At 43.1% G+C, this 124,159-nt stretch overlaps 4 protein-coding genes across 12 annotated transcripts; 2 read left to right on the top strand and 2 right to left on the bottom strand.

Moving 5' to 3' along the window:
* Nucleotides 1–9,065: 9,065 nt before the first annotated feature.
* Nucleotides 9,066–29,028, top strand: Pllp (plasmolipin). Of its 3 annotated transcripts, XM_076915668.1 has the most exons (5): nt 9,198–9,339; nt 19,373–19,484; nt 25,174–25,347; nt 27,134–27,256; nt 28,217–29,028. In XM_076915668.1, the coding sequence occupies exons 2-5, from the start codon at nt 19,455–19,457 to the stop codon at nt 28,331–28,333; spliced, it is 444 nt and encodes a 147-aa protein (XP_076771783.1). In that variant the 5' UTR covers nt 9,198–9,339; nt 19,373–19,454; the 3' UTR covers nt 28,334–29,028. The 3 variants fall into 3 exon arrangements, with proteins under 3 accessions (XP_034378022.1, XP_076771783.1, XP_034378024.2); XM_034522131.1 differs by lacking the exon at nt 19,373–19,484 and having other exon boundaries at nt 9,066–9,339; XM_034522133.2 differs by lacking the exons at nt 9,198–9,339; nt 19,373–19,484 and adding an exon at nt 10,369–10,437.
* A 1,042-nt stretch (nt 29,029–30,070) lies between these two features.
* Arl2bp (ARF like GTPase 2 binding protein) lies at nt 30,071–38,693 on the bottom strand. The gene is made up of 6 exons (XM_034522813.2): nt 38,452–38,693; nt 37,674–37,735; nt 34,154–34,260; nt 33,136–33,221; nt 32,496–32,592; nt 30,071–31,642 (listed from the first exon to the last, which is right to left on the bottom strand). The coding sequence occupies exons 1-6, from the start codon at nt 38,487–38,489 to the stop codon at nt 31,541–31,543; spliced, it is 492 nt and encodes a 163-aa protein (XP_034378704.1). The 5' UTR covers nt 38,490–38,693; the 3' UTR covers nt 30,071–31,540.
* Nucleotides 38,694–44,514: 5,821 nt separating this feature from the next.
* Rspry1 (ring finger and SPRY domain containing 1) lies at nt 44,515–93,793 on the bottom strand. 2 transcript variants are annotated; one of them, XM_034522807.2, is made up of 15 exons: nt 93,269–93,793; nt 80,625–81,126; nt 74,457–74,509; nt 73,703–73,815; nt 71,317–71,443; nt 70,502–70,560; nt 68,162–68,228; nt 66,904–67,035; nt 65,295–65,410; nt 63,995–64,138; nt 56,260–56,371; nt 53,638–53,740; nt 53,127–53,279; nt 49,700–49,804; nt 44,515–46,094 (listed from the first exon to the last, which is right to left on the bottom strand). In XM_034522807.2, exons 2-15 carry the CDS (start codon nt 80,972–80,974, stop codon nt 45,998–46,000), a joined length of 1,731 nt encoding a protein of 576 aa, XP_034378698.1. In that variant the 5' UTR covers nt 80,975–81,126; nt 93,269–93,793; the 3' UTR covers nt 44,515–45,997. The 2 variants fall into 2 exon arrangements, with proteins under 2 accessions (XP_034378698.1, XP_076771776.1); XM_076915661.1 differs by having other exon boundaries at nt 93,597–93,756.
* Nucleotides 93,794–93,929: 136 nt separating this feature from the next.
* Nucleotides 93,930–123,809, top strand: Psme3ip1 (proteasome activator subunit 3 interacting protein 1). Of its 6 annotated transcripts, none has more exons than XM_076915665.1 (8): nt 93,941–94,065; nt 105,893–105,989; nt 106,418–106,555; nt 107,244–107,342; nt 107,913–108,035; nt 112,681–112,810; nt 116,946–117,010; nt 122,902–123,809. In XM_076915665.1, the coding sequence occupies exons 3-8, from the start codon at nt 106,429–106,431 to the stop codon at nt 123,120–123,122; spliced, it is 765 nt and encodes a 254-aa protein (XP_076771780.1). In that variant the 5' UTR covers nt 93,941–94,065; nt 105,893–105,989; nt 106,418–106,428; the 3' UTR covers nt 123,123–123,809. The 6 variants fall into 6 exon arrangements, with proteins under 6 accessions (XP_076771782.1, XP_076771780.1, XP_076771781.1 ...); XM_076915662.1 differs by having other exon boundaries at nt 93,972–94,200; XM_076915664.1 differs by having other exon boundaries at nt 93,972–94,293.
* Nucleotides 123,810–124,159: the final 350 nt, after the last annotated feature.

The following is a 124,159-nucleotide window of genomic DNA, read 5'->3' as shown; positions in this document are numbered from 1 at the left end:
AAGGAAGGAAGGAAGGAAGGAAGGAAGGAAGGAAGGAAGGCAGGCAGGAAGGAAGGAAGGCGCTTGCAGGTATGGTAGCTCCCAGAACTAGAGAGACAGAGACAGGAGGATCCAATCTACAACAGATTTGAGGTCAACTTAGGCAACATTGCAAGAAGCTCTTGTCTCAAAAAAAAAAAAAAACAAAAAACAAAAAACAAACAAACAAACAAAAAAACAAACTTAAAGAAAAGAGTTATTTGCCATCCCATTGGTTTCCAGAGTAGATTCGGCTGATGCAGCTAGGAGGCCAGGTGTCCCCTTCCGCCCTCAGGGCTCCATGTATGCCCCTCCTGAGCTGTACCCTCAGTGGAAAAGAGCCGCCCCTCCCTGATAAACCCTTCCCCTGTGGGCTTCTGAGCAGCTGAGCTCTGATACTAGAACCTCCAGACAAACTTTCAAGAAATAAGAGGGCCACTGGGCGTACGTAGAGCCTTGGGCATGTGGCTCGGTGCTAGTGTATTTGTTTAGTGTGTTCAAAGCTCAGTCCCCAGCACAGCAGAAACTGGTGTTTATAATCTCAGCACTTGGAGCATAGAAGCAGGGCAAAAATCCATCATCAGACACATATCAAGTTCAGGGCTAGCCTGGGTTACATGAGACTTTGTCTTTAAAAAGAAAAAAGGAATCCTTGCAGATTATTGGTGACCAGGTAACAGAATAAATATTTAAAATTCCTCATTTGAGGATATTGAACTATATTATCTGATGGAAAATAGAGTCATGGCCATATCCTTACAAAAGAGATGAGAGAGAGAGGAGAGAAGAGAGAGAAGAGAGAGGAGAGAGAGAGAGAAAGAGAGATCCATCTTGTGCATAGTAAGAGGAGAGTTGATGATACGTAGGTAGGGTACCAGAATCCACCGATGGCAGGTCATCTGTAATCTCAGCATATAAAGACCTGAGGTACGAGGAATGTCAAAAGCATGAAGTCAGTCTGGACAACAGAGCAATCCCCTGTCTCAAAACAAAAAGTGGAAAAAAGAACCCTGTTCCGCGTGCCTCTCGTGTCCCCTTTGCCCGTGAAAAAGGACACGGAGGCAGTGATCGGGTTTTACTACAAACGAGGCTTTACTTCTTATAACAGCAGAAGTGGAAAGATGGAAAGACAGGAAGAGGCACAGCTTAAATACACCCTAGAGTGACGTGTTCACTTCTGATTGGCTGTTCACTCATTACCCAATATTATGCCTCGGGATTGGCCAGTGACTTTGGCGCGCTTTCTGCCTTTGCAGCTGCGCAGTTAATTGTTTACTAGTGGAGAGGACACAATGTCCACGCCATCTTGGAATGGCGGATACTGACATGCTCACTGCGGCTCCCAACATCTCTCCCTGTTTAAATTATTAATATGAAACAGCCTTTTGCCTATTAAGCACAGCACCAATCAAGATTCGAACTCAAGCCCGATCAAGCAAACTCCATCTTGGGGGAATAAGCGATCAAGAGCTTACAGCCCGAAGATTTTCCCTTACCCTACCAGGTGCAATGGAAACAAGTCCTCTGGGTGCAAGGGCTAAGGGGATGTAAAGAGGAATTGACACCCGTCCCTGTGCAATGGAGTATAGCTCCCAGGAGTGCAAGGGCTGTCAACCTACTATTCAGGTACCACAGCTATTTAGGCAAGGGCTGGCTGGACTTAGACCTCTCATCGACCCAGTGCAATGGGCTGAACCCTTGGGGTGCATCGACTGAGGGTCTCAGTCATCGGCTACTTTCTTAGCCTAGATAGCCAAATTTCAGGGGGAGATCCTTGCTCCAAGGCTGCGAGTACTTGGGCGCTAGTGACCTTGTCACGTTTTTGTTGGGCTCTGAGCTTACAGACCAACCATCATGAACACTAATCCACAACATAGGGCTGCACCAAACAGGCCTATTCCCACCAATTAAGAAAGAAGGAAAAGGCAGAAGAAATTCAAGAAGTAAAATCGCCACGGGAAACAGGGTCCATCTGTGCTCCATCAAGGCTCGAAATCCGGATCTGCAATTGTTGTTGCACCTGGTCCAGCTCCCTAGTCCACTTCCTAGGAACCCGATTTAGGAGAGTCCAAATGAGAACTGAGAGCGTCTGCAGATGAATCCTTCGGGGGGGTCATTTTCAGGAACCACGAGTCGCCGCATCAGTCGTTCTGGCAGCCAAAATGGGTTGTCTTCTTCCTGTGGAAAAACACAAACCGCTCCCCTGGATCTTATTAAAATAGGATCCGGGCCTTTCCATTGACCAGTCAAAACATCTTTCCATTTTATCATTTCTTTTGGCCTAGTTGGTTCCAGGCAATGGCGATCAGTCGCTGTATTGCCCTGACTGTCCAAATTCAAAAAGTTGAGGGTAAAAAGTGCCAGAGAAACAGTAGCTCGTGGCACCGTGGGCAGAGCTTCCTCAACTTCTCCTTTTTGTTTTATCAAATAAGTTTTAAGGGTACGATGAGCACGCTCAATGATGCCCTGTCCCTGAGGGTTGTAAGGAAGACCTGTCAGGTGTGTCACCTCCATATGGCGACAAAATTGTTGAAATTTTTGAGAAGTGTAGGCTGGTCCATTGTCAGTTTTAAGGATTTTAGGCTTTCCCCAGGCACTCCAAGCCTGGAGGCAATGTTGAATAACATGGGCCGCCTTCTCTCTGGTCAATGGAGAGGTGAACATAACTCCAGAACAGGTATCAATGGAGACATGCAAATATTGTAATTTACCAAAGGATGGGATGTGAGTAACATCCATTTGCCAGATCTGTAATGGCCTAATTCCCCGAGGGTTAATTCCGGTATGGGGAACAGGTAGGAATTGACAGCAGTTTTGGCATTGAGTCACGATAGCTCTGGCCTCCCTTCTAGAGATGTTAAATCGACATCATAATGTCTCAGCTGTCACATGAAACCTTTTGTGAAAGGCTTTAGCCAAATCCAATTTTGGCGAAAGGGCAATTGCAATCAACTTTGTGGCTCGATCTGCCAGGTCATTTCTACGGGACATAGGTCCCGGTAAGCCTGAGTGAGCCCTAATATGAGTTATAAAGACAGGGAATCTTTGCTTAGCCAGGGTAAGCTGAATCTTTTGAAAAACTTCTACAAGTCTGCTAGATGTCTTAATTAACCCAGCAACTTCTAATGCTTTTACTGCATTAACCACATAGAAGGAATCTGAAACAATATTTAAGGGACCTGGGAAGATTTCCAGAACCTCTGACACCACTAAGCATTCCACAATTTGAGGTGAGGTTTCATGATATTGTTTGGATGTAACCTTATCATTAACCACATAGGCACCCACTCCTGTTTTTGACCCGTCTGTATAAACTACCATTCCATCTGGGAGTGGCTCCTGAGACACAATGTGGAAATATGATAGCTTGAGTTAAGGCAAATTGTAAGATGGGATGCTTAGGATAATGATTATCTATTTGACCATTGAAGAAAGTAACCAGCACTGCCCAAACATCAGAGGTCGCCGTTAATATTTGGACTTGATGGGCAGTATAAGGCACTATCAAAACCTTAAGCTCCCTTCCAAAATGAGTAATGGCTGCTTTTAGTCCACGAAGGGCAAGTTGAGCGACTGAATCTTGATACCTTTCAATAATCTTTGCGGGAGAAGCATTGGGATGAACCCACAACAAGGGCCCCTCCTGCCATAATACAGCAGTTGGTAAGTGTCTAGTTTTAAAAACACATAAGTCAAAGGTTTTGGTTTTGTCTATGCGTTTCAACTGGGCATCTTGTAAAGCATTTTCTACTATTTGCAGAGCACGGCTAGCAGCCGGTGTTAAGGCCCTCGGTGAGGAAATATGAGCATCCCCTTCCAAAATATCAAATAAAGGTTTCAGCTCAGCCGAGGGAATTTTTAAAAATGGTCTTAACCAATTTATATCACCTAATAATTTCTGAAAATCATTCAAAGTATGTAAATGGTCTCTGCGAATCTCCAATTTCTGAGGAATTATCTTTTCTGGATAGATAACTGTCCCTAAAAAGGAACCAATTTCTGAATATTGAACTTTCTCAGTAGCAACATGTAGACCCCACTGTTCCAAGGTGTTTAATAATAAGGGGTATGAGGTCTGTAAAGTACTTAAATCCTTATGACACATAATAATGACATCTGTGTAATGGGCCAGCAGCAGCGAAGGAAATTGTTTAATTGGCTCGAGGGCCATTTGCACATACAGCTGACATATAGTGGGGCTGTTGGCCATGCCCTGAGGCAGAACTTTCCACTGATATCTTTTATCAGGTTCAAAATGATTAATAGTAGGTAGTGTAAATGCAAATCTTGGTCTATCTTGTGGACACAAAGGAATAGAGAAAAAAACAATCCTTAATATCTATAATTATGATTCTCCACTGCTTAGGCAAGGCAGAGAGTAAAGGCAAGCCTCGTTGCACAGAGCCAAATAGTCGTATCTGTGCATTGACGGCTCTTAAATCATGTAAAAGCCTCCACTTTCCAGATTTCTTCTTAATGACAAATATGGGTGTATTCCAGGGAGAGGTGGAAGGTTCTAAATGACCGAGCTGTACTTGTTCTTTAATTAGTTTTGTAGCAGCTTCCAATTTTTCAGAGGATAGGGACCACTGAGGAACCCACACGGCCTCCTCTGTGAGCCAGGGTATGGGCATAGAACCCTCAGTGGCAACTAGGAAAAACCCAGGCCTTGTCTTCCTGTGTTTGATTCTTGTGAGACAGGATCTAACCTTCCTTGTTCGTTCCTGCCAAGACCTTTCCCTTCTTTAAATCCCATGCTCTTCATAATGTTTATAGCTTGTGGGGAGTATTCACTAGTCAGAACTAGCCCTAGGCCTTGTAAAATATCTCTTCCCCAGAGATTGACAGGAAGAGGAAGCACATAAGGTATAAAACTTCCTGTTTGACCCTCTGGTGCCTGCCAAGTCAACGAGCGAGAACTGACTGCGGGACTGGCCTTGTATCCCAATCCTTGTAGGGAGTCGGATGATCTTTTTACAGGCCATGCCTTAGGCCACCAATTAGAAGAAATAATACTTTTATCCGCTCCTGAGTCCAGAATTCCAGTAAAGTTCTTCCCCTCTATTGCTAACTGTAAGGTGGGTCTAGTTTTAAAATCAACCACCAGCTGGGCGGTGGTGGCGCACGCCTTTAATCCCAGCACTTGGGAGGCAGAGGCAGGCGGATTTCTGAGTTCGAGGCCAGCCTGGTCTACAGAGTGAGTTCCAGGATAGCTAGGACTACACAGAGAAACCCTGTCTCGAAAAAAACAAAACAAAAAAAAAATAAATAAAATAAATAAATAAATAAATAAAAATAAAAAAAATAAAACCAACCACCAGATAAGTGAAGTCAGTTCCTGAGGAACCAAGCCCTTGAGTACCTCTAAGCTTCTCAGTGGATGGAAAACAATCGTGTAAGCTTGGAAGGACAACCAATTGAGCAATCTTGTCCCCAGGGGAGATGGAGAATACACCTTGTGGGCTAGAACAAAGAACTTGAAGTTCTCCGGTATAATCGTGATCTATTACACCGGAGCCCTTTTAAGGAAAGAGAGGATCGGCCTAAAATAAGGCCGACACTTCCCTCTGGTAGGGGGCCTCTATAATCAACTGGGATCGGCTGCACCCCCATGTGTGGCATTAGTAGGACTCGGGAGGTGGAGTGGAGATCCACTCCTGCGGAACCCTTTGTGTCTCTGCAGCGAAAAGAGTCCCCTGAGTGTTCAGCAGTATCCCATATCTTTTGGGGCCCTGGGATCTTGGGCCCGCATATCCGTTTTTTGAAAAATTTTCTTCCTTAATGGCTGAGGGATTTGGAGGGAGGATCTGACCTCTTATATCTCTAACAGATCGGCAATCCCGAGCCAGATGATAGCCCTTTCCACACCTAGTGCACAGCTTTGATGGTATTTGATTATTTGGGCACTCTTTCTTCATATGTCCCACCTTCCCACAGGCAAAGCATCGGGCCATATGTTTTGAAGGGAATTTTCCACGATTCTGACCCTTAAGCAGGACTGCAGCCATTTCTAAGTTAGCCGCTGCGAGTCTGGCATTAGTGAGGGGACCTCCCAAGCCACGGCAGACTCTTAACCAATCTTGTAGCCCCTTGGCTCTCCGAGGAGCAGTGGCCCCTGTTCCTCTTGAGTACTCTTTCCTATGACCAGGCTCCTTGGCCTGCCTCTGTTGTCCAGGATTTCTTGCCTGCTTCTCCTCTCCAAGCTCTTTGGCCTGATGCCGGCTAACACGCTCTGGTTCTGATAGCTTGGAGCGGACCTCTCTTGAAACCTCTTGACTTGCCCTACTAGCTGTGCTTCGGGCTGGATCCTCACAACACAAATAAACTAAAAGCGAAAACAACACAAGCAAGAGGCCAACTATTGCAGCGGCCGCAGTGGGTGAATATTCGCTCGCAACGAAGGCTTCCACCCCAAGCATACCTTCCAGAGATGTACCTCGAATCCTGTAGTCTTTTAACCCGCCCCAAAACTTGGGTGGTCTTCCGCGGCGCCTTGAAATTCCCGGGTTTTCAGTGCCAGATGTTCCGCACACGGAGGCAGTGATCGGGTTTTACTACAAACGAGGCTTTACTTCTTGTAACAGCAGAAGGGGAAAGACGGAAAGACAGGAAGAGGCACAGCTTAAATACACCCTAGAGTGACGTGTTCACTTCTGATTGGCTGTTCACTCATCACCCAATATTACGCCTCGGGATTGGCCAGTGACTTTGGCGTGCTTTCTGCCTTTGCAGCTGCACAGTTAATTGTTTACTAGTGGAGAGGACACGATGTCCGCGCCATCTTGGAATGGCGGATGCTGACATGCTCACTGTGGCTCCCAACAAGAAACCCAGAGGTTGCTTGGCCTCAGGACACCACGACTGTGTCTCCATGACGATGCTTTTGCGTATCTAGCCTCCATCACTGAGAAGAAATTTGTTACTTTAAGACCTTGAGCATGTGATAAGTTGTCACAAGGAGCCACAGGATAGTACAGTCATCTACACAGCCTCTGTGACCTGGCTCCTACCCACCGGGGGCCAGTGTCACTCTCAAGTTCTTAGCTCCAGTCTCATCGGGGCCCTGCTTTCTATTTCCCCAACTGCCTAGGTTGGTCCTGCCACTGGGCCTTTGCACAGACTAAGCTCCTCGCTTAAATCCTCCCAGGGTTTTCTCCTTCTCACAGATTCAGGCCTCTGCACAAGCATCACCCCTTCTGACAGATCTTCCTTGACCAGTGTGCTCGTTAATTTTATGTCAACTTGATACAAGCTGTAGCAATCCAAGAGGAGGGAACCTGGATTGAGAAAATGCCTCCATAAGATAGGGCTGTGGGCAAGCCTGTACAGCATTTTCCTAGTGATTGACTGGGGAGGGCCCAGCATACTGTGGATTCTGAGTTCTATAAGAAAGCAGGCTGAGCAAGCCATGGGAAGCAAGCCATGGCGTAAGTAGCCCTCTGTGGCCTCTGCATCGGCTCCTGCCTCCAGGTTTCTGTCCTGTTTGAATTCCTGTCCTGACTTCCTTCAGTGATGATCAATGATATGGAAGCATAAGCCAAACAAACCATTTCTTCCCCAATATGCTTTTGGTCATGGTTTTCTACCACAGCAATAGAAACCCTAAAACAACCATCTAAAAATCTCTTGGTCACTCTGCCTCATCCTGTTAGATTCAGTCACAGCAACAGTTGCTGCTACCTGAATTTATTGTTTCCCTCCCTGGTCTATTACTTGTCACTTATTGCTTGTCCCACACAGACAGTGGGACCCATGGGGGCCCGGTCTACCTGTACATAGTGAAAAATGCACAGGGTCTATGCATGTGATTTCTCATGTCTGTGTGTGTGTTAAGGTTTTCAGGGCATACACAGCAGTGAAATCCAGCATCATCTCCCATCTCCAGGTCAAGCCTCCCTGCACAAGACTTTGAGTGTTCTCAAACAATTCTTCAAAGTGAGTCCTTGTACACCCCCTAGGACAGAGAAGGAGCCAGTGTTCAGCCACCTCCAAGTTCTAGACAGTCAGTTACTACATGCACTGCTGGGGCTCGATCTCAGGGACTTGAGCTTGCACAGCTACACCAGGAAAAGCACACTACTACGTAGCTCCATCCCTGACCCCCAACCCTTTTGTATTTTTAGCTCCCTAATATCTGGGATTAGTATGTGCCACTAGGCTAGTTTTGTACCCTTCCCCCAGCCATGAACAGTTTACCACAACAGACCAAGTGATAGGATCTAGGTGGAGTTACCCACCTTGGCTGCACAGAACACAGAAGCAGAACTGCCCCTGGGCTTGCCTTGACGTCTCTGACCGTGATCTAGAACGGATTATGGATTATCCCACCCATCTCCGGCTGAAACCCGGAGGGGTTGTGGGTTGGGCCTTCCCCTTTAAATTGAGAACTGAACATTAAAGCTTTGAGCCTTGATCAGAGAACTTTGTCTTGGCTTCTCTTCTCGCCCTCTGCCCCCTTTCATTCCCAGCCCCCTTTCAGGTGAACCCAGTTGACTTGTGGCCGCAGGCGGCTACATAGTTTTTATTTCATTTTGTTTTGTTTTTAGTGCGGACGAGGTCTCATGTGTCCCTGGCTAACTTGGAATTCACTAGGTAGCCCAAGATAATCTGAATTGATTCTCTGGACCTCTCAGTGCTGGGATTATAGTTATATATGCCTCTGTCCATCTTAGGTAGTGTTAGTTAATTTTGAGACACTTTGTAGGTATCTCACCCTGCAGCCCAAGCAATCCTGGAATTCATTATACAAGCAGGCTAGCCTTGAATTTTCAGCCATTCCCTCTCCTCCACTTGCCCGTTTTCTGTTTAGAAAGGAAGCCGCTTGTAGTCTATAAAGGACAGTCCTCCACTGCGTACCCCTAGTTAGGTAGAACTCCCAAAGACGCTTATTCACAGGGACCCGCTCAAAGACTAGCACACTAGGGACATGAGAGAGAGCGAAGCCGCCTCGGTCTCGGTAGACCGGTCTGAGGACTTTATGATCTCTACCCAGAGCAAAACAAGAGAGCTTTGGGTTAAGGGGCGGGGCCTTTGGGAGGGGCGGGGCCTTTGGCGGGGCGGGGCCGGGCTTCTCGCACCTGTCGGTTCTGTCCTGGGATCCCACGCAGCGCCACCAGCGGGAGCGGCAGTCGCAGCCCTGGAGCAGCGCCCGGAGCGCGGCCGGAGCGTCGTAGGCTCGCGATCACCATGGCGGAGTTCCCGTCGAAAGTGAGCACGAGGACCAGCAGCCCCGCACAGGGCGTGGGAGCGTCTGTGTCTGCGCTGCGACCGGACCTGGGCTTCGTGCGCTCCGCCCTCGGGGTGCTCGCGCTTCTGCAGCTGGTGAGAGGGGTAGCTCGGGGACTGGATAGGGGACTCTCCGGGGATCCCCAGAACGTACACTCACTCCCGAGATCGCCTGGAATCTTGCACTTGGGGACCCTCGTGTGACATCCCTGCAAGAGCAGCATGACCCCTGTGGAGGGGACCATACACACCCTACAGGGGTGGTTCCCGCGGCGACATCGCAGCTGAGATCGCAGCGCACAACTATCCGCCAGTCTGTCCCTTTTCTTCTGCCCTGCCCCCTTCCCTCTGGGACCGTGCCCTGGCTTTCTCCGCCGGGCAAAGTCCATTGCCTGCCTCTTCACCCGGCTTTAGTCACTAAGTGCGGCCGCTCTGCAGCCCTCCTGGACAGGGCAGGACACCACATCGGTAGCCCTGATCCGCGAGCTCCCTCCAGGGCATCTGCCCAGGGTCCGCGGATCGAATCTCCTTCCTTGGGCTGTAGAGATTTGCAGAGGCCAGAAACCACGTGCCTGCCATCCCCCGTACACTCTCTGTGTAGACCCCAGCTGAAAACCCAAGGATTACCCCTTCCCACTGGGTGCATCCTGAGGTGTCAGTTGTCTTTTCATAGTACCCTCCTACGAGGATCTGGAGACCTGTAACTGCCTCTGGAGAGCGGTCTCCGTTAAATGAGGTCCACTAGCAGAGGAATAGGGCAGCTCCGGGGGTGCGCTCTGTCTCGGCCATCATCCCTCCAGTGGGATGATCGAGCCAGGCTGCCAGGCCAGGCTGGGGAGTCGGGAGGCCTGCAGACTAGCTCTTTCCTGCCCTCCAGGGGAGTGGCCATCTCTACCTGGGACATGCTATCTTGGTTTTGAGATTTCTGATCTTCCTTGGTGAGCCCTCGCCCTTCACCCTTCCCCCGCAGTCTCCTCCCTGAGTTTGTTTAAAATTCAGATTCTTGGGCCCCACCCCCGGAAAAAAATGTGAAACGGCTCTTTGAATCTCCAAAAGCGCAGCAAGAAATTTGCATTTTAATGTCTTCTCCTGGAGTGGTTTTGGGTACTGTTTGGTTTTGATGAGATCAGGGAGAGTAGCATGATGCCCTCTTCTGGGACCAATTTAACTCTGCAGCGTAGACACTGCCAACCCGTGAGTACCAGGCTCTTGGAGATTGGCTTGTTTGTTTATTTTGTTTTATTCAATTTGTTTCTGGTTTTTGAGACAGGGTCACACATGGCCCAGACTGGTCTTGAATTCTCTCTTAGCCACAGCTGGCTTCAAATTCCTTGTGTAGCCGAGGCTAGCCTTGGACTAGATCTTCCCAAGTGTTGTAATTTACTCTCTTGCACCACCACTCCAGGGGTTGATTTGGTCACTTTGAACCTCACACCTGAGAGTCATCTTTGGGCTGTGGGAGGAGCTAAACAGTTTGTGAAAGGGACAGAGAGGGGTCTAGGAGGGCTTCACTAGGGACGTGGGGGTGGGAGGACCCGGAAGGATAGCTTTTGAGCTGGGTCTTCATTGGAATGCGAGGCTGGGGTAGTGCAGGGAATGGTGTGGGGACAGCAGACACCACAGTTGAGTGGCGCGGGGAAAGTAGCCCACAGGCTGAGCGGGAGTTTTAGCATCGTTTCTGGTCTGGCCAGGAGCCCTGCATCTTACGAATCTAGGGCCAGAACTGGGGTCCTGTTTGTGTTGGTGGCCTTGGGAGGTTTTGGAGCATGAAGATGTCAGGGTGTGAAGTGATAGGCTCCTTTTACTCCCTACCTCCTTCCCTATATTCGTTCCACAGACCTCATTTGGAGACTATGCTAGCCGCCCTCTGCTTCCCAAGATGTTTCTTTGGCAACCTACTACTCCACTGGGGCCGAGGGGGGTGGGGAGGGGCAAAGATAGGCACAAAGATGTGTTCTGGAAAACCACAACAGCACACTGGAGGCTGGCTATTCTAGTCCTATGGCTAAGCGATTTTTTGTTTGTTTGTTTTTTATTTTTTGGTTTCGTTTTTTGTTTGTTTGTTTGTTTGAAAGACGAGGTGTCTCTTCACTGCTTTGACTGGCCTTGAACTCAGAATTTTGGGATCAAAGGAGTGCACCACCACAGCCAGGTTTGACTAGAATTTTCTCTTTGCAGATGAGAAAACAGGCTCGGAAGTTTCTTTCTAATCACACTTCCTGGGCCGTTGTTTTCTGACCTCTCTGGCCCCTACTCATTATATTGTCTTGCTCTTACAGTGTGGGGTGTGGCACTTTAGAGGAAGTGGGAGAGGCTCCATGCCTAGTGCCTGCCCCCAGGGATTAGGGAAGGCTGCTTGGGGTAGGTAGTAACTGAGGAGATGGAGCTCTTTGCTGGCCAGGTTGCTTTGTCTCCTAGGGTCAGCCATGAAGGAAAGATGGATGAGTAGCAAGCCCAAGCTTCAGGAGCAAAACACTTCTTCATCTAGCATGGTAGTTCTCCTGCAGAACCTGACATCTACAGACTTTTGGTGGTTTTTACTATTCCATAGCTTTGCTCATACCCACCTAGCTCCAGAAAGGATATCGAACGGTGCTGTTAATCATTAATGCAGAAGAGTTGGTGTGTTTCTAAAGCCTGACTTGAGAGAGCAATGAAGAGACATCACCTAGGAAACCTGGAAGTTTAAAATGTTGGCTCACAGCTGAGCTTCCTAGGAACGCAAGCAAAAAGAAACATGAATCTTCATAGCTATCGTCTAAACAGGCAGGCAAGTTTGACCTAGAGATAATTCTTTGCTTCATGTTACAGTTCTTTGTGAGGCAAGGGGGCAGAAGATGCTGCAGAAGGTGTGGCTGCCGGGTACCAGTGGTATATCCTAATGAGTTTAGAAAAACTTTGGGGCTGGAGAGATGGCTCAGTGGTTAAGAGCACTGACTGTTCTTCCAGAGGTCCTGAGTTCAATTCCCACCAATTACATGGTGGCTCACAACCATCTGTAATGGTATCCAATGCCCTCTCTGGTGTGTCTGAAGACATCAACTTCTTATGCATATGTGTGGCCCTAAAGGCTCAGTGACAAGATTTAAAAAAAAAAAAAAAAAACTTTGAAGAACGTGGGGGAGGGGAGTGCCCATCTTTTTTCTTTCTTCTTCTTCTTCTTCTTCTTTTTTTTTTTTTGTTGTTGTTGTTTTTTGTTTTTGAGATAGGATTTCTCTGTCTAGCCTTCACTGTCCTGAAACTTGCTCTGCAGACCAGGCTGGCCTCCAACTCACAGAAATCCTCCTGCCTCTGTGTTCCAAGTGCTGGTGATTGAAGGTGCTCACCAGCACTGCCAGGCTGAAGTGCCCATATGTTTTGCTACTTTTTAACACACGACCCCACCCCAGCTTTGGGGCAAAAGATGATCTTACCTGGGACTTACTGATAAGCACGGAGGCACTTGAGCAGAGTCACATGGAAGGGAGGGGAGCAGAAGACAAGCAAAGTTACCGCTTTGCACTCAGATCTGGCTGTTTGAAGCCTGTGTCCATCAATGTTTCCTGCTGCTTTTATATGGGGTTTGGGGTTCCTAGATGGCCTTACAAGAGAAGGATGACCTCTTCAGGAAGGGAGATTCAGCCTAGACTTTGAGGGTGGGCTTCCTGGAAGAGGTGAGCTCTTAAGAGTCTATGTAGATGAATGGGGTTTTAGAAGAAGGTTCTAGCAGGATGCAGTGGCACACAGGTCTGTAACCCCAGTGCTCCTGTGAGTGGGGGGCTAAAGCAGGAGGATTGTGAGTTTGAGACCAGCCTGTTCAGAAGGGACCACAGATTAAGCCCTGGTGCCCAGGACACTGGGCTATCTATACATTATGGATGCTTTGAGGTAATGAATGGGTGTGTTGGCATTGTGCCCTTCCTAGCCTTCCTTTTAGGATTGGGACACAGAGTTCTGATTAGATTAGACAGATTAGAGTTCTCCTCTGCCACCATAATGCTTCAGTGTATATTTGGGAACACTGGCTGACTGTACACCTGGAAGCAGAGGCTTGGGTTCAAATCCAAGTCCTTTTAACTTGGGAACTTTTGGAAGTTCTTGACTCCCCATTGTCCCTGTACCTCGACCTTATACCCTTGTCTGTAAAACAGTGGTGGTAGGCAAGTGGTGCCTGCCAAGGGCTTAGCCTGGCACATGCTGGCATGAAGGCAGGATTCACCGAGCCCTGAGATCCTGGAGCTCTTAGGCAAGCTTGAATGATTCTGGGGACAAAGCTCATCTCTGAAAACTTCATCATCCTTCTCTTTGGGGGACCTGAGGAAGCTCATTTTAAGGATTCTGGCTCTTTGTCAGTCCCAGCAGGAAGGCTGGCTTCTCTCCATGGAGGGACAGGATGAGACCCAAAAGAGCTCTGGCTTCCAAGAAGGGCCCGCTGTGTTGCTGAGCAGATGTGAGCAGCGGGCGGGTGGAATTGGGAGGACAGTGTTGGGGGTTTCCTTCAGCACTGATCTGTGGTTCTTTGGTAGCCTCAGTCAAGCCGGCAGGTTCCTATGCCAAAGCCACAAGTGCCCTGCATGGTTACTTCCCATCACTGGTGAGCAAGAGTGTGATAACTTTGGGAATTCATTTGTAATCACTTAATGAGTATATGGGTATATTCTCCTTTAAAAAACAAAAGTGAGCAGATGGAGCTCTGATTTTAAGGTTAGCCTGATCTACAAATCAGGTTCCAGGACAGTCAGGGCTACATAGAGAAACCCTGTCTAGAAAAAAAAAAAAACAAAAACAAAAAAAACCCAACCACATCAAAATCCTAGCCTCTGTGTGTGTCTGTGTGTCTGTGTGTCTGTGTGTCTGTGTGTCTGTGTCTGTTTCACCCAGCATTCAGAAGACTGAGGAAACCCCAAGGCAAGCTCAAGGCCAGCCTGAGCTACATAGACACTATTTCACAAAAGCCAAATAAATACATAAATGTGCAGACAGTGCTAAAGTTGTCCTTGGATCCAGCTCCTCTCCCTAGAGGGCAGCTATTTTAGAACATTTGCAAATCCCCTTTCTATGCCTTTAAAAAGCATTGATGGTCTGGGGGAGGGGAGTTAGTAGGGGAGGAGGGAGTGAGATGGCTCAGCAGGCAAAAACCTCTGCTACCAAGTGTGGTAGGAGACCAGACCTGACTCTGGCAACTCTGAGCCAGAGTCTGACCTCCATATGGGCATCGCAGCATGTGAGTGCCCCATACACCTGCACAAGCACACCCACAATAGAATGAATACAAGTGTAACTTTAGAAAGCCAGCAATGGTTTTATGGTATGTCTGTTGTGAGCGGGTTACTTGTGCACCCTGCCGAGGAATGGCTGCTGTGTCTGTCTGTGCAGCCCTGGTTCACGTGGCTACGTCTCAAGATTTTAAAGGACCAACCATTGCATTTTAAAAATGTTTTGTTCCCTTCTCTTTTTTGGTTTTTCAAGACAAGGTTTCTCTGTATAGCCCTGGCTGTCCTGGAACTCACTCTGTAGTTCTCTGTAGTTCAGGCTGGCCTCGAACTCAGAAATCCGCCTGCCTCTGCCTCCCAAGTGCTGGGATTAAAGGTGTGCACCACCACCTTTTTTTTCCCCCATGAATCACACGGGAAGAGGGAGAGACAGCGGGATTAGAACTCAGGAAGAAGAGCATGGCTGCCCTCTGAAGGCTTGCGCCACCACTGGCTTGCTGGGAGATTTTTCAGATAGTGCTTTCTATTTTTGTTTGTTTGTTTAGATTTATTTATTTATTTATTTATTTATTTATTTATTTATTTATTTATTTATTTTGAGGCTTGGCTGAGTAGCTGAGCCTGGCCTTGAACCCTAATCCTCCCTCTTTCGTCATTCAAACAGCTTCCAGCTGTCCTACCACACCTGGCCCTCTCCTCATGTTTGTTTCAAAGTGTGAAATTTGTTGTGACTGAGGTCCCCACTCCATTTTTTTTTTTCCTGGCTCCCAGAAATTGAGTCAAGGTGAGACCTTTCCATAATGTCATTAAGGTCTGTGTTGAGCTCGGCCATCTGTGTTAACCACACCTAGAAAGGGCCTGTCAAGGACACAGACTCAGTGGCTTCTCCAGTAGATTAACCTACAGTAATCATCTTTTTTCCATAAGGACATATTCTGAGATTAGGCTGAGTCTTAGATATGGTTCTTCTGTACATATATAGCTGTGGTAAATTTAATTTGTAATTCAACACAGCAAGAGATTAACAGTAACAATTGTAGCAGTGTGCTTTTATGAAAGATTTTTAGAACTTATGAATAGGGCCAGGTATAGAGGCACACTACTTTAATCCCAGCACTCAGGAGGGAGAGGCAGGCAGGTCTCTGTGAGTTTGAAGCCAGCTTGATCTACACATGGAACTCCAGGCCATAGACCCTGTCCCAAAACCCAAAAACAATATCTAAATAATACGAGTTATTATTTAAATTAAATGTTATTAAGTTGTGTGTTTTTTGTGTGCGTGTGTGTTTGCATGCACAGGCAAGCCACTGCATGCATGAGTAAAGCGACCAGATGACAACTTCTGGGAGTTGGTCCCCTCCTTCTACTGTGTGACTCCTAGAGCTCAGACTCGCTTTGTTGGGCCTAGTGTCAGGTGTTTTACTTGCTGAGTTATCTCTCTGGACCTGAGAAATAAAAGCCAAATGCATAGTGACACATATTTCTAATTCCAGCCCCAGGGATGTGGAGGAAGGAATATCAGATGTTTAAGGCTAGCCTCTTTTATATAGTTGAGTTTGAGGCTACCTCTGCTGCAGGAGTTGCCTCCCAAGTGCTGGGATTAAAGGTGTGTGCCACCACCTCCTGGCACATGAATTTTTTTCAATGTACTATTTTCTGACTGTGAATAACTGAAGCCACACAAAACTGTGTTTAATTAAGGAGGGACTGCTGGGGGAGGGGGGGAACCTAGAATCTCTTCTGTCTACCTGTGGAATTTTAACATTGCTACATACTAGTTGCAGTTAATTTTATGACTTCTGTAGACAGCCCATGTCCTCACATTTAATTTGGTGATGTAAAAGTTTCCTTTATTGTTAGCTTAGTCAGGCTGAGTATACAGATTCATTGTGAGGCCTATAGAAAGAAATCTGTGTGCACTGATGCCAGGTCATATGTCACAGTGAGTGATGGTGCCTTTCTGATCGCAAGGAACCAAGTAGCAGCCCCGTGTGTTCCGAGGGCCAGGCTCCAGGCTGTGTGGTCAGTGAGAGAGCCTGGTGCAGAATCAAGTGTAACAGTGGTTCTCAACCTTCCTAATGCTGTGACCCATTAATACAGTTCCTCATGCTGTGGTGACCCCCCCCCCACCACCACAGAATTATTTCATTGCTACTTTATAACTGTAATTCTGCTACTGTTAGGAATCGTAATGTAAATATCTGATACGCAGGGTGTCTGCTATGCGACCCTCAAAGGAGTCACAACCCACAAACTGAAAACTGCTAATGTATAGCCTGTGGTCATCCATCTCCAGACACAAGACAACCCCGCCTGTCTGAGGCTGGGATTGTATGTGAGAAGATGGCTCTGATAGCTACACAGGGGGCCACTCTTGAGAATTTTGCTGTGTATAGCACTTCTTTTCATTTTATTATTACATTGTATTTACTTACCTTTTATTAGTTGATTTTTTTTTTTTTACACATATGTGTGCCTGTGCACACACCGCAGCGTGTGTAGAGGTCAGAGGACAACTTGTGGGAGGTGGTTCTCTTTTTGCCATGTGGGTCTCAGGTATGGAGGAGCTCAGGTCATCAGGGTTGGTGGCAGCATTTTTACCCAGAGCCATCACACCCACACGAGCCCTACAGTACTTATTTCAAAAGTAGATAGCAAGTGGAGCATGTTGGCATATGCCTGTGGTCTCAGCTGACAGGAGGCTCGTGAGTTCAAGGCCAGCCTGGGCTACTTAGGGCATACCAGCCATCTTGAGTAAGTAATGGGACCCTGGGTCTAAAAGACAAAATTAACAAGTAGACAGCCATTAAGAATTCTTTCCAGGTGGACGGCTGTGGTGCATGCCTTTAATCCCAGCACTCAGGAGGCAGAGACAGGAAGATCTCTGTTGGAGTTTGAGGCTATCCTGGTCTACAGAGTGAGTCCCAGGACTGCCAAGACTATACAGAGAAACCCTACCTCGAAAAAACCAAACGAACAAACAAACAAACAAACAAATAGAATTCTTTCCAAATAGATAAAAATGTTGGGAAGTGGGGAATTACACAGAGTTTGTGACTATGTTGGAAGCTGTGAGGGATCTGGATGTCCATCAGGCCCAGAGAGGGAAGGCACTTTCCTCAGGTCACACAGCAGTGAGTGATAGCTGTGAGTTTGGAACTACTGGCTGGGTATCCTGGGAGTGTTTCCTAGTCACCTGTCAGCAGAAGGTGGTCTCTACTTCAGGAAGCAGGCAGTTGACATTTGCAAAGTCTTCCTGCTCATCAGGCAGTTGCCATCTCTCCAGCCATGATATGATGGCTGGACTATGTTCACCGGTCTCTTCGGGGCTATTGTGAGCCAGCGGAGGAAGGCTGTTTTCCTTGGCAGCGAGAACTAACCCTCATACTGACAGAGCAGGGCTCGGGCTTTTGCTGCTGGGCAGGGCGAGCTTCTCCTGTTTGCTCTGGGAGGGGAGGCAGGGTGACACACCACGGTCTCCAAGTGAGAACAAGGCCAAAGGTCAGGAGGGACCCGCCAAGTAGGCTACCGAGTCCCCAGACTTCGGCCAACTCTGCAGCTCAGCCTTGACTGTGGACTAGATGCTCTCTGACACTGGATGGACTCTTTTCTGCTGCCAGCCTGTGCCTTGGGGGTGGGGGTGGGGTGACGCCACTCCTCCTGAGAGTGGAGATGGGGGAAATAAGCTCTGGCCACACTCTAAAAATGAGGAAGGCCTTGCCCCTGGGTGTGCAGCTAGATCTGTAGGCTTTACAGGGCTAAGAGATTCACAGCTGTGGTAGCTCCTCAGCTCCGGCATCCCAGACAGACATTTTCTGGAAGCACTAATTCCAGCTGTCCCCACCTCCCAGGAGTACCAAGAAAAAGGCAGTCTGCCCCTGGGCTGTCCAGCACCCCTCAGATGGATGTCCTTAGGCTTCATCTTCTAAGAGAGCTTTAGTTTCCTTCTGTGAACTGGGCTGAGTGTTTCTCTTGGGAGAAAGTTGGGTGCAGAGAGAGGAAGGCCCAGGAAGTAAGGGGACTTAGCCTGCTGGATGCCAGGCTATGGCTGAAGCTGTAAGTTCAAGAGCTCTCCCTGGTCCTTCTCAAGCAGAATAAAAACTTTCTGAGATGTTCTTCTTCATGGCTGGAGGCATCTTAGTATTGGGGAGACCCGAAGGAGATACTATGGGGACCCCTGGGGAAGAGCAAAGAGTGGGGTATAGATGGGTGCTGTATGTTTCTGGAACTCTTTCGGGCACATTGCCACTTGGGGGTACCAGAAGAAATGGAGGGAGGGGGTCGAGTCACAGCCCCCCACACCTCACACACCAGGAGATGAGACCAGAAGGAGACCTGCATTGTCTACTGTATGACCAGCCTGGGGTTATGTAGAAAGTAGTGTGAGTTCATTCTGGGTAGATTTTCCTACTAAACAATAATACCAATAGTACATTTCATTATTTATTATTGATGTTATTACTGAACTAGGACAAGGTCTTGTGTAGTACAGGCTGGCTTCAGACTTGTGGCAACCCTCCTGCCTTTGCCTCCCAAGTGCCAGGATTACAGATCTGTACCACCAGCATGGCTGGGAAGATTTTTCCAAAATACTGGGGATACTCAGAGACCATGTGGTTGAAAAGATTTCAGGTCTATATGGCTCAGCCAGTCAGTGTGTGTGTGTGTGTGTGTGTGTGTGTGTGTGTGTGTGTGTAAACTCTCCTACCTCTGGGATTTAAACATTCTCTTCTGAAACCTAGGACTTGCAAATAGCGGGTTGCATGGGAAAACTGCATTTGGAGCATTGTGATGCTGGGCAAGGACTAGATGGACTCCTGCAGGCCAGGCCCGGCACCCTGCTCTCTTCCTTGGACTTGAAACAGCCTGGCACAGAGCTGGCCCTGAGAGAGAGTGTACTGGCTGAGTGACTCTGGTTCTTCATGTGTCTGTTTCAGATAAGAGAAAGGGACAGCTTGGTGGCTTTGGGCTTCCTGGAGCTCTGGACATGGTGCCCTCCCCCTCCGCCCATGTTCTAAAATGCTTCTCATCCAGTGCAGGAATTCCAAGGTACCTCCCCATCCCTCCTTTGGCACAGAGGGGGTGGTGTGAGGTGGTGGTGTGGCCAGCCCAGGCGCCTGGAGCCTGTGTCTCTTGCCCCTTTGTCTCCGGTGACACAATGGGCGACTTCTTATCCCCATAAAGTCCCTTTCAGTGTAGGGAGAAGGGCCAGGATGGGGGTGGAGGTTGGGCTAGGCCAGGCTATGCTAGGCCAAGTTCTGTGTGTCCTCAGCTGCCTAGCGGTGCCCTGAGTGAGGAGGAACCCCAGGAAGGGTCATGTGACTACCCTGGGCCTCAGTTTCCTGGTAGTATAGTGGAGGAGCAGTCATCGAGAGCTGTGAAAGACTTGGCATCACTACTGCACGTCAGAGAATCCGCCCTCGCTCTCCTCTCCGTGGTCTGTACCCACCTTCACTCTTTCTAAAACATTTAGCTTAGTTGCTAATGTTCAAACACTGAAGATGTCACAAAATTAAAGAACAACTTTTAACATCCCTTCAGGACTCCACAGCACTCATGGGAGTAACTCTGGACAAAGCCCTTGGCAGGCATGCACAGTTCTACCCAGCAGCCCTTGGTGCCCCAGGACTGGGTTTTCATCAGTAACAGGCAATTCTATTCCCAGGCCTGGCTCAGCCCCTTTTACAACCTACATATCCTGTCTAGGAACCTTAGCGTTAACTTCTAGGCAGAGTTGCTTCCCTTTCCTGGAAGCTCCCTCACTCCATCCTTGCTTTCCTATGGTTTAACTACGCCACATAACCACACCCTCCTTGTTATGGCCCCAGGCACGTCTGTAGGGTAACCAGGCTAGGCATTAAGACTCCTTCATGTTCTCCAGATGAGTACATAGACCAGAAAGGTTAGGTGAGAATCTCAAGACCCTACAGTGAGTCGACTTTGGTCTGACAATGTCTAGAAAGCAGGGAGGTCAAGGTTACCCAGAGTGCCAGAGGTAGGACTGCATCCTTCCCTGGAGTTCCACGTGACACTTTCTGCCCCGACCTTCAGTTCCCTAACCCTTATAGCATGTGACTTTACTAAAGAGATCTTCCTCTGCCCTATATCCACAATCTTTCCTCCTTCTGGATCCCTTCCCCGCCTGAATTTATCCCCAGAGCGCCCACCCTGTGCGCATGCGTATTTGGCCAGTTTCTGCTTTTGATCTGGCCCAACCCGCTGATGTGAGAGCATCTTGAAGGTGGGGCGCCCCCCCCCCCCCCCCCGACACAGAAGTGCTACAGTAGAGGGTTGTGAAGAGAGGCACCCAGGGACAGGTCACGCTGGAAGGATGTGTGAGGTACATGAGACATGTTCTGGACGCGGAGTTCTGGTCATGGGACCAGGGAGTAGAATTAAGGACTTTGGCCTCATTCTCCGCTCCCGGCTCCCTGCTGCCTTCTGCTACCCAGAAAGAGTGGTGCTCCCCGGCTGAGTCAAGGCTTCTGGCGCTTCAGCTAGATGGGGATCTGTGACAGGTGTATTTCAGTGAGTCCCAGGAGGTCCTGAAGCTTCCGAAACCTCCCTCACAGGACCACACAGGTCAGTCAAGGGGTCAGCAAAATAACCAGGCTGATGGCTTAGGAGCCAGGAGAAACCTGTTTGTTGGGTTCTAATAAAGGAACGGACCTTCCTTGTTCTAGGACAGAAACCAAGTCAGCTTCCTAGGCTTGGGGCCAAGCTCCACAACCCAAAGGAACACAAATCTACCCCTACCTATCTCATGCTTTATCTCTATTATGTGTTTGCTGATCTGGAAATCGGGTGGAGTGGGACAGGGTGGGGACACGTTACTACAGCCCTGCCCTTGGTGGGGGGTGGGAGGACTGACACATTTTGCTTTATCCATCCATCCCCAGCAACTCCTGTCTTAGAGCTCTGATGAGGCAGGGCTGGCTAATCCCCGTTTACCTCCAGCGTACTTACTGTATGATTGCTGAGTGTTTGGGGAGACAGCCTGGAGAGGGGGTAACTGGGAGATCACTGATCTGGGCCAGGGAGCCTCCACTGGGTACCTGGTGACCCCTCTGCTGAAGTCTGTGAGTGACGGCATTGTAGGTGGGCATGTATGAGCACGCACGGGGCCTTTTCTGGATTGTCATTTGGATGCCCTTTCTAACTTCCTTTCAGATCGTAGGAAATGGCCAACCCAGTGGCGGGGTTGGGGACCTGGAACATAGTTTACATAAGAGCTGACAGTCCCTAGGTGCACCCCCCCCCCCCCGTGCCCCCAGTCTCACCTGAGAAACTGCGGGAGATGTTGTTCAAGGGCATCTTCATTCCTCTGACAAAAATGACCTGACCTAGCTCTGGAGGTTTGGTTTCTAGCGTGTTTATTTCAGGCTCGGTGATTTGGGGTTGGGAGTAAAGGGTGTGTGAGGGACAGGTGTGGTGCCACATGCCTGTGGTGTATGTAGTACATGAAGAGCTGAAATGTGAGTTCAAGGTCAGGTTGGACTAATGAGACTTTGCCAAGAAAGAGGGGTGGGGGAGGAGGGAAGGAGAGAGTGGGGGTAGGAGAGACTGAGTGTGTGGCCTACTCCAAAATCCCTGTGCTGAGTGTGTGTGTGTGTGTGTGTGTGTGTGTGTGTGTGTAGGCATGGGCATGCCAAAGTGCTCGTGTGGAGGTGGGAGGATAACTTTCAGAAGTCAGTTCTCTCCTGCCACGTAGGTTCTGGAGATCTAACTCAGGTATCAGACTTGGTGGCAAGCGCCTTCCACCTGCTGAGCCATCTCCCTGGCCCTTGAGTTGTAATGAAATGAGGGTTTACTCCCAGTTTGGCATGTGACCACAAGCTAGGAAGGCCCTGCTACACTGTCCCGTCTTCACTGTAAAGTGGGCACAAGGGCCAAACCTGGGCACGAGTATCAGGGGCAGAGGCAAGAACAGATGGAGAGGTGCCATGTGACATGGGGTGTCTGGGGCTCACCTGAGATGGGGAGTGCAGGTACAGGGCCTGCTTTGGTTGAGGCATTGCTGGGCTCTTAGGCCTGCTCAGCTAAAGGGTCCCTGTCATTACTCTGCAAGTGTGTATTCTGAACCAAAGAAACTTCCTTGTGATGGAGTGGTTTGAGAGAAGGTGGCTGGCCCAGCCCCAGCTCTGGCTCATGAGCCCCCTGACAAGGACTTCTCTTTAGATCCCAGGAAACTTGTAAGTGGCCTGTCAACAGAGTGGGTAGGCCAGGGGGTGGGGGACTTGTTTCCGAAGCCCAGCTGTCCTGAGGACAGCTCTATTCCTAAGATCTGACTGAAAGTGGTCTCACCCTTGGGCTGGGGCCATTGGCTTCCATGCTGTGCAGAGGGAGGACCAATCCTTGTGCCTAGCAACAGAGGCTTCTCCAGAGCCACAGTAGACTTCTACACCTATGGTGGCTGCCAGGGTTCCAGACAACAAGATACTGAACATCTCCCAACCTAGAGATCCTTGGCCAGCAAAGAAGAGGCTGGGGAGGCCTAGGGCAGCCATGGGGTTGTACTTCCCTGGGTCTTCCCCAGGATCCTTGGGCTGTGCCCCTTGCAGGAAGTCTGTGTGTGGAACCCTCTGGGTTTGTGGAAGGACTCCAGGGGGGAGAAATTACACAAGGCTGACTGCTGCTCCCAAGTATAAAACTGAACTTCTCACAGGCTTTGAGTAGCTGTCTGAGGTGGATGTGGTCCCCGCACTGTTACAGATGAGGTAAGGAAGCACAGACCAGTTGTGCAGGTGGAGGAGGAACAGGGTTTAACCAAAGTCCATGTCTTTAGGTTCAACAGACACAGTCAGGGATTTGGGAGTCTGAGGCCATCCTGTCACATGGGCACAGCACAACAGACAGTCCCTTGGCATTCCTCTGTGAGACAGGATGATGACACTTGTAGGAGAGACAACTGGGAGTTAGGGATGGTGGGGATGAAGGAGCATTAGGCTGCATCCAGAAGACAGCCTCTATTGAGCCAAGAAAAGCACACATAGACTGTTCTCATTTGTGTGGAGGATGTTCTGGGAACGAGATTTTGTTTTCTCCTTTTTCAAAGGCCCCATGGCTCAAGAGATGGAGGAAAGGCCCTGTAAGAGACCCTTAATCTTTTCTATTATACTTATTAATTTATTCTGCATGCACACAAACATTCTTATGTGCACACGCTTGTATTGGATGACAACTTGCAGAAGCTGGCTCTCTCTACCATGTGGGTCCTGGGAATCAAACATGGGTCTTCAGCCTTGGTTGCAAGTGCCCTTATCCCCCAAGCCAGCTCTCAGGCCCTTCTCAGTTAAAATTTAGTTTAAAGCCAGGCATGGCGGCGCATGCTTTTAATCCCAGCACTTAGAAGGCAGAGTCATGTGGATATCTGTGAGTTCCAGGCCAGCCAGGGCTATATAATGAGATCCTGTCTCAAAACCAAACCAAACCAAACCAAACCAAACCAAACCAAACCAAACCAAACCAAACCAAACCAAACCAAACAGCTCCCCCGCCCCTCCCAGTTTTTAAAATTAATTTATCCCTGGTGTGAATGTGGAAGCTGAAGCTTACCAGGTTTACCTTAGGTTATCAAACTTGGCAGCAGGCAAATTTAGCAGTGAGCCATCTCACCAATCCTCAGAGGACAACGTTTGGGAGTGGGATCTGGAGGTGACCTCAGGTTGTCAGGTTTTCAAGCTTGGGCAATAAGTCCCATTACCTCCTGAGCCATCTCGAAGCGTTACCCCCTTCCTTCCTTCCTTCCTTCCTTCCTTCCTTCCTTCCTTCCTTCCTCCTCCTCCTCCTTCTCCTCTTCTTCCTCTTCTCCTCCTCCTTCTCCTCCTCCTCCTCCTCCTCCTCCTCCTCCTCCTCTTCATCCTCCTCGTCCTCCTCCTTCTTCTTCTTCCTCTCTCTCTCTCTCTCTCTCTCTCTCTCTCTCTCTCTCTCTCTCTCTCTCTTTCCTTTTAAGATTTATTTATTTAATGTATGTGAGTACACTGTAGCTATCTTCAGACACACCAGAAGAGGGTGTTGGATCCCATTACAAATGGTTGTGAGCCACCATGTGGTTGCTGGGAATTGAACTCAGAATCTCTGGAAGAGCAGTCAGTGCTCTTAACCTCTAAGCCACCTCTCCACCTCCCCCCACCCCCTTATTTTGAGACAGGGGCTCACATGGCCAAGACTGGTCTGTGACTCACTAGGTAGAAGTTGGCCTTGGCCTCATTCTTAAGTCTCTTTTCCCTTCAGTGTTTTTTTTTCCCCTGTGACAAAGTCGAGACCCTGGACTGCTGTGGGCAGTACTGGCATAGGGAGCATACACTCTATGGGAGAGACACTGTTCCTCCCTTGGGTGGTAGTATCTGGGGGACTTGGGGAAGAGCCTTTCGTCACACAGCATGGTGGGAATTGAAGAGGGGGAAAAGAGGCCAAACAAGATCCCCAGCACAGATGTAAACAACAGGAGGCGAGTCAAGATTTCTTTTAAGAAGCTGTTTTTAATTGTGCGTGCATGTAGGTGTGTTCCACTCCACGGTGTACGCATAAAGGTCAGAGGACAACATCTGGTGGTCACTTTTCTCCTTACACCCGAGTTCCAGAATTGAACTCAGGTTGTCAGGCTTGTGGCAAACATTTACCCTCTTAGCCATCTTGCCGGCCTAAGATTTTTTTGAGTTAACAAGAAAGGAGGCCAAGGCCTGAGTCTCTGGCTGGAGCTGTGCGGCTCTGAGAAACTCCCCCTATTTTTCCACAGGTTCTGGGGCTGCTGGTGTGGGCCCTGATTGCTGACACCCCATACCATCTGTATCCTGCCTATGGCTGGGTCATGTTTGTTGCTGTCTTCCTCTGGCTGGTGACAATCGTCTTCTTCATCATCTACCTGTTTCAATTGCACGTGAAGTTGTACATGGTGCCCTGGCCGCTGGTGGTGAGTTGGGGCAGGAACTCTGTGTGGCTCCAGGCTGAGCCCTCTTGTCTGTGAATGGCAACGATGGAACCTCTTGAGCTTCCATAAATGATGGAGGGTGGGTGGGTAGCCATCCTCCTGCCTCTTAGCTACCTGAAGAGCTGGGGTGGGAAGGTGTGTTAATAATGGGGTGTGATGTTTGATTTGGTCCTGGGAAGAGACCAGCAGTGAGAGGCTGTTGACTGGCTCTGAAGAGATCCTTGGGAATCATGGGATATTGTTCTTTCATGAGGGTGGTCAGAATTTTGAGCCAGGAGGTCTGGGTTTGTCAGTGCAAAGCCGGGGCCTAGCATGGATACCAGCTGCCTCCAGGAGACCCTGCCGTTCTGGAGAGAACGGGGAGCCCAGGTTTGTCTCAGGCCACGCTTCTCTAGCCGGGGTTTTTCTGCAATCCAGAAAATCCATGCAGCTGGGTCTGAGCCTGTTAGTGAGCACAGAGGCACATGATTGTAAGGCTGGAACTAGGCAGCAATTGTTTACAATTCAATGCCTGTTTAATGAGAGGAACCGTGAGTCATGCTGAGACAGAATGGGTTTGTTAGATCCTCATATCACTAGCCAGAGCCCAGCAGGGTGTGCAGTGGTCACTGTACTTGGGGACAGGATTTGGGATTGAGGTGGAGGTGGCTGGACTCCTGGCTGAGGGTCTAGCCCCCTTCTGAATATCCCTGAGGCCCTAAAGAAGAATCCTGCAAGGCTGGAGACATCTGTCTCTGAGGCAAGGATGGCATTCCAGCACAGCACTCAATGAAGGAGGCCAGTTGGGGGCTGTCTGGTGCTGCTGGAGCTGGGGGAGGAGCTGGGGGAGGAGCTGGGTGAAGATCCTTCTAACTCTGGGTTGCAGACTGCCAACCCTTGAAAGGGCCAGGTGAGATGGACTAGTGAACTGGGCCAGGAACGTTCCAGAAACCTAACAAGTACCCGGCCCTGAGGAGCTGCCTCTGCCAAGCTTCAACCTTGAGAGAATGTGGCCCACTGGTGCCAGGCCTTGAGGTATTTTGTTTGTTGTACTGGTGATGCTAGAGATCAAATCCAGGACCTCATAAATGCAGAACAGATGCTTTACCACTGAGATACATGCCCAGCCCTGAGGTTACTGTTCTGGTTTGTTTGTTTTTTCGATACAGTTTTGATGTGTAGGCCAGACTGACCTGGAAATCCGTGGTCTTCCTGCCTTTGTGTCTGGACATATTGGTTCCTGTAAGCTATTTTGCCCAGCTTTGAGGGTGTTTTGTTTTGAGCTAGGTTTTCTCTGTATCCCTGGCTGTCCTGGGACTCACTAGTCCAGGCTGACCTCAAACCAGGCCTGCCTCTGCCACCTGTGTGCTGGGATCAAAGATGTGAGCCACCATCACCCATCTTGTTTTGTTTGAGATAGCATCTTACTATATACACCTGGTTGGCCTCAGATTTGTGATCCTCCTGCCCCTGCCTCTTGAGACACTAGGATTACAGGAGTCTAGGATAGTGTAAGGGAGTCATAGATTTCTCCCACTGGTGGGTGGAGGGATGTAAGGGCCAAGCACAAGGCCAAGTGCTGATGTGGTCATAGGGAGAGCATGGGCATGGCGTGTGCCACACATGAAGTGGCCTGCATTCCTCTACCTGGTTAGGGGTAAGTGGCTTGTTGTGGCCGCACTGCCCTGCCCCGACACTTCAGGGCTTCCCACCAGGGCTTTCTGACTCAGCTTCAAGGTGATGATGCTCCCTGTGGATGTTTTACGCCTCCTCTCCTTTTCCCCTACAGTTACTGATTTTTTTTGTCACTGCCACGGTTCTCTACATTACCGCCTTTATCGCCTGTGCATCAGCGGTCGATCTGACATCCCTGAGGGGCTCCCGGCCGTATAACCAGCGCTCAGCTGCCTCTGTAAGTATGTTCCCAGAGCTCCAGCCTTCTGCAGGGGATACAGCCCAGGCCTCTGTGAACTCTCAGTGTCCTGTCTGACTAGTCACTGGCTGGATGCTCGGTGGGCCTCAATCTTCCTTAGTGAACAGCAGAACTCAAGGGAACCCGAATGCTTGGGATCCACCACGGACACTCCTGTCACATGTCACATGGGCTGGCTGTCAATCACCAGACATCCCATCCACATTTCTTTTTTTTTTAACTTGTATTCTCTTATAAAAAGCCCAAATTTGGGCTGTGTCAAATGGCCGTTCATACTCCATCCACGAGGCCCTGTTCACGTCTAGAGGCAGAGCCTATGGGTTTTTTTTTAAACCAGGAAACTGGAGCTGTGGTCATGTCCAGGACAGGGCAGCCCATGCATGGTGTCTTCACTCTTCTTGGTGAATGTGGTTTAAAATTTGTGAACTCCCTCTTGGGAAATGAGACTTAAGCCTCTGAAAGCACACGTCACAGAGTACAAACTGGTTCAGAAAACTCCTGGGAGCTTTGAGTATTATTACTGGTTGTTTTTGTTTTCAATTCTGGCCTGGAACACAGGGCACTGTGAGGCTAGGCGACCACTCTACCTGAGCAGCATCACAGCCCTGAATGTTACTGTGCACACTAGGTCCGTTAGGTGTATAAAGTTACCCCATGGTCGGTCACTCCAGAGAGCAGGTGGACACCCATGGTTGCCCCTGGTACCGTCTGACATGTCTGGCTTGTGTAGTTCTGTTGCCTAGGACCCTGAGAACATAATGCCAGATGTGTGGTGGGTGGTGGGGTAGGCATAAGGGGTGTGGCTGCCAGAACAAGTGGTTCTGACTAACTCAAGCTTTTATCTCCAAGTCTATCTGAGGAGGCCCTGGTGTCACTGTTCCCATGTGGTTTCCTGGCTCTCTCTGACTGACTACCTTGGCCTCTTTTCTCCTCCACCAGTTCTTTGCCTGTCTGGTGATGATTGCCTACGGAGTGAGTGCTTTCTTCAGCTTCCAGGCCTGGCGAGGAGTGGGCAGCAACGCGGCCACAAGTCAGATGGCTGGGGGCTACTCTTAAGCCAGCTATGCTGTGGCCTAAGCCACAGCTGGGTCTTAGCACAGGGTCAGCCCCCAACCTTACTGGACTCAAGCTCTCCAGCACTCCTGAGGAACAGGCGCAAGCTGGCACAGATGGGCTGCCAAGTGCCAGGAGTGGGGACATCATCCCCACCTTTTTTATTCAACAGGTGATGGGGTGGGGGTGCTCTTATGGCTCTGCCTTGTCATCAGAGAACTTCAGTACCCCAGGCTGGGCCACCCTGCTCACCAGCACTAAAAGCACTAACAGACCTTCAGCCTCTGACCTGCCATAGTCTAAACCTAACAAAACAACAGATTATCTATGTTCCAGAAGCTAAGCAAGCCCCCAGGCTCTTCTGGTCCCATCTTCCCCTCCCCTACCCCAAGCCAACCTGTCACCTGTAGAGAGCCTTTTTTAGGAAGAGTTGGGATTTCAAGGACTGAACTATTTCAGTTGGTTTCAACAGTTTCCAATGGCGGCAAGTCTCGCTAAGTCCCTTCCGTCGCGTGGGACTCTCCCTTTGGGAAAGTGCAGGGTGCTTCCCCCAGGCTGCTGATTAGGCACAGGGGACTTCGAAGGAGGGAAAGAAGGAAGCAGGGCCTTGCCTGGTGAGTTGTCATGGGGTTAATGGTGACTCTTGTTTGGAATTATTTTTTACAATTTAAATAAAAATGGAAGCGTCTGTTTGGAAAGGTGTTATTATTCCTGGTCTTAGATGTTTGCTAACATTTTACTCTTTGGTCCTTTAAGAAGATGGCAACAATTAAGATGGAATCAGATGCTTGGGGTTTTGACACTGTTAGAGGGAGGGATCAGGTTTTGGCTCCTGGTCCCAGCTCACACTTGTTGACTTGGTTACTGTTAATATTCACTTTGGAGGTTAGGTACTGAAGTCTCCCTGTCCCAGGATGAAGCCCCAGGGAAAATGTGGGGCTTTTAAGGAGGGGTACCCTATTTTGAAGCATAGAGGAAAGTGGAATCCTAGCAAGCCAGAGCTCTCACAGACACGTCAGGTATCGAACAGCCTAACATAATGTCATTAATCTCAGAATGCCCGTTTAGGGAAGGCATTCTAGCTTCTGCTGCTCAGGTAAGGGAACAGAAGGCAGCGTCTCAGTGATGGGCTAGAATGGGCCAGACGTAACATCATCAGAGGAAGCATGTAGCATCTGTCCAAGCCTGTGGACCTACATGTATGTTTTTGCACTACATGAGTGCCAGAGGAGGTCAGAAGAGAGCACTGGATGCCCTGAAGCTGGAGTTAGTGTGAGCTGCCACGTGAATGCTGTGAACTGACCCAGGGTCCTCTGCAAGAGTAGGAAGTGCTCTAACCACTGAGCATCTTTCCAGCCCCTTCGCCCCTGCCTAGTATTTCCTTTCTGTGTTTTTCCTTCCTTCCTTCCTTCCTTCCTTCCTTCCTTCCTTCCTTCCTTCCTTCCTTCCTTCCTTCTTCTTTCTCTCATGTTTCCTTCTCCCTCTCTTCCCTCTCCCCCTTTACCTCCCTCCGTCCCCACCTCCCTTCACGAGGTAGGCTAAGCAGCAAACCTTACTGAGTGCTTTCAGCATCTGCCTGCAGTGAGCAGTCCTGATTACAGGAGGGGCAGGAAGGGGAAGGTCGCTGGAGGGGTGACATTTACAGAGCTGGCTCCAAGAGGGCCTTTGATCTCAAAAGACCAAAGCAACAATAACTGGATGGCAGTAGTTCCATTAAAATGGACAATACACATCAAGTGATTATTCTTGTCAAACACCTCAAATTTTACTCATTTTACAAAAGTACTAAGTGACACACAGCTACAGAAAAAACACAGAGCTTAGCTTATATCCTTTAAAGTCAGAATGGTCACATGGAAAGTCAGCATGGAGTCTTACGTTTACTATAAAAGTTAAAGTCAAAAGAATACATTAGGATTTGAACTGTTTTCTTTCTAGAGATGTGACACACATGCTTTCTGGTTGGTGGCAGTCCACCAAAGATGACAGATGACCAGAAAAACTGTGTCCTGCCCCTCCCCCCAGGTTGAGCATCAACTTGGCAGGAGAGATTGTATGAAAACAAACAGCAGAGTCCCTCCCCCTCCCCCTCCCCCCAATAAAAAACCCAGCTCACTGGCCTACACGAAGAACTGCACGCAAGCATGCACAAGCACACCCAGCTCACTGTTGTGATAGAACAGCAGACACACATGCACAAGCACACCCAGCTCACTGTTGTGATAGGACAGCAGACACACATGCACAAGCACACCCAGCACGCTGTTGTGATAGGACAGCAGACACACATGCACAAGCACACCCAGCACGCTGTCACGACACAGCTGCAGCCCATTTCTAGCACACAGCCTGTCTGTACTGGTGACAGCAAGGGGGCAGCAATGGGAAAGCAGGTTTGCACTCGCAGCACTCACAGCTAAGAAGCACACAGCATATAATACTTTGATCTTGTAAGTGGCTGATCATGGGCATCCCAAGATCATACTCACTAGGTTAGCCTGAGTTTTCATCTATAAAAATATGTTTCTTGAAAATAATGCTTAGAGAGTAGAGAAGAGTGGGGCTACATCAAGACCAGCAGGATTCGCTGGTGAAAGGAGTGCTGATGTAAGGTTGGGAGTTCATTTTTACTTGTGGGTAGAGGACAGCTCTCTCAGTGGGTCCTACAGCCAGTCAAGCTGTAATCACAGGAGATTCAGAAACCAGGACAGGCAGCTGGTCTGTAACTCCCTAGATCAACACACCCAAACAAAAGCCCCATTGAGGCTGAGGCCTGAACCGGACCCAGGTGAAAACTATGGGAGAACAAAGACTCACTAAAGCCTGTGGGAGGAAGGGCTCACAATGATGTGGTGTTCATACTGTTGACACACTACACTACCATGTTGCTGGGGAAGAGCCCCCTCTCCCCACAAGGTGAGGTGGACAACCCGGGCCTGCTCCAGAAGAGCCATCAGAAGCATCTGGAAGAGGCATCTGTATGGGGATGGGAGCGGGGAACATGAGGGCTACTGACTGCAGGAAGGAGTTTCTGGACAAGGCCAGGAGGGTCAGTCATGTTTTCCAGGACTCATCAATACTTCACATGAAGGAAGGGCTGGGGCACAGTGGGTCTTTGCAGAACGCATCTGCCGTCATTAGCCCATGTTTCCCTGAGCCTGCTGGGCTGGTGACCTCATGTTGATCACACCTGTCGCATGAAGGTGAGACTTAGTGCCGCAGGTTGTTCTGGGAAGCTGGCGTAGAAGATGACTTACACAGAGAAGTCACAACCAAGCCGCTGCTTAAGTCCAGTCCTCGGCCTTCCTTTTCCTACAGGAGAAAGCAGAGAACCTCAAGACACCAGAAATGGAGGAAGCTCTCCTGACTCAGGAGCCTCTGGGATTGGGGAACCGTGGGGAGAGCAGGGAGGTCTGTGAGCTCCCAAGGAGCATACAGAGAAAGACAAGGCATCAGGCTATTTCCTTTTTCTCAGCTTTGGCCCTAGACACTCTTAAAAAAAGACTTTCTTGGGGCCCAAGAAATGGCTTGGTGGTTAAAAGCACTGACTGCTCTTCTAGGGGACCTGGGTTTGATTCCCACCATTGCACACAACCGCTTCTAACTCTAGTCCCAGGGGACCCTACCTCATCTTTTGGCCACCATGGGCACCAGACATACATGTATATGGTGCACAGACATACATGCAGGCAGACACTTATACACATAAAAAAATTTTATTATTATTAAATTTAAAAAAATATGACTAACTGGGAATGGGCATGGTGCCATGCTTTAACCCAGGTTCTCAGGCAGTTGAGGCAGGAGGATGTCCGAGTTTAAGGCCAGGTTGGTTGACATAGCAAATTCAAGGCTATATAGTAATACTTTGTCTTAATAAATGCATACATAAGTAAATAAGTGAAGCAGCTCCTTATTCTTTGAAAGGAGTTTGCATGAAAAGTGACAGAATGGGACTTCTTTGTTGGAAGCCTTGAGCTAGTTTCATCAAACCATAGAAAGGTCCTGGTCAGAATGGCATGCCTCAAAAGCCACCACACTAACACTAACCATTTTAAGGGGAGGTGGGGGGACAAAAGATAGAGGATACAGGGCAGGTGGTTGTCTCCATAGCTCTGCCCTGTGTGGCTCCCTGAGGCTAAGTAGGCAAGCAGCCACAACTTACTGCTCTGTAGTCCAGGAACATCTCCTTGAAAGCCAGAAAATCCGTGAATGTGAGCAGCATGTCAAAGATGTCCCCAGCCACTTCATCTTTGTGGTGCCTGCAAAAGACAGAGTGTTGGCTTTGTGAATGAACAGGGAGACAGACTCCCTTCAAGATGCACAAGCTAGGCATGGCGGGGCGTGTCTATCAGCCCCTAGGAGGTGGAGGCAGAAGGATCAGGCATGTGACCAGCTTTGTCTATAAGAGACCTGTCCTCCCCCACCCTCACCCCACCTCCCAAAAAAGTGGTTGGAGAGAGGGTTCAGAGGGTTCACTTGCTGCTCTTGCAGACCCAGGCTTGTTCCCAGTATGCATGTGGATACTCACAATTGCCTGTAACTCAGTTCTAGAGGATCTAAAACCCTCTTCTGGCCTCTGGAGGCTCCTGCACACACATGGTACACAGAAACTCATGCAGGCTCACACACATACACGCATATTTAAAAATCTCTTTTAAAAAACAGCCTTGCAAAGGCACAGAGGGCCCACCATTCCCACTCAGGACCCAGCCAGTTCTCAGTGAAGACAAGGAGAGAGTGGGCTTTCCTCAGTCTAAGGGAGGAAAGTGAGAAGCATAGAACCAGAGTCAAACTCAACTCACTGCAGTGTGGTTGTGAAGGCTGCCATGTTGAAGCCTGGGATACGCTCCAGCAACTGCTCTTCAATATACTTCTCTACCAGGGAAATCTGCAACAGCGGACACAGGGAGGTGTGGGCCCTCCGGTCAGTATCTGAGATTCTGTACATGTGTGTGTGTGTGCGTGTGTGTGTGTGTGTGTGTGTGTGTGTGTGTGTGTGTGTATGTGTGTGTGTATGTGTATGCACATGCCTACACATATACCATGAGTGCAGATGGTGTTGGATTGTCTGGAACTAGAGTTATAGGTAGTCGTGAGGCACTGGATGTCAGTGCTGAGCTGCTCTGCAGTTCTAGGGGAGCCATCTGTCCAGCCCTGTGTATTTTACTTATCATTAATGGGTACATGTATGTGAGTGGACGTGTACGTGCCATAGTGTGCATGTGGGCATCAAAGGACAGCTCCTATGGAACCAGTGCTCTCCCTCTGTCTTTATGTTTTACTCACTGGCCATCTTGTTGGCACTGTTTTATCACAGCAGACAAATGCAAGGTATCACAGCTGAGGACAAGATTATGGTAAAGGCAAATTTGTTTTAAACCAGAAGTTGCAAGCTCACCAACCACTTCATGAAAATCTTTTAGAAAATAGCTCTGGAATCTGGCAAGAGAAAAATGATCTAAACCAGATTCTAATCAGCATTCCCCCGGCAGTGCCGGCATATATAAAAAGTAAACAAATTCCAACTTGGTTTTTTGTTTTGTTTGTTTATTTGGTTTTTTAAAGAAATAATCTTGCTAAACAACCTAAGATAACTTGAAATTTACTAGGTAGCCCAGGCAGGCTTCCAACTTGCTGCCATCCTCCTGCCTCTGCCTCTTGAGTGCTAGTGGCAGGTGGCTACAGGTGCCACCATGCTTTGTAACATTTTTTTGATTCCAATTTAAACTTTTTAATAGTATATATTAATTATACATAATGGAGCTAAGTTCAGATTTTAAGGAAACCCTAATTTTTCTGGTTGGAGAAACATCTACTTACATATTCATTAAAAATGGGAGTATAGGTGAGTTTATTCTCTTCCGTGTCTTCAAATTCCTGGTAGTACTTGTCCATGAAGTTTCTCTGCAATAACTGGAACTCGTCATCTGATACAATTTAGTAAAATTTAAAATTTAGTAAAATATACCTAAAATTTTAAATGCCAACTTTTTAAAATAAACACTTTGCTGGCTTATAAGTCTTTGCAACTGTTTTATGTTTTGCTTTTGGGATAGGCTCTCCATAAATGCATATGCTCAGCTGTCCTGGAATTCACTCTGTAGACCAGGCTGGCCTTGGACTTGTAGCCATCCTTCTGACTCTGAGTGCTGGGGTCACAGCTATCCACCACAGCAGGTAGTGGTGGTACACAGCTTTAATCCAGCACTCAGGAGGCAGAGTCAGGCAGATCTAAATATGAAGCCATTCTGGTCTACAGAGCAAAAACCAAGGTAGACAGGGCTACATAGAGAAACCTTGTTTTGAACAAAACTGAAAAAACAAAAAAGGCAAAAAACAAATGAAACACACACACACACTGAGGGGGGGGGCGCATAATCTATCCAAACAAGATGCCTTATGAACCCTGACACACTAATTGTCCAGGAAGAACTATCTGGTATGTCTTTTTAACACATACATTGACTGTGTATATAAAAGGTCAGTTCTCAAATTGGGAGACTTCAATGGCAAGAGGCCCTTCTTGCCTCGTTAAAGGTTTTTCTTTTTAAATTACATTTCCATTCTCTCATTTTTATATGCATATGTGCACCTGCTTGCTATGGCATACGGGTGGAAGGTCAGCGGAAAACTTGTAGGAGGGTCTTTCCTTCTACTGTCCACATACAAGGATCTTGGGAATTGAATTCAGGCCAACAGGCTTGGCAGCAAGTACTTCAGCCACTGAACCACCTTATTGGCCATCCTTATTTTTAAACTACATATTTATTTATTTTGAGACAGTGTCTCACTGTGTAGCTGACTGGCTTGTAATTCCAGGCTAGCTGGGAACTCACAGAGATCCTCCTGTATGTTGGAATTAGTGCATGGCCATGGTACCCATCCAGAGGATGGGTGTGGATTCTCTCCCTCTACCATGTGGGTCTTATAGATTATAGTTGGCTGTCAGGCTTGTGAGCCATCTTGCTGTCCCCATCTCTCCTATTTTAATACCCTTTTAGCAGCAGTAGTGAAAATCACATAGTGGGTTAAAGGGTGGGGACTGTAAGAGACCAGATTGGCTGGGTTCAAACCCTACTTTAGCCATATACTTTGCATAATCTTGGACAAGTGACTTTATTTCTGTAGACTCCAGTCTCCTCATCTCTCATGACTGTCGTGTCTGTCATAGGGGCTTGTCAGGTGAATTCAGAGGAGAGTTCAGGTATAGATTCACAGCAAACACTCAAGGTCAAGAAGCAGAGAATTCTAACAATTCTGAGCCAACTAGCATGTCTACAAGTAAAAGGAAATCTTCACAAGCCACCCATAGTTAAGCTCATTTCTCCACAATAGGTGGGATATCCCACGGTGGGCAAAACAACTGAGAACCCCTCAGGAGAGGGCTTCTGGTGAGACATAGGAGCCAGGGGCTTGGATCCAGACTGCATATAAAGGTGAATTTTCAGACTAACCTAGGTTAAGCCATACACCCCAAACCAAACAACAGGGTCTTGTTCTAACTGCTAGGGAAGCTGATATGCTGTCACATTTAGTGTTTTTCTTTCTGTCTTCAACTTTGGATTTCTTTCTGCCTGCTGGCCACTTAGCAGAATGGAAAGATCCCCAAAAGGATCTGGAAATAGGAGCTGAGAATACAAGGGAGCAGAACTTGGGAGCCTGAGGCAGTAAGACAGGAAGATCAGGGCTGGCCTGGAATGTCAGACCCTAAAAACAAAACTCTCAACACTGAACCAACCAACAAGACACACCAAGAATATAAAGTGTACTGGCTGCTTTTGTGTGTCAACCTGACACAAGCTGGAGTAATTATAGAAAAAGGACCCTCCCTTGAGGAAATGCCTTCATAAGATCCAGCTGTATTTTCTCAATCAGTGATCATGGGGGGAAGGCCCAGTCCATTGTGGGTGGTGCCATCCCTGGGCTGGTAGTCCTGGGTTCTCTAAGAAAGCAAGCTGAGCAAGCCAGGGGACGAAATCTAGTAAGCAGCACCCCTCCATGGCTTCTACATCAGCTCCTGCCTCCAAGTTCCTGTCTGTATGAGTTCCTGTCCTGACTTCCTTTGGTGATGAACAGCAATGTGAATGTGTAAGCCGAATAAACCCTTCCCTCCCCAGCTTGCTTCTTGGTCACGATGTTTTGTGCAGGAATAGAAACCCTGCCTAAGAGAAACAACAACAAAAGAAAATGAAGAGATCCAGTGAGATTTGACATCTTGTTTCCTACATGGACAAGTGCTACATAGGGTTATGGTTTATGTTCTGTCCTATAGCATGTAAATGTTAAAGCTCAAAATGATATAAAAACCAAGATTGTTCTTACTGTATATGTGAAATAAAATTGGTCAGTATCACCTGAAGCCTGGCCAAGAGCTCTGTCCTATTTGCCAGTTGAGCAGTTTCCTAAATTGGTCTCCTCTGAAACCTTCAATCAATGGCCATTATTTAAAAGGCATTAGAGCTTACAGGGACCTGAACTCTCCCATCTTCTTGCCTCCACCCACCTGTGCTGAGACTATAGCGGTGTGCCACACACTAGGTTTTGAGTTCTTTCTTTTTTAAATTATATTTTTACTTACTTTGTTTTTGAGTGGGCGCCTGCCTGCTACAGCCTGTGTACAAAAGTCTGAGGACCGCTTTTGGGAGCTAGTACCACCTTGTGGATCCTGAGGATTAACCTAAGGTCAGGCTTCCTGGTGAGTGCCTCTACCCACTGAGCCATCTTGCCGACCCACAGATTGTTTTTAAGACTACAAAGCTGAGTACGGCTTGCTTACTAGTAACATTGTGCTTCGTGTTAAAATTTCAGTGTTTAGTGTTTAAAAATCAACTCTTCACATTTATTTCTCTGCACGTCCTTATACACAGGTTTGGGATGTTGAGATGGCTGGGAGGCTGAAGGCACGGCTGTGTAAGACGGATAAGGCGAGATCAACCCTCAGAACTCACATAAAGGTTGAAGAAGAGACTCCACAAAGGTGTCCTCTGACCTCCACGTATCCTGGAAACAACCCTACCCACAATCCATCACACATATAAATGAATACATTTTTAAAAACTATTTTGGGCTGGAGAGATGGCTCAGTGGTTAAGAGCACTGACTGTTCTTCCTAGAGGTCCTGAGTTCAAGTCCCAGCTACCACATGATGGCTCACAACCATCTGTAATGGGATCCGATGCCCTCTACTGGTGTGCCTGAAGATAGCAACCGTGTACTCATATACATAAAATAAATAAATCATTTAAAAAATGTTTTAAAGCAAGGGTCTACTTGATTTAAATCAAGAAACTGACCAAAGGAACTAGAGGGGCACAGGTCACTTAGTGGTGTTGAAACTTACCCATAATAATGTCCTCCAAACATCCAACCACAGCATCAAATTCTGCATCAGAGGCAGAGGAGCTGAAAAACACATCAGGATTAGGTGCTGGTCCAAATAATTATTTCACGAGCTGAACTTGTGTTTTCTGCGAATAAGGAGATTGAACCCAAGGCTTTGCACATACCAGGCAATCAAAACAAAGCCCACTAGCATTTTTTAAATGTAAGATTCCCAAAAATAAAAATAAATAATGCATAAAAATAATAATGGCAAGATGAACCTCCCATCACTCAGTTTCACTAATCAAGAATTACTATCTAGTATAGAAATTACAAACACAGGAAAACACCCGTGACGAAAACCTGCATGACAATCACAAAAGAAGCAAACAGTTTGGGTAGCTGAGGCTGGTTGTGGCTCATTTTCAGACTTTCTCGTTTATTACTCGCGGAATTTACTCACCGCATCCTGGCTCGTAACGCCACACCTATCTGCTGGTGAGTGTGACTACACTCGGGAGGAGCACCGGCCTAAGGGGTAACTGGATCAGGAGTGGCTTGAGACAGGTGGTGAGGCCGCCGCCAGCCTGGGCAGCTCAAGGCCTCTGGGTTTTGCTGACGGCCACGATTGAGGCCAGAGGATTGTGATGGAAGCGCTGGTAATCGGTGACATATGCCCGCGGTGGCCGCGGGAAGAAAATGCCCTGCTAGAGCGAAGCCCCGACCGGCCAGCCCGCGCCCGGCCCCGGGGGACACCCGCAGGCCGAGGTCGAGCAGACCCTGGCCGCGTCACTTACAAGGACAGTGCGAAGCTCTCTTCTTCTAGGGCGTCCATCGTAGGGGCGCCGCAGTCAGCGGCCCGCGGCCCCGCCGCCTCCTACCGCGCCCGCCGCCGGGCCAGGCTTCTCTCTGGCCCGAGCGGCCTCAACCGCATCAAGGGCCCGCAGAAGGCCGCACCCGCGCCCCGCCCGGCGATCGCGCGAGGCCGGGGCTGCGGCTCCTGGCTGGGCCCAGCGCCCGCCGGCCTCTCGCGGGGCCACCCCGCCAGTGTGTTAGGGCTGGCGGTGCTCGTAGACCCGCCTCCCGTCACCATGGTTACCCTCGGCTCCAGCAGCCAATCACAGCCTCAGGTTCCCGGATCTCAAGCAGAAGACTGCAAAAAATGGTGGCAGTCTGTCGACTCTTTTTTTTCTGGATGAGAGAATGGGAGTCAAGAGCCTCAGATTCTTCACTTGCAATTTATGAACTATAAAGATTAGGTAGTTGAAACCGTGTTTTAAGAGCGCTGGAGATGGCCAAATTGCTCGAAAGCAGTCTCATATTTTGCCCTAGATAATGCAGACGTCTAATTTACCAGAAAGTTACTTCTTGGAAATATGAAAGGTTCCACGGCATTAAGTAGATGACTTGTGACTTAATTTGTAATTTTCAAATCTAGAGCAAGAGCAGGATGTGGTGGCATGAGTCTGTAGTCCCAACATTTGGAAGGTGGAGGTTCACGGCATATCAAGCTCAGCTACCTTGTGAGTTTGCTTCCAGCTTACTGGCAATAACCACCACCCCTCCCCCCCACCACCACCATAAACAATTAGGCAGTAAATGGTTTCTTGGACAATTATGCAGCACAAAAAAGTTGACAACCACTGACAGCAATGTAATCAGATATCGAATAACTGCTTCAGGGAAAGTCCCTTCTAAAACTGCCACAACATGGAGATAGGTTTCCTGGGATTGAGTTCCCCACCTTTTTTTTTCTTTTTTAAGCATGCGGTGGTCTGATATCTTTTAGCCAAATGTGTATGTAGTACATCACTAGAAAATTTATGGTGTGAATTAGGGTTACGTGGCCAATCTGAATCAGACATTTTGGAATGGACATAAAATGTGTGTCCATGGATTTTAACAGCATCTGGAACCAAGATGATTTCAAAGACACTGGAAGATCAGAGTATTCTGGTCAGTGTCAAGTGAAGACAAGTGTGCTGGTTGTTTTTTTGTCAACTTGAAAGAAGGGAATTCGGTTGATTTTGCTTTTGTGTGTGTCTGTCTGTCTCTCTTTAAGATAGGGTTTCTCTGTGTTGCCCTGGCTGTCCTGGAAATCACCCTGTAGATCAAGCTGGCCTTGAACTCAGACTCACCTGCCTCTGCCTTCCAAGTGCTTACATTAAAGGCCATGTGCCATTACCTCCTGGGTTTGAATGTGGATTATTTTAATTTAATGATTGGTGCAGGAAGGCCCAGTCCTCTGTGGATGGTGCCACATCTGGTGAGGTGTAGGATCTATATAAGGAAGCTCGGCAAGCTGTGGAGAACAAGCCAGTAAACAGCATTTCTTTATCCACTTCAGTTCCTGCCTCCAGGTTCCTATCCCAACTTCCCTCAGTGATGGACTGTTGCACAGATGTGGAAGCAAAGTAAACCCTTTCTTTTCCCAAGTTTGTTTTGTTTAGTTTTGATAAGCAAACTAGGACAAGCATCTAAAAATTGTTCCATTGAGCATTGGTCAGACAGCTCAGAGCAGACAGCTAAGATCCGTTTAGGCCCTTTTTCTATATCCCATTTACTTCTGAGTACATACATGAACTACCTGCCGATTCTGAATCATGGATCCAAGGAGAAAAGGAATGAAATTTTTGTCTCCACTAGTTACCTATTGCTATTTACAACCCCTTCTCTCCCAAGAAACCTAGTGAACTAAAACATTTTATTAATCTGCATTTGGGGAAGGTCTTGACAAGGACAAGGTCTTTTTACCATTTGGTTGCAATGGAGCTTCAGATGCCTTTCACAGAGCTCAAGTAGGTGGCAATTTAGTGGATAGTGGCTGGGAGTTGGTGAGGAATGCGGTGGAGGCGGGGGGGGGGGGGGGGAGGTAGTGGCTTGGGTAAAGGTGTCAGTTCCTCTCCATACAGGCTTTTTGGAGGTGTTTGGATTTTTCTCACACAACAGCAATTGGACTTGAGCAAGTGTTCCTGTCAGGCATGATGAAGTACACCTTTAATCCCAGCCCTTGGGAACAAAACAAACCCCCCCCCCCCAAAAAAAAACCCAGCACCCCCTTCCAATATTCCAAGAGATAGGAAGAAGAATCGTCAGGCAAAACACTCTACATATAAAATAAAATCTGAAAAAAAAAAAAAAAAAAAAAAAAAAAAAAAAAAAAAGAGGCTGGAGAAATGGCTCATAGGTTGACTACTTCATGTTCTTCTTGAGTTCAGTTCCCAGTACCCATAGCAGGCAGCTCTAGTTCAATGCCTTATTCTTTAAAAAAAAAAGAAAAGAAAAGAAAAGAAAAGAAAAGAAAAGAAAAGAAAAGAAGAGAAAAGAAAAGAAAGAAGCTGGGTAGGGTGGCACATGCTTTTAATTTCAGCACTGGGGAGGTAGAAGCGGGAGGATCTCTATTAGTTCAAGGCCTGTCAAGGGTTAAATGGCGAGACTTTGTCTAAAGACAAACCAACAGCAAACAAGAATCCTTGCTTTTTTTCCTTTAAGTTTAAAAAGTATTACATTTTGTTTGTATGTGTTTACATGCACATGGCAGTGCACAGTGCATGAGGATCAGGACAACTCACAGGGGTTTGTTTTCTCTTTTACAATATGGATACCATGGATCAAACTCAGGCCATTAGGCTTGGTGGCAAATATCTTTGCCTGCTGAATGAGTATCTTGTCAGCACTTTTCTCATTAAAAAAAAAAACACCTTAAAAAAATTATTATTCTATGAGTATAGATGTTTTGCTTGCATGCATACCTCTGCATCCCATGCATGCCTGCTGCCTGAGGAGACCAGAAGGTGTTGAATAACCTGGAACTGGAGTTACAGATGGTTGTGAGACACAATGTGGATGCTGGGGATCAAAGCTGTGTCCTCTGGGAGAACAACCATTGCTTTTTATTGCTGATCCATCTCTCCAGCCCCTGTCTGTCTGTCTTTCTTTCTCTCTCTCTCTCTCTCTCTCTCTCTCTTTCTTTCTTTCTTTCTTTCTTTCTTTCTTTCTTTCTTTCTTTCTTTCTGGAACAGGATCTTGAACTCTGTACCTCAGGCAAGCCTGGAACTCACAACATAATCCAGCTATTTCAAAATCATAACAAATCTTCTGCCTCTAGAATGCTGGGATTATAGGCACAAACCACCATAACTAGGTACATTGAAACTATTTTTGCTGGATCTAGTGGCACATGCCTTTAGTTTCAGCACTTGGGAGGCAGAGGCAGACAGATATCATGAGTTTGAGACTAGCCTTGTCTGTATATCAAGTTTTAGGACAGCTAGAGCTACATGGTGAGACTGACAAACAGAAAACAAAACAAACAAAACAAAACCCAAGAAACTATTCCTGTCCAGTGTGGTGGTCCACAGCTTTAATTCTAGCACTGTGAGGCAGAGGGATCTCTGTGAGTTCCATGCTAGCCTGTCCTATATAGCCAGTTCCAGGACAGGCCAATAGGAAGTTCACAGTGAGACCCTGCCTCAAAAACAAAAAACAACAAAAGAAACACATAATTTCCTAAATGAATAAGCAATTGTACAAGAGTGGACAGCCTTGGAAAGAGCTTGTTTTCAAGGATACAAATTCAAGATGGTTAAAATCATAAAACTCATTTCTTACTGCAGTAGTTATTTCCATTTCTGTGGCTTAATCATTATTTCCTGGAACTGCAAATAGCATCATGATTTTTTTTTCTTGCTTTACATTATTCAAAAGATGTGAAGAAAAAAAAGAAAGAAAAAGTAAAAAAAAGGAAAAGAAAAAAAGATAGCAGGAGAGACAGCTCAGCAGATTGATCTTCTAGAGGGCCTGGGTTCAATTCCCAGCACTCACCAGCACTCAGGTAGCAGTTCACAACTGTCTTTAACTCCAGTTCCAGGGCATCTGATACCCTCACACAGACATATGCAGGCAAAACACCAATGCACGTAAAAATAAATTAATTAAAAAAGAAAAAGATATTTTAAGTTGGGCAGTGGTAGTGGCTCATGCCTTTAATCCCAGCCCTTGGGAGGCAGAGATGCAGGTGGATCCCTGAGTTCAAGGCCAGCCTGAACAAAATCTACAAAGTGAGTTCCAGAACAGCCAAGGCTAGACAGAGACACCCTGTCTTCAAAACACTAAAAAAAAAAAAAACCAACTAACACCAAACCAAACCAAAACCCCAATTTACTATTTTTCTGGATGGAACTCTAAAATTTCCCCAACAAATCACTGGGGGGAAATGCTGTAATTTCTTTGTTTTTTCCCTTTGATAGCAATGCACTGACAGTATATTTAAAAAAAGAAAAAGAAGAGTCTAGGTGTTCTCATAGTTTTAGCTCCTGTTAGATTCTCTGCTTCCCCACTTATTCTTTTATTCTTCCAAATAGAGGGCAAAGTCATCCTCTAAGAACACTATCCAGGTACTTCCAAGGTTCATAAACATGTTCTTGCCTTTTTCTATTGTATTTAGGAGGAAATACAAGCTCCTTACCTGGGTTTCATGAGCATTCCCTTACCTCCAGCAGCAGAGCAAGATCCTCTCACCATGTCCTGTCTTCCCTGCACCAGCTTTCTTCCTTAGTGAGGACCTCTGTTCACAGTGCTATGCCCACCTAGACAACCAGTACTAGGAACCTCTCTTCAGTCCCTTCTGCCTGGTGCAACCTTATGTCCCCCATAGTTTTCTTCTGACAACTTCTCCTACCCATTGATTAGCCAAACCATCTAAAGCAGTTCTGCCTAATTCTCCCCATAACTATATGCTTATGTTTGCGGCAGCATATTCTTTTCCTTCATGGCATTAGCAAATTATCACAGTACACAGAAATTACACTGCTTCTTCCTGCTGCAACTTCATAAGCAGATGTCTGACATGTCACACAGGCAAGTGCCAGTACCTATTATAGCTGCTCAGTGAAGATCTGCTAGATGGATATGTAATTAAACAAGATCTTTCTGTAGTTCTGGGTGGCTTGGAGCTCTGTGATTAGCCTGCTTCTGCCTTCCTAGTGCTGGGACTAAAGGCATGCACTGATGCTGGGGACTGGTTCTAATGCTTTGAATTAATTTGGCCCCCAAAATCAGAAATCTGTATGTCCAAATGCTGACGGTCCTTGTCCCTAATTAGTTTTTGATTAATAAAGAGCCAATGGCCAATGGCTGGGCAGGTAGACTAAAGCACAACTTTTAGATTTGTGCAGGCTACAAACTGGGAAAAAGGAAGGAGAGATTGGCATGTCTCAGAAGGAGACAGATCAAATTTAGAGCTGAAGAAAATTCATGAAAAATGTAGGTGGAAAGGGAAAATGGCTCTATGGGCTGCCCAGAAGGTAACAGGGCAGCAAAGATAAAACACAGATTTAGAAGGTGTTGAGTTAGGAGTACTGGAGGGAAATGTATGCTAGCTAGGCAGAGGATTAGAACTGTCCAGCCTTTGAGCTAGTCAGGGCATATCAAAAATTAACTGGTGTGTGTGTGTGTCTTTCATTTGAGAATCCAGATAGCTCTTGGGCAAGTGTGCGCGTGCGAGCATCAGGAGCACAAAGTGGTATAGCTAATTCACCACTATACACAGCGCCTAGTTAAACTTAATTTTCTTCTTCTTATTCGAGGTGCTAGGAAAGGAGCACAGGGCTTTGAGCATGCCAGACAGTAATCTAACACTGAGCTAAAGATCCAGCGCTATATAGACCTGACTGTTCTGGAATTTACTATGTAGTAGCCTAAGCTGGCTGAAAATTCATTCATGTAAATCTTCCAGTCTCAGTCTTCTGAGTGCTAGTATTACATGTCTGACTTTTCTTTTTTGCTTCTTTTAACCTGATTCTCTCCTACCCTGAGAAGTAGGAGCTTTAGTAGGAGACACCAATGAGAGCTGTGAAATCTTAAGAGTAAAAAATGCAACAGATATTTTATTCTTCAATGCAAATCACTGCATTCGCCACAAGCTGAAAGAACACATAACTATATCTGCATATATACTTATATATATATATATATATATTTTTTTTTTGGATTTATGGAAGACCAGAGAGACACAAAGAAACCCCAGCACCCCAACACATACAACCAGGAAGAAGATTACCTCTGTGGTAGGAAGGGTATGATGAACCACAAACAAGAAAGAGAAAAGGAAGGAAGATGATGTGCAATGAGTTGAGAACACTGTAAAATCAGAAGACATCTACTGTTCAAGTATAAACTCAGTAAGGACTTGGCATAAATTGAAAGGCAGTTGCTGAGGTACACCATTATGAAATAAGTCTTAAAAATGTACAATTCTATCTTCCATTGTTTTTTCTTGTGAGAAAAAAGTGGACTCTTGAAGGCCTTCACCAGAGACCCTGAGAGGGACATAAAACACTTTTGATGAAGACAGAGTCAACAATTCATGATTGAACTTGCTATTCAAAAACATGTATTTATTTAAAACAACAGGATATGTGTTCTCAGACTGTCTTCTAGAGATTATTAATTCAAGAGTTTCAAAGTATATTACTTCCCAAAACAATACTGATTAAAAAATTTTAAGAAACAAAACAAAACAAAACAAAACAACCTGATTTGATGGTACCTCAAAGATACACTCTTTTCTCCAGTCTAACATTGCAATTGGTTTAAGAGCTAGCTCCTCCTGCATTGGTAAAACATTTTTCCTCACAAAATGTGGGTACTGAAACTGGATAGAAACACCATGAATGTGAAAATACCACCAATTTTCTGTAGTTTAAAAAAACTAGAATGTTCTTTGGATTCACTGAAATATAAAAAAAATTGGGTTTTGTTGTTGTTCTTTTCCCTACAGTCTGTGCACCTTCTTTCAGGACCTTCATGTTGTTTGTAGTAATGACTTGTGTGATCTGTGTGACACTACGTTTATAGATTCAAGTCTTGCAGTGCAATATTCATGCTTAACACACTGGGGTTCTCTGACCAGTGATACTTAACCCAGACACGCTGTCAATTACTTCTCCAAAATGACTTCACCCTAAAATAAAAACTGTAGACTAAGACACAAAACACTTTGTGTTAAACAATCAAATGAACCCAACATGAAGAATTCATTCCAGTGTGGTTTCAGTATTCAGGAGACCCTTGCCACCTGTCATCTTTCATGGAACTACCACAGGCCCAGCTGCTGACATTCAGCCTTCCTTGGCCTCAAAAGGAATTCAGGGATGGCAAGTTGGATTAGACTAAGAGAATTTGTCTTTGATAAACTACCAATTTTAGCATAAAATCTGGCCATGGCTATAAGTTTCAATGTGCGTACAACTGGTTAGAGATGTTTGTGGTTTTTTTTTCCTTTTCTTTTCAACATTGGCTGGAATTGAGTAGAAACAGGTCCGTGATAACTCTTCACATGTGTCATGAAATATGAGAAATCTGTCTGATTCTAGACACTATTTCTTTACGACACAATGGGCAGGTCTCCAGTTGCAAGGCACAATCCATGCACAGGTCGCTGAGGAAAAAGATATAAACACCAGTTAAATTAATGCTTTAAAGGCTAAACTTTATCTGCTAGCTAAATCCAAAATGTTAAAAAGTCTATTGGAGAAAGGGTAAATATTATGTATGGTTTGAAAAATAACATTAAAAAATTTAAATAAAAATTAAATTTCTCTATTTTTTTTAATCTTAAATCCTCCTCTGTAGGCTAAAGCAGTTGTCTATATTTCACTAAAGTCTATATGTACATATTATATATACACATACATAAATGTGTATGTATGTTAGTATGTTCAGGGATGTATGCTACGTCTTTCCTCTATCAACTTGTCATTTATCCTAAAGATATTTACTAAATATATATTATACCATAGATGTGACACAAGGCCTTTATTATATATTAGTTTTTCAGTTTTTTAAAATGTTATATGTATGAGTGTTTTATCTATGCATGTGTACCATATGTAGTACCTGCAGTGGCCAGAAGAGGACACTAGACCCCTGGAACTATTACATATGATTGTGAGCTGCCATGTGGGTGCTGGAAATTGAGCCAGAATCCTCTGGAAGAGCTGCCAGTGCTCTTAACTGCTGAGCCATTTCTCTAGCCCTCCTAGCTTTTTAATAGAAGCATGACATATTCCTTGGTATGGATTCTTATGTTCTTCTTGTTTTCTAAGCCAGTATAAAAGGACTTTTAGACAAATCTACTAATAGATTGGTTTTTATGCACATAGCAAGAAGAGGTGCTGACTTTTGTTCATGTTGTAAATCAAAGCAGTGGCAGCAACAAGCATCTTTGTCTTGCTCCTGACATCTTAGAATGTTTCCAGCATATCACCATTAAAAAGATGCTAGTTAGAGTGTGTGGTCATACCTACAATGCTTTAGCACTTGTGAAGCTGAGGCAGAGCAGCCTGGGCTCTATAGGAACACCTCATCTCAATAACAAACAAAAATTATATAAAAGAAAAAGAAACAAAAGAAAAGCATTAAATTTATTTTAGTGGCATAGCACTTGACTAGCATGTGTGAGGGTCTGGGTTCTAATTTTGCACTGTTCAAAGATAATAAAAAAGATGTTAGCATTTAGTTCAAATACAATATTTTTAAATATCATTGAGGAAAATTTTATCTGTTCTTTATTTATTTGAGACTATTTCACTGTGTAGCCCAGAAGGCTGGCTTTGAACTCAAGAGATCTGCCTGCCTCTGCCTCCCAAGTGCTGGGATACACACCTGGGATCCCAGGTGTGTGGTGTCACCACCACCTAGCTTCTTATTTTATTAAAATCTTTTTTAGGGGATTGGAGAGATGGCTCAGCAGTTAAGAGCACTGACTGCTCTTCCAGAGGTTCGGAGTTCAATTCCCAGCAACCACATGGTGGTTCACAACCATCTGTAATGGGATCCAATGCCCTCTTCTAGGGTGTCTGAAGACAGCTACAGTGTACTTAAATACTCATGTACTTATAAATAAATAAAGTTAAAAAAACCTTTTAGATTTACTTATTTTTATGTGTGTGTTTTGCCTGTATGTTCATATTTCTGTGAACCATTTGCATGTCATGCCTAGTGCCCTCAGTGGTCAGAAAGCATGAGATCTCTTGGAATTAGAGCTGCAGATGAATTTGAGCCACCAGGTGGGTGATTGGAACCTAATCCAGGTCCTCTACAGGAACAGAAAGTGCTAGGCTCTCTCTCTAGCCTCTAGCTACTAATATTTTACTTAGATTTATAATCATAAATTTAAAAAGTGGTCTTTATAGCCAGGTGTAGTGGTTCCTGTCTTTAATCCCAGGACTTGTGAGGCAGAAGCTGGTGAAGCTCTGTGAACACAACACCAGCCTGCTCTACAGAACAAGTTCCAGACCAGCCAGGCCTGCAGAGTGAGACCCCACGTCAACAAAAACCCAAAATGAAACAAAAAGAATTCTTCTTAGCATTTTGGTGTTTTCTTTTCAGCTTTCAGTGTGTTTACCATGCAGATGTTATAAGAATAGTGCTATGGGTTTGTTTTGCTTGTGATCTAGAGACATTTAGATAAATTTAAACTACTTTCCCCTGAAAAATGTTAAAAATTCACCAGTGAAAGTATCTGGACTTAGTGCCTCAGGGAGAGAGGCAAAGGCAGACTTCACAACTATTTGCTATGGCAAGAGGAACATGTCATCTCAGTCTTCTCTGGGGGTCACTCTTGTCATTCATTTTATCCTCATTTCCCTCTTCACAATCACCTTTAAAACTAACTCTAACTTCTTTATACTCCGAATTACTGAAAAGGTGCAGCCTTTTACCATCTAACTGAATTGTGCTAAATACCCTTGTAATTCTTTTGATTTTCTTTCCAACTTTGTTTTAGATATTCCAGAAACTTTGACCATATAGGATAATTACGTCTAAGTCTTTACACATAATCAATTAGTCCTTAAATGTGGTTAAGGCCATCAGAATGGCCAAAGGGCTCAAATATGAAGAAGATCAGATCCTACTATTAAAAAAGATGGAAAATTGTATGAAGGTATCAGATCTTTAAATTTTTTTATCAGTTTGTAAGGCCCTTATAACTAAATCGTGCAAAGGTGTTTAATCTGAGAAGTTCTGGGCTATAGGAGAGAAATTGCCATAGCCAAGGTGAAAGGAGTCCTACTGCATGCACTTCTAACTCACTTCAGAAGATCCTGGGTCAAGGATCCAGGCTGAATCACTCCTGTGTTGGCAAACTGTGGTCAAGACCTCTGGGCAATAAGGTGACTAAAGATATGTCAAAACCCACAGAAACACATAGTGTTGGGACAGGTGGATCCAGACAGCTTGTGTTGTAAGCATGTGTCAGGCCAAGGCTGCCACACTGTTCACTCTCCTGTCGAATGTTAGTCGGGATGGCTTTCTCAGCTTATTTGCTGCTATGGTGGTGCTTAGACATTGTCCTACAGGATCTAGGATGTCCTCTATGTTCCTTTCACAGGGCTGAAATTTGGTCAGATGGTATGGAAGCTCTATCTTTTCAATGTTTAAGAATGTAAAGAAGCTGGTGAGGAAGGTAACTTTAAAGTGACTTTGTTCCCAAGATGCTCACAAACAACACTAAGTCTTTCATATTTTATAAGCCAGGTGTTGTAGTGCATGTCTTTAATCTCAGCACTCAGGAGGCAGATGCAGGTGGATCTTTGTGAGTTTTAGGCCAGCCTTATGCATAGAGTGAGTTCCAGGACAGCCAGGGCTACATAGACAAACACTGTCTCAAACTCTGTCCCTCAAATCCATTTGTGTATGTGTGTTTATCTGAGTAAACAAAATAGAAAAAAAAAACCCAAAAAACAAAACAAAAACAAAAAAAACCCCAAAAAGCCAAACAAAAAACCCAAATAAAGTAAATAAATAAATAAATAAAACCCCTAGGCTTTCCATATCAAACAGCTTGTTCTACTCCAGGTATTTTCTGGAAAGTGATATTACTTGACAACTTAATTCTTCATTCAGCCCGCTACAGTCCTGATAATCTAACGACCCTGATAAATAGCTATACTGCTAATTCCCCAGAAGTAACTCCAGAGCAGGATAAGATGTTGCTGAACATTCTGTGTGGAAGATGATCCAACAAGCAGAACATCTAACCTGTGTCCACATGGCTTCAGCTGTGTGTCTGCCACCTCATCACAACAAAGCGAACAGCAGTTCTCCCGAATACTGACTTGCTTCAGCAGAGCGAGGCGCCTGTGCCTGAGCAAAGCAATACAAAATTCATTTTGTCAATAAGGAGTCAGTTAGCACTGGGGCATATGAAAGCTCTCAAAAGCCCTAACAGGGAAAATACACTCCATAATCTTTGTTCAGTAAAGTTTTCATACATTTCAGCTTCAGCAGAGTGAAGGAGGCTTGACTGCCATTTTATGGACAAAACAATAAAAAGAAGAATAAAGTTTAAATGAAATGATTTATATAAGAACTTAACAGATAGAAATCAAATTCAGACTTTGGTTCTAAGTCCAGTGTTCTTTTACCAGCAACCATTTAGGTCACATGTACTGAGAATTAGGTGAAAAGTACAAGCCTTTCCCAGGGGAAACACTCACAGTTTTCACATAAGGTAAAGGGTTTATAACATGTAGACTCCCTGCAAGTTTAGACACCTTAGGTTTGAATCCTTCTGTTATTCTTCCATTCGGCTTGGACAGGAAAGCAGACAGGCGGAACTGTTCTCCTGAAGTTTACTTATGGGCTTACTGTGTGCCTGGCATTGCCCCAAGCCCTGGTAATTCAGCAGTGAACAGGAGACAAAGTAAGTGCCCTTAGCTAGGATGGTAGCACACAGCTAGATCAGCATTTGGGAAGCTAGGGTAGGGGAACCTCTATGAGTCTTGGGCAGCTTGGGCTCTAGAGTTGACAGATTTAAAAAAAAGGGGGGGGGGCAATCCACAAACAGAAAGAAAGGGAAACAAACCAAACCAAAGCAAACCAGGTAAATTATCTGCTTTTATAGAGCCTTTGTTCTTGTGTGGCAGTGGGGGAGACAGAACTAAAAATGATTGTTAGATGCTGAGGAATGTCATGGTGGAAAATAAACTGGGAAAGAGGAAAAGAAGTGCTGGTGTGTGTGTGTGTGTGTGTGTGTGTGTGTGTGTGTGTGCGCACGCGAGCGCGCGCACAATTCAGGGGTTAGAATGATGGCCCCAAGGAGGGGCTTACTAAGCAAACCTTAGGAGGCACATGAGGGAGGGAAGAGCCTTGCTGTCTGCAGACACCATTCTAGACAGCAGCAACAGAGAAACTCGAATGGAAACAGGGTTATTAACAGATGGATGAGGGAAGACCACAGGAGAAGCAGTACCCATTATGGCTGATCACTATAGCTAAGAATATGTGCTTGAACTTAGCATAATAAAAGAGGTTAAGAATAAACAATGAAGAGAATAAACATAACATAAACACCACAATTACAGGTAGTAGTTGCAATCTCCCTGCTTCAGCCTCTGTAGTAGCTCAGATTATAGGTCTGTATGTGTATCAAAAACTTTGTGTATTTGTCAGAGACAATAAAGTCTAGATTCAGAACGAAGTTGACCTAACATGTAATCTGGTGTTCTTATTCAAAACAAGACAAACTCTAAATGTTAAGTGAATAGTCAGTCACCACATTGGCCATAAAAGTTAACTTCCTACCCCCATTCTGGGATGCTTAACTCTGAAGATGCAGGGGAAGTTATCTACAGACCAGTTGTGCTCTTCAGGTGATTTATGAGTCTCATCCCAGGAAAAGCAGACTAGATAAACAAAGGATTGGAGTGAGACAGATGAAAGGGAGGTGTCACCTCAGACTTTCACCAAGAGCAACTAGAGTTCACAATCTCTGTCAAGTACCAAGACAAAGCACATAGAAACTCTGAGGAACAAACCTCAGATGCCGAAATACAATGAAAATGGCCTTTATATTCTTAGACTATTGCCAGGCCTCTGCTGCTCTTACTATCACATGTCCTAGTTCATCTCAAAGTGTCTACTCTCTGAGACAGGGTATAAGGTAAAGTAAGAGGGCAGCTTAAAGACCTACATTTTGCTTCAAAACAGAAGCCAGGCTACCACTGCATTATAGTTACATTTATGGGTATGACATATGGTTTAACACAGCTATGTCCTCTCCAGTATGGTCCCCTCAACTGTTGAGGGACAAACTTATTGGTATAATCTAGTAATACAAATCCTGTGCTTCATACTGGCTCAGGCAGCTGCCCTGTTAAAAAAATGATAAACTTTGGCTGAGCAGTGGTGGATCACATCTTTAATCCCAGCACTCAGGAGACTCAGCAGGTGAATCTCTGAGTTTGAGGTCAGCCTGGTCTACAGAGCAAGTTCCAAGACAGCCAGGGCTGTTACACAGAAAAATCCTGGCTCAAAAAACAAACAAAAAACCCAAACCAGACCAAACAAAAATTGATAAACTTTGGCTCACAATATGTAACAGGCTTCATTAAGCAGTAATCACTGGAGCAGCTGGATCTTTCCCTCACTGAAGGAACTGACTACATTCATCTTATAAGGAAACAAGCAGGGACACAATGCCAACCTCAGTTTCTGCCAAGTAAGGGTAATGAAGTTTTACCTGAGATGCATTTCCTTGTGTTAATGGCTGTAGAACAGTGATAGCATGTTTGCTATGCAGTTTAAACCCCAAAGGAGTTGTTTTCAATAAATCAAGTCTGTTAACAATTTACTGATTTTCCAGTATTAAGGATTTTTATACAGAGTCCAGTAAAGTTACTTTGCATGTATGTGTGTAAATGTGCTATATTTTTCTGATTTTTGTTTTTTTGCCTTTTTTTTTTTTTTTTTTTTTTTTTTTTGTGACAAGTTCCCTCTTTTCTTAGACCAGGCTGACCTCAAACTCATAGAGATTCTCCTACCTCTGCTTCCCAGTACTGGGATTATAAGAAGGTGCCAACAAAATATCCCTTTTCTGAGTTTTACATTAATATTATTTAACTCATAAAAGTAATGTGGACATGTTCCTTATTCTTCTCTGGGTCCTATGATACTTTAAATTAGTGGTCATAATGTTGTGACCCTTTAATACAGTTCCTCATGTTGTGGTGAGTCCCAACCATTAAAATTATCTTAATTGCTACTTCATAACTGTAATTTTGCTACTATTATGAATTGTAATGTAAATATCTGTATTTTCCGATGGTCTTAGGGGATCCCTATGAAAGAGTTGTTTGACTCCCCCCCCCCCCCCAGATTGTGATCAGCTGCTTTAATTAATAATGAGGCTATCACTCACAATTTGATAGAGATCTCATGAAACCACCTGCTTTTGCCAGACAAAGCTTTTAACATATTTTTCAAATAATTTTATGATAATCATTAGTTTGTATATATCTTTCTGGCATCTGTTTTACTAATTTGTATTTCCCAGAAAGTCAATATTTTCAGTGAGATTACTTGTTTAAAATTGTTTGTTCAACGCTGAAAAAAAGTCTCCCATAAGTTGTTTTGATTTTTCATGAGATGCACATGATAGTCTGGAGAGAGCCAGGCAGACTCTTACCTTGGCAAAATGATCTTTTCTTCAGCTGTTAAGAAGGCATAATCATTAAAAGTGCTAAATTTCATAGATGGTGGGTATTTGAATGGTCTTGCTCCAAAATTGAACTCGCATTGTTGATATGACATGAAACTAGCTGCAGCAAAAAATCCAGATCTACAGATAAAAAAGAACAGAGGTCAGCAGAGCTTATAAACCCAAGTCACACACAGTCATTCTGAGAAAGTCAAAATGAGCCGGCCATGCTGGGAGAAGGAAGGGAGATAGATTCTGTTTATTAAGCTACACAGGTCTGTGAGGCAGGGAAGCCTATACCTTTACCTTTCTGCATAATACCAATTCTCTTGTAATATCAAACTCTTGGACAGTAAGGGTTAGGGTAATGGAGCTCTAATTAATTGAAATAAACCAATTTTTCATAATTGCTTAGATAATCAAAGCTTTTTGGATTTTATCCTTGAGAAAAGTACATTCCATAAATTTACTGAATCTTCAACTGAGAGGAGCTACTTACACGGTGGATGAAAAGACTTGCTTCTCAGGAGGCAGCTGGTTGCCATTTAAAAAGAAGATCATTTGCTTTTCATTCAAGTCTAACAGAAACCCTACTGTGTCTCCTAGAAGATAAACCAAACACTGTTAGGCTGTGCTACCAGATCTTGGAAGGGCCTCAACACCCGGCACTGAGTTTGTGTCTTGAGCCACACATTCAACACGCTTATCTTTGCTTCCTGTGCAGCTTATCTGACATTTCCACAGCAGTATTTCCATGTTTCATTAAAGGGAAAAAAAGCTTCCATTTAAACCATGACAAGCCATCTATTGTATTAGATGTATCCTAATTTCAAATGTTAAAATGTGAAAAAAATGTACAAACTGAGAAAGATAAAATTATGTGCTGAGTTGCTTCTCAGCAAGATTTAAAACTCCATAGATAATACCTGATTTGTTTTAAAGCACACATTTTCACTGATTTTCTAAAATGAGACTTCATTTTTTGTTTTTGTTTATAATGGAATGTTGAAAAGCATTAAGTTATTTTACTCTTTGTTTTTTAATTTTCTGAGACAGGTCTTTATGTAGCTTTAGCTAGCCTCAAACTGGCCATGGAACCCATGTTGGTCTCAAACATGAAATCCTTCTGTTTCAGCCTCCTGAATGGTAGGATTACAGGTTCACATCCTATCATTCTAAGCCAATCATGTTTTGTTGTTGTTCTAGATTTTTTTTTTTAAGACAGTGTCTCTAGCTCAGGCTGATCTTAAACTTGGTATGTAGCTGAACTTTTGATTTTCCCACCTTTACTGCATGATTCATTGGGTTCCCAGGTATAGCACTATATCCAGATTACTCAGTGCAAGGGACTGAGCCTTGGGCTTCACACACACAGACAAGCACTCTTTCACCTGAGCTACATCTCAGCCCAGCGCTGTCATTTTTCATTACCTAGAAACCTGCTCAGGAGATGAGGCATAACAATGGGAAATATGTACATATTAATTTAAATACTTAAAAAAATCTCTAGGAATGGAGAACTGGCTCAGCAGTTAAGAGCACTGACTGCTCTTCTGGAAGACCGGAGTTTGAAACCCAGCATGGTTGCTCATAACCGTCTGTTAACTCCACTTCTGTTCTGGCCTCCATGGGCAGCAGACATACTTGTATGCAAAACACCCACACACATTTATATGTGTTTATATATTATTTATATATACACACACACACACACAATACATACATGCATGCACGCGTGTATATGTGTGTGTTTATGTGTGTGTGTATGTGTGCACGTTCTAGCTGGTTTACTTTCTGTCAATTTGACCTGAACTGGAAATTATCTGGGAAGAACCTCAATAGGAAAACAGCTCCCATCAGCCCCCTACAGGCCAATTTGTAGGGCATGTTCTTTGATACGGAAGGGTCTGCCCACTGTGGGTTTTTAAGAAAGCAAACTGAGCAAGCCAGTACACAGCGTTTCTCCATAGCTTCTGCTTTAGTTCCTGACTCCAGTTTCCTCAAGTAATGGATTGTTTGTTGGAAATAGATAATGCAATAAACTTTTTTCTCCCCAAGTTGATTTTGGTCATAATGTTCTATCACAGCAATAGAAAAACCCTAACTAAAATCTGTGTGTGTGTGTGTGATTAAAATTGCTTTGCATTTTTCTATTTTTCAAATTTTAAAATAATATATTCAGATATATTTAAAAAAACGATTTATTTATTTTATGTATATGAATACACTACAACTGTCTTTAGACACACCAGAAGAGGGCACTGGATCCCATTACAGATGGTTATGAACCACCACGTGGTTGCTGGGAATTGAACTCAGGACCTCTGGAAAAGGAGGCAGTACTCTTAATTCCTGAGCCATTTCTCCAGCCCCCCCAGATATATTTTCTTAAATTCTGATTAAAAAAAAAAAAGACAGCTTTTAAGAAGCCATGCATAGTGGCACACACCTTTAATCTCAGCATCTGTGAAGCAGAAGCAGGTATGGCTTTGGTATAGGAAGTGTGTCACTGGGGGTGGGCCTTGAGATTTCAGAAGCTCAAACCAGGCCCAGTGTCACTCTCTTTGTTGCCTGTGGACCCAAATGTAGAGCTATTCCTCCAAAACAATGCTTGCATGTGCCACCATGCTCCCCACCATGACAATAATGGACTAAACCTCTGAACCTGTAAGCCAGCCCCAATTAAATGCTTTCCTTTATAAGAGTTGCCATGGTCATGATGTCTCTTCATAGCAATAAAACACTGACTAATACAGAAGGGTATGTGCTTCATGTGACATGAGTGTAGGTGTCCTGGGTGGTAGAAGGTATTAGGTTCCCCTGGAGCTGAAGTTACAGGCAATTGTGAGCCACCCAACATGGGTGCTGGAAACAGACCTCAGGACCTCTGAAAAAGCAGCACATTATGTACTTAACCACTGAACTTTCTCTCCAGTCCCCAAGGACTTAATATTCTGAAATGTTTTGCTTTAGAAGGGTTTATCAGGAAACAGCATTCACAATTGTGGCAGTGACATTGATACTAAGTCTTCTATTAAGGTATTTGAAGCCTACCTTACGGGTGCTAGTCACTAGCTAGTACTAACCCAGGTGACAAGTTCAAATGAGGAGGAATGAATACCTTCCTTCCAGCACGGGTGCACATGAGGCTTACTTCTGGCATTGTACCAAATCAGCTGCCGGCAGCCATCATAGGCACAGGAGTACTCATCGTCCCCAATGCCGTATCCTTCCTAGAGAGAGACAAGGCCCAGAAGATTAAGACTCTACCTATTCTAACCTGGGGAGACCTAGTAGGTGGCATTTTAAGCTTTTTTGGATAAGGGGAAAGCTATGGTACTTGGAAGATATAGAAAATTCAGCACAGAATCCTAATTCCAAGTAAACAACTACTAGCTTTGCCAAAAGCAAGTTGCCAAGTGCTTCCTTTGTTGTGGGCACTTTCACATTTGTCAGTTCATTTAGTTCTTACTAGCACCATGAAGCTGGTGTCATTCCTGAAAAAGGAAACAAACTCTTGAAGGTTAGTTAGCTTCTTTGTAGATTGGTCCTAAGAAAAGTAGATTTCAGAGAGAGACCATGGATGGTGCTCATGAAGTCAGAGGACAATTACATTACTTTTGGGAGCTGGTTCTCACTTTCCATCAAGTGGGTACCAGGATTGAAATCAAGTCCTTCAGGCCTGGCAGCAAGCGCCTTTCATTGCTGAGCCATCTCGCTGGATCCATCTATCTTTGCTTTCTAACAACCTGAGTAAATTCTTTGACAGAACATTTGAAAGTAATTCTAGAAGACTGTTAGCTAGTCAGGGACCTTGCAAGATCCCCTGGGTGAAACTATGGCACAAGGGGAAATTCTAAATTCAATTTTAATCACAGATCAACTTCTGTAGAGCTAAGAGGTAGAAGCCTGACTAGCAGGATGAACTTTGAGCTTATATCTTAGAGTAAATTAGTATTTATGCCTTTTCTTAACTTAAAAACATTTCCAGTAGGATTAACATTAGCTTTCATAGGCGATGTCACATTGCCAAGAGAATAGGCTAGGTAGCTTGATATTCTGGTATTCTTAAATTTCCTGTTTCTTAGTTACCTATATTATAGCAATACAAGCAACTATTAACAGAAGTTTATTACAGCTTGTCACTGATGGGGTAGTTTGAATCCTTTCCTCACGCAGTCAAAAGCCCTTTTTTCCCTGATGTACAACATCTTCAAACCTTTCTATTATTCAGCATATTGGAAAGATAGTGTCCTGTGCTACGAGTGAACTAAGAGTCACTAGGCTCTGACAGGCTCCTCTCGTCAGAGTCCTCCAAGTATCCCAGAGGGATGGGTAGGGCTTATTTGTGGCAACAGTGTTGGCTGCATTCTAGAGAGAGTAGCCTCTCCAAACAGTAGTGTTTTACTTTCCTTTTCGAGATCCTAACATTGCCTCACAGTCTATTTCCTACTATTTTAAATCTGGAAGTCCCCAACAGGCTTCCAAGTCATTCTTCTTTCTGTAGTTAACAGGCTCATCTTAAGGAAGGATGCTATGAGCTATTCATTATGTGCCTTTAGGTAAATCTCCTAATTTCCTTCTTCTTTTCATGTTGAGTTAGGCTCTTTCTCACTCTGTAGCCTCAGCCTCTACAATGCTGGGAATACAGGTGTCAGTACCATGGCCTCATGTACTTTTCTTCAATGCCTAGCTAAAAACATACATATTATTGGAATACAATACATGTATATATTGCATTGTATTTAATTCAGGTTAAACATATTCTTAAACATCTGTAATTTATTTATTTTTAAACTGTTTTGCTACCTAGCCCTGGCTGGCCTAGAATTCACTGTCTAGACCAACTTTGTGTTGGACTGATGGTAATTCTCCTGCCTCTGTTTCCCAAGTGCTGGGATTATAGGTATATGTTATATATGTGATAGCATGCACTCCAGGTGCCCTTGGAGACCAGAGGAGGGCACAGGATCCATGGAAATGGAATTATAGATGGTTGTGAGCTGCCATATAGGTGCTGGGAATCAAACCTGGGTCCTCTGGAAGAACAGCAAGTGTTCCTAACAGTTGAGCGATCTCTCTAGCACCCCCACCTTTTGAAATATATTTTATTAAATTATTTATATATATATGCATACATGCATGCATGTATGTATATGAGAGAGAGAGAGAGAGAGAGAGAGAGAGAGAGAGAGAGAGTGTGTGAGTGTGTGAGTGTGTGTGTGTGTGTGTGTGTGTACCCACAGAGACAGAAAAAGGCATCAGATTTCCTGGATTGGAATTACAGGTGGTTGTGAACTCCTTTAGTTAGGAACTGAACTTAGGTCCTTTGAAAGAGCATCAAGAGCCCTCAACCACTGAGCCATTCTCCAGACTTCATTTACTTCTTTATGGTAAAAAAAAAAAAAAAAAACAAAAAGCAAACAAACAAACAAACAAAACAAAACAAACATATAAAATTGTTTTTACTTCCAGAATTTAAAATGTACAAACATTATAGTTTTCATCCTCCTGTTTTTCAACCCCTTCCTCCTTCTCCTTTGGTTTTTATTTGAGACAGGGTCTCTCTCTATTATGTAGCCTTGGCTGTCTCAGAAATAGCTATGTAGACCAGGTTGGCCTAAAACTCAAAGAGATCCATCTGATTCTGTCTTCTGAGGACTGGGATTAAAGATATATGCCACAATGTCCAGCTCTTCTTTAGGTTCTCCTGTAGCACAGGCTAGCCTTGAACTGGCTATGTAGTGTTGGGGATTGGCCCTAAAGCTCTGTCTTAATTTGGCTCCCAAGATCACACAGCAATCTGCATTTTCAGATGCTGAGGGTCCCTGTCCCCAATTGGTTTTTGATTAATTGATAAAGAGCCAACAGCCAATGGCTTGGCAGGATGAGAGGTGGGACTATTAGGATTCTGGGGCAAGAAATGCAGAGAAGAAATTTGGAATCGTGGAAACAGATCAGATTTAAAAGCTTCCGGAGAGAAATCTTCCAGCAATGTAGGTGCAAAGGGAAAGCAGCCCCAATGGGAGGACTGCCCAGAAGGAAACAAGCAACAAAGATAAAATATAGATTCAGAAAGTATTAACTCAGGAATACCATAAGGGAGTGTGTGCTAGTTGCCACAGGGAGGTTTGGAAGCAACCAGCCATTGAGCTAGTCAAGGCATATCAAAACATAAAGGTTCTTCTGTATGTGTGTGTTTTCATTCTCAAATCCAGAGAACTCTGGCTGGTGGTAAGGACTGTATCTCAGAGCTGATTAACTTTTCACAGCTACAATGTAGCAAGGCTAACTTTGAATTTCTGATTCTTCTTCCACCTCCCAGGTTCTGATATTATAGACATGTGTTACTCTGTCTGTCTAACACTCCATAGCTCTCCACACAGACATATAGACAAACACAGAAACATACACACACACAGACACACACACATAGACATGTGCGCGTGCACACACACACCATGCATACAACACATACACCATGCACACACAAACAGAAACACAGGCCACTGTTCTTTCCTCCTCCTGACATTACTATGAGTCACTATGTATCCCTGCCTGGTCTGAAACTCAATATCTAGATCTGGCTGGCTTCAAACTCACAGAGATTCACTTGCCTCTGCCTCCCCAAAGCTGGAATTAAAGGCATGCACCATCATGCTTTTTTCTCATGTTTAAATTGGAGAGCATGCAAAAGACCTATTATAGTGGATGCTCATCAAAAGACAAAAGATATTTTAGCCAATCTATACCTTCAGTCCTTAAAATGCTCTATCAAAAAAATACCATAAAACTATCCTGAACTATCTTAGGTAGGTGACCTAAGAACTGTCCTGAAGCTTCTCATTTCAATGCTCCATATTTGAGTCCAACACTTTATCTCCTTAAGATTGAAACCCATGAACTAAGAGTTAAAATAAAGGCACTGCAAGAAGACTTCAAATATTTTTAAACAGGTGTATCCATAGAATGAATTATGCCTTAAAACTGCAGGCTATCTATATAAGTGAAAGATTAATAATTACAGAATAATACCATGGAAACAAAAAACTTACATTTGAAAAAAATACTATCCTATTTGACCTCAACATTTTTCTAATAGGAACTCAATTAGTTCTTGAATCAGAGAAAATAACTATCTCTTTAAAAAAAAAAAAAAAAAAAAGAGTCAAAATTGGGGCTCGAGAGGTGGCTCAGGTTCAAGGGTGCTTCTTTCTCTTGCAGAAGATCTAGTTTGGTTTCCAGCAACCATGTTGGGTGACTCACAACTGACTTGAACTCCAGCTATAGGAAGCCCAATCGATGTCTTCCTCTGACCTCCAAATGTACCAGCAAGAATGTACACAAACTAATATGCACATACACACCCATACATAAAACCACACAGACACAAACACACACACACACACACACACACACACACACAGAGTGGGGGGATGAGAGAGAGAGGGAGGGAGGGAGGGAAAGGGAGAGAGGAGGGAAAGAAAGAAAAGACAGAAGTCTATTATAATTTAAAGGGCAAGAAAACATTTTTTTAGTCTTAATTTCAGGTGCCAAATATCTACAACTTATAGTTTTAGTCACAAGCTTCACTGATCATAAAAAAAAGGTATCATCTTTGTTATTAGTGTGACTGCTAGAAAATTCCAATAGAAAAATATAGAGAGAAGGTACCTCCATGATACCATCCCTATTTTTAGTTGTAGATTACTTTATCATTTTCAAATGAAGAGACTGAATAACCCTTCAAGATTCTCCTTTCTTAGGAAGAAAGTAAAGATCTGTTGTAAAATAGGAATGGCACTGAATTCCCAAGATTTATTCTTTATTTCCTTTCTCAGTCCCAATTTTTCTCATTTTTGAAATATGTATGTGGGGAAAAAAAAAACCTACCTAAAAAAAAGGGTTGTAGAAATGAGATGACAGACTCAAAAGCAGGTTTTTGTTTGTTTCTTTTTCTTTTTTTGTGTGTTTTTTTTCTGAGACAGGGTCTTGTAATGCAGCTTAGGCTAAGAGACTTACATCATTATGCCTAGCTCAAGATTATTATTGCTACTGTTACTGCTTGTTTGTTTTTGTAAGACAGGGCTATTCTGTATATCCCTGGCTTTCCTCGAACTCACTCTGTAGACTCAGAGATCTGCCTGCCTCTGCCAGTACTGGGATTAAGGGTGTGCATTACCACATTTGGCTCAAGATTATTATTATTTTTTAAAGATTTATTTATTTATTTATTATGTATATAATGTTCTGCCTGCATATATGCCTGCATGCCAGAAGGGGGCACCAGATCTTATTACACATGGTTGTGAACCACCATGTGGTTGCTGGGAATTGAACTCAGGACGGATGGAAGAGCAGAAGTGCTCTTAAGCTCTGAACCATGTCTTTAGCCTTCAAGGTCATTTTTTTAATGTTAAAAAAAAAAAAAAAAAAAGAAATCACTTTTAGGATTCTATCTGAAACAGGCAGCCAGTATTCATATAATTGATAAATTAGTATTAGAAACTAGACAATGGAGATGGTCTCCAAACTTAGTAACTTCTGACTACACAGCAGTTAAAAACAATCTCCAGCTTCCAAACATTACAGGTTCCAAAAGACAAACACCAGCAGACTGGAATCCACACAAGCCGGAGCTCAGGCCTGCCCTGCCCTGCCCTGCCCATTAGCCATTAGCCATTAGCCATTAGCCCTCTTACAACTATTCTCTTCCTAGTCTAGGAGTTTTAAAAAATATTCCTGGACAAAGCTGAATTGATTTCAAACAGCTTTTTTTTTTTTTTCCCCAGACTTATTTCACTTTATTTTTCTGGTATTAAAAACCCTATGTAGTAGCCAAAACTGAGGACTGGGTCTTCTGAATGGAGACTCTGTTGTGAGTTTTCACAAGATGGTCAGTGAATTCCTGATAAGGAGACTTGGTGAATAGTCTCTTTCCAGAGGTCTTGGAGAGGGCATCAGAGGTGGCTTTGGCAAAGGAACAGAGATGATGTCAGTGCCTCTGCCCTAGGTGAGACACATCAGTACTGAGCCACAGTGGAGCCACCTTTTGTGGGAGCTTGCCAATTTTGTTCCCACAGTAGCCTCTCCACACAGGGAAAACAGAATGTTTGGCTAAAATGCTGGCCCCTCAGATGGCAGTGGCTACCTGCTTAAAGCACTTACCGCCAAGAGCCATATGGCCCAGTATGGTTCCCAATATCGACAAAAGCCTTGAACCTGGTCCACTGTCCAGCCCAAGTCTGCTTCTGCACTGGCCAGACCTTTAGAACCTTATCCTTTAGGGATGTGCCCAGGAAAAGTCAGATTCCTTAATGGGCAGTGAGAACAGGTAGGTCTCTTCTAGGACTAAACATTCACGCTCTTGACCATGCCCAACCTGCTGATGGGGATTCACTCCTTGTCTTTAGCTTTATCTCCAAAAGCCCTGTGGCCTCAACCATGACTCAACCTTAGTTGCTAAATCCTTTAATGAAGCTGGCTAGGCCTCCCAAGGACTGAGAACCCTTCCTGCTGCACCAGCATCACTGTCATCTGATGTTTCCTCAAAAAAGGAAGCTTAGATATCTTATAATTTGACCAACAGGAGAAAATCAATTAGTTTAGGTGTTGAAAGGTATGTCTGGACAGGTGTGGTGATACAAGCCTATAATCCCTATACTTGGGAGGCTGGAGTAGGAGGAGCACCTTAAGTTTGAGGTTTGGGCCATATAATGATCTAGGTTAGCAAGACTTATCTCCAAAAAGGAAACAATAGATCTGAAGGAAGGACCTGTCACACTCCCACACAGAGTGGTATCCCAGACTTCCCTTTACCTCAGCACTTTCTAAAACAAAAAATAAATACTGAAAGTAAATATGGGGCTGGAGAGATGGCACAGCGGTTAAGAGCACTGACTGCTCTTCCAGAGGTCCTGAGTTCAATTCCCAGCAACCACATGGTAGCTCACAACCATCTGAAATGGGATCTGATGTTCTCTTCTGGTGTGTCTGAAGACAGCTACAGTGTACTCAGACATTAAATGAATAAATAAATCTTTAAAAAACAAGAGAAAAGAAAAAAAAAGTAAATGTTCCTATTAGTTACAAGGTAAGAGTCAAATAAGAAAAGTGAGTCAATAGTTAATACTATGGAAAGAGAATTTGTACAAGGCCGCTTTTTTTTAAAGACACATTTAAATTTTTATTTATGTGTCCATTAGTGTGTGTGTGTGTGTGTGTGTGTGTGTGTTGTGTGTGTGTGTGCGTGCGCCACATGTGTGTGGAGCCCACTGAGGCAAGAAAGGGCTGTTGGGTCTCCTGTCGTGGAGCTGAAGTTACAAGTGATTGTTAGCAGTCTTATGTGGATAGTAGGAACTAAATTCAGGTCCTCTAGGATGATCGGGAAGCACTCTTAGCTACTCAGTAATCTTTCTGGCCCTCTACAAGATTTCCAAAGCTTAATCTCAAGATAAAAATCATTTGTTGCCAGTCTGGCAGTGGTAGTACATACCTTTATCTCTGCACTCGGAAGGCAGAGGCAGGTGGATCTTTGAATTCGAAGCCAGCCTAACCTATAGATCAAGTTTCAGGACAGCCAGGGCTATACTGAGAAACCCTGTCTCAAAAACAAACAAACAAACAAACCAACCAACCTAGATGAACCTAAAATTCAAGGGAAAAACCCAAAGGCTAAGGGGCATTTCCACTTGTTTCCCATTTTAAATGGTACAGTGAGTCACTGTCAGGAATCTGGCACCACCTAGTTACTGAGCAAACCTATTTGAAATATAAGCATATCTGATTGAGTATCTCTAACCCATCCAACAGAAGCACGCTGCTGCTGCTTCCTTTGAATGACCCCAGGTACTCACGTGGTTCAGAAACTTGCTGTCTCGAGTAGCCCAGCCAATCTGCATGACACCAGAAGTGACCACTGTTACTTCGTAGTACCACACCCCAGTGTCCACACAAAAAGTGCAGCGTACACTCTCAAAGGAGGAGGCGTCACATCGAGCCTGGCAGAACCAAGGAGTACAAATCAATCCATCAGTGCCTGAAAACCACCAAGTAACTGGCATAGGGAAGGATGGATGGAGTTTTCCTTATTTAAGCTCCTGGTGGGATAGCACTGTCCATCTTCAGTGATTTATAAAAACATAAGACTGAGTGAAACAACCCTACTATTATTTCAGTATAGAATTTCATGATGGCTGTTACTATAAGTAGTCAAAGTTCCTGGCTTCTTTTTTTTTTTTTTTCCAGTTCTTAAGAGGTCTTGCTTTGAGATCAGAATGTTTACAAATGCACAAACATTGCCTTCATCAGATAAAGATGGAAAAGGGTAAAGACAGGGTACATACATATAATTATTTGGCAACCACTGTTCAAACTGTACTTCAATCCTGAAATGCTAAGACCTATGGTACTTTCCTATATGTACACCTGTATATTTCCACCAACCTGCATTTTAAAGTTGGCAATATTTAACATGAGAAAGAAAATCACCAGGTCTGGTACAGTTGTCCACACAGGCATTTACAAAAGGAGTGGCTTCTTTGGGAAACACTTGTCTTTGTGCTTTTAGTTAAATAAAATGGCAAAGATTAAAAACAGATTAGCACTAGAGAGCTGTCTCAGCAGTTAAGAGAACTAGCTACTCTTTCAAAGGACATGGGTTTGATTCCTGGCACCAACATGGTGGCTCACAAACTCCTGTAACTGCAGATCCAGGGAATCTGATGTCTTCCTTCGGCCTCCACAGGCACCAGGCAAGCAAATGGTACATAGACATACATGCAGGTAAAACATTTATATACATAGGATAAAGGTTTTTTTTTTTTTTAAGGTTTAAAAACAAATATACTTAGCTAGGACTGTAACTCAGCGGTAGAACATTTATTTAGCAATAGTGAGCATTACAAATCAACAATCCAGACATAAGTAAACCAGTCAACAAGCACTGCGGTGCTACAGCAGAAGCAGTAACATGTGAGAGGGAAGAGTGGATAACATCGGAAGCATTCTCTATCCCTACCACTTTTACCTTTAATCACTTTTTGGTTTAAGAAAAGTTTCTGCCTATTCTGTTAGACAGTGTTTTTGTTCTGAAACAGGGCATGAAAAATGGGAACAAAGTAATTTTAGCCCTCAGAAGGTCTGTGAAAGCTTTACCTCCAAGCCGTGAGGTGAGATCTTCAAGTACTCGCTGACATCATTGCTGTTCAGCATGGCCCTAATGTTATTCAAGTCCACTTTCTCGTAGGTTAGTTGTCTACCTTCTTTTAAAACTGCAAAAGAAAAAGTGGTCATGTTTCCTAGGGAAGGCTATAATGGTTTGGAAAAAGGGAAAAAACTACTGTTATCTCTAGCTGCCATACTTGTCAAGGAGTGAAAAGCGAGTAGGGCCTGGCATCTGAGCTTTGCTGTTACATGGACTAAGTGAATGCCAAAAAAAAAGGGCAGCACTTTGAGTGCAGTTTGAGTGTTTCTAGTCCCTGTATCTATTATAGTTTGTAAGGCAAAATCCAAATTACAGGTCTCACTCTGTAGCCCTGACTGGACTACAATTTGCCATGTAGACCAGGTCATTCTCAAACTGACAGAAGTCTACCTGCTTCCATCTCCCAGTACTGGATTAAAAGTGTGAACCACCATACCCAGACCATTAGTTGGTTTTGGTTTTTGAGCCAGGATTGAACGTAGTTTGGTTTAAACTCACTATGTAGCTGAACTCCTCTCTTGCCTTTGCCTCTCAAATGCTGAAATTACAGCTATGTGTTGTCATGCCTAGCTTCCAAATTGCATTTACTCAAAATTACTCTTTAGCTAGCACTATAAAGGCTATATTCCAGGTTAGAGCAAGAATTAGACATTATGTGTTCAACTGAGTTAGCACAGTGCTAACAACAGAGATAATAAAGCAATTTTAAAGCAGTGTGGTTTGTATTCTAATAGCCTTTGGAGGAGAAAAAGAGAAAAAGTTAAAAATAACTGCCACAGTCTAAGAAAGAATTAATTTGGGTTTAAAGACCATTTGAGGTAACGAGGAGAGGACAAAGAAGGTAAATGGGCTGGGAGTACAAGCCAGTGGTAGAATGGTTCCTAGCATGAGCAAGGTTCTAGACTCTATCCCTAGCACTGAAATTTAAATTAAATAATAAAAAAAGATATTCTGTCTTTTTTATTTTCTTGCCTCCCTGATTAGGCTATTTCTTCTTCCTTCCTGCCACTGAGACCTCTGAAACTATGAACCAGAATAAGTCATTCTTCCCGTTAGGTTGTTTCTGTCAGACACTTTGTAACATGACAATAAAAACACCACATAAACACAAATAAAAAGAAAAGACAGAGAAGAAAGTACAAGTATGAACAGGGCCAGAGTTAGAGCTAACAGGACCTAGTTGGAGGGCAGTAAGGAAAATGTGTGTTAGAAAGGTCTTACACAGAGCAATATAGTTAAAGGTCTATGAACTTGAGAATGCAAAATTAGAAGCATTCCAGTTAAATCTCATCTGAAAGGTGCCTAGGATACTTTTGTTAGGGTATAGAGAAGCTTATTAAGAAGCTTATGATCCTACTGAAGACAGGGATTTAGAAATGTAAACAGATTTTGGCTGGTGAGATGGCTCAGCAGGTAAGGGCACTTGTCTGATGACCTGGAACCCACATGGTGGACAAAGAGAACTAACTCCTGGAATTTTTTCTCTAACCTCTACGAATACTTGCACCCCACCCAGCTCAACAGTAGAAACCATTTTTAATAAGGACAACTCCCACTTACAGAGATTGTCTAAGCTCCACTGGGCACAGAAGCCAACCTGACGTTTCAGATAATCAGGGTCATCAGCCCACAGCTCCAATGTGACCAGTCGGTCACTAATACTGGATTCAGAGATAGTCAATTTGTTTTCACCTGTTTGGAAACATGAAATATTTAAATAACAATGAAAGAGGAAGATGAGGATGTGCAGTAGATTAGTAGTGGTATGGAGTGAGGGAGACAAAAGAGAATTTGAGGATTAAATTTCTACCAATGCTTCCTTCTAGGAATAACATAGCCGAAGAACTATAGCTACTTTCTGGCAATCTTAATGCTATTTTTTAAAGATTTATTTATTATTACTATTATTATTATTATTTTGTTTTTAAGACACAGTCTCTCTATGTAGCTCTGGCTGTCCTGAAACTCACTATATAGACCAGGCTGACATCAAACTTAGAGAGCCACTTCCCTTTGCATTCTGAGTCCTTGGGATTAAAGGCATGCATCATAACATCCAGCTTAAAATTTTGTACTTATGTATATGCATGTAAGTCTCCGTATGTGTATGTTACGGGTGTTTGAGTGGCTGTAGAGGCCAGAAGAGGGTGTCAGATCCCTGGAGCTGGAGTTACAGGTGGTTGTAAGGTGCTCAACAATGTTGGTGCTGGGAACCAAACTCTGGTCTCTGGAAGAGCTCTTAATCAACTCTCTAAAGTGACCACATCACTCTATTATGTTTTAAAATTTTGTGTGCGTGTGGTTTATATACGTATTTATACCTGTGTGAATATATGCATACATGTGAGGCATGGAAGTCAGAAGAGGGAACTGTGTGTCCTCGTCTATCAGTCTCCACAATTCCTTTGGCAGGATCACTCCTTGAACTAGAGGCTTGCATTTTCTTGACCGGGCTGGAAGCCAGCCAGCCTGAGTAATCCTCTTGTCTTTGTCTGCCTCAGAGCTGAGGTTACAGGTATGCATGGAATGCCTGGCTTCTTACTAAGTGCTGGGATCCAAACTCAGGTCTTCATGATTGCATAGCAAGTGCTCCTAACTGCTAAGCCCTCTCTCCAACCCCTATCACTAAAGTCATAGTTATGAAAGTAATAATAATCACCCTGCTTGGAATCTTAGCTGAGAACAATCTTTGGTTTTGGTCCTGATATATTTTGCTGGTCTTAAAACCAGAATGTGTGTACATTTGATAGAGTTCAAAGTGCAGCTCATTTTTTTATAACCAACAAAGATCATTAGTGCAAGAAGTCACTATACCTACTTGTCTGGGCAAACTTTTCCAGTGCAATCAGTGCAAAAAGCATGACCGTGGGGTGGGACTGTAGCTTCTAAAAGACAACAAAAGATAAAAACAAGTTACCCCCAGCAGAAGCAGTAAGGTATCAATTTCATGTTCTATTTAGTACATGGCAGTCTATATATTTGGAATAGCAGAAAAGTTGCTCTTATTCAAACTCTCAGTTGGCCATTTGACTAATGGAGAATCAAGATAAGAGTCGATCTGTTTTTTTTTTTTAAGTCATTAATTGGTAGATAAGGATATTTCAGCAGTGGATATTTCATTGTATTAGGGCTTTGTTAACTAAAATACCATTGATGCTTACATTCATTAAAACAAGCCAAAAAAAAAAAAAAAAAAAAAAAAAACCCAAACAAACTAGAATTTTATCTAAAAATGACCTTTAGAACCCTCAAAATAATAGCAATAGAAATAATAGCAGCCCCAGATTTATAAATAATGACATTATCAATGAACATCTTAGTTTTTTTTTTTTTTTTTTTTGAGACAGGGTCTATTATGTAGCTCTGGTTGTCCTGGAACTTGCTATGTAGTCCAGGCTTGCCTGAAACTTAAAGTGATCCACCTGCCTCTGACTCCTAGTGCTAGAATTGAAGTCAAGTGCCACTGTGACCAGCACATCTTAGTTATAATCCAGTTCCTGCAGGAAATTCTACAGGTGCTTGTGATGACAGGAGAGTGACAAGTGCTCTTGACTTACATTTGAGTTTACAGCATGTGAGTTTGCACTTAAAGAAAGGCCTACATGTTTAGTATCTTCTCTTCTCACATTCTTGCTTTCTCCTAGCTATGTTGGGAGCCTCCAGAGAGTTCTGGAACCCCAATACATTTCTGTGGTGCCTGCCAAAGTTCAGCAAAACTCATAGAATCATCTCTCTGTTATAAAGCATCTTTATCCTTGCCATATCCTTAACCCTCCTGCCTGCTTTTCCAGCCTCAAACCTTTCTCCCTGTTCATGTCCTCCTATCTGTGAACACTGCCTTCTCTGATCAGATAGCTCTGTTACTAGACTTCTATCTATGCTGCTTTAGTCAAGAAACTCACTGTGAGTTCCTAGTCTTAACCTTGTGTCAGGAGCTAGCTAAGTAAGCCCCACCTTCATCAGGAAGTCTGTCTTTCATGATTACCACAGGGCCCTTGTCACCCAATCACTCCCACCCCTCTTCATCTTCTCAAAACTCAAATAGCACTAAGCCTGGAGAAAGTAATTTTGCTCTTGATCACATCCTGTCATAAAGCAGTAGTTAACTGTTGTTTGGATGGTTCTATTTCTTTAACCTATAGTGAACTCTGTATCGGTAAATGACTGTCCTACTACTTTGTATCTCCTAGTTCTCACTCAGAACATTGTAAGGGTTATTTTAAGTACATATTGTACAGGCTAATTTATTTGTAAATAAACTGGACAAATTCAGGCTTACAGACTACATGGGGTCCTTTTTGGAGTTCTTGTTTGGTTGGTTTGCTTTTTTTTCAATACAGGATTTCTCTGTGTAGCTCTGGCTATCCTAGAATTCACTCTGGAGTTCCAGGCTGTGTAGACCAGGCTGGTCTTAAACTCAGAGATCTACTAGCTTCTGCCTTCTAAGTGCTGGAACTAAAGGTGTGTGTCATTACCACCCAGCTTAGACTGGAGTTTTTTAAAAAGACAATTCTTATTAGGCTTACAAAAAAATAAACTAGAAAAGACAGGCTAGTCAAAACTGCAGTCAAGTGCTGTGAGTGATAGGAAGACACCTTCAACAAACCAGACTTCATGGGTGATATATCAAACTGTCTATCAACGACAGTTTTAATTGTGGTAGCAGGAAAGGGAAAGGTGGGCAAATACAGATTCATATCACTGAGAACCTGGCCTGCTGTTGGAATGTTATAATTTGGTTTCCAGTGTGTGAGTGTGTGTGTGTGTGAGTGTGTGTGTGTGTGTGTGTGTGTGTGTGTTTGTGTGTTTTCACATGCGAGCACATGCTGGAGTGTTCTCCATTATTATTTGGTATATTGTAAGGATACCCAAACAGTCCAAAAGTCCTAGTGGCTATCTAAGAACTAAATTTAAAAACTAGAGTAACTCATAAATTCCTATTCCTCCCTCCCCTCCTCCACCCTGTGTGTGTGTGTGTGTGTGTGTGTGTGTGTCTTCTGTCTCTAAACATAGGAGGTGTTAAATATACACCCAGGAAACACCTGTACATAAAATTTAAAATGGATCTTATCCCCTGCATCAGGGACTATGCTAATAATTTGAGAAAAACATACAATTCTATATGACTGGGAATAATCAGCTTTGATGTCTTACTTACCAGACATTGTAGTAAATATTCCAGTATTCCTGGGCTAAGTAAACCTATACTTGCAGGACCTAAACAAACACAGCAAAAACTAGACATGATTAACAGTGTCATGCTATTTTAAATCAGTAACTAATGACAATCAAATTGTTTTGCTTGAGTTTCATTCTCTGACACACATTACCCAGGCCTTCTCTCTCAGGCTAGTCCTACTCCCATCACTGTTTCACAGCTTAGCAACTGAGTCTACCATAAAGAGACTAGCTAGGTTGGGCCCCTGGGGAGCCATGACCAGCACCCACAGGTTCTGATTTTGAATCCATTATTCTTCCACTTTATATAAAGTAACTAGCTGAGATATTTTCATGTAATTTGCTGTTAATATTCCTAAAGTGGACAATATTCATTATTAGATATGCATATAATAATTATTTGTTATTCTAAATGTAGCCTTTCCCCTGTCTTTTAAGCAAATCAATACAACAAATTTATCTTAAATTTCTCTGAAAAAAAAAAATCAACAAAGCTAAATTAGATTGCACTTAACTGAGTCTTTTAAGTAATTTTCTTCCTTTTAGTCCATTTCTGTTCATTCCTTTTTTGTTTGTTTTGAAAAAGGGTCTCCCATAGTTCTGGCTGGCCTCTAATATACTTACTATGCAAGGGGGCTGGCCTTGAACTCTTAACCCTCTTGCCTTAAAGTGCTGTGGTTATAGGCTTGTGCTACCATATTCAGCTTCTTTCCTTCTTTCTGCTGTAACAGGTTTGTCAACGGTCTGCAGCACAGATGTCTCAATGTCAAACAAGTAAGCATGTGCTTGAGTTACCTGCTAGTTTCTCAGCCAAACAGCCCAGGACTGCAGATGTATTCCTATGTTTGGCGGGGTGGCCTGAGTCCTGGCATGCTACCTCTCCATTTAAATTAAGAATTTCAGTCAATTTCTGGAGTGCATCCTATTAAAAAAAAGTTGCAAATAGATTTGATGAATATATACTCTGCAAGTTATTTCTCCAAGAGAATTCCCGGAAAAAAAGCTATAAAAAGATATTCAATGAGATTAGAATGATTTCATAAAATTATTTCATTAAGAATGGTATCATAGCTGGGCAGTAGTGGCGCACGCCTTTAATCCCAGCACTTGGCAGAGGCAGAGAGGCAGAGAGGCAGAGAGGCAGAGAGGCAGAGAGGCAGAGAGGCAGAGAGGCAGAGAGGCAGAGAGGCAGAGAGGCAGAGAGGCAGAGAGGCAGAGAGGCAGAGAGGCAGAGAGGCAGAGAGGCAGAGAGGCAGAGAGGCGCAGAGAGGGGCAGAGGCGCAGAGAGGGGCAGAGGCGCAGAAAGGGGCAGAGGGGCAGAGGGGCAGAGGGGCAGAGGGGCAGAGGGGCAGAGGGGCAGAGGGGCAGAGGGGCAGAGGGGCAGAGGGGCAGAGGCAGAGGCAAGCGGATTTCTGAGTTCAAGGCCAGCCTGGTCTACAGAGTGAGTTCCAGGACAAGCAGGGCTATACAGAGAAACCCTGTCTTGGAAAAAAAAAAAAAAAGAAAGAAAGAAAAGAAAGAATAAAAAAAGAATGGTATCATTATTAATGGGAAATGTCTGATTAACCTTAAGTTTTCTCAATGCCAGATTCAATTTCATCCAAAATGTACCAGTTATAGCCAATGCATACTTCATCCTTTTTTTTTTTTTTTTTTGAGATGAAGTCTTGGTATATACAATCACACATGTAGCCATATATACCAAGGTTATCCTGGAACTCACTATGTAGCCCAGGTTGGCCTTGAACTTGTGGCAATCCTCCTGCCTCAGCCTCCAGAGTTCTAGGATTATAGGTATGTAACATCAAGTCCATTTTAATACCTACCTAGCTAGCTACCTACCTACCTACCTATCTACATATATACTTGAATCATTAACCAGATTAAACCCATTCAAATTTCAAAGATTAAGCACAGTAACTTGGTCATGGTAGAATATACCTAAAATTTCTGGACTCAGGAGGTTGAGGCATGAAGAATGTAAAGTTAAGGCTAAACTGGGTTACATAAGGCTATGTTACACAGCAAAACCCTGTCTCAAAAATAAACCAAACATACATAGTAAGACCCTGACTTAAAACAATAAAAAGTTATCCCCCTTCTCCCACCCACCACAAGTCAAGGGCTCAGTCTAGCTCTGTTTGGCATAGAGTCCAGGCTGGTCCTGAGCTCATTCAATCCTCTATGTCAGCTTTCCAAATGCTGGATTGCAGGCATAAGCCACTATACCCATTTTTTTTCTTTTAAGACAGAGTTCTGCTACTCCAGACTACTTTAAACTTGCTATGTAACCCAAGCACCAAGGCTTGCTATAGATTCCTGGTATACATGCTTCTACCTGCTGAGTGCTGGGATTATGGGCATGTACTACCATGCTTGGCTTACCAGAAGCTGTATCAAGTAAGAACAAATCCCAATTTTTAAGGTAAATCAAAGATGAAAACTGTTTAAGCTAGGTAATGCCCAAGCTGATAATGACTAGGCTAAAGATATTTCTCTCTGTTCGTGTATTTCTATTATAGAGTATCTGAAACTTCAACATACAAATAAAAAGCATCAGAATCCACGTTTTAAAAAGTATGGTTGTGATAGTACATGCTTTTAATACCAGCACTCAGGCAGATTTCTATGAGTTCGAGGCCAGCCTGGTCTACAAAGTAAGTTATATGTGAAGGCTATATAACAAGACCCTGTCTCAAGCAAAGCAAAGCGAAGCGAAGCGAAGCGAAGCAAAGCAAAGCAAAGCAAAGCGTATGCATGGAAGCAGCCTGCTTGATGAAGGTAGAGGGCAAAGCAATGAAAATTTAGTATCTGTGTCCTAGTTAGAGCATAAGCTAGGCTATGCAAACCTCTAAGTGCTTGAGTGAGACTCAAGGGCTTTCAGCACAGCACTTTTCCTCGAAATAGAAAATCTTTGTTATAAGGAAGTTGCTCAGATTAAAATCAGCTCATTTTCTTCTAGTTTTCAAGTGAAGACTGTCCTTGCAAAACATTTAAAAATATTAAACTAAAATTTATTGATAGAGGATAAAACACTTCATTAGTAATAAAAAATGTTCATGCTACTATTCAATAAAGCAGATCTCAAGTACATGGAGTACATCAAATGCTTCAGTGATTATTTGTCCTGTGCACAGGTGACATTATTCATGACAGTTCCATAAAGATCAGTTTAACTTACTTTAGTGGGCAATGGACATTCGTCTAGTAACAAGGTTATAACAGCTGGTCCCAATGGATCTTCCAATGGAATAACTCTAATTAAAGACTGGACAACATCCAACCATCCTTCATCTACGGGTAAATCAAGAAGATTATGTAATGGAATCACTACTTCGGAAACATGAAAACATACAAAAGGACTTACAAACACCTTTGGCCTTTATGCAGTGGCTCTAAGAAACTAGATGGTGACACAGGTATAGTCATAAAGCTATAGTCAACACGATGGAGCCAAAACTGTTACAGGTGTCTGGTGACTTGAGGGCATCTTTATTTAGAGAAAATTTAAGCTATGGCCTTGATTCTCAGATTATGATTAAAATAGTTTTAAACATCTCATTTGTCCTATAGGACTTAATTAAGTAAAGTCAGCACTTGGCTCTATTTTAGAAGGATACATATGTAGGATGCTGAAGACAAACAATTATCCTCCCCATTCAAGGATAAGTACAGTCAAAAGACCCATCAAATAAAATAAATGTTCTTATCTCCTAATTTCAAATGAGATACAATCATCACTGAGACATGCAGTTCAGTACTGAGGATGTAACAGATGGTACCTATTACAATTTTACAGGAAATTTCTATATAGCCAGGACCTTTTCTATGTTACATATGGGCATTTTGAGATCTTTATCTTTAAAAAGGTAGCCATACATTTTTCATTGTTATTATTTCATCAGGAAGTATTAACAATAAAAAATTTAAAATACCTGTTTCTGCCATTTCATGTAATGTAATCATTGAATAAGGAGGTTCCTGATCACTGAAAAACAAACAGTCAAGACATTAAACTTAGGTAATTGGTAATTCCAAATAAAAGTCAAACTGGAAGTATGGAGCAGAAATAGACAGAAGAAATCAACGTGAATGAATGTTAAAGAAAGAGATGGAAGAGACAACCATAGCTACAACTGTAAGAACAAATATATGTCCTATGTGCTCTTTCCATAACTGTGATGGCTCCCAAGCAACACCAGCAGATAGGGACACACACAACCCCCTCTGTGACCTGAGGTGAAAGCACAGTACTAAAACTGGAGACTAGGGTTCTCAGCTTTATTTCTCAAGGCCCAGTGCCAGCTGACATGCAACAGGAATGCCAACAGTATCTCCCTTACACTTACCTTAAAGAGGATGGGAGATGGAAATTCCACTGAGGACTTAGGGAATCGAGCGCCTACAGATTCACTGCACTTAGAAGACTTATTCTGAAAAAATATCACTATTTCTTTAAACTTTATAAAAGGGTAATAGAAGAATACAAAAATGCAGCATAAGGAATTATTTAATAACTCCTCTAAAAAGCAATTAAATGTGTTAATGAGTTTTCACACTGTCACCCAAGAATTCTAAAGAGGTGTTTCAAGGGAACATCAGGGCTGCTGTCCACCAAACAATGGTATTTCAAATTGCTTAAGGACTCACTTTTTGTTTACGTTATGAATTTCTGTTTCCTTACTATGTGGCCAAGTATGCGAGCATGTCTGTGTGTGCGTGGAGGAAAAGGTCAATGTCTTCCTCTATCATTCTCCACCTTAATTTTTGAGGCACTGTCTCTCACTGAACATGGAGCCTACCACTGCAGCTATCCTGTATGACCAGTAAACACTCTGGGAGCCCCCCATTTGCACTCCCCCAGTGCTAAACTACAGATGCACCTGCTTTTACATGGGTGCTGGGGATTCAGAACTCAGGTTGCTCAGCTTGACAGGTAATGGTCTTCATGTTGTGCAGTGAGCAGTTGACCCACCAAGCCATCTTTACAGCCCCAGATTTCTGTCTCCTACTATGGAAAAAAGCAAACAAGCATAAAAACTATTGTTGTACTTCATTTAATCCTTGGAATAACTTTGAGATATGGAAGTACTATGTTCATCTCAGATGCTCATTAGGTGCTCTCATGAGTTTGGCATACTCTCGTGTCTATTCACAAGATGGGTTAATTATTACTTAAAAGATGTTTTAGGACCAGTGAGATTACTGGTGAGGGTAAAGGTGTCTGCTGAGCAAACTTGATGACCTGAGTTCCACCCTCCAATCTTATAGCAGAAGGAGACTCCCAAAGTTATTCTCTAACTTCTACATGTACATCATGTCCCAGGAACACTCATACCCACACATCATGCACAGACAGACAGACAGACAGATAGACACACACTCTCTCTCTCATGAACACACACAAATGTTTTAGGTGGAACATGATAGCACATGCCTGTAATCTCAGTACTCAGGAAGCTGAAACAGAAGGATCCTGAGTTAAAGGCTAGCCTGGGTAACAAATAGAGACAGAACCCCCTGTCTCAGAAGATAGATAGAAAGAAAGAAAGAAAGAAAGAAAGAAAGAAAGAAAGAAAGAAAGAAAAAGAAAAATAGTTTAAAAACAATATAACTATTGTATATATTCCCAAAAAACAATATGCCAATAATAAAGTCAAATATGCATATACCTAACATCTTTAGAGAAACTTTTGCATATCTATACATCAGTACACATTCTTGCTATTTATCACAGGCTATTTGCAATAAGAAAAACTCTGCATTTGCTTAAGTAACTATTACCATATGAAAATATGACAAAACATGGTATTTTCAAGACTTTCAAGCATTCAAAGCAATACTCTGTAACAGCTAGAAGCAGTTGTAGATTTACATATGGCCTCAAACATAGTATTGAAAGAAAAAATTTTAAAAGGTTTGTATAATTATGTACATTTTAAAATCCACCCCCAAACCTTCCTCTATAGATATTCTATCAATACAGATGCAAGCAAACATAAGCTTGAAACTGGAACACCAGAATGACTGATTACCTACTGATATGGTGTATGATGCAGAAAATAAAATTAAGGAATAAGAGAAAAATAATAGAATGCAAGAGAGACAGTAAACAACGGGAAGAAGAATATTACAATTCTGTGAGGAGGTATACAAAGATTACAAAGACATCTCTGTGCTCAAAGAAGATAAATACTCCAAGAAGCAAAAACAGAGCAGACATTTCAGATGGCAGATGGAAAGTAAGCCAGAGGATTCCTGAGCGCTGTAGGTTGGGAACTGGATAGAGGCTCAGCTGGGCAACAGGACCAAAAAGCTTCATCTATGGAAGGGTGAAGAACCTGCACAAAGTACATCTGGGGAATAGATCCTTCTCAAAAAAAAAAAAAGAAAGAAAGAAAGAAAGAAATTAGGAGGTTAGATGACAGGAGCAGGAGAGCTGGCTCATCTGTTAAGAGGCTGCTCCTCTAGAGGACCTGAGTTCAATTCCCAGGACCCACATGGCAGCTCACAACTGTCTGTAACTCCAGTTCTAAGAGATCCATCACACCAAGCATGGATGTGGTACATACTCTGTGCATGCAGGCAAAATATTCATCCACATAAAACAAAATTAATAAATATTTAAAAGAAAGATGACAACATCAGTTACAAGTGGGATAAATAACGTACAAGTCTCCAGTGACCTATTTAAAAATTGGCAAAACCAAACTTATGCTTCAGGCCTTAGCTATTTACAAAGTTTCAATAAGGTTTACCCAGAGACTGGGGGAGCATGCTAGCCTCTTTGAGTATGCACAACATAAAGGCATATATAAAATCGAGGGAAAAACTCAGAAGGAACCTGCAGCTGTATGATGACATATGCCTTAATTGTGCAGTTTAAGAGGTTGAAGCAGGAAGACTGTGGCCAGTCTAGCCTACACAGTGAGACCTTGTCTCAGAAAAGACAGACAAAAGAGGAGTCTGAAAAAAAATTCAAACATGTAAAAATAACTAGTATTGAGGTCACTAACAATCTTAAAATGTGCAAATAAGAGAATTTTAAAATAAATATATTTGCAGGAACACTTATAAAGAGGACATGAGCTGGGTGGTGGTGGCAGTGCATGCTTTTAATCCCAGCACTTGGTAAGTAGAAGCAGGCAGGTCTCTGAATTCAAGGCCAGCCTGATCTACAGAAGGAGTTTCAAGATAGCCAGGGCAACACAGAGAAACCCTGACTTGAATAAACAAAAAACAAAACAAAACCACATGAAAACAAAAGAGCCAAACCCAAATCAAGAAGCAAACATGAAAAAAAAAAAAAAAAAAAAAAAAGCCAAAGAATCCAAATATGCCATAAAGAGAAACTGAATGAATTACACGAGAACATTGGCAGACTTGTGTGGTTTTACATGGCTGTCCTTTGGCATTCAGGAGGCTGAGGGAGGCAGAAAATAGTAAGTTTGAGATCATCTTAACCTATACAACAAGACCCTCTCTCAAAAAGGAAGCAGGGGGCAGATACATATACAAGAAAATATTGAAGGATTCCACTACCAAATACCAAATACTCAATACCAAAAATATTCAAAAAAATGGCCAAGAAATTTTCAGAACTGAAGAACAAAATACAAAGGATTAAAATTAGACAGCCACAACAAGAAAGCTGGGTATAAAGGCATGCTGCAATTAGGCAATTTATTTCAAAATGAAGTTGTAGAGACAGCAACAGAAACCAACAGCATAGAAAACTCTTCCATAGCACCTCTCTGCTATGACACTGGGGACCTGCTGCCTTCTCCATCACAGGACTGGGGAGATGGCTCTGTAGTTAAAGCAGAAGTGTAAGGACCTGAATTTGACTCCTCAGAACCCACATAAAAGTCTGGTGCAATAATGCAAGACTGCAATCCCACAGCGTCTACAGTAAGATGAGAGGCAGAGATAGAAGTCCTCGAGTCTGCAGGCCCGCTAACCCAGTGCTGGCAGTGAGAACAAGAGACAGGTCTTACACAAGGTGGAAGAGGAGGACAAAGAGCTAGGATTGTCCTCTTCACCCATATCCATACCAAGCATATGCCTCCACTCACACACATAATTTCATGTGCACACACACGTACATTCACACATCATATAGAAAAAGAATAATAAAATATATTAAAATTAAACTATAAAGCTGGGTCACCCCTGTAATCTCAGCTACTCTGGAGGCTAAGACAAAAGGATTGCAAGTTCAGGGTCTGCCTGGTCTACATACTGAGGTCAAGGTCAGCAGGGGTAACTTAACGTTAACAAATACAAAAAGCAATGGTGATTAGTTCAATGGTAGGGCACTTGCCTAGTATCCACAGGCCCTAGATTCAAGCCTCTGGACTGAGAAAAAAAAAAAAAAGTTACATATCCATGTTTACAAACTGTCTGAATTCTGTTTTGTCATCTTTACAATATATACATAAGTTTTATTTTTTGAATTATCAGTCCATGGAGACAGGTTTAAGTAAAAGTTACTTAAGAGTTATAAAAGTTATAGCTCTTGACTCCCCCTGTCCCCATCTGTTTTCTCTGTAAAGCCCCAGCTGTCCTGGAGCTCACTCTGTAGACCAGTCTAGCATCGAATTCACAGAGAACCACCGGCCTCTGCCTCCTGAGTGCTAGGATTAAAGGCATGCAACCCCACCGGCTGGTGCCCTTGCCTCGCTTCTGTGAATCTTAAACTTAATTAACAAGGATGCTTACAATTTGTAAATTTGCTTCGAACTTGGAACTAAGGCTTCTTTTCATCTTGCTTTTATATCGTTAGACACTTGCCTTTAAAATACAGCAAAGTCTACTCTGCACCCATTTTTTCAATGTGCTTAATTAATGTTGTGGTTTACTTCCTTATTTGGAAAGGATAATTTTCCATTTAATTCTGTAGGATGAAGGGTAACTTTTTAAAGATTCTTCTATTGTGCATGTGTTACTGGAGGTTGGACCTGGTAACATGCTACATGGACATTAGGCAAGTACTCTAGCCACTGGGAAATATCACTAACCCCCCAAAATTATTATTCTTGGAGATCAACAAACACTTCAGTATTGTGCAAAAGAGGCTAATATAGCTCCAAGGTTCTGTTTGTATATTTAGGTATACAGGAGTTTTTTTTTTTTAACCAGTTTTAGAGAACTAAACAAAACTGTGCTTTTATTAATGTGAATATTAAATACCTATAATTTTTCTACCAGGGCATAAAAAAAAAGAACTTAACTTTGTAAAATGACTGCTATGTATTGTATCTTTCTTTTTATATAAAGTACCACACTAGACCATTTATACAAATTACACAATATAAATTCTTATTTAAAAAAGGATTAGAAAAGTACCTTGCTGAATGTCATAAAATTAGTAATGGGACAGAATCTGAATCTAGGTCCATCATGGTCTAAAATTTATACACTTATTAAACAACCTTAAACTGGACTTTTTTTCAGTCTGAACAATACCCTTTAATTTCGCTGTCATTCAAACTGAGATTTGGTTTTTAGACAAAGCAGAAAAAAGAGAACATAGGTCCAGGTGTGCCCTGTCGTTTCAACTTAGAATTTCCCCAAATGGATCTAACAGACTAAACAATAATAAAATAGGAGAGGTTAATAAATAATAAAATAGGAGAGGTTAAACTCTCATTGCCCATAGTCCTTAACTGCCTACAGAAGTTGCATGCAGACATACTCTTGGTAAGACTACTCATCTTGAATGTATGGTCAGCAGAACAAATAGGCAAACAGAGTAATTAATCTTCAAGAAAACATTTCCTTATTTCCTACTTAAGCAAGTAATACAGTCTCACTCCATAGATACTGTACTCCCTCATAAAGATCATATTTCAATCAGAAAATTAAATCCAAGTTTTCTGTACAGAAATGTTTAAACTTTTCCAGACAGAAGTAGATGATAGCAAGTAAAAACATTAAACCTTCTTTATTCTGCTATCAGAGTAGTAATAAGTACTCTCTCTTGGCCTCTGAGCACAAGGCTTGGAAAATATATCCTAAATGAATGAAAGAAGTCCGAAACTGGTAGTTCCTGGCAGAACGCTTTTCATGACACTGGAGGCGACAGTAAGTCAGATACTTACTTATCTACAAGAGTCCGTATTACTGCCAGTGTGTCCAGCACTAACCCATCCACATTTTGTTTCTTTCTCCTTGGCTCATGAGGTCCTCGGCCTCTCCTTGGAGGTCGGACAGGGTCCCGAGGTTGGCTCCTACTGTCAGCAGTAGGGACTGCACTGTTCTCAACCTGTTGCTGGTGGGTGTCAACATTGTCTTCTGCTCCACTGTCATCTCGGCAGATGCAGGAATTACCCATAGTAATAGAGGCACCTGTAGTCCCCAACAGGTGGGCTATGTGCTCCTCAAGAGTCAACAGCAGACCCTGACCAAGGCTTCTGCTTGCTAAGAACACAGCCCAACCAAAGACAATCATTTAGATAGTTTTCAATTTTCCGAGTATTGTTTTCATAATGTGGAGTTGAACTTGCATTCTATTCATCTTTAGCAACTGAATGCTGGAGAAGGTCGAGCAGCTCATTTCCAACATTATCAACCACTGGGAATGCTGGCCATACACTGGCAGTTCTACAAGAGAGAAAAAGAGAAAGGAAATGAACAGATCTTGACCATTCAATCACTCAAATTGCTAGTGTGGTTTCAATGGCATTCAGATTACAATGAACAATCACCCTTGGATATTCTTATAGGTTCCCAATGTAAAGATATCTTTGGATAACAGAACTAACAACAACAGTTCCTTTTAGATTAAAAAAATGATTGTTCAGTATGTTTATGATGTACGTGGGTGTGAAAAAGTCCATGCCACGGCATCATAAGGAGGCCACAGGAAAATGTTCAGAAGTCAATTCTCTCCTATCATGTCAGTCCTGGGCACTGAATTCAGGTCACCAGACTTGCATAGAAAGTGCTTCACCCACTAAGCCATCTTACCAGCACCAACAACTTTTATCAGTCATTACATTATAAAGTCGATTGTGAAGCCATATCCTTGTAAGCCACAGGAGTTCTAATCAATGTTTTAAAAACATGTAATTTTTATCTCTACAGAAATAAATTTGATAAATTTGTGGAACATTTTCAAAGTCTCCTTCTGTGATTAAAAAATGAATCATGTCCTTTATTTAAACATATGGGATAATTTAATATGTTTCAAATAAAATATCTAATTACAGATGTCTGTTGTTGAAAAAATTATGATACTAAATATCATAGCTGCTATCTAATAATAAAGGAATGTTTCTCTTAAATGATGGAAACTATACTGCTTTTTAAAGAAGGATCACTCAAGAATTTACATAAGTCAAAGCTGGGGAAATGGTTCAGTGGGTAAGACCCAGGTTGAAATCTCCAGCACCAGGACAGCCACGGCTACACAGAGAAACCCTGTTTCGAAAAACCAAAAAAAAAAAAACCAAAAAAAAAAACAAAAACAAAAAAAACCAAAAAAACAACAACAAAAAAGAAATCTCCAGCACCCACATAAAAGATTAGTCAGGGCAGTATGTACTTGTAACCCAGCATTGGGAGCCAGATCCTGGTAGATCCCAAGGAGCCAGACTAGCTAAAATGGCCAGCTTCTGGTTCAGTAAAAGATTCTATCTCAAGAAAGTATTAGAGAACAATAGAGAAAGACTTCCCATATTCTGCTCAGGCCTCTACATACCCACAGAGGAAATATGCACATGTAAAACACATACATACACACACAGAGAGAGAGAGAGAGAGAGAGAGAGAGAGAGAGAGAGAGAGAGAGAGAGAGAATTTATAGTAATCATGCAAGTGGTTGTAGACAAAATTTTTCTATTACATAAGCAAGACTGTTTTGTGAATTCATGATGAAAAGTTACAATGATTAGTCTGTTGCTACAAAGTTAAGAATAAAATATGCTGATTATCTCTGCCTGAAAATACTCTAAGCACTCTTTGCCAAGCACCAGGGCTAGGACTAGAAGGATAAAAACAGGGAAGGTATAGTCCCTGCACTTGGTTGAGTCCATGGATGGCTAGTCTCATCCCACACAATGTGCTTACCACCATAAATGATAGAAACAGCTCTTCATTGATCTGAGAACCTGTGATTAGGTTCTGGAAAAAAAGACTTGAAAGTAGGAGACATAAAAAAGGATGGTAGCTAAAAGTAAAAACAAAACAATATAAAAACCCCAACAAAAGGCTGGGTGTGGTGGAACACCCCTTTAATCCCAAGACTCAGGAAGTCAAGGCAAACAGAGTTCTGAGTTTGAGGCCAGCCTGGTCTACAGATCAAGTTCCAGAACAGCCAGGGCTACACAGAGAAATCTTATTTCCAGAAAAATAAAATCAAAAACAATTTTTTTTTTAAAAAAAAGGAGAGATGAGAATTGTTTTTCTTTAAGGTTTGAGGGCAATTTTATTAGAGGTTAAAAAAAAATCTAAGTCAGACAACTTGCAAATGTATACATGTAACACACACACACACACACACACACACACACACACACACGTACATTATTTCACAAAATACCAGGAGAATGGAAATATGGGAATAGAGAGAGATTATCTGCCCTCAGAGTGTTTTCCTCAAACCAGTGAGGTTGCCTTTAAAATTTGAAGCTTGTTCTTAAAAAGGATGTAACTGAATATACAGGTAAGAACATGACATAAGGACTCAGCTGGAAATAGACTTTTAACATAAAACACATAATAAACCCAGAAAAAGTTGCATAACATTCCTATTACTCTAAGACCAGGGCACAACTCCTCCTTCAGAGAATAGATAATTAAGAGTTTTCTCTTAACGAAAATAACTATACAGAAACGAGAAATAACTACACAGTTAATAGATTTATAAATTTTGTTTCTATATATTTATATAAACACTTTATATAAATATATAATCTAAAAATATATCTAAATATATAAATATAACATACATAGAAAAGACAAATATATTTATAAATATATGAATATAACACACATAATATATGTTAGATATATTTATAAATATCAGTATTTATAGATATAGTTTTATAAACTATCTTTATTTCTGAAAAAGACCAAGTGACATTTAAGAATGCATGCGCTAAGCTAGGTCTAGTAGCACATGCCTGCAAATTCTAGCACTCAGGAGGCTGAAGCAGGAAGACTATGAGTTTTTAAAGGCCATTGTGGATCATACAGCAAGACTCTGTTACATGTGTAAGCTTGAGTGCATACATGTTTGGCTCTTCTTGTCCAATACCTTTGTTACACAGCTGCTTGTTTTTACACCAATTATTAGGCACTTGGAAATTAGTTTTTCCTTTGTATCTGAGGCCACAAATACTATTCTTTGGCATTTTTTTGTTTGCTTGTTTTTTGAGATAGCATCTCTGTAGCCCAGGCTAGTTTAAACTCAGCATGCAGCTTGGGCTAGCCTGGCCTTGCAGCAATCCTCCTTCCTGTGCCTCCTGAATGCTGGGGTTACCAAGCTCAGTAACTTCCTATGCAGTAGACACAGAGCTACCTTACCAATTTATAGAAATATACTTCAGCTAGCAGGGCAATGGTGGTATGGATCTTTAGTACTTAGGTAGAGGCAGCCTGGTCTACAGTGAGTTCCAGGAAAGCCAGGGCTATACAGAAAAACCCTCTCTTGAAAGGAAAGGAAAGGAAAGGAAAGGAAAGGAAAGGAAAGGAAAGGAAAGGAAAAAAGGAAAAACATAAAAAAGGAAAAAAGGAAAAGAAGGAAAAAAGGAAAAAGGAAAAGAAGGAAAAAAGGAAAAAGGAAAAGGAACAGAAGGGAAAGGAAAGGGAGGGAAAAGGAGGGAAAGAAGGAAAGAAGGGAGGGATGGAAGAAGGAAAATAGAAAGGGAGGAAGGGAGGGAAGGTAGGCAGGCAGGCAGGTAGAAAAGACAGAAACTTGAACTTTGTAAAAGCTAGTTTCTTACACATTATGGTATAAACATCTGTTGATAGATCTATTAGCATTTGGGGGTTGCTGGAACAGAGTGGTCCAAGATTCAACACAGGTGTTCTTTAAGAAAAGGCATCCCTATAGAAGTGCTAATTCTAAACTGCTTTCTAACAATGGTCAGAGCCCATGAATGTGCTCCATGGTGCCAGAGCAGAAAAGATTTCATGGGCTTCTCTAATGCTCCAGAGTGTTTATACATCAACAGTATGGAAAGCAGAACAGGACACAAGATACAAACAACAGCCTAAGTCTAACTAGAAACATTAAGTGGGGGAAGCCATACCTGAGCAAAGGACAATCTGGCACTAAAAATAACTTAAAATGATCTCAGAATGCCAAAGTAAGCTTAAGTTCCAGGAAACAAAGACCTGAAGGAGACAGAACAAGTCCTATAAAATTACAGTTTAATGGCATCAGACAAAGTTACTTAGCATAATTTACAAGAACAGGGGCAGGGAGGAGAAATGGGTTGAATGTTAAGAGCTCCTGTTGCTCTCCCAGAGGAGCCAAGTTTGGTTCCCAGCACCCACACAGCTGCTCAAAACCACCTGCAACTCCAGTTCCATCGAATCTGGCTTTCAAGGGTTCTTGCAAGTGACATGGTGCATACAAATTCATGCAAATAAACAAATATAACATAATAAATTAATCTTTAAAAAGAGAAAAAACAATGTTAAAGGTGCCTATAATGAAGGCAGCTTGTTGTGTCTCGAATCTTAAGAGTTCATTCTACCTAAAATTATTTTCCTAAGGCTTGCATAAATACAGACTACTTCCTTAATGTAAATTTTTTAAAATTTCAATAATTTTTATAATAATTTATAATAATTTTTATCGAAGTGATAAGAAGATACCCCATACTTGCAAGTATTTTTAAAACCTGACTAAGTTTAGTAAGAAGGGAAAAATTAAAGTTTTTTTTTCTTTTCTATTTCTGAATTTGAAGTCAAATGTACTTTGGGTCAATGTTTCTCAAAAGAGCTATTCCCTTAAATAGCCCAGAGAACAAAGTTCACTATAAGTTTGTTAGGCAGGATATGTTTCTTTTGGCTGGGGGTGGGGGATGGAGTGGGGTAGGCAGCGTAGTTTAATTTTTTTTTTTTTTTTTTTTTTTTTTTTTTTTTAATAATCTCACTAAGATGTCCACACCCAATTTGGCATTGAATTTCTGGCTCAAGTGATCCTCCTGCCTCAGCCTCCCAAGTAGCTTTGACCATGGGCATAATGCTACCAGCCTAGTGAAAGGGACTTTTTAAAAGTTTTCAATGATTTTAACACTAGAGAGACTTTTCTTTCTTTATTTTGTTTTGTTTGTTTGTTTTTTCAAAGCAGCTCAGGCTGGCCTCAAACTCACAGAGATCCTCTTGCCTTTGCCTCCCAAATGCTAGAATTAAAGGTGTACACCACTACACCCAGCTAGAGACTTTTTCCTAACAAAAAGCTGTAATGATCAGGTGTGAGGTAGGTGGCAGGAGCCACGATGTGTTACAGAGGATTACTCATGAAACATACAAAGAAAAAAGAGCAGTTAGCTTCACACAATTCGTGAAATGGCCATATTCTTTAGGCTTACAGCCATGGCACATGCATATGCAAAGTATAAACTCCTTCAGATTCCTTCAATATGACAAATGCTTATCTTCTTTCTTAGAAATGGGAGCTACTCATGACATATTCCCATAGGAAAGAAGCTGTGCCTACTGATTGTTTGGCTACTAAGGCTAAACAATTACACTTCAAACAACTTTGTTTTGATTTACAGGTATTCCCTCCCCAAAGACCACTACTTCAAGACAGTACCCTCAGCTACATATTTTACACAGGCATCAGAGGCCATCTACAGCACAAGCACAGTACATGGACATCACAATCAAACAGACCTGGGTACAAGTCTCAGCTCTGCTATACTCACTGGCATTCACTCCAAAGAATCTGACCATGGATACACTTTACAAGAGGGAAGGAGGAACAATTCTTACCTCATAATAACTCCAAAGAGTCAGAATCCTTTCCAGAATATGGCCCACGCCAGTGACTACTTAGAAGCTCCCTAGGTGGAGTCAGCCAAGTCTGGAAATCACCATTAGTACCTAGCACAGAACCTGCCATCTACTGAATGAATTACTGGATAAACTAAAATACTAAATGGTGATTCTTGTGAGAGCAAGTATGTCAATATTCCTTTCCAGAAAAATAAACACATTACTTTTGAATGTTTAGAGACGACAGTCAAAATAGTCATTAGAAAACTGTCACAACTACAAAATTGTGGAGGTAAGGGAGAGCTCCAATCTGCATGTATGAGAATTTCACAATGAAACCCTTTAATTGATGAAAAACTGTGTTAGCAGTAGTGCTGAGCATTTGAGGCTTAAGTTACACAAGGGACTACATCCCCTAGACTGTAACCTTCAAGTGGCTGGGACAAACACAGGATGATTCTCCTCTTATGTGCTGAGGTTGGTTTAAGAAAGAACATCTTTGGAAAAAAAATTAGGTCATCTCTCTGAACTGAAAGAACACCTGGAAAAATTTTCACCTAAAGTGTTGAAAGTTTCTAATCCAATAGCAGTAACATTGGTGTCAAAAACTTATCTGGGGGCTGAAGAGATGGCTCAGCAGTTAAGAGCACTGACTGCTATTCCAGAGGTCCTGAGTTCAATTCCCAGCAACCACATGGTGGCTCACAACCACCTGTAATGGGATCTGATGCCTTCTTCTAGTGTGTCTGAAGACAGCTATAGTGTACTCATATAAATAAAAATAAATCTTTAAAAAAAAACTTATCGAAAAAAGTAGGTGTGACTATGGCAGAAAGATAGAACATTACAAAGATAACCCATTACAAAAGAGAAAAGACAAAACCTTTCAGCACTGGAAACATGAATCAAAAATAAAACTAGTTGGGCATAGTGGTGTAGCTGGGCATAGTGGTGCACACCTTTAATCCCAGCAGTCAAGAGACAGAGGCAGGCAGAACTCTGAGTTAGAGGCCCAGCTGGTCCAGAACAGCCAGGATTACACAAAGAAACTCCGTCTTGAAAGACAAGACCAAACCAACCCAACCCAACCCAACCCAACCCCAAAAAAACCCAACAAAAAAACACAAAAAAACTGTAACTAGGAAGATGGCTCTATGGGTAAAGTGCTTGTGAAAGGATGAAGACTGGAGTTTGGAGCCTTATCACCCACATAAATGCTGGGCACCCATGGCAGACCACCTGTAACCAATCCCAGCACTTTAGAGGCAGATAGGATCCCCATAGCAAGCTGGCTAGCTAGACTAGCTGAATAGATGCACTCTGTGTTCAGTGAGAGAACTGTCTTAAACAATTGAGACAACTTCCAGTTTTCATGTGCAAACACATGACCAGCTACATGGGAACACATAATACACACATGTACACACACTATACATATATACACAGGCAAAAATATATATGAAATAATAATAAAATTTAGGTCTTGACTAGAGCAAGAAATATATATGAAATAATAAAAATAAAATTTAGGTCTTGACTAGAGCAAGGAATTTTTAGAATAGAAATGAAAAAAAAAAAACAACCAAACAGTAAACATCCTTCGATGAAGTCTTAAGGATGAAAAAACAAATCTGCCTTCTACCCAAAAAAGGAGATTCTAAGAAAGAACTGAGTTAGTAAGTGCTAATGACGGCTGCAGAAGAGGGGAGAAAAACAAATGAAATATTCTTGATTACTTACCCCCAGCAGGCTCAGTAACAGGAAGCATGTTGCTGTATTATCCAAATATATATGTTTTAAGAAAAATAACTTTTTCTATTGAAAAAACTCTATGCTAGCAAGAAAAGGAAACATACCTAAGTGGTAAAAATGGCAAAATTTTCTTTAATAATACCCGTTAAAGTGGCATCTAAAACACCTGATTGTACATGCAGTTGTATACCCAGCAGCTCTATAGGTAGGGTCAAAAATACCTAGATGAATTTATTCTAAAATATATAAAACTTGAAAGTGTTAAAATATTTACAAAACAGAAAATACAATACGTTTAAAATTTATGATGGCACCATTCAGTAACTATATACCAGGTTCTGAACAAAGATGAAAAAATGTCCCTGTGCTCTTGGCAAAGGGAGCTGGGTTTAGGGATGAAGGATAGCAATAAACAGTACACTTAACTCCCTAACAAAGTCTATGGATAAAACATGAGGCCCTCTAGCAGGAGGCTGTGAGCCCCAGCACTTTCTAGTGGAAAAGAACCTTGATCACACTGAAGTGTCTCTGTGTGGACAAGTTCTTAGAAGACTGTACATTACAACTAGCAACTGCATTGCAATACCGTCTCAGATTTTGGGAGTGCAGGGCCAGTGAGGTGCTCAGTGGGTAAAGGCACTCTCACACAAGCCTGGCCACCTGAGTTCAATCCCTGGGATCCATGGAAGAGTGGAAGGAGAAAACAAAGTCAGTCTCTTATCTCCACACACACATTCACATCATGCACACACTGAGAATAAAAATAAATTTTTAAAAATTCAGAAATTAAAAATCATGCCAAGAGGTGGTGGTGCAAGCCTTTAATCCCAGCACCCAGGAGAGGAGGCAGGTGGATCTTTGTGAGTTAGAGGCCAGCCTGGTCTACAGTAAGTCTACAAGGACTTACAGGACTACATAGAGAAACCCTGTCTCAAAAAACAAACAAACAAACAAAACAAAACAAAAAAATCACAGTGAAAGGTTAACAGAAATTTTATAAATTAAATTGATATGGCTAAAATAGTAAGTGTAATGAAAATGACAAAGACCAGAAATCACAATGGAAAGCCAGATTATTTTGAGGCAATATGGATGTATCTCCTGCCCCAAATTAAACCCTTTTTGAATCCTGCAGGAATCCATATTCTATACCTGATAGGTGACAAGTTTGCATTGGTGCCAAGTGTCTCAGGACAGACCACCTGAGAATACTAGAGATTCAATAAATTTTTTTGTTAAAAAACAAAATCTATGATTGTTCATGTTCATATATGATTATAGGCATATGTGCCACAGACTATGTGTGAAGGCCGGGACAACCTTAGGCATTGGTCCTTGTCTCCTATCTTGTTTGAAGCAGTCTTTCTCTGTACATCAGGCAAGCCAACTTCTGGAGACCCTACCAATTTTGCCTCCCAACTCCCTGTAAGAGCACTGGGTTACAGATTCACCCCACTGCACATGGTTTTACATGGGTTATGGGGATTTGAACTCAGATCCTCAGGCGTCTATGAGCAAATACATCTGCTCATCTCCCCTGTCCAATCGCAGTAAATCCCAATTGCTTCAGTCTGAAGCAACAAATATAATATTTTATTAAGCCTTAAAATTAACTTGGAAAGTTATTAATATGTAGTATATCAGCATCTGTAACTATGAACAATGATGGAGCAATAACAACTGAATAAAGGAGCTGTGTTTCCCATGAGAAGGGTGGAGTAAGACTCATATTCTGAGAATACTGCATTCAGTGAACAAAGAAGAGGAAACTTAATTCTTTAGGAGGTAGAAGTAAGAAAAAACCAGCTCTGAAACATAAACTACAGAGTGATAATACACTTGCTGAGGAAGAAATTTTAGACTTTCTAATTGAAGTGTACAAGACCCATGAAATTATGCCTGGATACTGTAATTTCAAGCAGTAAGAGAGCTGCACGCAGAGGTATTTCCTTACCAGATTCTAGGAGTACATAAATTTTTTGCTATTTAAATATTTTCTAGTTTTCAAAACTTCAGACAAAAAAGGCAGGTAAGCAATTTGGAGAGGTGGCTCAGCAGCAGAGTGCACCCTGCTCTTACAGAGGACCCAGCATCCATGCCTGTAACTCCAACTCCAGGAGAAAAAAAAATTCATTCTTTTATCCTACTAAAAGTTATAAAAGTTAAAAGTTTCCTAAGGGCTGTGGCCCAGGTTTTGGCATTCATTACTTCCTGACCTTCTGTTTTTCAATTTTTAAATTTAAATACCAGAAAAAAAAAAAATCCAACTCAATGGCAGGTGCCAAAAAAAAAAAAAAAAAAAAAAAAAAAAAAAAAAAGCCAAAAACTTGAAGAAGAAAAAAAAAAGCTGAAACTGATTACTGGTTCAGTTGGTCATTTGTGGTACCTGCTGACTTCCCCCGTTACACTTAGGACCCACGATGAATATTACATTTTTACATTTTACTTTACGAGGATCTGACCCTAAAATACAGAAAATTTTCCATTTAGTGTTTTGTAATGGAGATCACCATCTCCAAGAATTTCTAATAGGGCTGGAGAGATGGCTCAGTGGTTAAGAGCACCCAAATTCTGTTCCTAGCATTAATAGGCTCACAAGCCCCTAAAACACCACCTCCAGAGAATCACCTCTAGCTTCAGAAGGTATCTGCACACATGTGCCATAGTCCCCTTCCTACATATACATAATTACAATATTAAAAATTAAATCTTTTTAAAATTTGTTTTGCAGAAAAGATTTTATAGAATTTCTAATAATTTTTCTAAGCTACACAGATTTTAGAGTATATAAAAAAAAAGTTGTATTCTAAAACCGTCAAGGTGATTTTCAATCATAAAATCTACTTCATTGGACATAGCGGAACACACCTTTAATTCCAGCACTCTGGAAGAAGAGGCAGGTGAGTTCCAGGCCTCCCAGGGTTATATAAGAAGATTTTGTCTCAAAAAACAAAAACAAACAAACAAAACCCTGAGTATAGTACACACCTACTACCCTGCTATTTAGGAGGCTGAGGCACGAGGACCACAGGTTTCAGGTGTGCTTAGGGAGAGAGAGATTATTTCATTATTAGGGAAAATATTATTTAATCCTTGAATAATAATTTAAACTTGTGAGTTTAAACAGATTGTTATAAATTCATTTCAGAAACACAGTTTCTGTTACTAAACTTGCTATCCATACTTCAGAACTGAGTTGTTTCTCCCCTATTCAGTACAGAAAAACAATTATATACAATGCTAAGCATTTGTAAGTATCAAGTTCCCCTTAATACTTACTAAAAGAAGTTATTTTGCTGACAAAGCATAAAAAGTCTACCTAGACCATGCTGGAATACTTTCTATAATCAATAGCTTAAAAATATTGAATCTAGGAAAAATGAAGGGCTTATAAAAACAGCAAAAATCAGAACTTACAAAAATATTAAGCAGAAGCCCTGGGAACCGTGTATCCTGGGAAATCAAGAAGCTCACAAAACCACCACAGAAAATAAAACAAAAGGCCGATAAACAATCAGGAAACAGAAGATTAAAAAACAGGAAACTCGGGTCAACTTAAAAAAAAAAAGCCAACTTTAAAAAGACAAAAACCAAAACCCTACTTCAAAAAACAAAAACAAACAACCCCCCCCCCCCCAAGGGAATCCCTAAAATTTTGGGACATCAGCTCTACCAATGCAGCTCTAACAAGTGCCACTAACCAAAAGTTATTAAAGTGTCACATACCGACGGAGGTTATTATTTTATTATTGTAGCCTTGTAACACAGCAAGTTATCATCAAGAAATGCAAACTCTACATAAAGTGAAAACTGAAAAGTGCTTTGTAAGCTATACTCTGGAGGTAGCACAAGGCAGAATTTATGGAAAGGAAAAAAAAAAACAAACAAACAACTACAGGCTTATTTACAAATTACAATGGAGGGATGCTGCCCAGCCTTCGCTACCTGTAGCCATTCAAAGGCCAAGGAACACATCAAGAAAAAGTAAGCCTACAATATTGAGAACAAATTACTTAAAGAAAAACTTCCCGCAGGAAGTGCTAACTCCTAGCAGCACTATTAGAAGTGGAAAGTAAACTGGAAACTTCATGTGAAGGAAGTAGGAAGGGTTTATAGACTAACACTTCACTCAGTAATAGATGGTTCTCAGAGCTCTATAGGTAATTAACACCTGTATTTATGCTAATCTCTTACATCAACAATTTTACAGATTAGAAAATACTTTATTTCTCAACAGCAATCGATTACACTACCTTACTTTTCACACATAGCGTTGATTATTTTACAGAAGAAACTCTAAGATGTCAAGTCACTTCAATTAAGGAAAGACAAGCAGATGGGTAAGTGAGGAGCCTGGAAGACTGCACAACTCTACTCAGGCAGTAACAGACACTGCCAACTTTAAAAAGTTCAAAGTACATCACTCCAGGGGACAATACCTCACTCAGACATCTACACAAGACAGAATCTCAAGAGTTTCCGCCCAGCAGCTCTAACTAGGTCTCCTTCTGTAAGAACAGAGAAAGTGAGGCAGACAGCGGACAAGAAGTAATGCCGAATTTGGAGGCTCACAGGGGGTGCTGCTGCTGGGACGACTTCTGTGTCCCACAGAAGGCCAGAGGCAGCAGAATCTTTACTCTGGGATACCTGGTCAGACTCCAGAGTGAGGGAAGAACCCACTGACTATTCCGAACTCGGGCTTTCCAAGGGGAAGGACTGACCAGAAAGCTGCCCTCCCCAAGGGTTCTTACTTAATATTTAGCTCAGGCCTTGAGAGTAGAAGAATCCGCTAGGTCTGGCTCCCGCCTCCAGCCTCTCTCTAAGGCGAAGACCTCTCCACAGCCTCTCTCCACGTAGAACTCTCCACCCCAAGGCACCACCAGACCATCCCAGGGGAAGTCTGCTTCCCACTGAAACGCAAACTCCCCAAAAGGAATCCCTGCCCACGACGCGCGCCCCTCGACCCCTTCGGTTCCGGGGAGCCCGAGCGAGCGTCCCTCCGCGTCAGGAGCCTCCCCAGGGGGTACCTGCTTCTCACCTTAGCCGCAGTCTCCTCGGGAGGGTGACCCCAGGACCTCCTTCAGTCAAGATCCCCTAAAGGGGAACACCCTCTTCCAGGAACCGCTTTCAGGCGCCTCCAGCGCGGGCCTCGGAGGAGAGCGTTCCGGCTGCTTCCCAGGCGCTGACCAACGCCACCCTCTCCAAGAGCCCTGCCTGGAGACGGCCACGGCCCCAGTTCAGTCTCTCCCACCCAGGCTCCAGCGGCAGTTCCCTTCCCTCACAGGCGTCGCTAGCCCTCAAGCTCCCTCCCCGGCCACGTCCCCAAGGGGCTTCCCAGAGCAGCGCGGTCGGGCTGTGGCACTGACTTCCACTAGCTCCTAGGCCCACCGGAGGGAGGGGACAGCGACAGCGGCGCGACTCCTTTGTGACAGGTCCAAGAGAGCGGTAAAGATGGACGCGAGGACACGGCACTGCCATTACGCGGAGGGCCCACCCCCGCTTCGCACCGCCCGGGCCCTCCCTCAGTCCCCTAGGAAACGCCCCTTCCTCGGTGGCAAGCCCTCTCTCTCAGACAGCCAATCGTCGGGCAAGGCGTGTGTCACGTGATCCCGCGGTTCGGCCCGCCACCCTGGAATGAACCGGCTAATCCCCTTGCCGAAGGGTGAACGGTCCAATCAGATCTCTCCATACGGTCTTGGAGCACCGGATTTCCACGAGGCGCTCCAGAAATGGGGGAGCTGTTGATTGGACTATGCTGCCGGAAGCGGGGTGGAAATGTGTTGTGGCTGTAAGGAACAGGAAGCCCCGAAGGGTCAAAAGGAATACAAAAGCAAAGTGTGTTTGCTTCCTTTGAGCCGTTGTTCTTTCTCGGTTTCTTTTCTATTTTTTTAAGAGCGAGTGGCCTTGGCGGCGACGGTTTGCGTTAGGCACCGCGGAGGTGAGGGAGGCTCGCCTCCCGCGCTCTGGTAGGTGAGTGCGGCCTGGGTCCGCGCCGGGAGGAGAAACCAGGCTTCTCAGCCGAGGAGAAGGTGAACTACAGCCAGAGTTAAGATTAGGGCCCAGGTTTGTTTTCAGTCCGCGGTTCTTTCTAGTGCTCTGTGTCCTGTTTCGCCTGGCTTGGGAGTTTGCGGTACCCACTCCGAGCGGAGCCGCGGGAGTCTGCGGGACGGCGTGGTGGTGGTGGTGGGAGGTTCCGACTGTTTCTTACGCGCCAGAACAGCCGGGCCTCTTGTCTTCTTTCAGCACTTTTCTGTTAGCTGGAGCCATCAGGCCTGAAGTGAGCTGCTGCCTCTGTTCCACTCGGAACAGCTCCTCGCCCCTTAGAAAACGTGGAATGCCGGATTGAGAATCGTTGAATCCCGGAGCGTAGTTGCAGGATGGGTACATAACAAATTTCCCAGTTGCAGTGCCTCGCTCATTCTCTTTTAGTAGGAAACAAGGCGGTGTACCTATATTATTAGAACACGACCGGTAGTTGAAATAAATGTCTTATTTGAGAGTTGGTGCCCTTGGAGTGCCAATCCGCGCAGAGGGAAAGGGGGAACTATTAAGTTCACCTTGGAGGAACACAAGATCTGTGGCCCTTGGTTTTAAAATGCAAACCTTGTGCTGCACCCCTCAGGTAGTCTGATTGTTTAAGTCTAGAGTGAAACCCACAACGTCTAATGTAAACTTATTTAGGATTTACAGCGACTTCTTTCGTGTCAATTTGTGAGGCAAGTTTCGTTGGTTTAGTTAATTGAGTTATTCATGTGTCCTCAGAGACATCATAAAATGGTTTGCAGGAGCTCAGTGTAGTGCCTCGTATCGGTAATCCCAGGACCACGGAGGCTGGGTGTGTGTTTATGGGTGGGTGGGGAGGGGTGTCAGTTAAAGACAGACCTGGCTTCCATAGCAAGACTACCAGAAAACAAAGCAGATTAAACTAAGAAGCAAAATGTTTTGGAGGGCACTGCTTCTGAAATATTTGAAAGGAATCTGTAGAGCTTTCTATGACAGAAGGAACTGAGTTGAAATAAAGGTAGCTCCTATGTTTCATTTGGAGCCTAAGATGAGCTATGAATAAAGTGTAAGGGTTTGAAAGTTGGATGGCCCAATTATCTTTGAAGTTGAAGTCTTAATGCCTTTAAGAGGAAATTCTTTCTGATTTTTAAAAAGGAAGAATTATGTGAAGACCATTTACCTAGTTTCATCCTTCATTGTCATCAAACGTTTCCTTAGAGGCAATCTTCAGCTTCAGAAATTGAAAGCCACCCCTGTTTTGACAATGAAGTAATTTAACAGCATGATTCAACTATAAGCTTGGATATAGTGTGATATGCCCTTAGGGCAGCAGGATTAATCAGTTTTAATGTGCTCACCTTTTTGACATGTCTTCATTCTTGAACTCGATCAGCTTCCCTCCAGAAGTACTTTTAAGTGTTTCACCTTTGTTTTGCAGTTTCAATTATGATGCTTCAAACCATGAGTTGTTTTGTTTTGTTTTCAGTTATCTTGGTATTTGACTTTTTTGGTTGTTGTTTTCAAACAGTCTCTTATAGACAGTCTGGCCTTGGTTTTGAAGTGTATGGAAAAATAACCTTAAGCTCCTGTTTTGTTTTTTCTCTCTGGTGTTGAAATTACAGGTATATGCTACATTTGGCAATATTAATAGTCACATATATACTGATACATTTGACTGTCTTCCACACACATTGTCACTCTGTCTCCAGAAGCTGTTTTTGTTTGTTCACTTGCTTTTTTTTTTTTTTTTTTTTTTTTTTTGAGAGTCTTATTCTGCAGTCCAAGGTGGCCTAGAACCCAAGATTTTCTGCCTCTTTCCAGACTGGGCAGTTTCTCCATAAATTCTCTTCTATTCCAACTCTGTTATTAAACAGTTATCTTTTGGGTTTTTTTGTTTGTCTTTTGAGACATGATCTCCCTATTTAGCCCTGGCTCCTTTAAAACTGAATATATATAGTCAGGCTGTCCTGGAACTTCAGAGATCTGCCTGCCTCTGCCTCCCCAGTGCTGAGAATAAAAGTGTGTGCCATCATGTCCCCTCTTAAACACTGACATCCTAAATTCAATTATTGCAGGTTTAGTTCCTGAAGTTTTTGTTTACTTTTATCACTTTTTAAAAAAAGCTTTATATTTTTTTGCCATTAATTTTAAGGCTTGATTTTTATTTAAACATCACAAGTATATGTGTTGTGTGATCCATGTATTTAATTCCCATAGATATGTTTTCTTGTCCATTATTCCCATAGTTTTCTTTCTCGTCTCCCTTCACTTTCAAGGAGTAATTCTTGGGTACCAGTTTACGATTGGGAGGAAGGGTTACCTGTACACCCTGTGGGCTGCCTTGATTTTTCTGTTGCCACGTCATAGTATGCTAGAATGAATTGTTCAGGCCAGAGAAGTCCTCAGGATGAAATAATCTACTTGAATCATTGAATTATTTCTGGTTGTCACCTTCTAGATTTTATCCAAAGTTTGCACCATCTTTTTGGCTTTTTGGTTTAACAGTTATTATGTAGTTACTTTTGTATGTGATGCCTTTGATATGTGTATGTACATACTTGTATGTGTACATGCAGATTTACATGTTGTATCAGAGGACAACTTCAGGTATTGGTCCTCCTACCTTTTTTTTTCCTTTTAATATTTATTTTAGGGGTGTGTGTGTGTGTGTGTGTGTATGTATGTATACAGGTACATGAGGAAGCCATAAGAGGGCACCATATTCCTTGGTGCTAGAGTTACAGGCAATTCTGTGCCTGCATTATGCCTGGAACTGAACTTATCCTCTGGAAATGCAGCAAGCTCTCTTAACTGCTGAGCCATCTCTCCAGACCTTGACTTGTTTGAAACAGTCTTTAGTTGTTTACTACTGCATATGTATGGCTAGCTGGCCCACAAGTTTCTGGGGGATTTTCCTGTCTTCTGCCTCCTATCTCCAGGAAGGAGCACTGGTAGTCTAGGCATGACCTGAAGTGCCCTGCATTTATGTGTGGCCTGGAGCTTCAAACTGAGATTTTCCTGCTTATTTGGCAAAGATTTTCTAGGCATGACCTGAAGTGCCCTGCATTTATGTGTGGCCTGGAGCTTCAAACTGAGATTTTCCTGCTTATTTGGCAAAGATTTTATTTATTGACCCATCTTTCAGCTATTATTATTATTATTATTATTATTATTACTGCTGCTGCTGCTACATTTCTAGCTGTTTAAGCATAGCAGTAGACAGTTTCAATATTCAGTTCATTTTCTCCACAGGCAAAGGCCTCTCACTTCTTGATTCTGATACTAGAATGTGAAATGTGTGATTTCCTGTAGTCTTAAGTGAAATATGATATTTCTACATAGAATTTTTAATATTTTTACCATTCAGTGTCACAGCAGCTATAAAAATTAGGCTTCCCTGATGTCTTATTCTAGTCTTCCTAAAAGAACTTAGTGCTTAAGCTGGGCTTGGTAACATCCACCTTTAATCCCAGCACTCTGGAAGCAGAAGCAGGTGGATCTCTGAGTTTAAGGTCAGCTTGGTCTACAGAGTGAGTTTTAGGACAGCCAGGGCTACTACACAAAACCTAGAAAAGGGGGGGGCGGGGCTTAAAACTCAGTTTCAACTCCTGTAGCAATAACTGTCCTACTTTCCCTTAAGTTGCTTGTGTGCCACATTACATTGCTGCATTGGCTGTAGTCTTATTTAGTACCTAGCTAGCACTGTGTCTTGAGAAGATTTGCCTTTAAAAACAAAAACAAAAGCAACCCCCCCAAACAAAAACAAACAAACAACAACAACAACAGAAAAACTGGTTTGAATGGGGAGTGGTGAGCCTCTATTCAGAGGTAGGGGAATCTCTGAGTTTGAAGCCAGCCTGGTCTGTATTTCAAGTTCCAGTCTAGCCAAGGTTACATAGTGAGACTCTGTCTCAAAAACCCAAAACAAAATGTAAAACAACTTTTAAAAGCTGCCTTGGTTAACCTTTTGGTACTAGTATCACATGGGCCAATTCCTTTTTCAATTTGAGTGTGCTAAGGATGGGTGTTTGGAAGATGGGATAGGGTTTGGTGTGTGGATTGGGTCTAAAGGCAACCATATATGGCAAAATCCTTTAGAATCAAAGCTATCTGTGAGCACTTCTCAGAGAGGTGCCATGTTGATTACTAATGCTGAAAATCTTTAATTGTTCTTCTTGGGTCTTCTTCCCAGTTTTGAGGTGCTGACAGCCAAAAGATTCTGCTTGCTTTTATTTCTTCCCTGAGTTCCAGTTGAATTTGCGCTCACTTGTCACAGCACATAGCAAATAGAACTAATTTGGACTTACACATAGTGAAGGACTGTAACTGTTCTGAAAGGTAAAGTGTGAAGTAGAGAGCCGAGCACCAGCTAAAAGAGCGGAGGTATAAGTTTGTGTTCCTTTTTCCTTTAGTGTAAGAAGATGAATTAGATGGGTATAAGAAAAGATTGCTACTGTGGAAAAAGATTGTGCTCTGGAAAGATTTTGTGTGAGTGTGTGTATGTTTGTGTATAAACACATTAAATACTTAACATATAATTGCATGTTTCTTTGATGCCTCAGATTTATTACAAACTTTTTTATAACACAAACTTTAACTATAGATTAAGATGCTTATGTTGTAATCTCATTGATTTATTAGATCTCTTTTGCTTCTGTAGTATATTATTAATAAGCTTCAGTGTTAGAAGGTTAATATTACTTCTTTTACTGATTGCTTTAGCCAGTAATAAGTATTATCAGAGTTCTTTGTTAAGTAATTTTCATTCTACGTTGACCTGATTTAAATTATTATTGCTTGGTAGCAGTGTCTTCTGATCAGAAAGTAGTCTCTTGGGGGTTTAATTGGACTATCTAGCAAATCTAGGTGGGTGGGTGGGTGCATACATGAACAGGTGTGTGCACCTTTATACTTGTCTATCCATGAACATGAAGGGCATAAGAAGGTGCTGGGTATATCATCTGTTACTCTCTTGTCTATTCCTTTGAGGCAGAATCAATCTGTCTCTCCGTCCGTCTGTCTGTCTGTCTCTATTTCTCCCTCCCCCAAACTCCCTGTCAACCTGGAACTTAGGTTTTTGCAGATTGGTTGCAAGCCAGCAAGTCACAGCTAGCCTCTTGTTTCCACCCTGTCAGAGCTTGGGCTATAGAAGTGTGCTTGGCTTGTGGTCCAAACTGGTCCTCAACACTACACAGCAGATGCTCTCAACCACTGAATCCTCTCTCCATCTCACTTGTATTTGAAGTACAGGAAAACTTACACATTAGGGTGAAAATATTGGAAAACAGTCAACTGACAAAAGAAAATGGGTTGGCTTATTTTTGCTACCCTAAATAAAGCTTATAACACAGAAATCTGATTCCTTGAGTGTATTTCTACATGTAGGGTCTAATTTTAGAAGGGGATGGTGGCAAGCCAGATGTAAACTTAGTCTGCCATCACAAAATTCAACTCCGTAGGAAAACAGATCTCATTAATTTGAATCATGACACTAGTTACATGGACTAAGTTTTCAATTCTAGGATAACGATTACCTTGTAAGTTGTGCGCTTTTAGAACTTGCAGAATATGCTATAAGACCTGTTTTATCTCCCTAGCCTGGAAAGGAAATACTGACTCCAGTAGAAACACAGTACTGCAGTGTGTAACAAGTTACCCTCCCTTGAAGCCCAAGATCTTTGTTTTTTGGCTGTTAAACAAATTTGTAAGCCATGGCTCTTTTTGGAGACAGAATCTCACTGTATAATAAACTAGGTTGGCCTCAAACTTTTCAATCCTTGAAACTTGTTTAAGTTTAAACAGCATGATTTTTGTTTTCTACAAAGTCCATATTGAAGAACGTTGAATGTTTCTTTTTTTAAAAAATGTTAAGCTGAGTATGTAGTTTAGCAATAGTGTACTTGCCTAGCTTACGAGTTACTCCAGGTTTGACCATCAGCACTGGGGGAGAAAAAGAGTATTTGGTTTCATAGTAGAATTCATTTTTCAGTTACCTTGAAAGACAAAAGCTTGCCATGGAAAGAAAAGCTGACCTTAGTCAGTTTGTCTGTCTCTTTCCCCTCCACCCCTCACGGTGTCTCACGGTGCCTTGACTATCCTAGAATTCATGCAGACAGGGCTGACCTAGAACTCAGAGAGATTCTTCTGCAAGCTCTGCCTCCTCAGTGCATGCTGGTATTGAAGGTGTGTGCCACCATGCCTGGTTTATTTAATCTTCCTAGACTTGAACACGGGACAGACAAAATAAGCCTTCCACTATAAATCCCCTGCAGTCCTATGTTGATCTTGATAATTAGATCCTCTAATCCTGAGCTCTTTGTCTGCTTGTATTTTATCTTTATTTATTGTAGTTGAACAAAAGGGGAAAGTACAGATGTGTGAAAATTTGGCTAAGCAATAGAAATTAAAAGTCAATGTAATCTAAATCCTTAAATTCTTTAGTTCAGAATATCAGTACATGGTGGGTATGGGCCACTTCTGTTCTGCAGAATAAATGGCTAGTGTGGACTCTGAAGAAAAAGGTCCACTTCTCAAGGGGAGCTTAAAAAAACAAAACTTTACATGTTGTCAATTGTGTGTGTGTTTTTGTGTGTGTGTTGGGGGGGAGAGTGGGGGAGAGACAGAGGGAGAGGTGAGTGCAAGGGTGCAGGTGCTACTACACACAGTTGGAGGTCAGAGGAAGACTGCAGGAGTTGGTTTTCTTTCCACCAGAATTCCAAGAATCAAGCTGAGGTCAACAGGCTTGCACAGAAAACTCTTCTACTCACTAAGCCATCTCCTGGGGGCCCAAAGCAAGTTGCATCCATTTTCAACCTTCCTAATGCTCTTGACCTCTAATTCAATTCCTCATGTTGTGGTTGACCCCTCAACCCTAAAAATATTTTTGTTGCTACTTCATAACTAATTTTGATACTGTTACAAATCATAATGTAAGTATTTTTGGAGATAAAGTTTGTTAAATGGGGTCATGACCCACACATTGAGAACCACTTAGTTAAAGGAAGCCAGCAAGAATTACTTTTTGAAAGATGATTTTTGTTGTGTGACAAAGAAAGCTGTTTCAATTTTGGTTGTTTTCCTGTTGCCCAAACTTAACTGATGTTTGACCAAGAATTCCTTGAGACACTGAAGCTGCAGTAGATCATTGTAATGACTGCTGTTGCCTAACTTAACAATGGACAGTATTTGGGAATAGTCATTGAATACACTTTTGCCTATATATGTCAGGTTTTTATACACCTGACATATCCTCCACACTGTCCTGGTAGGTGGTGTGGGTAAAGAGCTTTTGGAACATTCAGCAGTGGTAAAGCATAGTTAATGGGTGCTGTCTACAGTTTCAAGTGTATATAACAGGAATACAGGAAAGAAATATGCAGCTGCTACTCTAGAAGGACATGGGAATCTTCTTAGAGGGGTAGGGGGGGAACCAAAATGAAGCAAGGTAGAGGCAACAAAGCCTGCAGAGAGGCAGATAGGGTTGTGAGATGTGAGATGTGAGATGTGTGGTGTGGTGTGGCTTTCCAGTACCATGTGGAAGGACTGTTGTAAGTTAGATTGGGAAGACGGGGGAGGTGAGGCAGCTGATGGGACCACACCAATGAACATGGACTTTACTCTGACAGAAGCCACTTTCAACCATAAGGTAATTTTACACACAAGAGGTATTTGTGCCATTTAGCATTTTGATTTTTGTTCTAGTTTGTACTGAGGGGTGTGTGTGTATGTGTGTATGTGTATGATATTGGCACTTTATGTAGGACAGTAACAGACAGGTTTACCTTTAGAAAAATGATTAGATTGATAATGGGAAGAATGATCTGAATGGAGGCTAGAGTAGAGACTACCTATGGAATACTTTTAAAGTATACAAGAAGGAGCCCAAAAAAGAATTAGAAAGGAAGGGCCCACTTCCCACAAAAAGAAAAGGGTAGATTAAGGAGACATCATTAAGAGGTAGAGATAGCAGAACTAGGTGACAGGTGGAATATAAAAGTATAAAGAAGGAAAAGGGATCTAGGTGCATGCCCAAGTCTTGAGCCTGGGAAACCGTCCATCCATATGTGTGTCCTGCAGTATCTAATTCCGCCTGTACTGGTCACTTTAGTGGTTTATTATGCACCATGTTATCTGGGTTAAGTACAAGAGTACTTACTTCTTTGGTGTACTTCACAGTCTAGCCCAGTGTTGGATAAATAGTAGAATTACCAACTTACATGTGGAGAGAATTATATATGTGTACATTAAAGTTTTATGTGTTTTCTAACTTCTCAGTTTGATGTGGTCTCTTTCCCACTTAAAAGGTCATATTTATGACTGATTTCTTCTCGTTCCTTGAGTGCACAGTTTTTTGTTTTGTTTTTTACCACTGTACCCAGCTCAGAGCTTAACGTAGTTCTATATGGTAATGGAAAGCCGTTCAAAGCATTTTTAAATATGCCAAAATCCGTGCCAAGTGCTTTGCATGAATTGTCTTGTTTTCCCACACAAAGACTTTATGTTGTACAGGGCCGTCTTGGTCACCTTTGGTGAGTGTGATCTGGGGATAAGGATGTCAAGGCTCAAAAGAATTAAGTGACTAGCCCAGTGTCATACCAAGTTCTAATCCTGGCAGAACCAAATTTTGAACTTAAATCTTTCGCTGTTAGAGGCCCTGGTCTTTATCATTGCCTGTGCCCACCTTAATAAGAACAACACAACAGAAAGCACTTGATATAGATTATTTGAAATTGAGCAGTCTTATATTGAAAGATGTGAGGGCAAGCTAGCTTGTCTTGCAGTATTATTTATTTTGAAACAAAATCATTATATAGCTCAAGATGATCTAGAACTTATGGTCTTCCTGCGTCAGCCTCCCTAGTGCTGGGATTATAGGCATGAGCTGCCATACGCAACCTATATGGCTATAGTTATTGACTGAAAGAAGATTATAATTCTTGAAAGACCTGAATATTTTTTGGAAAAGAAATATTATGAATATTATACAGAATATTCAGAATTTGACTATTCATTCATCACTACTTTTTTAATGCTTCAAAGGACAGCATGCAGGCATCCATTTTTTTCTTCTACCATGTGGATTCTGGAAATTAAACTCAGGTCATCAGGCTTGGCAGCACACATGGTTACTCTCTCAGGCATATGCTGGTCTGTTTTTTGAGATATATCAGGTGTTCAAGAGTGGCCTTGAACTCTTGATCCTCCTGTATCTGTCTTTTGTGCTAGGATTACAGGCATACATGTGCTACCAAGCCAGGCAAGTTCCACTGCTTTGAAACACACTTATTTCCATCTTGTAGGATTAAAATACTGGATGTTTTCCTTTGAAAAGCAGCAAGTTAAGAGTAGGGGTTACCTTCCTATAACTAAAGTGTTGTCATGTTGGGAAAGAGTCACCTTTTGTTATTGAGACATATGTGTGGATTTCATAAGAACAGAAACTTCAAGAGCAAGAACTGTAAGGTGGAGAGAGAGCTGGCTACCTGGAAAGGGAGTGCAGTGGCCCGTCTTGAAGGTCTAAAATAGGAATTGCTGATTCTGTTTTTGGTGTGTGTGATGGATTCTGATGCCAGGAGGAGGCTGTGAGGACTTGTCCTGTTGGGAGTTATTTACTAGGAAATAGGAGTAGGGAGAGGAAGTAGCAGTGGCTATAGGGTGGAAAAGGAGACTTGCAGCAAACAGTAGAAAGGGGAAAGCAAGGGTCCAGCATGACTCCCATTTCCCCAGTGCCTGCATGGTTCACATTCTTTGCTGGGGACATTTCATAAGCTGTTGACTCTTGTTTCCTAAGAAATTGTTCCAAAGAGCTTGAGGAATTTTGCAAAGTCACAGAGACAAGGTAATCCTGCTTTTGTCCTGAGTATCTGGCTGCAGGCATCTAGTGGTGCTACATCCCTACATCCAAAGAAGCTGCACTGTGGGCCAGGTGAGGGTAAAGCCTTCTCTCAGGTGACTTAGTTTTCTTTCTAGTAATTGTCAGAATTCTCATTTTTCACATGGAACCAAACCTCAACAGTAGGATGGATTCAGGCTAAGATGATTTCTTATGTTTTGAATATTTGGGTTTAATGCCCTGATTCCATTATTTATCTTTACTAAACAAAAACATTGCATTCTGGGCACTGGAATTTGATATAGAAAAATATAGCTGAAATTGATGTGCCCTTGTTTTCTTGTGTGTCTCTCCCCAGGCTGAGGAATGAACCCAGAGCCTAGAACACTTAGCTACATTTCCAACATGGTGATTTGGATGAGAGTGGTCTCTCTAGGCTTATATATTTGAACCCTTGGTCCCTGGTTGGTAGTACTGTTTGGGAAGGATTAGAAGGCGAGGCGTGCCTAGTTGGAGGAGGTGTGCCACTGGAAGTGAGCTTTGAGGTTTAAAAGCCCCTCTCTTTACATTCTCAGCTACCTTGCTGTCTGCCTTGTGTTTATGGATCAAGGGGTAAGATGTCTCAGCTACTGCCTCAGTACCATGCCTGTGTGCCTGTTGCCATACTCCTCGCCCTGATGGTAATGGGCTCTAACCCTCTGCAACCCTGAGCCCCAAATTAAAATTTTTCTTCTATCAGTTGCTTCAATCATTTTTTTTTTTGAGACAAGATATCATTATATAGTGCAGGCTGGCCTTGAACTTGCTATGTATTCTAGGCTTATCTCGAACTTATGATCCTCCTGCCTCAGTCTTCATGAGCTTTGAGATTACAGTCATGTGCTACCACACCTAGCTGAGAATATGAAAATTTAGATGTCAGACTTGGACTTGATCCTTAACGCCACTGCTTGCTGCCTATATGCTGTGAGCTGATGCCTGAGCCTGGGTGTCAGCTTCATCTGTGACAAGTCTTTCTCATAGGCTCTGTATGCAGAGAGATAACATGCAAAAAGTATATAACACATGTGAGGAGCTTTAAATTGTTAGTTGCTTTTCAAAGCTGCAGACTTGCTTTTTTAAAAAAATGTATGTGTATGGGTATTTTGCTTACGTGTATGTCTGTGGCATACATATGGTAGGTAGTATGTGTGCACCAAAGCCAGAAGAAGGTGTTGTATCCCCTGGGACTAGAATTACAGTTTTAAACCAAAATGTAGGGACTGGGAATTGAACTTGGAGAGAAGTCAGAGCTCTTAATCACTGAGACATCTTTTTAGCCCCAGACCTAATTTCTAATGAAATTTCTAATATGGGTTGTCAAAGGTTATCTTAGAATAGACATTGGATTGTGTTGTGTTTGTGCTTCTTTGATAGGTAGTAACATTGTACTCAAAACATGTCTGAGTAGATGATTAACTGTAATTCTTCAGAAAAAAAAATTTGAAAAAGCCAGCAACCCAAGGTTTGCACATGCTAGGCAAGTGAGCTAAGCGCTGAGCTACATCCCCAGCTCCAAAATGTTGACTTTTGAAAGGAATAAGACATTCCCATCTTTATTTCCTTCTCCTTGCTTCTCTGAAGAGTTGAAGAAAAAGCAGAAAGGAAGTTTGGTGTCTTGTACATCAGGATGTGCATTAAGGGCTTCAGGCTATAGGAATAAGGAAGGCCACTGCTTCACAGGCAGGGCAGATGGTGGCAGCTGCTTACTGTGGAGAGCTCTGAGCTGAAGGTTAGGAAGGCTTGGCTCTTCTGCTTCCTCTCTTTACACTCGTGTCTTTTTCTTAGCTCTGCCACCTCCCAGCTTTATAGACTGGACTTGACTGCTAAAGCGCCTTGAGTACCTGAGAGTCTCCATTGGAATTTGCTTTGGAAGCAAGAACAGGTAAATCAAGGCAGTGTTATGCCCTTGAGATAGCAACTGGAAGAGAAGGTGCATTCGCAGATATTACAGCTGTGAAGCAGGATGTGAGCGAGAACAAGTGTGGAGCCCAGAAGGCCCACTTGTCTAGAGTGCTGCAACATGGAAATACCTTCAGTGTGGCATGCTGTGGAACGCCATGTCAGAATTATCCTACAATCTCTCAGTGACTGGATAGCACGGACATGTGCTGCCTGATGAGCCAGGATAGACTCCATGTGTCAAGTGCTGGAGCATAGATATGCACTATCACACCCCATATACGTGGTGCTGGGGATGGAACCCAGGGCCTCGTGAATGCTAGCTAGGCAAGCATTATAGCAACTGATCTGTATCCCTACCCTGCTCTAAGAATTAATTGTAGTTCTCCTTTGGATTTTTGTTTTCTGTAGACTATTCCATTATGGATGGAGGGGATGATGGTAACCTTGTCATCAAAAAGAGGTTTGTGTCTGAGGCAGAACTAGATGAGAGGCGCAAAAGGAGGCAAGAAGAATGGGAGAGAGTTCGAAAACCAGAAGATCCAGAAGGTATGTAGATAGACCCAGAGCTGGACATCATTCACTTAACCTTTTTTTTTTTTTGTAATAATTTGTTTTCATATGTATTGGTATTCTGTCTGCATATGTATCTGTGTGAGGGTGTCAGATGCTCTGGAACTGGAGTTATAGAGAGTTGTGAGCTGCAATGTAGGTTCTGGGAATTGAACCCAGATCCTCTGGAAGAGCAGCCAGTGCCCTTAACCACTGAACCAACTCTCCAGACCATCATTTAACTCTTTGATCTTAACAAAACCCTGCCAAGACAGTGGTAATTGTCCTCACTAGAGTTTAGGAACCAGGTTCACAAGGTGAAGTTCGCTATGTGTATTCTCCGCAGCAAAACCAGTACTCCATATTTGCCCTCCTCCCCACACCACAGCACTTTCCAGGAGATTCTGCTACTTGCTTGCTTGCTATCGGTGGAGGGGCAGTTTGAACTAAAATGCTGCTAATAGGTTTGAACTGGCTGCTCATCCAGTTAGCAATGTGACATTAATAGTTGTCTTTGAAAACCACCTGCCCCTTTCTGTCTGAGGTGCAAAGGGAAACTATAGACTTTGTGTTATTTTCACCCACAGATGTATAGAGACTTAACTATTTTTCCAACTCTTTGTGATTCCAAAATAATATGAAACAACCTAAATTCTGTGTCTCCTTTATCCCGTCTTCCTTTCAGAATGTCCAGAGGAGGCGTATGACCCTCGGTCTCTGTATGAACGGCTGCAGGAACAGAAAGACAGGAAGCAGCAGGAATATGAGGAGCAGTTCAAATTCAGTAAGCTTCAGAAAATTGACATTTGAGGGACTCACTGGGCCTTTTGATGTGCTTTGGCCTCAGAAAACCATCTTTGTTACTAGCAATAGAATATCTTGATTATCCAGCTTCCAGAAGCTCAATTCAGTGGAAAAAAGACCATCTTCTGCCTTCCTTTTTACTTAGAGCTTAAGATACCATTTGAATTCTGTGCTAATTTCTAGTAAGGGGAGAAATATTTTGGCTTGATGCCATGCTATTTATTAAAAAACCATGGTGTTTAACAATTCTTTCTTGTAATTACCTGAAGAATTGGCTGCTTGTTTAAAAAGGAAAATGGCCAGCACTATGGCTCATGAGTACCAGTGCTTGTTGTGTGAGCTGACAACCTGAGTTGGTCCCACAGTTGGAAGGAGAGAATTGATTCCCAAGAGCTGTCCCTTAGCCTTCATGTGTGTGCCCCGGTGCATGTGTACACACACCATATACAGAATAAACATGGAGGGAGGGAAAAGTGAAAGAGGACTTGTTTGTCTCAGTCTCCTCAGTGCTCCCTCAGTCTCAGTGCTCCTTGTTCACTTATTTCCTCAGAAAACATGGTAAGAGGGTTAGATGAAGATGAGACCAACTTCCTTGATGAGGTTTCTCGGCAGCAGGAGCTGATAGAGAAGCAGCGGCGAGAAGAAGAACTGGAGGAACTGAAGGAGTACAGAATATCCTTTGTGCTTGGAGAGAAATGACTCGCTTTCTTCACGAATATAAAGCAGCCTTCTACCTAGTCCTTACAGTTTGTTAGCACTGATGTCCCTGTGACTCTGAGTGACTGATTGGCTGTGATGGGTGGGGTGTGTTGCATGTACATATCTATTGCAATCAGAATTCCACATTTTTCAGAATTAGCCAGGCATAAATTCTCAGTCAGTAGCGGGGTATTCTTGCCTTGTAGGATTAGATGGGCAATGTAGACTGTCTCATTGGGGAGACATTATCTCCTGAGATTTAAAAGGTAAGGTTTCTGATCTTTTATATGTATGTGCACACAGTGCATGCTTACTGAAGTCAAAGATAATCTGATCCAGTGGCCCTCTCTTTCACTGCTTTAGGCCCTTGGACAGGATCTCTATGAACCTGAGCCCTGCTATGCTGGTTAAGCTACCTGACCAGTAAGCTCCTAGGATCTGCTGTCTCCATGCCTGTTTTTCACATACATGCTCAGGATTGGAACTTAGGTCCTCATGCTAACCCAGACAGTGCCTTTACTTATTGAGCCATCTCCCCAGACCTAAAAAGGCATGTTCATAAACACTGCACTTACTCTTCTGCTTTTAGCAAGATTAGACAGTCCTCCCATACACTGAGAACTATTCCTGTAGTGGGCTCAACAAACAAGGAAGGTCATTTTACTGTGACTTAATAATTGCCTTGCTGGAAACATCTCCTTGTATAACTTTATTCCTCTTTTCCTGAGATGGTCTCACTGCATAGACTAGATTGACTTCAAAGCTGGATCCTCTTGCCTCTCGAGTACTAAAGTTACAAATGAATACCACATGCCTTTGAATGTCTCACTAGGCTCCTCCACGTCTTAATTAGCTGATGAAAAGTCATCAGTTCATGCCACATTGAGCCTAATCACGTTTCCCTCCATTAGAGTCTTTTCCCATTTTCCCTGTCTCCTCTACTCTGCCTTAGCCAAAAGTACTTGCAAAACGTTCTCCAAACCTCTCTAAATCTTGCTGTCTTTCTCATCACTCACACCTTTCTTCTGTGTCACTAGGGTTACTACTAATTAGTTTCCATTTGTCTTTGCCCCAACAATCTGTTCTTTGGGCAGAAGTGGGAAGTTGTAAAAGTTACATGGCATCATGTCACTTTACTATTTGAAACACTCCAGTGATTTTTCCCCCCTGTGGCAGTTAGTCTAAAGTAGACCTCTCTTTGAGACAGGATCTCACCGTGTAGCTTTCACTAGATTAGAACTCACTTTGTATACCAGGCTAGCCTTGAAATCACAGAGATCCTGCCTCTGCCTCCTTAGTGCTGGGACTAAAGATGTGCACCACCATGCCTGGCTCAAGTCAGCATTCTTTAATTAGGCTCTGCATGGCTTAGGGTAAATCGTCTGGGTTCTGTAGCTACTCTTCCTGATGTTCACTCTGTTCTAGCCTCTGGCCTTCAGGCTCTTTACACATCATCAAATGGATTCTGTTACAAGGCCTCAAATTCATGGTTTCCTCAACCCAAAACGTTCTTCCCTTAGATTCCCAAGGCTAGCGTAGGGCTCAGCTCTGTATTCCTTTCCTTAAACACTTTGTATAGTTGCAGCTCCTGATTGCTGCACCATTACATCCTGTTCACCACCAAATGGTGTTACTTGGAGTGTTATCTGGGGTTTATACATTCTAAGCACATGCTCTACTACTGAGCTACCCAAGCCCCATAGTTTAGTTTTAAGTAGGGCACGTTTTCATTTGTTTGCTTTGGCTCATTTTATCTCTTCACTGCTAGAATGTAAAATTAGTTCTATAACAACCAGAATGACTGATTTTTCCCAGTGCTTGGAATATAGTAAACTCTCAATAAATATATAAATAAATGAATATAGCCCACAGGAGCTATTGGTAGTCCATCCTAACTTTCACCCTTCTATAAGGAAGCCTATTTGGATATTTCAAGCTTATAAATTGAGTAAACTTACTGTTCTGTTTAAGCATGCTTCATCAGTGAGTTGATAATTGATGGTAGGACAGAATCAGTGTGCATCCTTGGCTGGCTTGGAATTCACTATGTAGACAAGGCTGAACTCAAGGACAGAGGTCCACCTGCCTCTGTGTCCCCAGAGCTCTAAAGGTGTCTGCCACTATGCCTGGTTTGATGGTAGGATTTTATATTTGTATTAGCTATGTTTTCCTGCAGAGTGTATACAGTAGGTCCATTAAACAGTAGTGTAGGAAGCAATGTAAGCAGATGCTTAGGGTCATAGTGTCAGTCCAAGCTGGGAGCATAAGTACTGGCTGCCAGCCTTGGTTTGAGTGTATGCCGAGGCTGAGAGTTGATGCAAAGTCAGTTTACAGTTTCACCTGTAAACTTAAGACTGCCTCTGCCTTGAAGACAGCGGAATAACAGTGTGAGCTGACACAGCTGTGGAGATGGGCAGGCCTTTCTGGATCATGTGTCAGACTCCGGCCTTCTTACACTTTTCACATAAATTGTTTTATTTTAGGTTGGCAGACTAGCAGATAAGTGTCCACCAGAGGAACATTCTAGAAAATAGTGCTATGACTATAAACTGCCCTTCAGTATTCAGCTACAAGGATGAAAGAACCAGAAAGTGCTTTGCCTCATAAAGTCTGAAACTTTTGAGATGTGTTTGTTTTAGAGAGAGGGTCAGTTCTGATGTAAATTTAAAAAAAAAAAAATACTATACTTGTTCCATGCCAAAGGTTGGAACTTTTCTTTAACTAAAAACATTTATTTGTTGAGGAGTAGGTCCTACATGTGGAGCTGGGTCAATGGGCACCTTGTGAAAGTGGGCTCATTCTGCCATGTGAGTCCAGGGACCACTCAGGCTGTTAGGCCTGCAGCAGGTGCCTTTATCTCTACTTAAAAAAAAAAAAGTGCCTTAGTGACAAAGTTATAGGTAGAAACTAATGAGCTAATGACTTTGACATTTTTTTTTACTAGGAAAATTTAAGTCTCTTGTTTCAACCTTCCCTCTCCTCCCCACGCCCCAGCCCCAATAGAAAGGAACGTTTCTGACAAGATGTTCCAGCAATTAAATCCTGATAACCTGAATTTGATCCCTGGGTCTCATATGTAGAAATAGACAACTGACTCCTGCAAGTTGTCTTTTCACCTCTGTACACTTGCTAGAAAACGTGCATCCCATCCCGTGTAATTTTAAGAAAATGAAGATTGAGGGCTGGCAAGGTGGCTCCGTGGGTAAAGACATTTTTGCCACCTAGCCTAGTGTGTGTGATCCCTGTTTCTCCATCTTTCTAAGGCTGCTTGGATTTCCTGGGCTGGGCACTAGATGTCACTGTTGTCCAGAAAGGCACGACTGCATCCTAACAACTTGCACCCTGTCAGATATTTACCTGCTTAGTAAGTTGTGAGGAAGAGCCTAGAATGGAAGAAACATATGCTAGAGGAGAGAACAGCAGGAGTGACCGTGATATGACAAGTGCCCTGCTTAGGGCTTTTCTGCCTTTTGTGGTCCTGGGGAGTGAGTCTAGGACCTTACAAGGCAGCCTCTCTACCACTGAGCTATATCCTAGTCTTTTTTTCTACTTTTTATTCTGAGACAGGCTCTTTTAACTTTCCCAGGCTGGCTTGACCACTCTATAACCCAGAGTAGAGCTTAACCCTCTTAAGTAGCTTTTTTTCTACTTTTTATTGTGAGACAGGCTCTTTTAACTTTCCCAGGCTGGCTTGACCACTCTATAACCCAGAGTAGAGCTTAACCCTCTTAAGTAGCTGAATATAGGCCTGCACTAGCAGGTCAAACCTGTCTCTGTCTCTCTGTCTCTCTGTCTCTCTGTCTCTGTGTGTGTGTGTGTGTGAATGAATGCATGTGGAAAGTTAAAGAGTCTGTTGCCCCTTTTTTTTCCCACAAGAGACGCGGGAGGAGACTCTCGGGAGCAAGCGGGATTCGAACCCGAGCGCAGAGGGGCCGTGCCCTCTGCAGGCAGGCGGACGCCTTATGGGCTGCGCCACCGCCGGTTCGCTCTGTTGCCCCTTCTACCATGTGTGTTCTGGGGATTGAACTCAAGCATTGTGGCAAGTGCCTTTACTCCCTAAACCATCTTGGCAGCCACATAATAAAGGTCTTAAGAAATATAAAGGAAATTGAGAAGTTATATATGATTTCCTTAGAAATAAATGTCACCTTTCAAAGGTGATATCAGGTTTTGCAGAATGTCCTCATGACTATCGGTGACATTTGGATGAGAACCATAAGAACCAGCTTGTCCTGCTGGTACAGCACATCAGTACTCCAGTAAGAAGATTGTAAATGAAGAATCCTACAGATGTAACACAGCAGCCCAAAGGCCATTTTCAAAAGCATAAGCAGGGCTGGGCGCACTCATAAGTTGGAGGCAGGAAATTACTAAAACCTGACCTTCACACATGCACACAGTGATACACACATGCCTTCATTTACATGCCCATGTGCACATACACACAGGATCTGGTGCTTTAGGTCTGTATTCCAACCACTTGGGAGGCCAAGTCAGGAAGGCCTCAAGTTTAAGTTCCGCCATGGGCCTATGGATTATATTTGTTGTCCTCTGGATTTACTTTTGCTCTATAGCATTTCTTCTGTTTGGTTAATCTGACCCTTAACCTGTAACTCACAGTAATCTCAACAAGGTTGGAATTTCTACAGAAAATAAGGAAGTGGAGAAGAAGCTGACTGTGAAACCCATAGAAACCAAGAACAAGTTCTCCCAGGCAAAGCTGTTGGCAGGAGCTGTGAAGCATAAGAGGTCAGCGAGCGTGTGCACACGCTGAAAATCTCCCTCTGGCCACATAGTCTGAAATGCTACTTGCAATGGTGCCCAGAGCAAATGGATATTCAGCATGTTGCTGTGACAATGCTCCAGTGTGCTTGCCCTTCTCTCTCCCCTGCCAGATTTAGTGTCCCGGTAGCCTTTGACCCTAGCCTGATTGGATCACTCATTCAGCTGAGGTACCGCTCCTTTTCACTGAGCACCTGCTGGAGGTTAGACTTCCTCTCGTGCTCTCACCCACATTGCTCTCACCAGTTCCACAGAGTATTGTTTATTATGACCCGTTTTACAAATGGAAAGACAGCTGGAGAGATGAAGAACTTTTGTCCACGGTTGTACAGTAATAAAGCAAGAGTTCAGTGTTGAGCTTTTGTATCTCTAGGCAAACGAGGCAGCAAATGCCTCCGGATTGCTGTTGGTGAGGGTAACAGCATGGAGAAGGACAGCTGGAAGTGTGCTTCCTGGAAGTTAGAGAAGGGCTTAGAGAGATGTTGACAGGGTAGGGCACTGGGGCTCTGCTGGACAGGCAAGGGAGAAGACAACCCAGAGAACAGCTGCCACAGAGGCCTTGAGAGAATGTGGCAGCTGTGGCGGGTTAGAGACCTGGCTGCCGCTCACCCTGACTGATGTGGAGGGTAGCACTGCTGGAGATTTTGCTAAGTTCTTTGTCGTGTTTGCTCTTCCCTTTTCAATTCCTGAAATGGCACCAAAGTGATTGAATCAGCTTGACCAACCAGACCGTGGGCGAAATGATGTAAAGTGCAGTCTATTAGGAAAATCAATATGGTGTATTGGCAGCCAGCCACATGTTTTGAATAGAGTGTATTGATGCAGCCTTGTGGTTTGGCACATCCTCTATCTGCTGCAGATGTTCCTAGGAACACTGAGCACATGTAAAATGTCATTGTGGTACAGCAGCAGCAAGGGGAGGATTGTGGTCTGAGAAGGAGCCTTAACAAACCGTGAGTCTTTAAATACCCCCATGTAAGCCTCCCAAAGTCCACTGGCTCAGGAATCAGACCTGGGCTAGTTTAATGAGCTCTCCAGGTGGACAGTTACCTCTTAGGTACTCTTGCATTGCCAAATGGGTATTTCAACTGTCTCCCTTGATTAGTCTTTATATCGTATTTAGGAAAGGTTCTGTTAAGCTTATTTGGTGATCTGTGTAGAGTCTCTCTTGGGTTTTTAAAATGCATCACTTAATGTTGCTTTCGAAGCAAGGTGACACATTAGCCTCTTGGGGCAGGAGTTTCTGAGCTTCCCTGCCTTGGTTTATTAAAATAACGTGAGAGTTTGTCAATAATGTGGACTCCTAGGCTTCACACCAATTCTGGTTTAGTAAATACAAAGTGTGGGAGTCCTCATTGTTAAAGTTGCACTGACAGATTCCCTGTGAAAATCTGGAGTCTCCCAGGGTGTGTATAAAGCATCAAAACAAAATAACCTGCTTGATATCTTTTTCAAGTTTATTCTTGTTTTATTGTTACAGATTCCTGTGGGATCCCCATGCTCATTCATTTTCAGTCTTTTCCGTTAGAGCCACTCAGTGCTGTTTGCACTCCTTCAGCTCTCATTGAGTACAGTTTTATATTTCTTATATTTGTATTTAGAATTACCATTGTGATTTCTTCTTCACCCCAAGAATAATATTGAAATATATTTTAAGTTTTCAACATTGAGGTAACTTGTCCATACTCCACTTGGTTCTAAAATACCCACCACCACCACCCCTAACACACACACATTGCTAACACCTTATAATTCTAGCATTCTAGAAACTATGGAATAGAGTACTTAGATTTTCCTTACTAATCCTAACTTATTGTGTTGTGGTATTGTGGTTTGTACATCATGATTTTTATTTTAAAGATGAAATCTCACTGTGTAGCTCTGGCTGGCCTGGATCTCTGTAGACCAGACTGCTCTTGATACCTGCCTCCGCCTCTCAGGTAGTATTATAGGTGTGCCCTGCCATGCCTGCCGATCCTGGCTCTTTGACGGGGCTTTGGACTATGTCACTTGTTCTGGAGCTAATGTTCTAACTAAGGGACTTTGAGGAGAATCTGTGTTGGGTCTGACTCTCTGCCTGTGAATCAGGATGTAGCTCTCAGCTACTGTTGTAGTGCCATGAAGCTGCCATGCACCTTGCAATGATGATAGTGGATTAAACCTCTGAAACTGTAAGCAAGGCCCCAGTTAAGTGCTTTCTTGTAAGAGTTGCTTTGGTCATGGTGTCTCTCCACAACAAAAGAACAGTGACTGAGACATGGGGATTTTTAGCAAATTCCAGATGTAGTCAAGTTGACACTGAAGAATAGTCATCACAGTACTGCAGCCTGTTTGATGCCAGTATATTTGTCTTGATCCCTTCTTCCTCCTCCTCCTCTTCCTCCTCTTCCTCCTCCTCCTCATCTTTCTCCTCTTCCTCTTCCTCCTCCTCTTCCTCATCTTCTTCCTCCTCCTCCTCCTCCTCCTCCTCCTCTTCTTCTTCTTCTTCTTCTTCTTATCTTTTTTTTTTTTTTTTTTTTTTTTTGGTTTTTCAAGACAGGGTTTCTCTGTGTCCTGGCTGACCTGGAACTCACTGTAGACCAGGCTGGCCTGGAACTCAGAAATCCGCCTGTCTCTGCCTCCTCCCAAGTACTGGGATTAAAGGCGTGCGCCACCACCGCCCGGCTTTTTCTGTCTTTTGAGACAGGGTTTCTCTGTGTAGCCCTGGCTGTCCTGGAACTCACAGAGATCCACCTGCCTCTGCCTTCCAAGTGCTGGGATGAAAGGTGTGCGTGGCTATACCCGGCTGTCGTGATCTTCTGTATCCATGCTTCCACTTATAAACTTTCTGAGTATTAAGTTTTGAGGGGTTTGTTTTTAAGTTTTTAAATAAATACCTTTAAATGACTTCTTTAAACTGTATTTACTTAACCTAGTTCTAACTAGTTTGTGTGGTCTATATTTAGTTTTTTAAACATAATTTCTACCATCTTAATGCTGTCTTTATTTTTACCCTTTGTTTATTTACTTATTTATAGAGCAGGGTGTATATATTCTAGTCTGGTCTCAGACTCACTGTATAGCCAGAGATGATCTTGGACTTCTGATCCTCCTGCTCCGCCTGAGTACTAGGATTACAGGGTGTGTTCTCATGCCTGGTTTATGCTATTTTGGGGAATTGAACCCACAGCTTTCCCCAGGTATTGGCCATAGTCTTAACAAGTGAACTACATCCTCAGCATCCCTTTTACTTTTAAAAAATATCTTTTTATCTTCTTGCTTTTGAGAAAAAAATGAAAATGACTTTAAAATATTTTTTCTTTCCATTATATATACTTTGTTTCTAATCTTTTAGTGATAGGTGTTGAAATTTAAAACTAAATAGCTATTTTAACGCCTTAAAAATTATGTAAACAGACAACCTTGGGCCAGGGCTGCAGTTCTGTGCTAAAGCACTTGCCTACTATTGAGAAGCTGTAGGCACACTCTTTCCCGAACCCCCCACCACACACACACAAAAGGGGCCTCTAGGCCTTGTGCTGCATTTGCTCTCTGCTATGTACTACTTTACATAGTCAGTATGTAGCTGAGAGCTACATCCTGATCCACAGGCAGAGAGTCAGACCCAACACAGATTCTCCTCAAAGTCCCTTAACTTAACGCCACAAGTTAGACTCTGGCCCATATGTAAACGGATACCTGTTTAGACCTCTTTAGACATCACCATCTTTTCCTCTGGTATGAGGTCTTTCTCCATTGAAATGTATTCTTGAGATACTGTTTCAGTAAAAATCTATTGGATGTCTCTGGATGTCATCAAAAAATATTTCCTTAAATTATATTTTTGTCATTGTGAAATGTGTAAATACTCTTGTAATCCATCAGTTGAATGATAAAGGAGACAGAGGCAAAGTGTGCATGCTGTGACCTTGGGTTTGTTCGGAGGTTAAGTTCTCTTTCTAACAGACTTTATATTTGAGAAGGTTAGGAAGTGAAAAGAAGGCTTTTTATTTCAATCATCCCAACTTCTTGAGACTGCCCCAGACTCTCATCAATGCTTCTGGTGCCCTGATTTGATCCCTAAGATTCAGCATAGCTCAAATCACTGTGTTTTCTGTTACAGCTCAGAGAGTGGCAATAGTGTGAAAAGACTGAAACCAGACCCTGATCCAGAGGACAAGGCTCAAGGTGGGTGTGACCCCTGCATTCTACCCATGATGGACAAGAACTGTAGGAAGAATGCATCTTATGTAAAGAGATGCATTGTTTCTCTTTAAACCAGCTTGCCTTAACTTAATGCTGAACTCTTTTATACTAAGCAGGAATTTCTACCATGAATAGGTGAGCCGCCCTACAGAAGTGGTGTGTTACAAACCAGTAGCATTGATATATAACAATTGAGTTCTTCCCGGAATGTGTATAAGCCCTGGTCAGATGACCTCTGTTCACAAAAGGTTTTTCTCTGTCTTGCCAAATGTCAAGTTTCTTGATTTCACCTGTGGCAGACAGAATGCCCAGCTCCTGCTGATGGTTGGATTGCACTGAGCCTAATGGAATTCAGGAGTCTTATTTTCCTTGAAGGTGGTGACTTCTTATGTGGCAAAATCTGCCACTGTATTAGGTAGCATGAAATTGTAAGTAAAGGGGAGTATTCTTGGACTGGAATGAGGAATTCAAGAGTTTGCTTTTAGTTCCACCTGTGGGATTGAGGATCTAATTCAACTCAGTTGGTCATCTATAAAACAGGGCTTTCATTTATTTCTTCTCAAACAAATAATAGATGCTTTTAAAATTGTTTCTCTACATTTGCAAGGATGGTAGCTGTATCTTTAAAAAGGATCTTCAGTGAACAACATCTTCCCACACCCTCTTCCACCCTCTTTCATTTCCACAGAGAAACACCATTGTGTATTTTATTGGTGTTCATCCAGACCTATTGTGCACATGTAGAAGCAGTTTCATATGTCATTCCAAATGCCTTCTTCCTGTCCCTGCAGTCCTGTGCAAGCTAGGCAAGAAATACCTTCCTTTGCTAGAAGGAGAGACCCTAGAAGGGACTGGCTATCCTTGAAGCTTGCTTCAGTCTTGCCCTCTGCAGGGGAAGGCTCTGCCTTGGTCCTCCTGAAGGAAGCCTCGACCCTGACAGAAATTCAGCTCCTCCACTGAGAATTAGCTGGAACAGAGCTAGCAAACGTACAGGGTGGCCTGTGTCCTCACTCCATCTGCCTGCATTCCAGAGCATTTCACTATTCATGATTTTCTGTGCTGACTTGATATGACAATGTGGTCTGGCGAAGGCAGGAATTGGCAGGAAATGTCCCCCAAATGGTGAGCTCAGAGGGCACCACTTTGTTCTCTGGGCCGTAACTGCTTTTGGAATGAAATTTGTCAGAGTTGCAGTCTTTTCTCTCTTGAAACTTCCTAGATAATTGGAGGGTCTGCTCCTTTCACGTAAGCAATTCAGGGTCACATTGGCCCCGGTTCCTGTGGCAGCTCTGTACTCAGTGCTGTCCTCCCATAGGCTAGCTACAGCCCTCCTAGCACTCTGAACTTGAGTCTTTTATTTTCTGCTTCTGAAAGCATTCTGTGGTGTGCATATTAACACAACACTCAAGAAATGAAATAACAACTTCTTGTCATGTCTCAAATATTAAAACAATCAGATTTTTACCATCACCCCACCCTCCCTCAAATTAGCCGTTTACAAGGAAACTGTAGAATGCCAGTAACTCCTATCATAAATTCTGGCCTACTTTGTGCCATACCCAGTGTGTCCCATGGTGGTGGTTGGGGGTCACTTCTCAAGGGTTCTATGTGGAGTGGGCACCCTGCTCCTTCAGCAAGTGTCGAGGCTTCTGCGGCTTCTTCCTTCATTGGAAGGATCCTGTGGGAGTGAGAGAGATGGGTGGATGACTCTGCTCAATTGAAATGGCCAGAATGTCTTTGAATTTTTATATTTGCCCTTTTAAAAACAATTTCTGGGTCAGAAATATATGTATATCATTATTTAGAAAGGGGATGAAAAGATTACAGTAAAAAAGCAAGTCTCCCCTGCTTACTAACCATCAGTTTCTTCCCAGACCATATACTGCTACCAGTTTTTCATGTTTTTGCTTTTGTTTTTTCAGGCTTTGTCATATATATGCATGGGTATGTTCCTGATTCTCCCCAGATTAAATGTGTTGTCCTGCTTCACCCTTTTCATTGAGCACGTCTTAGAGACCACTCATTTCCAGTGAGGACAGAGACTCATTGTTTCCTTTCTTTGTCCCCCATAGTCCTGATGATGGAACCCAAAGCTGTGTATACTAGGGTAGCACTCTACGTTGAATACACTAAGTGATAGCACCAGCTACAAAAAGTAAAGCCCAAGATTCTTCATTCTTTGCCTCTTGCCTACTCTCCTAGTTTGCTTCTTTATTGCTTTAACAAACCCCCAACCAAACCAACTTGGGGGAGGAAAAGGTTTATCTTACACTTCCAGTTCTAAGTCCAGCTATAGGAAGTCAGGGCAGGAACTCAGTAGCAGCCATGGAAGAGTGCTGCTTACTGGCTTGCTGGCCATGGCTTGCTCTTCTTAGAGAGCTCAGGACCACCTGCCCAAGGGTGGCAGTGATTACAGTGGGCTGGGCCCCCCACATCTATCATTAATTAAGGAAATGCTCCACAGATAGGCCCGCAGGTCAGTCTGATGAGGGCAGTTTTTCAGGTAAAGTTTGTCCTCAAGTGACTTGGTTTGTGCCAAACTGACAGTCACTAGCACAGCTTCTGTAGACAGCTCCTTTTGCTGCTGCACAGATCTTAGAATACCACTGATAATTGTGAGAAGTCCTTCCCTGCAGGGATGCAAGCATTTGCCCCTTTCTTAGAAGGCCTCAACAACAAACCAAAGTCCAACTCTCCCAGAATTTACCCTGTAAAACCAGTTTGTTTATTGAACATACTTACAGATCATGGTTGAGAGGTTACTGCAGGAACACTGGGGGTGTTCACCCAGCATGGGTGATGTCTTGTTTCCCTTAGCTGCATAGATAGAGCTACCCTCAGTTAGCTTTCCACAGCCTATATACTTTAGGACCTTCCAAAATACCCCAGTACTACCTCGGGCACAGTTAGGGCGGAATTATATATGGCTGGAAAGAATGGCTGGACTTTCCTTGTGTAACACAAGGATGAACACAGTCTTTCTGTGAGTATTTGGATTGGTTTGTTGCACTGGGGCTTCTTCGGGGAAAGCCTTGGCATAGTGTTTTGGGCCTGAAAAGAACCCTTCACCTTTAGGCAGAGAGTTCAAATGACCCTCCCCACCTTCACCTGCTGAGGGAAGTAAGCAGTCAGTAGGCCTGATTGGGATCTCCTACAAGCAGCCACCGCTTATCTGATGAAGGTGGTGGAGATTTTGCTCCAAGGACCATGTTCTGCAACAGTTGGCTAAGTTTGGAAGACATTGCTAGATTTCCTTGAGGTTCCTCACTCCTTCCTAGTACATTGTTTCTGTTCCTGTGTTTAGAATTCATGTTTTATTGTTTGCCAACTGCTCCTGTCATCTGTGTCTTTTATTTTAAAAAAGACAAGGTCTTATATAGGCCAAGCTGGCCTTAAATTCTCTATGTAGCCAAGGATAACTTTCAGCTTCTAATCTTCCTGCCTCTATTTTCCAAATGCTGGGATTATAGGTATGTATTACTGTCTTCGTTAGGGTTACTGCTGCTGTGAAATACCATAACAAAAAGCAAATGGAGAGGAAAGGGTTTAATTGCCTTAATCTTCCATATAATAGTCATCATCAAAAGCACTGAGGGCAGGAACTCAAGCAGAGTAGGAACCTGGGGGCAGGAGCTGATAACAGGGGCCATTGAGGGGTGATGCTACTGGCTTGCCCAGACTGCTTTCTTATAGAACCCAGGACCACTAGCTGAGTGGACCACTCACAATGGGCTGGGCCCAATCACTAAGAAAATGCTCTATGATAGTTAGATTTTTTTGTTGTTGTTTGGGGTTTTTTGTTTGTTTGGTTGGTTGGTTGTTTTTTGAGACAGGGTTTCTCTGTGTAGCCCTGGCTGTCCTGGAACTCACTCTGTAGACCAGGCTGGCCTCAAACTCAGAAATCTGCCTGCCTCTGCCTCCCAAGTGCTGGGATTAAAGGCGTGTGCCACCACCTTCGGGCTTCTACAGCTAGATCTTATGGAGGGAGGTATTTTCTCAGTTAAGGTTTCTTTCAAATAACTCTAGCTTGTGTCAAATTGACATATACTATGAAGCACAGTTACCATGCCAAGTTTGTACAGTGCTGGGGATCAAACACAGGACTTCATACCATGCTAGACAAAAAACTCCAGTATAACTGATCTACATCTCAGGGTGCCTACCACTACAGACTCTCTTTTATAGTCCTGGCTGGTGTTGAACTTGCAACGATCTTCCTGTCCTTGCCTCCCAAGTGTTGGGATTAGAGCTGTGCACTGCCATACCCTACTCTGTAGTTTTTGTTTGTTGGTTGATTATTCTCCCTCCCTCCCTCCTTCCCTTCCTCCCTCCCTTCCTCCCTTCCCTTCTTCTTCATTACTGGGGATTAAACCCAGAGCCCTGACCTGCTAGGCAAATGCCTACCACTGAAACATTTCACAGCCTTTTAAGAACAGATTAGAAGAGCTCTTTACATCTTAAAAGTTGTTAGTGTTGTGTTAATTGTTGTGAATGTTCTTCCCCACTGCCTCCTCAGCACTGCCTGCTGACTCCCAGACACTGCTCATTTTGCCTTTTGAGATTTGGAGCACACTTACCTCCAGCAGTTTCTCCCTTCCCTGCCAGAGAGGAGCAGACACCCTTAGCTAAAATCTGTGTCTGAGACAAATGATGACCGTAGCTTCTCAGTATAGCTCTGGATTCAGTGTCCCATCTGCATTCTCTTGAGGTATCTGCACAAGTGGGGATTTGAGTCGTAGAAGGCAATCCTTAGCGAGGAACCTGACCTTTGGCATCACTTTAGTACAACATCTTTTGGTGCAGATTTAGTTTAGTGTATTATACTTTAGCCTGTATACTTACAACTTACTTGACTCCCCTCATCAGTAAGCAGAGAGAACACCCACATACAAGTTGTTACAGTGATTAAATGAGGCTGGAAACATTCAGAGGGAAGAAAGAATGGAGTGCCATTCTAAGTTTAGGTTTGTTTGACTTTTTAAAACATTTTGGTTCTTAATTATGTATTTATGTATCTATGTGTGTCTGGTGTGTGTGCATGAATGCAGTGCCGTGAAGGCCATCAGAAGGTTTCCAGGCCTTCTGAGCAGGAGTTAAAGGTAGTTACAGGTTGTGAACTAGCTGACATAGTGCTGGGAACTGAACTTACATCCTTTTCAAGAGCACAGTATGTGCTTTTAGGCTCTGAACCATCTCTCCAGACCTCTTCATTTTGCCTTTAATTGTCATTCTGCATGTTGTCGATAAAGGCCTTTGTCTTTGGAGTAGCAGAATCACTGCATATCCTGGGAAGAAAAGAGCCCAGATACTTGGTGGCATTGTATATTGTTTTAAAATGTTTCCTTCAAGGGGTCTCAGCATAAAAGAAATAAAAAGTAAAAGTGGTGAAATCAGTTTCTGAGGTGCTCCTCTCCTAGTGGTGAGAAAATTGCCTTAATAAAGAGCTTAGCTGCATGGCCCATGTCTGCTAGTTACTGGTTACTGGTCTCTTACGTGTGGCATCACAGAATTGTTAGTATCACTCACAGATGGTCTCTTAATCTTGCCTCCTGTTGAGGGCCCCAAGAGTAGCTAAGGAAGACATCAGATCTCAGTCCCACTTGCTGTAATACCATGACTTGTGAAGAAATCAAACTGATAGGTGACTACAAGGTTTGTTCCCCATCTCAGAACTAGTGGGTGGCAAGAAAGTGTGGGCAGTCTTTCAAGTCCCAACTGTGTACTCTCTGTCAGCTTCAACTTGACACAAAGATATCCAGAGTCTCCCAAGATGGCGTAGAGTTGTTCTGCAGCACTGGGGCTTTTTTAATAGAAAGGGATGACCCTTCAGGATTAGGAAGGGTGATGGCTAACTTCCTGTTTTCCTTTTTCAGAGGCCCCATCCTGCATGTCTCTTGGAAGCTCTTCTCTGAGTGGACCTCCCTCCATCCACTGCCCGTCTGCTGCTGTATGCATCGGCATCCTCCCTGGCTTGGGTGCCTACTCTGGGAGCAGTGACTCGGAATCCAGTTCAGACAGTGAAGGCACCATCAATGCTACGGGGAAGATTGTCTCCTCCATCTTCCGAACCAACACCTTCCTTGAGGCACCCTAGCTCCTGACATTACCACAGGGAGCATCTCCTCAGAGGGTTAGATGCCAGTTCTGCCTTGGCGTCACCTTCCTCAAAAAACTTATTCACCTGCTTCCTGTGCACATGTGACGTTTTAAACTAACTCAGAAATGTGTCACGGTCCACTTGTGGCTCAAACTCGGCTTGATTTCTCTTTATACTCCAATGCAGATGACCAAACCTGTCCCGTTGATATGAGGAGTCAGGGTTCAGGCTAATCTCAGAAATGTCACTGACAGTGCAGGGACAGGCAGCAGCTGGCTTGTAAGGGTTCAGTGCCCTTGTGCTGTCTTGTTTATCTCCTTACCTAGCAGCACAGGAAGCAAGGGCAGCATTAGGTTCATAGTCTGCTGCAGATGAATGGGTTGCTTGGTATTGCCATGTTGTGTGTGGGCAGAGAAAGAGGCTGACTAGCTGGTGACATGGAGCTGTCCCCTAGAACTAACCCTTCCTGGATATTGTGTGGCTTAAGTAAAAAATTGCAAGCCACACCCACGAGGCTATGAACCAACTACAACCCTTGAGGTGACACTCTTCCATGTTCTCTCTCCATCCAGCCTGCAGGGTGGAAGGAGCTGTAATGAGGACATGTCCGTCTTCTGCCCACCTTCTCTCCCTGAAAAATTGTTTTGATTTTGTTTTTGAAATAAAAGATTTAGTTTAAGATTCTGAAGAGAAGCAAACTTACTGAATCATAGCCAGAAACTGTAACTGCTGATAGCTATGTTAAAGAGATGACTAATGCCTAGCCGTTTCTGGAAGTCTCAGACTGCAAACTAGTGGGACATGCCTGCGTGTTATGGCTGTACGCTGCTCCACCAAAGCACTGCTGTTTGCACATATAGTTGTAGCTTTTGACTGTGAAGCTATTTCCAGCCAGTCTAAGGTGCTGCTCAGTACTTCTTCTTTATCCAGTGTGCCTTCCCCCCAACCCCCTAACAACACGCACACAACAGTTCCTGGGCCATGAGCAGCCAAAAGCAGCAAGCTCTTGCCTGTTTCTGTCTCATGGGGGGATG

The sequence above is a fragment of the Arvicanthis niloticus genome, chromosome 18 (genome assembly GCF_011762505.2).
Source record: "Arvicanthis niloticus isolate mArvNil1 chromosome 18, mArvNil1.pat.X, whole genome shotgun sequence".
Lineage (NCBI taxonomy): Eukaryota > Metazoa > Chordata > Mammalia > Rodentia > Muridae > Arvicanthis > Arvicanthis niloticus.
Note: the sequence above shows the minus strand (reverse complement) of the source record. Positions and strands in the feature narration are given on the sequence as shown.

Coding starts and splice junctions, on each gene's coding strand:
- Pllp (XM_034522131.1), top strand. CDS start 9,205: ATGGCGGAGTTCCCGTCGAAAGTGAGCACGAGGACCAGCAGCCCCGCA. Junction 9,340..25,173: donor TGCTCGCGCTTCTGCAGCTG/GTGAGAGGGGTA, acceptor ATTTTTCCACAG/GTTCTGGGGCTGCTGGTGTG. Junction 25,348..27,133: donor TGGTGCCCTGGCCGCTGGTG/GTGAGTTGGGGC, acceptor TTTCCCCTACAG/TTACTGATTTTTTTTGTCAC.
- Arl2bp (XM_034522813.2), bottom strand. CDS start 38,489: ATGGACGCCCTAGAAGAAGAGAGCTTCGCACTGTCCTT. Junction 37,736..38,451: donor GAGAGCTTCGCACTGTCCTT/GTAAGTGACGCG, acceptor TGTGTTTTTCAG/CTCCTCTGCCTCTGATGCAG. Junction 34,261..37,673: donor TTTGGAGGACATTATTATGG/GTAAGTTTCAAC, acceptor AAATTGTATCAG/ATGACGAGTTCCAGTTATTG.
- Rspry1 (XM_034522807.2), bottom strand. CDS start 80,974: ATGATTGTCTTTGGTTGGGCTGTGTTCTTAGCAAGCAGAAGCCTTGGT. Junction 53,280..53,637: donor CAAGTCTTTTCATCCACCGT/GTAAGTAGCTCC, acceptor TTTTATCTGTAG/ATCTGGATTTTTTGCTGCAG. Junction 46,095..49,699: donor CTGAAGCCATGTGGACACAG/GTTAGATGTTCT, acceptor CTTTTTCCTCAG/CGACCTGTGCATGGATTGTG.
- Psme3ip1 (XM_076915667.1), top strand. CDS start 106,429: ATGGATGGAGGGGATGATGGTAACCTTGTCATCAAAAAGAGGTTTGTG. Junction 106,556..107,243: donor AAAACCAGAAGATCCAGAAG/GTATGTAGATAG, acceptor TCTTCCTTTCAG/AATGTCCAGAGGAGGCGTAT. Junction 108,036..112,680: donor GGAACTGAAGGAGTACAGAA/TATCCTTTGTGC, acceptor CTGTAACTCACA/GTAATCTCAACAAGGTTGGA.